General features: G+C 39.8%; 2 protein-coding genes across 2 annotated transcripts; one reads left to right on the top strand and one right to left on the bottom strand.

The window, feature by feature from the left end:
• Positions 1–43,901: 43,901 nt before the first annotated feature.
• Positions 43,902–55,160, bottom strand: pfdn4.S (prefoldin subunit 4 S homeolog). Its single transcript, XM_018238192.2, has 4 exons — positions 54,939–55,160; positions 51,617–51,724; positions 46,368–46,505; positions 43,902–44,106 (listed from the first exon to the last, which is right to left on the bottom strand). Exons 1-4 carry the CDS (start codon positions 54,960–54,962, stop codon positions 43,975–43,977), a joined length of 402 nt encoding a protein of 133 aa, XP_018093681.1. The 5' UTR covers positions 54,963–55,160; the 3' UTR covers positions 43,902–43,974.
• A 19,718-nt stretch (positions 55,161–74,878) lies between these two features.
• Positions 74,879–97,476, top strand: LOC121399049 (1,25-dihydroxyvitamin D(3) 24-hydroxylase, mitochondrial-like). The gene is made up of 12 exons (XM_041578848.1): positions 74,879–75,173; positions 77,358–77,548; positions 82,155–82,248; positions 83,451–83,547; positions 84,219–84,310; positions 84,795–84,906; positions 87,033–87,178; positions 88,557–88,723; positions 89,632–89,710; positions 89,844–90,041; positions 91,225–91,341; positions 95,101–97,476. Exons 1-11 carry the CDS (start codon positions 74,934–74,936, stop codon positions 91,333–91,335), a joined length of 1,527 nt encoding a protein of 508 aa, XP_041434782.1. The 5' UTR covers positions 74,879–74,933; the 3' UTR covers positions 91,336–91,341; positions 95,101–97,476.
• Positions 97,477–120,661: the final 23,185 nt, after the last annotated feature.

Here is a 120,661-nt window from a genome sequence, read left to right as displayed (position 1 = left end):
AATATAGACGAGAATAATGTTTTTAAATTAGATATTTCTGTTGTAATAAATCTGCTGTAAACGGATTCTGCATTTTGCAGCTGACACTTAAACTTTATTATATTTCAAACTGTTTTCCTTTTTCACCAGATAAAAAATAAAGGGCAAATTGTCGCCAGCGACTGCTTCGCCACACTCCTCACCACTTAGCTAGGAGCAAATTCGTTACCACTATGCTAATTCACTAAAATGCAAAGTTGTGTCTCAGCAGCCGAACGCTGGCGAATATTCGCTAATGTTACTTCGGCAGTGCGAGCATTTCATAGTGAATTTTCACTAGCGTTCATTTCTGCCTAGCGAAACTTCCCTAGCACTCTTGCACTTAGGTTAATTTGAATAGGGCGGGTGCCTAAAAATCGTATTGACATCTTTAATAGTAATGTTGGTGCAAATGTTTGAAGTGGTCACTTTTTAAAACAAATGTCCAATGAGCCGTAATAAAGACAAAAAAGATCCTCTAACGCCCTAGACATGAGCCCACCCTTATATAAATGTGGCATGCCCCTCAAATTAGTCATAAGACTAATAGTCTTTTAAAGGACTTTTAAAGGCAATCCCGCCAGCTTTTTTGACAACTTTAATGCATTTCCGGCATACAGGATATGATGTCACTGGCATAAGATTGAGGAAGTTGTTGCTTTGTTTTATCAGTTCACCTGGTCTGAGTTCGAAGTAATCTCTGATGAAAGCGGTAACATTCAGTAAAATTCACACCTTACTGAATTGGCGGAGTAACGACCGTTCGATACAGCGAAAAGTCGCCTGGCGATTGTGTGCGAATGGATGCTAGCGACGGTCTCAATCGCAAGCGAATTGTCCTCTATGTCTGTTAGTGAACTGCCCTCTACACCTGTTAGTGAATTGCCGATGTCCCTGCGGTTGGGATTTCTGGCAAATTGACGCTAACGCCAGCCACTTCGCCCTTTAGTGAAACTGCCCAATGGACTTTCTAATCCACTGTATACAGGCATTACCTGGAGTCTTAAAATTTTGTGTACATCAATCCAAGCCAAGTGGCCATGTATGTAACAATTACAATCTTTCCTGTGACCATTGGTTTGTTTTCATTACAAATGTTAAGACCTGACTCATCAGATATACAGGTAGAAACAATAGAGTTATACTCTATCTTATGATTTAGTGGTAAACCCTGGCCAATGTTCTGGTGTCCATCAATTTTTTCTGTCTTGGCCAGTCGATGAGCCGATATCCGAGTCTTTTGCTGTTATCGGTTGGCTAGTCTTTGGTCATACATGCACTGAATATCATACAAAACTTTGTCTCATATGATAATTTCTGTGGGTGTATGACCACCTTAAAGGTTGCTGGATCCATCGTACCCGCACATCACTAGTTCTGCCTTGGGGGATCCTAGACCTAAAGGAAGACTGCTATGTTTCAGCTGTCTAAGGAAAAGTAGCTTTTTGCTCTCAACCCCCCAAAAAGAGTCCCTTTGGGAAAGATGGATGCAGTGACTTCAGGTCAGCAGGAAGTAGGATCATTAATTTTTTTATTAAAATGAGCCTAAACGTGTGTGAGGCTTCATGAAGGGCCAAGAGTGGTCATTACACGTTCCTGGAGCCAATAAAGCACCAAACATTTTGTATGCACAATATTTAGAGAACCATAGTTTCTACATACATGTATTTTATATAAAATTCTATGGACAAACCCATAGCCCAGGAAGAGCCATTAGACCTGCTGCGCTACCCATTAATCTGTGGTGTGTAGGCAATTATTTTGACAGAAAACTCTAAAAAATTCAAAGATTCTTCAGCCAGAAAGAAAACAAAACCTTAAGAGAGAGGGTTAGCTGTTTTGGCATGAATAATGCACATGATTTAATAGACTTCCACTGTACAAAATGATGCCTTGCTGATCTTTCCCTCATTGGCTGCCCCTCAGCAAACACCTTTAACAAGGTCCTGGTAGAGTAGATTAATGCAATGAAAACTCTTGAAGAAATAAATAGGTTAAGTACAGAAAAAAGGACACAAGTGAGAAAATGTGAAAAATCGAATAGTAGGTCAGTTTCAGTAAGAACAGCCATCAATGTCTCCCTTTCAGTAAAAGCTTCAGTTCAGTTCAAAATATACGTCATTATTGTTCACCCAACAGTAAATTGTATCAACTGAGAATTTTGTGTAGCTTTTGGAAGGGGACACTTACTTGGGCAAGTTGAGTTGGACAGTTTCAACCATATTATCTGTACAAGCCCTCTGAGATAATGGGTGAAGCCTATGACGCCTTTAAAAGGAAGTCTGTATATTGATTGATTAATCAATGAATCAGTTGGTAATGAACCAAGTTATAGAAGCGAAGACTGAGTTGTATGGCCTGCAAATTAGATATTTTTGAAGGCATGAAACCAATGTCATGCTTGTCCAAATTAAGTTCAAGTAACTATGAAATGATACAGTTATGGGAGTAGGGAGTTCATCTCCTAATGCCCCCTCCATCATAAAAAGACATACGATAGTAAAAATAGGGCACTATGCAATTTGGACATGCTTGTAGTCAAAATCATGCTACAGTCATGGGCATGTCTTTTGCAGGAGTATGACTATAGGGAGTGATATTCAACCTTTGTCCTATGCAACAATCCGGAATTGAAAAAGGAGATACACCTTTCTCATCTAATTGAATTTGTCCCATTATTTTGGTCTTTTGACTTCTAAGAGCATACATTCACATTACACTCACATAGCTGTTGGTGTCAAGTGTTGTAACTATAGCTGTTACACTCCTAATCTGGTAATAGTTGCACGGTAACAAAAAAACAAATTCACATGCCTACCTCTGTATAGCGCAAAACGCGTAAAGGCTCTGTTGCATGGCCAGGAATACCAATTTGGTAGTATTTATTGTTAATTAAATAATGAATGGAACAATGTTCAGAGACCAAGAATATTTTAGCTATAATTACACTAATGTAAAGAATATAAACAGACAGATAGATGTTGTTATTAATTGCAATTCTCATTTACAAATAACTTTCTAACCATTAAAAATGTTTAATGTATATTGAAAAGAAGCTTAGAATTAGATGGGGTGGTTAGAATGGCAGAATAACGGAAGGCTTTGATTGTTGGTGAAGTCATTTTCCTCTGCACATCTGACATTGAGCCATTGAGCCTACTTAAGACTCTCTGTGGGACATTCACTAAGAATCGTAGTTGCGCTGGTGTCCGCTTCGCCGCACTTCGCCAGGCGTATTTTCGCCAGCCCTCTGCAAATTCACTAAAATCCGAAGTTGCGCTCAGGGGTAGCGTAACGTTGCGAAGTTGTGCTAGCGTTGATTCGCCAAGCAAAGCGATGGTTAATTTGCATTCGGCGCCAAATTCAAATTTCAATGGAAGTATTCGTAGTAGCACTACACAAGCCTGGGAAACCTTCAAAACATCAAATAAAAAATTTATTTTGCCCTACACATGTGCCCACTGTATAGTTAAGGTGCCATGAGTTAGGATATGTAGGGGGGAAGGAGGGGAGCCCCAAAAATGTTTTCGATCTTTTTCAGCCTATCACCCATAATAAAGAAAAAACGCCAGCGTTTTTTGGGACTTAGAAAATTTTTTAACTATTTTTGAAGCAATCCCTATCTACTCTATTGCACTTCGCCTGGTCTGAGGTGGCGAAGGAAGTCTGGCGTAAAAGGTAGCGTTCAGAATAATGCGCGTGTTACGTCCGTTGCGCAAATTCATCAGGCGTAAGGGTGCAAAGTTACACTAGCGAAGTTACGCCAGCGTTTGTTGGTGAATTTGCGAAGTAACAAAAATGCCCAACGCTACCGAATTCACGCTAGTGTTAGGTGCTTCTGCCCCTCTGAGTTTAAACTGGTGAATAACAAGGCACAATAGATCAAGCTTGGAAGCAGAGATAATACAATAATACAATTTTAGGAATGTTATCCAATAGAGGAAATTTTGGCTGAGATGGTTTACGATGTCCCGTCATGCCACCCTTTTCTCTATTAATAGCATGATATGTTGAGCTTGGACACACCATGTGTGTTTTAATATCTGTACTGAGTTTGGTTCATTCGTATATTAATCCATTTCTAGTACAGAAAATTCAAAGAGGAAATTGTAAGGAGAAGGCTTAATGTTTCAGAGCTCTACTTCTAACGTCTTTCTATTTGCTAAACCATTTTATAAAGAGTGTTGCCATCACCCCTTTTCCCTGTATTTCTGTACATAGAATCCCAGATTCTTGTAAAAAACAGTCAATATTTGGATTGGCCTCCAAATAAGATCATTTTGTATCAACTTCTGGTACGATTGGTTGAAGCAATAACAACAAAAAAAAAAAATGGTGAAAGACCTGCTTTGGAGCATGAATGTTGAGGACATTGGCTTATCTGGAACTAGAAAAGCCCATACTTTTGCTGTGTATCTACCTGTGGGATCAGGGTATGGTACGTTTAGTCAGATGTCCTGGGACTCATCACATGATATGAACTGGTCCTGTTTGATTAAAATGAATATTTTGTCTCTTGTGTGAATGACCTTCATGCATATACCTTTTATTTGGCCAGTTTGGCTCTCTTACTTTGTTAAAAAGTCCTACTGACACTTTTTTGAGGACAATGAGCAACAGAACTAGGTAAAGAATAAATGTTCTTTCCCACTGGGAATAGTAATAAAACAGACTAGTTCCTCCATCAGAAAACATGACTAGACTGCTCTTTGTTTGACAGGAATGAAGTACCTGAAAATCAGATCATTCAATCTTTTGCAGAAATGGTGACAATGAAGTACAATAGCAGTTTTCAGAAATTCTGCATATCAGTCACTCTTTTCAAATAATGGATGTAAATGAGACTCCTTCTTCAAATTCCAAACTTTATACAGTTATATAACCAAATAATAACCCTTTATTCAGACAGAGATGAAAATATCAAGAGAAGATTGAATCAAGAACCGATTCTGTTACATAAAAGTCTTTAAACTCTAACCCATCAATCAAGACTTGCTAGTGGTTCATAAAGGGGTGGTTCACCTTTAAGGTAAGTTGTATTATGTTATAGAACGACCAACTCTAAGCAACTTTTCAATTGGTTTTCATTATTTATTTTTTATAGTTTTATAGTTTTTTGTCTTTTTCTTCTGATTCTTTGCAGCTTTCAAATGGGCGTCGCTGTCAAATGGTCTGTAAGGCTACAAATGGATTGTTATTGCTACTTTTTATTACTGATCCTTCTATTCAGACTCTCTCCTATTCACATTCCAGTCTCTTCTTCAAATCAATGCATGGTTGCTAGGGCAATTTGGGCTCTAGTTACCAGATTGCTTAAAATGCAAATTGAAGAGCTTCTGAATAAAAAGCATTATATATATATATATATATATATATATATATATATATATATATATATATATATATATATATATATATATATATATATATATATATTGTTAATAAATATTAGAAAAAAAGTAAAATAGTTTATTTAACTGTTTTCCCACTGCAGAGATTAAATAAAGATAAATCCTTACCCTCTAAATACCTCAGCCAACCAGCAATGGATGCTTATTTAGGATATTTCTTCAAACTAGGGAGCCACTGTGTTGATTCCATTTGTGGAAGTGCTAAGCATGTCAGGCCGATATAATACAGGTATGGGATCTATTATCCTGAAACCCATTATCCAGAAAGCTCTGAATTATGCAAAGGCCATCTCCCATAGACTCCATTTTATCCAAATAATCCAAATGTTTAAAAATGATCTCCTCTTTCTAAGTAATAATTAAACAGTCCCTTGTAATTGATCCAAATTAGATATAGTTCATGCTTACTGGAAGCAAATTGGGTTTATTTACATGATTTCTAGTAGAATTACAGAAAGATTGATTATCCAGATAAACCCCATATGTCTTAATCATTCTGGATAACAGGTCCCATACCTATATGACGTCTGCCTTGACCCACTTCTAAAATAAAGCCCTTTTCAAAATAAATGTCTTCTTTACATGGATGGAATGATTTGGAGGCTCCAAAATGTCCAGAATCCCAACATTCTCCAACTTGTCACTTTTTCTTATCCGGATAAACTCCCTATGTCCTAATCATTCTAGATAACAGGTCCCATACCTGTATGACCTCCATCTTGACCCACTTCTAAAATAAAGCCCTTTTCAAAAATAAATGTCTTCTTTACATGGATGGAATGATTTGGAAGCTCCAAAATGTCCAGAATCCCAACATTCTCAAACTTGTCACTTTTTCTTTCTTTATTTCTTTTTATGTTGTAATGCATAAATCCCACATAAAATAGTGAAGTGAGACAAGTTTTTGTTGTTTTTCTCAAGTCTTTCTTTACCAGTTTTTCCTCCCTTTTCCTTTCTTTTTTTTTAGTTTTTCCCCTTCTTATTCCATTATGGTGTTTGCTATTATGGTTTATCTTGAGGGGGTTTGAGGGTAAGATCAATAAACTCTCTGCAACATGAATTGATAAGAGGAGTTTCTCAAGCAAGATAAATCAGGGACTAAAATACGCTGCCCTTCTAAGGGAAAAGAAGAAGATGGACAGAATTGACAGAGAGACTTACGGAGTAATAGTGAATACCCCTCTCACTTGCTTTTCCTACGTTTCTTTTTCCTTTTAACACCTTAACGTACAAAAAAAGTATGGAGAAAGTATTATGTCAATGCAATGACAATGTTGAGATGTTATTCTTGTTGACTAAATAAAGATTATATAAAAAATAAATAGTGAAGGGAGAAAACCTGCTGTTCAACTGAAGTTGAATATGTATAATGTCAAGAATCACTTAAGTTCCAAGTTCCATAATGCCAAAGAGTTATTAGAAATTAATTATACATATTTATATATATTTTTTTTATATTATAAAAGTGGCGACTACAATGAACAAGAAATGGATGCACAAACAAGCAAGAAAAGTACAGTAAAGTGATACCATTTTGCTCTTTAATGTTACACAGTCTTAAACCTAGCCATAAAAACATTAATATGTCCAAATTCTTTCCACAATTTGCAAGCTTTCAGTAAACATTGCCACTTTTTCGAAGTCCATTATTCAGGAACCTGTTATCCAGAAAAGTCGGAATTACAGAAAGAATCTCATAGACTCCATTTTACCCAAATAATCCAAATTTTATAATATAATTAATTTTTTCTGTGTAATAATAAAACAGTAGCTTGTAATTGATCCCAACTAAGATATAATTAATCCTTATTGGAAGCAAAACCAGCCTATTGGGTTTATTTAATGTTTCCATGATTTTCGAGTAGAGTTATTAGAGAGGTTTACCAACAGTTGGATGATACATTTTAAGTGTTTACATATTTGAACATGAAGGGCATTTAATCTCCCCTTTAAAAATATCAGAAATTGAACTTAAAAGTTCTCTATCTTCCCGTTTGAAGGAGCTGGTTTTTCCAATGTTCACTAAGCAGGCTTTTAGCAAAAATTAGTGAATAATCCAATTAAGCTAAAACATAATTGTACCTCTAGCCACCCATGCAGTGATTTTTATTAGAAAATTTCCTTACAAAAGATTTCACATCAGAACTATAGTGGAGGGAAAGGCAAAGCGTGGCAAGAATTAATTTATGAGTCATCTTTTGCTCTTCCTTTAGCTCCGGGCAGAACAAAACATTAGCATGGAAATCAATGCTAATATTATTGACATGGTATTTGATGTAATGCCCTTTGCTAGTGTAGTTTAGACTTCTCTTTTACTGCTTAATATCACATTATTATTAGTATCCTTTATTTAGCAACATCTTCTACATCAGAACATGTTTAAACATTCAAAGCAGCCCTTGCCCAACCTGCCACAGCACATAACATCAGTTTCATTTTGGACCAATTATCTTACCAATATGTCTTCCGACAGCAGAAGGAAACCAGACCACCTGGAAGAAACCACCATAAACACAAGAAACCCATACTAACTCTGTGCACATAGTAACCAATAAAAAAAACATACCCAAGTCTCCAGTGCCACAAGCCAGCAATTCTAACCATTCAGACACGTCTTCTTGGAATTTGGTTTGGAGTTCCAAAACAACCATATGGAAAATATTTTTGGAGTATCTACTAGAGATAGGAGTGTGCACCACACAGCCTGAATACTGAAGAAGAGTTTCTAGAAGAGATACGTTAGGAAGCTGCAAGGGATCACCGTGCTCCTTATGATGGATCACCTGATGCACTAGGAAGCTGTCATGGGTCACCATGATACTTAGGCGGGGTCTCCAGATTCCACTTTAATGCAAAAACTCTGCCTACAATAAAATTACGTCCATATTTAGTTCTAAACCCCTATTTGGATTGCAAAGAGCTGTGTCCACAAGAACCCCCCAAGATATAGTTATACTCACAAGCAAGAATAATTCAACAGTTATTCAACTGGCTAATACCTATGTTGCCATAACTTTATGGCACTTCTGAAGCTAGGACAAACCTAAGCAGGTGTCCTCATTATGAAGACATCAAGTCATGACCTCATTGGATGGCCACGCTCTAATGATTGCAAGGAGAATATAACATAATAGGAGGGCTAAACCTGAAAAACCTAAACGGGTAAGCAAAGGCAGTAATGCCATCATGGAAGCTAGTGAAAAATGAATATGTATTCAGTTCTCAATGCAATAATACAATACTGTACAATATGGTACAATATTGATAGTTTAGATGACCCTTCAAGGATAATACTTTGTCTTAACACAATATAGAAATGAGATATAGTAAGCCAACTTACCAGTCTTTGTTTATTTCCAATGTGTCCCTGCCTCATTGGATATCACTTGTATTGACAAGAATAGTTTGCTCTAGACTACAGACATACTGAAGGTCAGGCACAGGGATTTTTATTCATTTAAAGTTTATGTACTGTATGAATTCACCTCCCAGTTAAAGCAAGTACACATGTTTCTATAGCGCTAATCGTGTACTTTGCTAATTATGTAAACACTGCATTATATTTATAAGCATTATAAGGTTAACAAAGTGACTGTTACCCCAATGTTTCTATATATCTGTAACCTTGTTATGAGCTGAAGGCCAGTTAGGGGGAGATTTGGGGTGAGTGCTTATTTGTGCCCTGGGTTCCCCTGGAACTTATAGCAGGGTCACAGTTACCCCATTGTTTCTATATATCTGTAACCTTGTTATGAGCTAAGGGGACCCAGCCTGAAGGCCAGTTAGGGTGAGATTTGGGGTGAGTGCTTATTTGTGCCCTGGGTTCCCCTGGAACTATAGCAGGGTGACTGTTACCCCAATGTTTCTATATATCTGTAACCTTGTTATGAGCTAAGGGGACCCAGCCTGAGCGCCAGTTAGGGGGAGATTTGGGGTGAGTGCTTATTTGTGCCCTGGGTACCCCTGGAACTATAGCAGGGTGACTGTTACCCCAATGTTTCTATATATCTGTAACCTTGTTATGAGCTAAGGGGGCCCAGCCTGAAGGCCAGTTAGGGGGAGATTTGGGGTGAGTGCTTATTTGTACCCTGGGTACCCCTGGAACTATAGCAGGGTGACTGTTACCCCAATGTTTCTATATATCTGTAACCTTGTTATGAGCTTAGGGGGCCCAGTCTGAAGGCCAATTAGGGGGAGATTTGGGGTGAGTGCTTATTTGTGCCCTGGGTACTCCTGGAACTATAGCAGGTTGACTGTTATGACCAATCAGTAGCTTTGTTATGATGGAAGGTAAGCCTCGACCCAACGTTAAACCACAAAGGAGAACCATGAATCCAGATAATAACTTTTTAGCAAACTGTGCTGCTTTAGATTTTCCACTGTCACAATTTACATTCAAGAAAGAGAGATTAATTTAATCACTGGATTTGGCTGTAAAACACATGCTGTACATTATTTAATTTATGTCTTAGATAACTTCTTTTTTTGCATCTAAACCAGGAGATAAAAACGATATTCCATTATGCTTAGAAAATTAATTAGCGTCATGACAAAGTAATTATCAGTTCATCAACAGGTAGTTTTACAGTTAATGACCCGGGCAAAGAAAGTTTAATTAAACACCGTCTCTCTAAGGAAAAGAGTGGATATCGAAGTCCCTTCATTTAAATTTTCTCCCCTACAGACCATTAACTTATTAATAATGGCACAGCGCTAATCCTCTGGATAGGGTTGAGTTGATCTGCTATTTTCAAACTAAAATAAATGTCCTTTACTTGCAAAGACAAAATAAGGGTAAGTCATTTTCAAGTTGATCCTGTCAACGAAGACACAAGTTATAGAAAAAATCCATTTTAAGACCTTAAAAAAAAATCAATAGTCTTTCTGTGCAAAAAAATAAATAAATAAAGGCTGAAGACCCACATTAGCAAACGGAGCGTGTCTCATGAACAATTGCAGGATCACACGGTGCTAATCAGAAGAACCCTCCTGCAGAACTATCAGGAGTCTTGAGATGGAATTAAGTAGACTGCAAAGTCATGGCTACTGCTTTTGGGATCCATATTTCTCTTTTCAATATATATGTTGGGTTATAAAGCAATATGCATTACCCTTATTCTTACCCTACATGTTGTTACCCATATAAAGAGCATGCATCAAGTGATAGGTCAACTCTGGTTTATAGTGAGGACTATTGCATCCATCAACCAAACACTGCATTTATTCAACACTAGAGGTCCTCTGGTGCACTTAGCTTGACACATATGAGTTCTCTGTTTGGACAGTCTTTTTACTGTTTTGACCTTCAGCCTTGATTTTCGGATCTTGGACCTTGTACCAAACTTGGGCTTGACCTGATTCTGATGTTTGCCTTCTGGCATGGATTTGACATCTGGGATATTTTTCAGCACTGTTTCCAATTAGTACTGTCCTGTTTCCACTTCCAGTGGATGATTTCTCCTGTGGGCGTTAAAGGAGAAGCTGTTCCTCTAATATTGAGTCTGGAGCTACGATATAGAAAACAATGATTCAAAGAGACTTCCAGAAAAAGATAAGAAAAGTTCAAAAAATGCTAAAAAGAAGTAACTGCCTGTACAGGTATAGGATCCTTTATCCAGAAAGATCCAAATTATGGAAAGGCCATCTCCCATAGACTCCATTTTATCCAAATAATCCATATTTTTAAATATTATTTCCCTTTTCTCTGTAATAATAAAACAGTACCTTGTACTTGATCCAACCCTTATTGGAAGCAGAACCACCCACACTTTCTGGATAACAGGTCCCATACCTGTACAAAGGGAAATTTTACCCTCTTTCCAACCTAATTGTCACTTATCAAACAAATGAAAGTAGACGTAAAAAATTTTAGACTGATGGAAAGCACCAAGACATCACTCAGTGGGCCAAATTCAATTCAGTGATAAATATTTTTTTCTAAATTGAATTGCATCTTAAATTAAATCTCGTCCATGAGTTTTCATGTAATAATCTCACTGTGTATCACATGAAATCTCTATTGAAGTCTAAGGGGCCGATTCATGAAGCTCGAGTGAAGGATTCGAATGAAAAAAATTCGAATTTCGAAGTATTTTTTGGGTACTTCGACCATCGAATTGGTTAAATTCGTTCGAATTCAAACGAAATCGAACGAATCGAACGAAAAATCGTTCGACTATTCGACCATTCGATAGTCGAAGTACTTCCCCTTTAAAAAAAACTTCGACCCTTTACTTCGGCAGGTAAAACCTACCGAAGTCAATGTTAGCCTATGGGGAAGGTCCCCATAGGCTTGCCTGTGATTTTTTGATCGAAGGATTTTCCTTCGATCGTTGGATTAAAATCCTTCGAATCGTTCGATTCGAAGGATTTAATCGTTCGATCGAACGAAAAATCCTTCGATCGATCGATCGCAGGATTAGCGCTAAATCCTTCGACTTCGATATTCGAAGTCGAAGGATTTCAATTCGAGGGTCGAATTTCGAAGTATTTTTAACTTCGAAATTCGACCCTTAATGAATCTGCCCCTAAGTGTAAAAACGGGAAATTAATTTGTGGAAAAGTTTTTTCTCCTCGAATTCAATCTTGTCCATGAGTTTTTACATGATAATCCATGATCGATTTGCTTTAGATACCCAAACTAAGGAAGAACTGGACCTTATATGCTTTCTAAGTGTTTGCTTGGGATAATTGCTCACTGATTATATTACATTTTCTTTCATTATTGTTTGGCGGTTTTGTGTTTTCAATACTCGCCTTTAGCCCTATGATTATTTTAATGATCCTGTAATAAGGGATGCACTATTTTGTTTCTTTTTAATCCAGTTTTAATCCTTCAGCAAATTGTAGGCCAAATTCTGAACCTAATCTGAACCCTATTTTGGATTCAGCCAAATCTAGGATTTGGGGCATCCCTACTTGCACAATGACACAATAGTGTCTAATTGGTCTAGATCAGGAGCAACATGTGCATGAAAGAAATCCCAGGGTTTGCCGAATAAGGATAAGGGCTGTGATTGGCTATTTGGTAGCCCCTATATAGACTGGCAGCCTACAGGAGGCTCTATTTGGCAGTACATCTAGTTTTCATGCAACCAAAACTTGCCTCAGTGCTCAAAGTGCTTCTAAGATCTCTTCAAACATCTTCTCAGACTGTGTTTTTTTCTCTTTGTCTTCTTTGTCTAGGCAGAATACAAACTGGCCCCAGATGAGAAGAGGAAAGACCATGGTTTAAGGATTTTGGACACCTACTTCAACTATGGGGTGAGAATTACACAAGCTACTAAAACAAATTACCAGATTCTGTAGAAGTACACAAAAAGTGGCTTAAGATACATTTTTCTCACTGAATTCAATCTGGCCCAATATGTCAACTTTTATGAAAAAAATATATATATATATACTGTATATATATATATATATATATATATATATATATATATATATATATATATATATATATATATATATATATATATATATATATATATATATATATATATATATATATATATATATATATAGTAATGTTATTAGTGTAACTAGTTTCTTAAGCAACCAATACTCTAAAGAATTTCATGAGTATGACCATTTTCCTTCAATGAGACATTATATTAAAAAAAGGTTGGTGGAGCAATTTCATAGACAGGTTATACAATGTCTACACAATGCTTTAATCAAAGGTTATTGTTTCATAATTCCATTAAAAGTGCCATTTCACATTGCTCCAAGGAAGATGCTTATGGCATAATATAATAAAATGCACAAAGTTTCCTGTAAAGTCACGTGGAGCATAGGATACAATGACATGTTTGCTTCCATAGAACTAGTGTTTTGAGGTGAGTATTAGGTCCACACTGGGTCACTGGCTTGCCATAATTTAAAATGACTAGTGATCGGCGAATTTCTCACGTTTTGCCGGAAAATTCACAATTTCCTGCAAAATCCGCAAAACATCGAAAAAAATCGTGAAGTTCGAAGTCTGACACCAACGTCAATTTTCAAGCTTGCGTTAATTTTGACACTGGTGTTAAAGTCAATGAGCATCCGTATAGTGTTGACGCATGACGGTTTTGGTGCGAGCGACTTTTCCGACATACGTCCAAATGTTTTTTGATTCCGCTGAATTTTTGCGGGAGTTTCGCGAATTTATTCGCCGGCGCAAATTTGTCACAAATTCGCACCTGGTGAATTTATTCGCCCATCACTAAAAATGACTACATTATACCAGAAAGTAGCTGTTCCTTGGCTAAAATGTGATATCCTGGGGGAAAAGCAGTAGATACATGGGGCAGTTTCTCACCTGCATATTTATTTATGCCCTGGAGGCCAGAACATGTTTCCCCTAGAAGAGCTGCTGTTCCAGTGGCATCAGATGGCTACAATTTAATTATCTAAAAAATAATCTCAAACAATGAAGAACACTGAGCATAGGTGCAATATGTTCCATCACTGTGATTTCATTTTAGAAAAAACCTTATCAGTTTTGGGGATTCATTTGTGACATTTTTCTCCTTCAAGGGGCTTATCCATTCCTATAAAAGGCTGATGGCAGAGATTAAAAACAAAACTCCCTGTGCTGTTTAGAAATAACAGCCCTTTGTGAGAAATACAGAATCCCAAACAACTAACCAGTGTATATCTAGGCACCGCTCATTATAAATAGTGCCACAGCAAGCCACCATTAAATGAATGCATATTAAGAAGCCCAAGCCCTCGGGATCACTTTATTAAATATATATCATAAGTAATTATTCCCTTAAACTCAGCCGAGTCATTTCAGAGTGTCATTTATTGCTGTATGCGTTTCGGATTTGAATGTGAAATGATGAAGGCAGTGACGTCGTTTATAGGTCACTTTCAATGATACCAATTGCACCCCATAGCACTTATGGCAGTAATACATGGTGGTTTGAGCTTTTTTGTGCCTTGAAAATACCCAAGATTAAAGATTTTTTTAATACCAAAGTATATTTGCAGTTGAGGTAAAGTAAGTATAAGCCTTCAACTAACGGCGGAACGAGAGACAGGGGATGAGAGGCATGAAGAAGCGTTGAGGATCTGTACACTCCAGGAACAAGTTGCTTGTCACTTACTTTCAGGTAGATCAACATGGATTAAATGTCAGTATCTTACGTCTCAGTCATAGTGGATAAACCCAGTGAAAAATCAATTATTAAGTGCTTTTGGGGAAGCAACATTAAGTGAAGACGGCAGAGGAAATAAAAGAGAGCCTTGCTCTGCTTTCAGGTAGATTCATCTGAATTGTAAACTTCTAAAAAACAAGGGGTTGTCCCCCCAACTAAGGGGCAAATTTAGCAAGCGGTTGCAGGCGGCGCAACACTTCGCCAGGTGAAAATTCGCTCAGACAAAGCTAATTCACTAACATGCGAAGTTGCATCCAGGGGGCCGAACGTTGGCAAAGTTGCGCTAGCATTAATTCAGCAAGCAGAGCGAAGTTGCGCTAGTGTTGGCTAATTTGGCTTAATAAAATAAAATAAAGTTGTTATATTGCCCTACACATGAGCCCAGTGCATAGTATATGTGCCATATGTTAGGAAATGTAGGGGGGAAGCCGGTTACCCCAAAAAATTTGTATGCTCTTTTGCAGCCTATCACCCTGAAAAAAGGAAAAGACGCCAGCGTTTTTTGGGACTTAGAAGAATTTTCAACTAAAGTTTGAGGAAGTCCTATCTACTCTATTGCACTTTGCCTGGTCTGAGGTGGCGAAGGCAAGAGGTAACGTTCATTAAAATCTGCATCTTAGTGAATTTGTGTAGTTAGGTCCATTCGCCAGAGCGCAACTTTGCCTGGCGATTGAGTGTGAATAAGCGATAGCGTCAGTCTCTTTCGCTAGCGAAGTAATGCCTGCGTCCGTTAGTAAATCGGCAAAGTAATGAAATGACGTCACACTGGAGAAATTTCACCAGCGTTAGTCACTTCGGCCTCTAGTAAATTTGCCCCTAATAGTGCCCATAGCGTATAAAGTGCTTATTTGTGTCCTGGGTACCCCTGGAACTATAGCAGAGTGACTGTTACCCCAATGTTTCTATATATCTGTAACCTTGTTATGAGCTAAGGGGGCCCAGTCTGAAGGCCAGTTAGGGGGAGATTTGGGGTGAGTGATTATTTGTACCCTGGGTACCCCTGGAACTATAGCAGGGTGACTGTTACCCCAATGTTTCTATATATCTGTAACCTTGTTATGAGCTAAGGGGGCTCAGCCTGAAGGCCAGTTAGGGGGAGATTTGGGGTGAGTGCTTATTTGTGTCCTGGGTACGCCTGGAAATATAGGGAATGCCAGTATTTCTTTATATATATATCAGTAATATTATCTCAAGCTAAGGGACCAAACCGAAAGGTCAATTTAAACAAGGGTATAATTATCATTATTAGACATTGAGAATAAACACAGTGCCAGGTGTTTCAATACACAGTTGGAAAGAGGTCCATGCTCAATCCAAACACTGTGCCTGAAGCCCTTCCAGTGACACTTTGTAGCATTTTATTGTACTGCAGCTTTGAGAAATTCAAAGTATAAAACAACACTGAAATTCTTTATGCACATAAGTCGGTTCAGTGACTAAGAGCCAAGCTATGGCTACCAAGTAACACGGCACTAAATCTTCTTGTAGGAGTAAATTAATTGATACTCAGTAATGATAGTGATGTGGCTCTGGACAGCTCAGTTAATCATTTTGTCTTTTTCCTCTCCCTGGGATGTTGATTTACTGCGTGGTATTAAATAAAGAGACGTGAGCAGAGGATAAGGACAGAGTATATATTTGTTCTGCTCCTTCATTTGATGCATAAATAATTCCATAGGACAGAACTTTGCACTGGTTTCTTGAGTGTGAAATTCTTAAGTGTTGTTAATTTAATTGGATCAGCTTTTTAATTGAACAGTATAAAATCATATGTTCTATAAAACTTTTGTACTGCGGTTTATGTATGGGATTTATTATCCTGAATGTGGGGTACCTGGGATTTTCCAGATAAGGGGAGGCCAATACCTAAAGCTAGTGCCACACCAACCGGATCCTTGGTCTACATTTATCCACCCTATGCTCAGTTTTCTGTACCCATGTGCCTGCTGCACCCGGAGCCAATACATAATTATAAATAACATCTAAATACAAAATTATGATAGATGTAAAAAAAAGTTTAATTTCTGGGGTCAGTATCTCATTAAATACTCAATGACAGGATCAGACTTGGCCCTGTCCAAGTCTGTTGTTCCTGAGCCTGACCTCCCTCTCCGGCTCAGTTGCGGCAAAAATACAAGTGTGTGTGTGGCGGTGGGGTAGGGAGATGGATTGTGAAGGTGGGTTGCTGCAGGGGTAGGAGGCTGTATGGGGGCCCTGAGACAGCAGCCCAGGTGGGCCCTGGGCTTTCTAGTCCACCCTGCTCCATGGCTACATTTCTTGTCCTTCAAAATGTAAATCTAGAGATTTCCCATGGGATTCCACCTCTTTGAATATCATGTGATTATTGTACAGGTATGGGACCTTTTATCCAGAATGCTCGGAACCTGGAGGTCTTCTGGAGAATGGGTCTTTCTGTAATTTGGATCTTCATACATGAAGGGAGTTATTTACAAGCTCCGAATCTGAAAAATTCTGATGGCCTGAAAAATCCAAATCCAAAAATCCAGCAGGGAAGGTCCCATTGTCTGGGCTGCTGTCCACACCCATATCCGATGATTTCAGGGATTTTGGACCAAAAAGTCAGAAAAATCCAAAAACTTCATAGTTTATGCAGAAAAGTCAGAAATATTCGGACTTTTTGGGTAAAGGTCCGAATTGTTCGGATTTTTGGCCAACCCTTTTTTTTATGGACCTTTGTAATGATAAATAAGGTCCATTTGGGAATTTGGAGTTGCTCCGATTATCTTAGAAATACTAAAATAAATTTGGAGCTTGATAAATAACATCCGAAGTCTACTAGAAAATCATGTAAACATTAAATAAACCCAATAGGCTGGTTTTGCTTCCAATAAGGATTAATTATATCTTAGTTGGGATGAAGTAAAAGCTACTGTTTTATTATTGCAGAGAAAAAAGAATTCATTTTAAAAAATTTGGATTATTTGGCTAAAATGGAGTCTATGGGAAATGGCCTTTCCGTAATTCAGAGCTTTCTGGATAACAGGTTTCCAGATAACGGATCCCATACCTGTACAACATTTTTGGTGCTTAAGATCTTCTTTTTTTTGCCACTAGAAACATGTTCCCTTAAGCCACGAGCAATGTTAAGAACAATCCACTCTGATAATAAGAAGATAATGGCATGTTTACAAAAGGCAGAAATGACTTACTTTTTCAATAATTTATTTAAAAAAAAAAGACGAAAAATTGCTGTTTTATCAAGCAGCAAATTAACAGTCATTGGAAGTAATACATTTTGTGGAAGGTATTTATTTGTACCTTGCAACAGTGATTTGGGTAGAGGCAAAATGGCATGATAATACGGATGGCTGCTGTCTGTTCTCTTTTAAGTTTCTATTCTTTAAATGTCAGTCGCAAGCCCATTCTCTCCTCTCTGGGGATGATACATATACATAAGTGGAAAGGGGGACACTTTGGGTTTTTATGCCCACACCATTTCACAGAGAATTTACCTTTAGGATTTTGTTTTTCATCATAACTTTTAGATGCCTGGAGAAGAATTATTTGTCGTACTTCAAAATTCTAAGAACCAGAGAATTTTATCAGCATCTGCTACCCGTCTCTGTAGCCTTGGATTCCCTTCAAACCTGACCTTGGGTAGAGTTTTACATAGCAGAACTAGGGGGTGTGGGGCCTGAGTACAGGCCATGCAGCTGGGCCCCACCTCCCTCCGAAATATATATATTTTTTTGGCGGAATCGCATTCACGCCAACCACCGGCGGGTCTAAGGGGGTGCAGTTCTGGTGTGATCGCACCCCCTGTAGTTCCGCCACTGTAGCAGAATAATGCAGCAGCAACAGAGAAAGATCTGGCCAAACAAGAAGTTTGCGTATGACTGGATCTGGTTAGCGCCCCACCAATGTACATAAGAATGTCACCGTGCCCTCGTCAGTCTGAGCACAGGGAAATGGCGAAAGTCGACTGTGTATGGTTTGAAATTTCAATTTAAAGGCCTACTGATACCAATGAGCCAATGAGCATTGCCCGTTTATTAGGTCATCCTACCTATCCTTCATAGGGGCAGATATACTCGAGGGCGAAGTGGCTAAAATTAGCGTCAATTCACTAGCGTTACTGCCCGCAGGGACAACGCCGATTTACTAACAGGCACAGGTGTCACTTCGCTAGCGAAAGAAATAGACGTGCACTCTATGGCCAGGCAACAATTCACTCTGGCGAATGGACGTTACTCTGCAATGAAATGCGGAATTTACTAAACGTTACCTCTTTCGCCAGACTTGCCTCCGCCAGCTCAGACCAGGTGAAGTGCATTGGAGTGCATAGATCTTCCACATTCTTTTGTTACTTACATCATATTTTTTAGTGGAAAAAGCTTCTAAGTCCAAAAAAACGCTGGCATCTTTTCCTTTTTTCAGAGTGATAGGCTGCAAAAGTGCTTAAAATTTTTTTTTGGGTAATCGGGTTCCCCCATACATTTTCTAACATATGAAACATAAACTATACAGTGGGCTCATGTGTAGGGCAATATAACAACTCTATTGTCTTTATTAAGGTTTCCTGGGCTTGTGTAGTGTAATGTATTTGCTGTAACATATATCTGGTTATTAACTTTTGACCTGTTCCTGACCCGATATGCTGTCTGTAATGACCTTTAACGTGTTGCTGTATTTTGCTTAACTTGCTTTTACCAGTTACTCAACTTACTGTCTTGTCAACAAAGTGTTTAAGCTCTTTCCAGGACTTGTCTGTGCCCCAGTTTTTCTTCCAAGCTTTAGACCAATGGCCCTGAAAGTTTGACTCTTTTATTACATGTACAATGCTGTAGAAGTGCATGAATCTTATCAAGCTGAGTCGTGACAAACTGCCAACTGAGTTGAGGTGCTCATTCGCAAAATGTGACTTCACCACCACAACAGAAGAACAGAAGAAACACAATGAATTGGCATAAAGACCATAGAGGTTAAGTGTGGAAAGTCCATATAGGAGAGAAATCTGGGTTTCTAAGATCAGACATAAACATAAAACATAAAATCAGACATAAACCAGTATTCTAGGTAGGACTCTCCAACATATAACTACATAAAGGCGGCTGCTATATGTCTATATAAGGTGTGATAGACTTAAGTCTACTAGTGATGACTTCTCTGAAAAAATATTACATTAAAATAGAAATAATAATTATAGTAATATTACAGGTACCGAATCCAAGATTTGGTTCGGGATTCGGCCTTTTTCAGCAGGATTCGGATTCGGCTGAATCCTTCTGTCCGGCCAAACCGAATCCTAATTTGCATATGCAAATTAGGGCCAGAGAGGGAAATTGCGTGACTTTTTGTCACAAAACAAGGAAGTAAAAAATTTTTCCCCTTCCCACCCCTAAGTAGCATATGCAAATTAGGATTCAGTTTGGGGTTTGGCCGAATCCAAAATAGTGTATTCGGTGCATCCCTAATTACAGGTATGGGACCTGTTATCCAGAATGCTCATGGCCCAGGGTTTTCCAGATAAGGAATCATTCCATAGTTTGGATCTTCATACCTTAAGTCTACTAGAAAATCATGTAAATATTAAATAAACCCAATAGGCTGGTTTTGTTTCCAATAAGGACTAATTAATGTATATTTTAGTTTGTATGAAGTACAAGGTACTACAGGTATGGGACCTGTTATCCATATTGCTTGTGACCCAGGGTTTTCCAGATAAGGAATCATTCCATAGTTTGGATCTTCATACCTTAAGTCTTCTAGAAAATCATGTAAACATTAAATAAACCCAATAGGATGGTTTTGCTTCCAATAAGGATTAATTATATCTTAGTTGGGATCAAGTATGAGCTATTGTTTTATTATTACAGAGAAAAAGGAGATTTTTAAAAATTTGGATTATTAATTTAAAATGGAGTTTATGGGAGACGGCCTTTCCATAATTTTGAGCATTCTGTATAACAGGTTTCCAGATAACAGATGTAAAACCTGTATTGTATTATTACAGAGTAGCGGTAGGCGAAAAAAATTCGCCAGACACGAATTTACGACGTATTTCGGTTTTGAAAATAGTTGCACGCATAAAAATTGTCACGCATCAGAATTATTTGGACGCCCATTGACTTTATGTAGTTTATATACTGATATTTTCATGAAACGATCAACCCTTTTACCGAGGGGATCAAACATATCTTGTAAAAGTAAATCTCTTCAAGGCTCCCAACCCGCTGCTTTCACAAAATATATATATGAAATCACGGGCTTGTGAATATCAAGTGGATATTAATTTCAGAATTAGTTTGGAATGCATTAACCTTCAAGGGAAATTAAACCAATTAAGAAAACGTACAAGGTCTTGTCTATCTGGTTGTGCTGGTAATTTGGCGTAGTGCGCGTTACGTGAATTTACAAGGCAAAGAAACAATAGTCAAAACTGATGATGGGGCTTTACTTATTGTCCAGGTTTTCCTCAATGTGCCTATGTTATTCCCCTGCATATAATCTTGCACAAGGAAAATGAAGGACAGGGGGGGGTTTGTTTGAACAAGGGTGAACTAAATATAAGTCATCATATTCCGCCAGAGCTGAAGTGGGTATTATGTGATTTGTTGCCTGATGCAAGCATTATAATATGAGAAGCGTATAAATTGGGCACCTTTGCTGTCAAGTCAATTTGGCTTTCAATATTTGTGCTCTCTGCGCTGCGGCTGATTTTAATAATTAGGAGGACGGCACAGATTTAGCATCAGAGGCCCCGGTGAAATAAGCTGAGAATCATTTCTGAATAATAAAATATCATTCTGCTTAGAAAATCCTAGGAAATGTGCGCAGCGCTGGTAATGGAATATCATAAACAATTTAAAGGGAAGGCGCGGCAGAATAGGATGAGGTTTAGTGCTTTGTATATTAATACTTTTTTAGTGCATCATATAATCATGATTTTTGGGGGTTTTGCCCTATATGGAATTATAATAATAATTATATAATAATAATTTTAAAAAAAAGATATTAAAATGAGTCATTTTAAGGTGGATTTTCTGGTTAATCAGAGCACTGTAGTCCTTCCTGTGGTTAAGAGTCCCACCAAGAAACCTGAGATCAGACTAATTATCAAAATATTTCCCCTTACTCCCCCCATTCACTTATTCGATCTATCCTATTTTCTCCAATCATTATTTTCTACCAACAGTGGGGAGTTGCTGATTTGTCAACATTTGAGGACTTTATTGATTGGACATCCCTAAGTGGCCTAACAGAAGTAGGGATGCACCAGGATTCGGTTCGGGATTCAGCCAGGATTCGGCCATTTTTCATTAGGATTCGGATTCGGACGAATCCTTCTGCCCAGCCGAACAGAAACCAAATCCTAATTTGCATATGCAAATTAGGGGTGGTAAGGGAAATTGCGGAACTTTTTGTCACAAAACAAGGAAGTAAAAATGTTTTCCCCTTGTTCTTTTCTTGATTATTTCTAAATATTAAATCCTTGTAGGACTGGCACATTAAGGTTGTTGTAATTAACACCTGATGTATCACATTGTAGGAATTTGTTGGACTTCATATCTGAAGTAGAATCCAGCTGACAGAAATGTGTCCTGCATGATCATGATATGAAACTGGGCCTAAAGCCTGGTGCTTGAGGAAGCATTGTATATTTATGATCAACTCCAGGATTCAAGGACAGGACCTCTTTCTCTCTACTTTATTTGTAGCATCACAGGTGAATCTACCTTCCACCACTCCCACTTAAGGGCAGAGACACAAGTTGCTATTTCGGGAGACTAGTTGTCCAGTGACAAATCGCTTCTCCCCAAACTGCCTTCCAGTTGGTTTGAATATAAATCGCAGGCGGGATGGCACTCGGATCGATTCAGTTTCCGAAGACGTACGAAGTTTCCTCATGGGGCGACTTCGGAAAATGAAGCATTTCAAGTGCCATCCCTCTGGCTATTTACATTTTAGCCGGCGGGAAGGCAGTTTGGGGAGATCCGAAGAAGAAGCGATTTGTTGCTGGGCGACTAATCTCCAGAAATAGCAACAAGTGCCTCTGCCCTAAGACTAGAAACAAATAACCAACCAGATAAGGTTGGAAAATCAAAAAAGTTTGTGAAAAAAAGGGGGTTGTGACAGATATGTGAAAACTACTCTTTCTAAAAACCTGAGTCTTTGGCGAGAATTAAGAACATATCCAATAGACAGTAGGATTGAGATAAGTACTGATATCCCCAACAAGTCTACACTTGCCTGAATAAGGACAACAAGTAAAGCCCTCCGGGGAAACTTCAGGCAACTTTGGAAAGCCAAATCAGGTCATGTGCTTTCCCACTGCCGATTCCCATTATTATTACTATTATTATCAATAGGGACTTGCTGGGAGGCTGGGCCAATAGAGGCATAAAAAGAGTCACAAGGCGATACTTGGAGGTGAGTCTTTAGAGAGGAAAGAAGTCCTACACATTGGTTCTACTGCTTCAGTAGCCTGCCTTTAGCCATTATTTCATTGGGCACATTGGGACTTTGCAACTGCCTTTTTGTTATTTTAGTTCCATAGAATAATTTGATGCTGTTGTGTTACCATTGCCTGGTTACTCTCCAGAGTTCTGGCATGCTTCTGTTTAGGGATGCACCGAATCCACTATTTTGGATTCGGCCGAACCCCTGAATCCTTTGTGAAAGATTCGGCCGAATACCGAACTGTATCTCACCATCCTCCACCTATGCCGCCTTGCCCAAGGAGGATGGTGAGACAAGCTCCTATACTCCCAACGTAGACAGGCAGGTGATCTGCATGGGATTGGAAGGGAGGGGGGCATCCTTCGCGAACAGCTATACACTTTATCCCTAACTATGGAGCTAATTGAGCTATTGTTTTGTAATTGGATGTAGGTAACGCCATCCATCCACCTTTGCTACGTTTTAATTAATTGTTTTTTAAGGACACGGTCTGGCACTGCACACTCACACGCAGTGAGTTTGTTGTTATTATGGTTGTGGAGCAAATTTGTGGTTCACGTGTTATGTGTTTACAATTTTAACGGCTATATTAAAAGTTAAATTTTAGCTAGTCTCATCCGTATAGATTTCTGTGGCAGGAGTTCTGAACTGGGTTGCAGAGGGACGGGGCACGTTGCTCCTGATTTAGTAAGGGGCACGACTCCAATCCTTTTGTTCTTTTCTTGATTATTTGTGAATTTATATACAACCTTGCGGAACATATCCAGCCTATATTGTTTTTTCATTGGTGATGCAGTTTTTTTGCACTTTAATATTTAGAACTCACACTCAATTTCATGGAAAAATTCAAGGATATGAATGTGTCCTACACAACTTGAGCTGTGAACTAGGTCTGATACTTGGTTCAACCATACTGGCAGCACATAGAATATGTTTTGAAGTCGTGAAAATTCTTTCATTACGATGTTTCAATCGTAAGACCAAAGTTGACCTTTCCAGGATTAATTTACCTTCATTTCATTGATGAATCCTTGATGGATGACACCAGTCCTGCACCCCTAAGTTTAACAATTACCCCATCGGCAGACATGTTTTTAAGCACTAAAAGGGGGGCAGAAATGCAACACCAGCTTGACACCGTTAAAATAGTGATGGGGAATAAATTTGGCGGACGCTGGCGTAAATTCGCTAGTGTTACTTCGCACCCTTACGCCTGGCGAATTTGCGCAACGGACGTAACTACGCAAATTCACTGACGAGCGGATTATTCTGAACGCTACCTTTTACGCCAGACTTCCTTCGCCACCTCAGACCAGGCAAAGTGCAATAGAGTAGATAGTAGGGATGGGCAATTTTTTTTCGCCTTGTTTCGCCGAAAAAAATACGCCCATAGACTTATATGGCGGCGTGTGTCAAAAAAAAAAGACGCACGTCAAAAAAATTTCGAATTTTTGCCGAAACGAAACGGGTCAGATTCGCCCATCCCTAGTAGATAGGGATTGCTTCAAAAAAAGTTAAAAAATTTTCTAAGTCCCAAAAAACGCTGGCGTTTTTACTTTTTTAATGGGTGATAGGCTGAAAAAGATCGAAAAAATTTTTGTGGCTCCCCTCCTTCCCCCCTACATTTCCTAACTCATGGCAACTTAACTATACAGTGGGCACATGTGTAGGGCAAAATAACAATTTTATTTGCTGTTTTGAAGGTTTCCCAGGCTTGTGTAGTGCTGCTACATATACCTCCATTGTAACTTAAATTTTGCGCCGTATGCAAATTAATCTTCGCTAGCGTAATTTCGCTTTGCTTGGCAATTAACGCTAGTGCAATTTCGCAACCTTACGCTTCCCCTGAGCGCAACTTCAGATTTTAGTGTATTTGCGCAGCGCTGGCGAAAATATGCCGGACGAAGTGCGGCGAAGCGGACGCTGGCGCAACTACGAATCTTAGTGAATTTGCCCCATTGACTTTAATGCATTTGGACAAAAAAAGCGTGGGTATATAAATTGTCACGGGTGTCTAAATTGACGCGCGTCAAAATAATTTTGACACCCACCGACTTCAATGCATTTTGGGAAATGGGACAAATTCACCCATCTCTATTGTGAAATAGGTCATTGAAATCCCACTTAGCCTAGTAAGAAGCTAAATGACTGGGTAATGACTAGAAAAAGACCCAAATAGAAAGAAAAGTAATAAAGATTAAGGATGGAAAGAATCTTCGTTGTGATTTACAGAATATAGCAGGTTAGAGAGTTGTACAACAGAAGGACAAATAATTCATAAAAAGACCAAATTGGCCTACGATATCAAAGTCCACAACACACTAGAACAATAAAACCTAAGATAAACTCCTTTTTTTTGAGAAAAAACCTGTAAATTGTTGGGGAGGTAGTATCTGCTTTAAATGAATAGAGAAATAAAATATTAGAATGGCTTTGAAGATTTTAGCGAGCTTCCAATAATTTATTGCATCCCCGCTCATCAATTATTTCTGGTTTTCTGTGAATTACTGCATTTCTGTAGCAGGGAGCAATCACTTACCTTGACGTTTCTATGGCAGGAGGATTGACACAGAATTATGACTTTAATCCCACGTAAACTCTAAAATACTTAATAGAACTTAATATCAGTAATCAGGAACGATACAGACCGGACTTGGAGAGAATTTCTCATCTCGTTATGTCTCATAAAGCAGCCCCGAGTGTCGTTCCTCGAAGCTCTAGAGGCTCCCATTCTGTCTGATGAATTCACTGTCCCCAAGTTAAAAGGGAAGAAGAGAATAGATGAAATTGGCTCCTCTACTGCAATAAACGAAAAGAAACGGCACCTTCGAGAATTAACTGTTTCTTTATCAAGGAGGAGACCATGAATAAGCACCAAGAAGACTGCCAAGTGCATTGTGACAGTTGGACAGAATTTTGTTTCGGGAGCGATAAAGATATGTTTTAAAATCTATTTCAGGACAGTTTGAGGCGAGAACTATGAATTAACATTCACATCAGACCAGCTGGCAGAACGTACTGATCTGGTAAATAATTAACCCGAAGAAGCAAAGCATTAGAAATGGAGTCACACTGATTTGATTCTACTATTACTTCATTATTTTTCCTTTGTGCAAGTAAAATTGAAATATTAAGAGGTGAATGTGTAGTCATTTGCCTTTATTCCCCGTTGCTGGTATGAGCATATAACTGATGATTTTAGCTTTAGCTGCAGCCTCCAAATGAGTTTTTTCTTTTATCACCATAACCCTATCATTGTATTATAATTACAAAAAGCTCACTGGCATAGTTGCCTTATAGACTAAAGAAAGCCATATGGTGACATTTAGGTTGTAGAAAACCAGAAATGATCAAAGCTAGAAACAATCTTAGTATTAAACAACACCCAAGGCTACTCATTGCCTGTAACGGGAGACCAGAAAATTATTTCAGCATAGGTAACCTCCTGTATTAAGTACAATTCACTATGGACAGCCCATTAAATTTGCTTATAGTCTATAGAGCAAGAACATAAATCTATGGCAGTATTCTATGCAAGTATTCCCCTTGTTCTAAGCACAGTTCAGCAGGAACAGCCCCCTAAGTTTGCTCATAGTCTGTACAGAGAGATCCCATAAAACTATGGCAGCATAGGCATTCCCCTGTACTAAGCACAATTCAGCAGGAACAGTCCCTAAGTTTGCTCATAGTCTGTACAGAGAGATCCCATAAAACTATGGCAGCATAGGTATTCCCCTGTACTAAGCACAATTCAGCAGGAACAGCCCCTAAGTTTGCTCATAGTCTGTACAGAGAGATCCCATAAAACTATGGCAGCATAGGAATTCCCCTGTACTAAAAACAATTCAGCAGGAACAGTCCCCTAAATTTGCTCATAGTCTGTACAGAGAGATCCCATAAAACTATGGCAGCATAGGTATTCCTCTGTACTAAGCACAATTCAGCAGGAACAGCCCCCTAAGTTTGCTCATAGTCTGTACAGAGAGATCCCATAAAACTATGGCAGCATAGGAATTCCCCTGTACTAAAAACAATTCAGCAGGAACAGTCCCCTAAATTTGCTCATAGTCTGTACAGAGAGATCCCATAAAACTATGGCAGCATAAATAACCCGTTGTCCGCAGAAACAACCCCCTAAGTTTGTTCATAGACTCCACATAAATATCCCAGCATTGGCATTATTAACATCTATTTATATAGCACCAGCATATTTCACAGCGCTGTAAATGTATTTATACAACTAAATGACATTAATTACATACATAGAACATATGGAGTTACATACATCACAACCAATACCGGTAAAAAAGGGTGAGGAAGGCCCTGTACAAAGGAGCTTACAATCTAAGGGGAAGGGAATAAGACACAAGGGGGCAGATGTATCAAGGGTCAAATTTCGAGGGGTTAAATCCCTCGAAATTCGACTGGGGAATAGAATCGAATAAGGAATTCGGGCGAATTTACGCGCTGGCGAATAGTCGAATGGGTGAATATTCGATCGAATGCCTTTTTATTCAATCAAAAACTTCGAAAAAAAACTATGGGACTTTCCCATAGGCTTTTAAAGCAATTCGGTAGGTTTAATCTGGCGAAGTAGGCAGTCGAATGATTTTTAAAAGAGACAGTACTTCGACTATCGAATGGGCGAATAGTCGCAGCGTTTTTTCGCTCGATCTATTCGAATCATTCTACTCAGGCGAATTTACGCCAATTCGATAGTCGAGGAGCACAAAAAACTACTCGAAATTCAAGTTTTTTTCCCTCTATACTTCACCCAAGCTTAATGAATGTGCCCCAAGGTGTGGGAGTGGGCAGGATCAGAATTAAGTGAGTGAGAGATGTAGTACTGTATGTGGTGTTGCATTTGGTAGTTAAGCAGAGTGAGGGTGGGCTTCTCTAAAGGAGTGCGTTTTAAGAGATCTCTCGAAAGCAAAAAGGTTGGGAGAAAGTCTGACAGACCGTGGGAGAGAGTTCCAGAGGAGGGGTGCAGCCCTTGCAAAGTATTGAATGCGAGCATGTGAGGAGGTAATGAGAGAAGAGTTGAGTAGCAGGTCAGTAGAGGAGTGTAGCAAGCAGTTGGGTGAATATATAAAGATGAGATTAGAGATGCAGGGTGGGGCAGAGTTATGAAGTGCTCTGAATGTCAGGGTCATTGATTTGAATTTTATTCTGAAAGGTAGCAGAAGCCAGTTTACCGATTGGCAGAGTGACATGGCAGAGGAGGAGCGGTTGCTGAGGTTTATGAGCCTCTCAGCAGTGTTCATTATGGACTGGAGAGGTGACAGTCTCTGGAGGGGAAGGCCAATTAAAAGAGAGTTACAGTAGTCTAGACGTGAGAGTGAATAAGAATTTTGGCAGCATCTTGGGTGATAAATGATCTCTCTTGGATGAAAGCATTCCCCTTCATCCAAAAGAGAAATAACCAAAAAACTTGTTACATGGTAAATGAGGTTGCAAAATGTAAAGTCCATCAAGTTCAAAATTTTCTTCAATTGAAACCCGTCAAACCTCTAGATCTATGATGCCCAACCAGTGGCTCATGATCAACATGTTCCTCCCCAATGCTTTTGTCATTTGAATGTGGCTCGCTTGTGAAAAAAAAGTTGGGGACCCTTTGCAGAAGGGTCGAGAAAAAACCCATATGAAGCAGTTTCCATATTGCATAGTGGAATCTATCTATTTTCCTACCATTGTCTACATCAAAGGTGGTCAGCAACATAAAGAAGTGGAACAGTCGAACCAATTGCCATCATACCGTCAGAAAGAAGACTTTAAGTTTTGGGCACCCAAAGAACTGTGCTACCAAATTCTATTCATATGAATGTGTCATACTCCAACAAGTCTCCAACAATCCTCATCTAAAAATGAAACAATGTGGACAATAACGTTGATCCGCCTAGTCCACATCCAATACAGACACTTCCAACTCTCATCAGAGGAGCAACTATAAACCGAGCTAGATGGAGATTGTGAAGAAGTAGCAATGTAAGCAATATTACATTTGTTCTTTGTTAGTTTATATAGTTCAAATATAGCAAATATCACATTTGCTTTTGTTTTCTATATTGTACATCTTTCTACATTTGTATTGCTATGCAGGTGTTTGAGCCTTTGTCCTGTAAAATTGTAGAAAATAATTTGTTCTTAATTACTAATCTTCCCATTTAGTCCGTTACTTTTGATCATCCACTTTGGCATTTAAGCCTCTATCGAGATGTGAATTTATTTAATTTAAAATGAATAAAACAGGTAACACAAAAAAAAAACCCTAAAGGCCAACTAAGAGTGTATTATAATGAATCATTGCATATTGTGTGGGCTTGACTTTTGGCACAACCCCTGCTCTTAAACTTTAATTAAAAGTTGTCTGTAGGTTTTAATAGAATAGTTAAAGGGATACTGTCATGGGAAAACATTTTTTTCAAAATGAATCAGTTAATAGTGCTGCTCCAGCAGAATTCTGCACTGAAATCCATTTCTCAAAATAGCAAACAGATTTTTTTATATTCAATTTTGAAATGACATGAGGCTAGACATATTGTCAATTTCCCAGCTGCCCCAAGTCATGTGAGAGAAATGCTTTCTGCTTTTCCTTCTTATTGTAACTGAATGTGTCTCAGTGGGACATGGGTTTTTACTATTGAGTGTTGTTCTTAGATCTACCAGGCAGCTGTTATCTTGTGTTAGGGAGTTGCTATCTGGTTACCTTCACATTGTTCTTTTGTTTGGTTGCTGGGGGTAAAAAGGGAGGGGGGTGATATCACTCCAACTTGCAGTACAGCAGTAAAGAGTGATCAAAGTTTATCAAAGCACAAGTCACATGACTTGGGCCGCTGGGAAATTGACAATATGTCTAGCCTCATAAGTATCCCTTTAAGGTCAAGACCAGACAGGAAACTGTTCTCATAATGTTTCAGCACAATGAGAAATTCTTAAACGTGCCTTGTTGGATGCCAGTATGGGCAGAAAATGTCATTGCTAGATGAGAATGAGTCAATGGACACCTTGGAGGTAGACTAATCTCCATAGATGGTCATAGGTCATGAATGGAGTTTGGTCAGAAAGAGAACCACATTGGCTCATTGATGTGGTCCTCTCTCTGACTTTTCATATCCCCTCCATTATAATACAATTATTTGGCCCTAGTAAATTTTTATCAAGACTAAAAAAACCAAGACTGATGTAAAAATTGCTGAAAACACTCCAACAGCAACTTAAATTCTGAAGATACACAATTCTGTATAAGCAGGTGTCGTAATTTTTTCAATTTTTTTCCATTTTTTCATCTCAATTAAATTGCTGTAAAAAAAACTTGTTGACTTCAGTCTCTATTATTTTTTGTATTTCAGAGAATCACAAAGACTGAAAACAAAAAATAAATATTTGGGTGTTTGTAATCTAAACAGCTGGGCCATCTTTTATCTGCAGAAAAGCCTTTCTTAGGATTCCATTATACATGTTATTGCAATAAGCTGTTTGTTGTTTGGGGTTTTTTTTTCTTTAGTTTGTGCAGCCCTTACTGGAAGTCTTTTCCATACTCCATGACCATGCAGTTCAGAACAGTTTTTCCAAAAATCCATATGTGGTTCTAGTTCAAATATATGTTGTTATTTAGAGATGACTGAACAGTTACAAATATATGGGGGAAATGTAATATTGGTCGATAACGCAAAAAATCGTCCGCAGTTTGAATAAATGTTTGCTAAGTGAACAATTTTTCCTTTGCCCCTCATACGAAAGTAGGATGGTGATTACAAATGTTATAGTTTGTGAAAGTGCACAGGGTATGTAATAAAACTTCTTAATGAAAAGTTGTTCGGTTTGCTCCAAAAGCTTACGCCACCTTCAAGCAGATGTTAAAGGTTCGCAATGCGCAATTAAGATTTGCAGTGCATTAAAAAGTCTAAAGAAGAATATTACATTGTGACATGCAAATTTGTATTCTGATTTCTGAGCAAATTTGTTTACATTTCCCCCATAGTGCTTAAAAAAAAGGTTTAGATACCTGAATAAATTCAATAATCGTGTGTCAGAATAATCATCGTGGACGAATTAGTAAGCAGGAAAAGCAAAATGTGAATCGACTGGTACTGAACAAATATCTTTCATTTATGCATTATAAATCAAATCACAAATTAAATTAGAATTCATTCCAATCGATTCAAAATTCATCAGAATTCATCAGTTTTTGATGAGAGTTCTGGGCAGGCAAGGGAACAAAACATTAGCAGGAAGAACATGGAACTAGGAGTGGGGTCATGGAACAGGCCAGGTCATCACCAATCGGGCAGAGCAGCACCAAATCAGGAGACAAGAGGGTGTCAAGGTCACAGGCTGGGTCAAACACACCAGTAGCGCAGTACAGAATCGTGATCTAAGATAGTAGTCAGAAACAGGCTAGAGTCAGGACAGGCAGCAAAATAGGCAAGGTCAGGGACAGGCAAGGTCAAGAACAGGTGAATCACAATTAGAATCGCACCCAGGAACTACTGGACATAGACCTACGTTGGGCAGTGAATTATTGGCCGCGGACTCTTTAAATATTTTAATTTTGCACCAAGCGTGATGACATCAGAAGCAGCACTCACGTTTAAACCCGGAGGCATGACATTTGTGCATCGCCATGCAAAGAAGAAGAACATGGCGGGCATCATTAGACCACCAGGTATTCTTACATTTGTGTTCTTGATGGAAAATTCAACGCTACAGCATGGCTTAGACCAAATACTTACAACTTCTCTTTTTTTAAAAAAAGGGTCAGCCTGGGAAAGATGAATTTGGTGCGTGAAACTGAGAGAGCTAAATTAGTCTGAGAACTAAGATTCTAATCCATCTAATCTTAAAAAGGGAACTCCAATCAAGAGATACGTTCATTCTATAACGTATTTGAATTTCTGAATAAAAAAACACTTTCTACTCTATATCTAATAAATAACATACGTTTTCTTGAAGAATAAAGCTTTATAATATTCCTCCAAGGAAATTGAAAAACCCGCTGAAGAACGTTATTTGGCAGAGCGTAAAATGCAAACGATAATACAGTTTTAAATGACGTTTCCGCTAATGTTGCGATGATCTATGACCTCTTGAAGCTTTTTATCACCTTTAAAAATAGGTCATCCGCAATGCATTTAACAGCAAAATTCATTATTTGTAGAGCCACCACTGCAAGCCTTGTACAGCCCTTGCCACCAAAGTGGAACTCATCACAATGATGCCGTTTGCAATTCACTATAATTTACTACAAAATAGAGATGTAAAAGTATAAATAAATAAATAAAAATAAAGGAAATGATTAATTTCATCTCTAGAAAAATGAGACACCTTGGCAGCATGCATTGTTTTGACAACACAAATACATTCTTGTCAGGCGATCATGGAATATAACAGACGGATGATGCATCTGAGATTAACGCAACAAACACATCAATCAGGATACATTAAGTGCCATTATCTATCCATTTTCAGGAAATACCTGGCTCTGCTGGAAACTTTGCTAATACTTCAAGGCCTTCTTACACACGCAATGGAGCTTTGTTTGGAAACATTCTGATGTGATTTCAATCAAAAAACGCCAAGATATTCAAAAAGGTGCCTTATGTGTATACAGAATTACAAGTGCCACTTCAATAGATCTCTCGGTATGGATTAGAATTTTATTCTCTCTACAATTCATTCAGCCTCTACAATTCCTCCATATTACTGTCAATATGATGATTGCCGTGGCTACCACATGCCATATTTCGTTTAAAGGTCCATTTTGGAATCATTGTCATGGGGTTGTCATCATGTTATAGCCACATTTCACAAGTTCATAATTTAATGTTCAAGAATGCATATCTTATCATATTTAATCAGGACGGGCTGCTCTTCTAGTTGTTTGAGAACCTGGAAACACCACAAACCTCACAGAAGAAAATAATTGTGAAAGTAAAAAAGAAGGAACATGTGGAACTTGCAGCACCCCTACAGATTGGATATGGACTATATCTCCCCTAGAGTGTCTTCATCAGGAATTTGAAAACTAAGCTGGTATATGTCCAAAACCTGTACTCCTAAAGGGTGGATATTGCTCTTCAAAGTTTTGTCATCCTGTTATAGCCACATCTTTATAAATTCATAATTTAATGTTCAAGAATGCATATCTTATCATAATTAATCAGGACAGGCTGCTCTTCTTGAGGAAGAAAGGGGTAGTTGTTTGAGAACCTGGAAACACCTCAACCTCACAGAAGAGAATACTTGTGAAAGTAAAAAAGAAGGGTATGTGGAACTTGCAGCACCCCTACAGATTGGCTATGGACTATATCTCCCCTAGAGTGTCTTCATCAGGAATTTGCAGACTATGCTGGTATATGTCCAAAACCTGTACTCCTAAAGGGTGGATATTGCTCCTCAAGGTTTTAGTCATGGTTCTACAAACAAACATTGAAATAAGGATACAGCCACTGTGTCTCCTGACTTCAATTTAAAGGAGAACCAAACCCTTGTTACTAAAAAAACCCTACCCCCTACCCTACATAGACCCCCCTCTCTGCCCCCCCCCAACCTAGGTAGTACTTTTGGTAAATGCCCCTAACTCTTTACTTACCCCTAGGTGCAGATTCAGGGCATTGGAGTTCACGGGCAACATCTTATTCTCTTTTGTAATCTTTGGGTCTTCTTCGGGGGCTTCAGCAATTTCCGTGACTTTTCGGCGCATGCGCAGTTGTCACGAAACAGAAGATTGCTCCAACTGAGCATATGCCATAATGCCGCTCTATTCCCAAAGATTACCGAAGAGAAGAAGATGGCGCCCATGAGTGGCAAGTAAAGAGTTAAGGACATTTACCAAAGGTACCACCTAGGCTGGGGGCCTATGTAGGATAGTGGGGTAGGGTTATTATTAGTAGGGATGTAGCGAACTGCCGATTTGGTGTTCGCGAACACCGGCAAAAAATTCGAACGTTCGCGAACAGTTCGCGAACTTCGAACACCGCTAAAATTGTTCGATTCGAACGATCGAAGGATTTTAATCGTTCGATCGAAGGATTTTCATTCGAATCGAACGATCGAAGCCATTCGATCGAATGCTTTTCATTGGATCCAATGCTTACAACCGTTCGAACGAATGAAAATCGTTCGATTTTTAGCGGTCGAAGGAATTCGAATGGTCGAATGGTCGAACGATCGAACGCGAACTCAAACTGCGAGCGTTCCCAAACGTTCGCGAACATTCGGCGGACGTGAACGGTCGAAGTTCGCGCGAACTAGTTCGCGGGCGAACAGTTCGCTACATCCCTAATTATTAGCAAGGGGTTGGTTCTCCTTTAAGGACCCCTGGGCACACATACCCTGACAAGGCATTAAATACCATGGTTTAAAGGGTTTATTGAACTTACAGTTCTAAATTAAGGTTGTCCTTCTTGTATCTGTGTTTCAGCTAACCACAGAGCTGGAGGCCAACCATTTTTTAAATGATACCGAAGTAAAAGCATCATTGAATACAATACATTGCAAAGAAATATTTGGTGATGTTCCAAAGAAAATAACACAAACATTTTTATTAATTTTATCATGAAAATATGGAAATCCTCCTATTTCACAACACTCACATTTTATTGTTACTGTCCTTTAGGAGTTGTTTATTTAGGCAGCGATTGTGGGATTCCAGGCGTGGAATCTTTTCCCCTTCTCGATTCCCAGTGATATGAGACATAAGAGAAGCTGGTCGCGAGAATTCAGTTATGGAATTTATCTTGGAAACCTAGTTTTGATTGTTCGTTACTCACATATTAGAGTTCATGTTTTCCATTTCTCTTTAGAAGTATTTTATGAAAGTCATTGGGAATTGATTTTATACAGAACACTGGAAATCATATGACTTTGGCCAAGCAAACTTACAAGATGTGGTAATAACATGAAGGCAAACCCATGATAGTGATTCCACAAGTGGACCTTTAAACAAACTATATGTTCAGAGAGATGTTATAGCACCAGATAGAAATGACAAGCCAAGGGCTTCAATAATTCATAGCTTTGCTTTGAAAAATTCATAAAAAAAAAACGTATAGAAATCTGTACCGATTCTTTCACAATCAAAGGAATGTATTGTTGTAAAGTATTATTATATCCATTCCTCAATCATATGTTTATTGACTTCAAGTGGCCATCTGTTGGCAGATAATGTTGGTCAGTTTTATCCTATATTTGGGCACAGTAAGAGAAAACTTTCTAGTTGATAAATCCATCTGCGAGTGATTTTTTTTTTTCCAAATCATTATTTATTAAATTTTTCTAGTACTTTACAAAATAAGGATACAAAAATAAGAAACAGGATGTTGGAAACAAACAAAAATTATTATTATTATTATTATCCAGGATTCGGTTTGGGATTCTGCCATGATTCTGCCTTTTCCAGCAGGATTTGGCCGGATCCAAGTGCCTGACCGAACCGAATGCAAACAATCAAGTGAATTTTCATAACACAAACAAGGACATCAAAAAATGTTTAACTATATGCTGTGCGTGCGGTTCTTATTGCCTGGTTTCCTTAATTTACATTTGCAAATTATGGTTTGGATTCGGTTTGGCCTAATCCCGAATCCATTGTGAACGATTCGGGATTAATCCTTAAATAGTGGATTCGATGCATCCCTAAAAATTATTTATTTATACTTATAGATGAGAACTGTCGTACAACTCCCACCTACAATATACTGTATACGGTGCCCAGAACATTCTATATATATATATATATATATATATATATATATATATATATATATATATATATATATATATATATATATATATATATATATGAGGGAGGTGCAGTATGAGGGTATACTGTATCTTATTGTGTGCCCAGAACATTCCTTCTCTGTATATTTGTATTTATACATATGGGAAGGAGGTGCCATATTATTTCCCTTAGACAGTACAGTATGAGGGTATAGCTTATTGTGTGCCCAGAACATTCCTTCTCTGTATATTTGTATTTATACATATGGGAAGGAGGTGCCATATTATTTCCCTTAGACAGTACAGTATGAGGGTATAGCTTATTGTGTGCCCAGAACATTCCTACTCTGTATATTTGTATTTATACATATGGGAAGGAGGTGCCATATTGTTTCCCTTAGACAGTACAGTATGAGGGTATAGCTTATTGTGTGCCCAGAACATTCCTTCTCTGTATGTTTGTATTTATACATATGGGAAGGAGGTGCCATATTGTTTCCTTAGACAGTACAGTATGAGGTTATAGCTTATTGTGTGCCCAGAACATTCCTTCTATTTTTATTTGTATTTATAAAGAGGAAATGGAATGTTCTGGGCACACGATAAACTATACCCTCATACTGTACTGTCTAAGGGTACATATATGTAGGAGCTATCATATTGTTTCCCTTAGAGACAGACAATAAAAAGACACTTATCAAACAATGAAATGTTGTTAAGGTAAAAGGTAACACTCCACAGTTACCAATAATGTGATCCTTAACAAGCAAATACCTTTAATGTTCCATGTTGTACGTCAACAACCGTATCAAGTTTCAGCCACCAGAAATGTCTCATTGTTTCTTAATATGCATTCGTTAAGGTGAACAGCACTCTTTGTACAACGATGGAAACCCAGGATGCTTAGCTGGGACGAAATGAAAAGTGATTAACTGAATTTTAATGCAGACTGGGAGACCTATTGATTCTCAGTGCAATAAATATTCTATCCCTGGAGGGTCATGCATTAGGCAAACAACGAATAGCACTCGGTGTGTTCTCTCTACCTAAGGAAATCTGCTGAGCCCAGCAACATTGCACTCAGTATTAATGCGGGAATGTGATTTTGTTCTCATCATTCTGACTTTTATTGGCAAGTGTAAGCATTAAAGTATCGAGTGTATAATATTGCCATTAAACAAGGTCCAATAGCCGCACTGTGCTGAAATTCCTCGCCAGCTTTTATTTCTCTTTATTGTGAAGGAGCCCCATTGTTGTAGGATTTGGAATAGTGATTATTCCAGGAACAGGGTCATTTATGGCACTTCTAAAAGATGATGATTACAATACACAAACTGCAGCCGTGGGTAACTAAGTTATTGCTAGTAATGGATAGGGATTGTGGGAATAACAAGAGTGGAGAGCAAAACTAGAGGCACGGAAAACCTAGGGTATATTTATAAGACTTATGGGGGAATTTAATAAAAGTCAGTAACATTAGTGGGCAATGCGCAATTAAAATTCTCAATGCAATAACAGGTTAGGGCAGGGGCACACAAAGCTACCTGGGGAGAATAGTCGCCCAGCAACAAATTGCTTGTTATACGGGCGACTAATCTCCTCGAACTGCCTCCCCGCCGGCTAGAATCTAAATCGCCGGTGGGATGGCACACGCATCGCTTCATTTTCCAAAGTCTACTCCTGAGGAAACTTCGGGCGACTTCGGAAAACGAATCGCTCCGCGTGCCATCCCACAGCCGATTCAGATTTTAGTCGGCGGGAGATTAGTCAGCCCGAAGAAGAGAAAATTTATTTCTGGACCACTAAATCTCCCCGAATCTGAGCGTGTGTCTCTTTAAGGGGAACTATCGCGAAAATTCACATTTAATATAAGCTTGATCACACTGAAATAAGAAACTTTTTAAATATAATCAATTCAAAATTCTGTATCGTTTCTGAAATCAAGTTTATCTTCACTATTCCTCTCTGCATCTGTTTCTCTTCATTCTCTCTTCATGCAGCAGTTGGGTGTCAGATATTCATTGACAATTAGATCCAATATATCTTACAGGGGGGCTCCTTTTTCATAGAAGATGTATTAGAGCTCACTCTATTAAAATCACCAGGCATCATGTCTCTCTACATGCAGAATTTGTGCAAAAGGCAGTTATTTTGTTAAGTTTTGATTGTCCTGGATCAATGTCAATGAAGAAGATGCCCCAGTACAAGAAAGTTGCATGTTTTCAACTCATATTGAAAGAACTTCGACTTGACCAATAATAGACAAAAGTTGGGGCCTAAACGAACGCCCAAAGATGTAAGAGGTGCACCACCTGATTATCAAGCAAACAAACCAACCATTATAACAAAATAGAAAATACATTTGCTGTTTGTTTAAATAACTTTCAATGTAAGTAACTTTAACTAATTTGATTTTTGAGGAGGGGAAAGGAAAAAACAAATGACAGTATGCGTCTACCTTAAACGTGCATAGGTCCAAGGCAAATATAGATAACGGTACTTCTTAAAGGAAAGAAGTTCACAGACGCCATTTTCTTCTTCTTGGGTCTTCATCGGGTCTTCTTTGGTCTTCATCGGGTCTTCATTTTCGTGACTTTCAATGCATGCGCAGTTGGCAAAAATCTGAAGACTGCTCCAACTGCGCATGCGCCGATATGGAACTTATTCCCAGATGAAGACCAAAGAGAAGAAGATGGCTTCCGTGAACTCCGATGGCGTGAATCTGCACCGAGGGGTAAGTAAACAGTTAGGGGCATTTGTCCAGGGTAGCAGCTAGGCTGGAGGGGGGAGCAGGGAGGGGGGTCTATGTATGGTAGGGGGGTAGGGTTTTTTTTAAACAAAGGGTTTACTTTTCCTTGAGGACCATGAAGAGCCTTGATGATCTACTCTGAAGACAATGAAAGACAATGACATTACTAGACTAATCCTTTCATGTAGTATCTTCAAAACTCGCTCTCTTGACTGATTATAATGCTATATTCTCTTGTTCGCTATCAGTGTTGGACTGGGACACCAGGGGCCCACCCAAAACCCTTAGACCAGGGGCCCATTCTCAGTTCTTTTATTATTCCTCTCCTTACTCAACCTCTGTTCTCCTAGTCTCTCTTCTTCAAATACAATAATCTATTATTCCACCTATTTAGACTCTTTGTTCTTATAGAAATAGGGAATGGCCATGAAACAGGCCAAATGTGTGTGTGTGTGTGTGTGTGTGTGTGTGTATGTATATATATACACACAACAGTCATGCTTCTATGAATTCATGGAAACCTTCTATTTCCAAAGTACAAGATAAAGAAAGTAAAACAGAAATCCGAAAAAAAAAGTGTGATCGGCGTTCCCCTATGCAATATGATACAGAAGAATTCAGGACTGTCTGCAGGCAAGAATGGTAAATGATTCTGCTTGAGACTTTAAACAATTTCATGCTGTGGGATTCCGCCGTCTCGTAGGCTAAACATATGCACTTAGTTATTCGCTGTGGTTTCTCTTTCCCTTTTTTCCCCCAGCCCCGGTTGCTTGAAGCCTTTTAATGTCAGAACCAATGTAATCACAAAGCAAATATGCTAAAAATTAAATCTGAAAAGGATTCCTGGAGAAATACGAGGTCTAAATATAGTTTATACAGACCTGGCGGCTCATTGTGACCCCATGTCTCCATACATTAGAAGGGTCACTTAAAAATAAGGGAGTCATAGATACATACAGCTTGGGAATGAGCTGGGAGATGACTGTAGAGAGATATTTCACTGTAAAGTAGGAATGTTATGGATAACACAACACTCGGTATTAAGTGTCTCATGATATGATTCATAGTGATGTAGCCAAGTCAGATTTGCATTCTAAAGGGAACACAAATGTAGGGACCCCTAGGGTTAAATGTGTCCCTAGTTAAAGATTTGCATATCCCCTGCTACTGTAAACCCTGTGGATTTTCAATAAACCCTTTCTGTTCTATTATTTTCAAGAACCTCTGGCGCCCTCTGTCTTATTTTTCAGCATAGCAGCATGAGAGGTGTAGTTGCACAACACCATTACCTTCCTCTTCCGCTGTGCGAAGGCCCACTCTGGGTGAGAGAGTCCAGTGTAACCGGTGTTCTACTGGTACTAGTCCGGGAAGGCTGTTATTGAGCCCAAAAACGTGTTACACAAACTCAGAGCGATATTTTATATATAAAGAAAGTGAGACCCTGGATTATCAAAAATACATACAGGTATGGGACCTATTATCCAGAATGCTCAGGACCTGGGGGTTTCCAGATAACGGATCTTTCTGTAATTTGGATCTTCATTAAATAAACCCAATAGGCTGGTTTTGCTTCCAATAAGGATTAATTATATCTTAGTTGGGATCAAGTACAAGCTACTGTTTTATTATTACAGATAAAAAAGGAAATCATTTTTAAAGAGTCTATGGGAGACAGCCTTTCTGTAATTGGGAACTTTCTGTATAACAGGTTTCCGGATATGGATCCCATACCTGTACTAGAGTCCAGCGCGGAACCAATTTTGGAGACCTGGTCTCGACCCCGCCATGAACCGCAAGTTTATCCGCTTGGATCCGCTACCCGACCCACAACTGCCTTATCTACAACCTGATCCGCAAACCCACCTACCCCTATTAAACAGATAGTGCTGTCGCTGCAAACTGGAAGTGACATCATCAGAAAAAGGAGGCGATAGAATAAAGTTTTGGAAAATTTTAGGGCCAGGGCACACACTGTTATTTCGGGAGATTAGTAGTTTTCACATATCTGTCCCAACCCCCTTTTTTCACAACATTTTCTGATTTTCCAACCTCATCTGATTGGTTATTTTTTTCTAATCTTACGGCAGAGACACACGCTGCTATTTCCGGGAGATTAGTCGCCCTGCGACAAATCGCTTCTTCTTCGGGCGAATAATCTCCCTGAACTGCCTTCATGCCAGCTAGAATGTAAATCGCCGGCGGGATGGCAGTCGGATCTATTTAGCTTTCCAAAGTCACATGAAGTTTCCTTGTGAGGCAACTTCGGAAACCAAATCGCTCCAAGTGTCATCCGTTGTGATCAGCACCTGTTATACAATAATTTATATTATTAATCGGACGTGCAATGAGGGTGCGACCACAAAAAAGCCATCTCCTTTTGCTTGTAGATATATTGCACAAATATAGCATATATATATATATATATATATATATATATATATATATATATATATATATATATATATATATATGGGGCCCATTCACTAAATTCGAGTGAAGGAATAGAGGAAAAATAGTTCAATTTTCAAATGTTTTTTTTTTGGCTACTTGGACCATCGAATTGGCTACTTCGACTTCGAATCGAACGATTCGAACTAAAAATCGTTTGACTATTCGACCATTCGATAGTCGAAGTACTGTCTCTTTAAGAAAAAACTTTGACCCCCTAGTTCGCCATCTAAAAGCTATCGAAGTCAATGTTAACCTATGGGGAAGGTCCCCATAGGCTTTCTAAGTTTTTTCTGATCGAAGGATAATCCTTCGATCGATGGATTAAAATCCTTCAAATCGTTGGAAGGATTTAATCCTTTGATCGAACGATTATTCCTTCAATCAAACAAATTGCGCAAAATTCGAATATCGAAGTCGAAGGATTTTAATTCACCAGTCGAATATCGAGGGTTAATTAACCCTCAATATTCAACCCTTAATACATCTGCCCCTTAGTGACAGAATTCAGTTTCAGCAAGGATAGGGGTAACCTACCTACTGGTTTGCTCCAATCAGCTGCGGAAGGTCTTTTTTTATATATATAGATCCTGCCCCTGTCATACCGGTTCTGTAGTTTAGAGTAAAGGTGTTTGTGTGTTAAGAAATGTGCCCTGTCTGACATTGTCTAATCTAAATCTTTTGGTTCTGCATTTACTCCGTCTATGATCTGGCTCTGTCCCCTGGTTTCTGCTCTCAGCTAAATCCCTGTTAAGGTGGCCATAGACTCCAAGATCCGCTCGTTTGGCGACATCGCCAAACGAGCGGATCTTTCCCCGATATGCCATTAACTGCATGGCTATATCGGGGGGTAATTCGAACGTTCAGCCGTATGGCCGAACGATCGAATTACGATGCGCCAAGCGGGTCGGTCGGGTAAAAATCCAACCTTCCCGATCGATATCGTGGCCAGATATCGATCGGGAAGACCCGTCGGAAGCCCCCATACACGGGCAGATAAGCTGTCAAATCGGTCCAAACGACCGATATCGGCAGCTTTATCTGCCCGTGTATGGCCACCTTTACTGTGCACTTGATCTGCAATGCCTACGGGCTGCAAACTACCCAATTAAAACTTAACTTGGTGTGCTTGGTCCATACAGAGATTCACAGGCATGTACAGGATATATAGTTACAGCAGGAAAGTATCTTACTTAATGTCACTGTTATTTTGAAGGACTGTGCTGCCAAATCCTTGCACGCCTAGTAGATAAATCCTTGCACGTATAGTAAAAATACATGCAAAATGCAGTGGCTTTCTTCCTTGAGCCTGGCTGTATAAGTAGAGCCTGTTGTAGGCAGTCAGTAATTGCAATACTCCCTGTCCAGGTATTAGCGGCTCTGCAAGATAAATCCTGCTATAGTCTCCAAGTTAGGAGTAACAAAGGGTTAAACTTCCCATGGAAATAAGAAACATGACTGCAGCCTCAACATTAAAGGAGCGGTAACATCAAAAAATGAAATTGTTTGAAAGTAATACAATTATAATACAGTGTCGTCCTGCATTGGTAAAACGGGTGTGTTTTCTTAAGAAACACTACTATTGTTTATATAAATAAGCTGCTGTGTAGCAATGGGGGCAGCCATTAAGAGGAGAAAAGGCTCAGGTTACACAGCAGATAGCAGATAAGCTCTGTGGAACATAATCGTGTTATCTGTTATCCACTATTTAACCTGTGCCATATAGCCTTTTTTTAATTTCTGCCATGGCTACACAGCAGCTTGTTTATATGAACTATAGTAGTACTTATCTGTTATCTACTGTGTATCCTGTGCTTGAATGGTTGCCCCCATGGCTACACAGCAGCTTGTTTATATAAACTATAATAGTACTTATCTGTTATCTACTGTGTATCCTGTGCTTGAATGGATGCCCCCATGGCTACACAGCAGCTTGTTTATATAAACTATAGTAGTACTTATCTGTTATCTACTGTGTATCCTTTGCTTGTATGGCTGCCCCCATGGCTACACAGCAGCTTGTTTATATAAACTATAGTAGTACTTATCTGTTATCTACTGTGTATCCTGTGCTTGAATGGCTGCCCCCATGGCTACACAGCAGCTTGTTTATATAAACTATAATAGTACTTATCTGTTATCTACTGTGTATCCTGTGCTTGAATGGATGCCCCCATGGCTACACAGCAGCTTGTTTATATAAACTATAGTAGTACTTATCTGTTATCTACTGTGTATCCTTTGCTTGAATGGCTGCCCCCATGGCTACACAGCAGCTTGTTTATATAAACTATAGTAGTACTTATCTGTTATCTACTGTGTATCCTGTGCTTGAATGGCTGCCCCCATGGCTACACAGCAGCTTGTTTATATAAACTATAGTAGTACTTATCTGTTATCTACTGTGTATCCTGTACTTAAATGGCTGCCCCCATGGCTACACAGCAGCTTGTTTATGTAAATTATAGTAGTACTTATCTGTTATCTACTGTGTATCCTGTGCTTGAATGGCTGCTCCCATGGCTACACAGCAGCTTGTTTATATAAACTATAGTAGTACTTATCTGTTATCTACTGTGTATCCTGTACTTAAATGGCTGCCCCGATGGCTACACAGCAGCTTGTTTATGTAAATTATAGTAGTGTTTCTGAAGCAAAAACACTAGTTATACCAGTGCAGGGCAACAGTACATGATATTTTTATTACTTTAACACTTTATTTTTTTGGTGTTAATGTTCCTTTAAGTTTCTACTATTTTGCAAAGTGCTTTGTATTATTTTTAGGCTTAAAACATTTTTTATAAAGTAAATAACTGCTCTCATATTTTGGTTAATGTTTAGCTTACCCAATGAATGCCCTAAATGGAGTTGCAGGTTGAAGTCTTCAATGCAAAGACGGGTTTGCCTGTTTCGGACCTACAAACCTCCTACGCTGTTACCATGACCGTCCTACCCGTACAATTTCACCACACTTTACGCGATTCGTTGCCGAAACTAAAAGTTCATTTTATTTTTGCAAGCAATAAAATTATTTAAAAAAAAAATTGCGATAAATGATTTAACTTTCATCCGCCTCTAGGTTGATGTTGTTCCCGAACTTGGCATACAGCTGGACTTTAAGATCGGAGAGCACTTGCTGAATGGATTCTACGCGCGATTGTAAACATTCGATTTCTTCTTCCAATTGTTTCTATAAATAGAGAGAAGAGGAAGGTTTTAGACATAAATGGTTGTACCGGTTAAACACATGGGGGGTATTTATCAAAGTCCGATTTTATCTCAACATTTTCTGCTACAAACTCTGATCAAATCCGATCGGGTTTTTTACGCTTATTTATTATATTTTCCTGAGAATTAGCTTTTTCCGATTTTCCTGATTTTTGCAGATTTTTCACCCGTATGCTTTTTTTGCCCTAAAACTCTGAAAACTTTGGGATATTGCACAAAACCCAGCACACATCAAAAATTCATTGACTTATATACAACCTCGACAGGTCTGAGATGCCGGATTTTCTGATTCGGACTTCGATCACTCTTTACTGCTGTACTTCAAGTTGGAGTGATATCACCCCCCCCTCCCTTTTTCCCCCCAGCAGCCAAACAAAAGAACAATGGGAAGGTAACCAGATAACAGCTCCCTAACACAAGATAACAGCTGCCTGGTAGATCTAAGAACAACAGTCAATAGTAAAAACCCATGTCCCACTGAGACACATTCAGTTACATTGAGAAGGAAAAACAGCAGCCTGCCAGAAAGCATTTCCCTCCTAAAGTGCAGGCACAAGTCACATGACCAGGGGCAGCTGGGAAACAGTTACATTGAGAAGGAAAAACAGCAGCCTGCCAGAAAGCATTTCCCTCCTAAAGTGCAGGCACAAGTCACATGACCAGGGGCAGCTGGGAAATTGACAAAATGTCTAGCCCCATGTCAGATTTCAAAATTGAATATAAAAAAATCAGTTTGCTCTTTTGAGAAATGGATTTCAGTGCAGAATTCTGCTGGAGCAGCACTATTAACTGATGCATTTTGAAAAAAAAAATTTCCCCCATGACAGTATCCCTTTAAAGTTAAGTATGTAAAGGAATGGCTCATTCTAAACATCTTTTCAATTAGTCTTCATTTTTTCTTTTTTATAGTTTTTGAATTATTTGCCATATTCTTCTGACTCTTTCCAGGGGGGGGGTCACAGACCCCATCTAAAAGAATGTGAATGCTCACTAAGGCTACAAATTGTTATTGCTGCTTATTTATTACTCCGCTTTCTGTCCAGGCCATCTTCTATAATTCTGTATATTTCTGTCTCTTATTCAAACGAATGCATGGTTGCTAGGGTTCCATGAAGCCTAGCAACCAGACTGCTGAAATGAGCAAAGTGGAGAGAAAGACCACAAATAATAAAAAATGAGAACCAATTGCAATTTGTGTCAGAATATCACTCTCTACATCTTACCCAAATTTAATATAAGGATAAACAACCCCTTTAAAGGAGAACTAAACCCTAAATATTAATATGGCTAAAATGGCATATTTTATATACTGAACTTATTGCACCAGCCTAAAGTTTCAGCTTGTCAATAGCAGCAATTATCCAGGACTTCAAACTTGTCACAGGGGGTCCCTGGGGAGCTACTGGGGCATCTTTGGAGACACAGATCTTTACTGCTAAAGGGCTGTGGTTGCCTTGGGCTGGTACAGAAGCCCAAACATAATGAACAACATTTCTAGCTACTTCTTTAGTTAGGCTTTAGTTCTCCTTTAAGCAACTATTTACTAATTCTAAAAGCCAAACTATTCCTATATGAGAAGGGCACACTTATTTATTACTTTTAAGGGGGAAAGTCCTCCTCTAAAACCAGTACAAAAGAAAAGATACCTTAAGGGTTATTTGGTCCCTGAACTGTTTTGGACTTTCCCATATTAAAGGAACAGTTCAGTCTAAAAATATAAAGTGGGTAAATAGATAGGTTGTACAAAATAAAAAATGTTTCTAATATAGTTAGTTTGGCCAAAATGTAATGTTTAAAGTCTGCAGTGACTGGATGTGTAACATAATAGCCAGAACACTGCTTTTCAGCTCTCTAACTCTGAGTTAGTCAGCGACTTGAAGGGAGCCCACATGGGACATAATTGTTCAGTGAGTTTGCAACTGATCCTCAGCATTCAGCTCAGATTCAAAAGCAACGGTTATGACCCATGTGGCCCCTCCACAAGTCTCTGATTGGTTACTGCCTGGTAACCAATCAGTGGAAAGCAAGAGAGCTGCAAAGCAGGAAGTAGTGTTCTGGCTATTATGTTACACATCCAGTCACTCCAGCCTTTATACATTACATTTTTGCCTAACTAACTATATTAGAAACATTTTTTATTTTATTTTATTTACCTAGTTTTTATTTTTATACTGAACAATTCCTTTAAATGTGAGGCTTCGGGCCGCTCCACTCCTCACTGACCTTTGCGGCTTCCAACATCTCCTGAGTCTCCTCCTGGGAGTGACTTATGAACACGTCTCCAATCTGGTAGGGAACCAGCAGGGAATCTTCTAGCATCATTATCTCCTCGCAGGCGTCTTCCAGGTTCTGAAGCTGTTTCTATACAAGCAGGGGGAGAAAACAGAACAAAGCTTCTAACGTCGGGCCTATTGCAATTATATTTGTTCCATAGACAGTTACACAGCTGCAGTTTATTCACTTGAGCAATACAGAGGTTACTTTATGTACAGAGGCACCGCAGGGAACTCATTTCACTTTCTAGGGTCGACAGAGCTACAATAATAGGGGCTGGTTTATACAACAAGAACATCAAAGGTTTTTGGGCAAATCTTTCCATTTAGCTTTTCTTTATCCCATCATCACTTTCGGCACGTTTTTCCATTTTGCTGCTTATTAATAGATCAAAAACATTTCACTATTTCAATAGGGTTTTTCTATTGCCCCAAGAGGGTAAATAAAGAGAAATTTTACAACTGGATTCCTGTTATATTCTCAGTACAGGTATGGGACCTGTTATCCAGAATGCTCGGGACATGCGGGTATGACGGATAACTGATTTTTCTGTAATTTGGATCTTCATACCTTAAGTCTACTAGAAAATCATGTAAACATTAAAATAAACACAATAGGCTGGTTTTGCTTCCAATAAGGATTAATTATATCTTAGTTGGGATCAAGTACAAGTGACTGTTTTATTATTACACAGAAAAAGGAAATAGTTTTTAAAGATTTGTATTATTTGGATATAACGGAGTCTATGGGAGAGGGCCTGTCTGTAATTCGGAGTTCTCTGGATATTGGGTTTCCAGATACCTAACCTGTAGTAGAGGGGTGTACACCCCCAATTTAACTAGAGGACACAGGAGAACACAGACTTGGCCAAAACCTAATCTAACGCCTTTAGATATTTTTAATTACAACAAATATTACAAAAATAAACAAAAACCTATCCGGTTTTGACCCAGTTTTTTGAAGGGCTGCCCGGGTCAAAACTGCCTGTCTGGTTTTCCAAATAAGGAAAACCGGGCAGGATTTCCTAAGATTGACATGGCGATCGACCAATCGACGATTGCTAAGTCATGGACACGCCCCCTCCTGTCATGGCCGCCCCCATTACATCACGGCCCGTTCCCATACGTCGTGGATCTGCCCCCCTGCCCGCAGTTCGGCAGTAAAGAAGGTGGCAACCCTAGGCACAGATGTTGTTCACTTATTTGCAGGAAAGTAAAACAGTTTTCTTTCCTCCTGATTGGTTCAGCAATTAGTTTTTCCTTAACCCTTACACTGCTAATGCTTTCCACACCCGTTGCTCCTGTTTTACTTTGAATTCCAAGAGCACCAGGGCTGCAACATACACGACTTCCAGAACTCCCTGTACATTCGCTGGAATCCCTCCGACAGACTACAGCAAAATCTACTACCATCCTTACACCCTCCCTTTATCCTGATGAAGGGTGGGTGCACCTCCCCCAAAACTTGGTAATGTTGGTGTTATAATAAAAGTGGAAAACTCCCCAACTGCAGAAAATTGTGTGTGTGGATCCGTGAAAAACTTGTTGTTGCTAAGGGACCACCCCTATGAGTAAGTGGCATGAAACGCGTTAGGCCATGTCCTAATAAACTTTTTGCATTTTTTTACTTGCTACTTGAGCAGTTCTTGGAGGAACTCACATTTTTGGCTTTGTTGTTATGTAAACGCACCCTTGGACTGGGGTGAACTGTGAGTATGTCCTCCCAATTTAAATTGTATTTTTCAAATTGCAGTTACTTTAGTAGTGCTCAGATAGGTTGGCTGCACCATTTCCTTTTGAAGGACCGCCCCAAGCCTTGCCACAAACCAATAGAACAGTGTTGAATTGTGAGAATAAATCTATTGGTTCAGGCTAGTAATGACACGTGTCTGATAATAATAATGAGGTCCTGTCAGACCAATCTGGGAACAGACAGGTCAGATGACTAGAGACAAGGTTGTTTCATATTTCAATACCTTCTTGAACCCCTTCTAACATAATAACATTATTCCTTTTTTTATTCTAAGACCAATTAACGCTAACTGCTGATTGGCTGATCCCACTACACCGGGGGAACTCCACCCATAAACCTTATTCCAAGATGCAAAGCTTCCATCTAAGAGGCTATAAAATCAGCCATATGTACGTGTCTGTCTGACCTCTGGCAAGGAAAAGGTGCTTCAAATGGGAAAACAATATCCTGAAAACACAACGAGCACAAAAAAAAGCACAGTAATTGCCATTTTATGCTCACATCTGCATCAGCCGGCGCCTCCCTGAGATCCAACTGCATTAACAATCATTACGGCCGCCATTCCTCGTTTATCGAAGGAACCCATTTCAGTCTAATTGGCCCTTCAGCGACTTCACAAAGGGGACTGATGTAATTTAAGTGCGGAGCAGATGGATAAGTGGGACTGCGCTTTTATCCGCGCACGCATTTCAAGATGCCATGAAAAAAGGATATAAAAATATTGTTGGAAGTTGATGTTTCTCTATGACGTCCCATTTCAATGTTAGTGCTGTTTGTATATACTCTAGATCACATTCCCTGTCCTATGCTTCTCTATTGCTGCCACCAGCAGGAGGGAAGTGGTACTGCATGTCGCATAGCAATATCTGAACCAGAGTAACATTTCAATTATGGTGGGTCGCTTCTCAATTTTATGATCATAATGTTGTAACTAAAAACCCCTGTTTTGCATAATACATGCATTAGCTTAGATACTTAATCTATTTGTGAAACAGGGGACCAGGGAATGTGCGTTGATCAATTTTTTCTTTGTTTGTAACGATCTTGGCCAGATAAGCTGCACTTCCATTGTATTTTTATTTGGCCTTGGAGTGCTCCCGCATATCCCACTTTTTTTGTAACATTTCAATTACCCAGACATGTGTCTATGAAGGTTTTCATTCGTCCAGGTCATGATATATCCAGTAGATGTAAATCTAGAGCAACTGGACTTGCTGAGTAATCATTGAAGACGTTTCACTACTCGTCCGAGCAGCTTCTTCAGTTCAACTGACTGGTGTGGGAAATCCTCGGCATATAAACTCTTCCACTAATCCAATCACAATGGTGTGGTGTAAAGATCCAAAGAGGGGACAGCTGAAACTCACAGAGGTGTGAATGTTGTGTAGTTACTGTGATAGAAATGCCATAGCGCCATGCAATCTTTTGAAGACAGCAATGTTCACATTTTGGACACAGAAGACCGTTGGTTTGAACGAGGCATAAAAGAGGCTATTCAAGTTAAGGTGGAGAACCCTAAACAGAGGAGGGGGGCATCGACACCACCTGTCTGTTACATACAATGCTGTTCTAACATCTGTACCTCGGTGGTTTCACAAAACTTCACACCTCCATTCATGTAACTCTCACAAGCAACACCTGCCTCTTTGGGGCAAATTCACCACAGGGCGAATTTTCACCAGCGAACAAGCCTCCACATTTTGCGCCAAGTGCAAATTTGCTACCACTATAATAATTCAATTAAATTCAAGGTTGCCTCTCAGCAGCTGAATGCTGGCGAAATTCAATAGCGTTAATTCGTCAGTGTGAGCATTTCATAGCGATCTTTCGCTAGCGTTCAATTCTGCCTAGCGAAACTTCATCAGGACTCTAACGCTTAGGTCAATTTGAATAGGGCGGGTACATATAGGTCATATATATTTATCTTTATTAGAGATGTTGGTGCAAATGCTTGAAGTGGCCACTTATTATTACAAATGTCCAAGGAAGCAAAATAAAGACAAAAAAGATCCTCAAATGTCCTAGACATGAGCCCACCCTAAAACAAATGTGGCCTGCCCCTCAAATGGTTAAAAAAAAAGGTTAACACAAAAATCTTTAATAGTTAGGACTTTAGACTTTAAAATGTGAAAAAACACCAGTGTTTTTTTTTTTTACAACTTTTATGACTTTTCGGCATACAGGATATGATGTCACTGACATAAGATTGAGGAGGATGTAGTTTTCTCTTATCAGTTCGCCAGGTCTATGGTGGCAAAGGAAATTCTAGCAAAAGCGGTAACGTTCTGTAAAATTTGAATTTGAGGAGTGGCGACAGGGCGCTAAACTGAGCTAGCAGTGGTTAGTGCCTACGGCTGTTAGTAAGTTGGCGATGTCCCTGCGGATGAGATTTTTGACAAATTTTCGCTAGCGACGGCCACTTTGCCCTTTAGTAAATCTGCCCCTTTGAGTTGCATGGTAATTCTATCACAGTACCTACACAGCATTCAGTTTCCGGTGTCACTTCCAGTGCCGGAACTAGGGGTAGGCAGAGCAGGCACGTGCCTAGTAGGGATGTAGCGAACCGCCGAGTATGTGTTCGCGAACGCCGTTCGCGAACACCGGCAAAAAATGCGAACAGTTCGCGAACTGTTCGCGAACTTCGAACATCCGAAAATCGTTCGATTCGAACGATCGTAGGATTTTTAATCGTTCGATCGAACGATTTTCGTTCGAATCGAACGAAAATCGTTCGATTTTAGCGATCGAATGGTCGAACGATTTTGACGCGAACGCCTATTGGCGAACGTCGCGCGACGTTCGCGAACTTGCGGCGGACACGAACAGCCGATGTTCGCGCGAACAAGTTCGCCGCAGAACAGTTCGCTACATCCCTAGTGCCTAGGGCGCAAAGTTGGGGGGGGGGGGTGCCAGGCACACGCCTTCTCTGCTTCTCCTACCCCCTAGTCCGATCCCCGCTTGCAGATGAATCCGGCGTGTGCACTGCGTTGGCTTTTCGCGCATTCATTTTTTTCTCTGAAGCTGCTCGGACGAGTAGTGAAACGTCTTCAATGATTACTCAGCAAGCCCAGTTGCTCTAGATTTAATTCTATTGGATTCCCAGACATGGTGTTACAGTTAGGGATGCACCGAATCCACTTTTTTGGATTCGGCCGAACCCCCGTGAAAGATTCGGCCGAATACCGAACCGAATCCAAACCCTAATTTGCATATGGTAAGGGGAAAACATTTTTTACTTCCTTGTTTTCTGACAAAAAGTCATGCAATTTCCCTCCCGCCCCTAATTTGCATATGCAAATTAGGATTCGGTTCGGCTGGGCAGAAGGATTCGGCCGAATCCGAATCCTGCTGAAAAAGGCCGAATCCTGGATTCGGTGCATCCCTAGTTACAGTCTACAAGTCCTACGTTCCCTTTAACAGAAGCAAGGACGGATTTCTTGTATTACCTTTTTTACTTCAATTTCATCCTTCAGCTCTGTCACTCGGTTGGTATTTCTCGCAAAGATGTTGATTTTCTGTTGGTCCTCGAAAGTCACGTTCACATCTTCCGCAACCTGGAACTCAAATAAGACAAGTCGTTACCCACCAGGCGAGGGGGAAGATACTGCACAGGTTCTGGTACTTATGAATATAGGCCGCTTCTTCTCTGTACGTATCATCGAGCGCAAGGATCTGCTGACAGTTTATTGAACATTGGCCGTATTTGTAGAGACTGTTACTATTTAGTTGTAAAATGTTAAACGCTGCCCTTTAGCAGATTCAGCTGATTTAAGCGCCGAGTGCAAGAGATTCTGGCTCATTAGAGAGTCTTCCTCAATAAGAAGAATTGTATTAATCATATTCATTTAGCAGCAGCAAATTATTGACGCACAACTGTCACCTGCTGACCTCTCAGGACGTCATTAAACAGGCAAATTGTTCCGGGTAATTTTGTTCCTCATCACTGTCTGAATCAATTGACTATTCTCCTTGGTTTTTTTTTTCCACTGGGGATCATTAATTCAGGATAAGATCAGTAGCAATTCCAGCTACGGAAAGCGGGATTATAAACGTAAAATAAAATGTATTTGCCCTCTTATTGTTTGAACGAGTCACCTCTGTGTTACAGAAAGATTTTGTTTTCCTAATGCACCGCTGGCAATTGAGTCATGGCCATAGGATTATAGGACAGAGGTTCTTTTTGGAATTGGTGAGGGGAGGGGGTCTTTTTTGGAGAAAGTAATACAGGTACGGGACTTGTTATACAGAATGCTCGGGACCTGGGGTTTTCCGGATAACAGATGTTTCCATAATTTGGATCTTCATACCTTATGTCTACTAGAAAATCATGTAAACATTTAATAAACCCAATAGGTTTATTTTGCCTCCAATAAGGATTAATTATATCTTAGTTGGGATCAAGTACAAGCTGGTGTTTTATTATTACAGAGAAAAAGGAAATCATTTTTAAAAATTTGGATTATTTGGACAAAATGGAGTCTATGGTGCGCGGAACCAATTTCTACCCGACCCGAACCACAACCCGCAAGTGCCTTATCCGCAATCCGACCCACAACCCGCCGACCACCATCAAACAGGAAGTGATGGTGCTGCGACCCGGATGTGACATCATCAAAAGTGGGCGGGGACAGAAACACGTTTTGTAAAACGTTAATAGACAATATTACATAAGATAAGACATTTAGATGGTATACCCGCACCTGAAAACCCTCCCCTCATTCCCTGCTTATTTTGTGGGTAACTCACGGTTACCCGACCCACTGCAGGACTCTAGTCTATGGGAGACGGCCTTTCCCTAATTCTGAACTTTCTGCATAATGGGTTTCTGGATAACAGATCCCATACCTGTATCATTCAGAGCAGCCTGCACCCCTGTAGAGTTAATCCCAACCACAGAAATCTATACAAAACAAAGGGACAAATATATCAGCAGCAGGGATGTTGTTGGTAAAGGGGAGACGATGAAGGGCACAGGGGGAGTTGGCAGCAAGCAAAACGTGTTCCTTAGCCCTTGCCATTAATCTTAACCCTCACATCAATGCTGATTTAGGGTGTCGCTTCTCCCTTTTGAGACCATTACTGGCTCCCAGCTCTACTCAATTCTTGAGATATAATGAGCAGGAGCCTTCAAATCACAGGCAGAAACTCATTAAAATGCAATTAACGGGGCAGCAAAGGTGGCAGGCTTGTCGGGTTTAATAAAATCATTGCTATTTGTAATTCCAACTCACTGCATGCCCACCAGTCCCCTCTTTTTTTAGATTGCAAGCTCTCTTTGCATTATGTATCAGCCGTTTCTATGCGATGCTTCTATTGTACAGCGCTCCTGAATGTGTTTCTAAAATCATCTAAATATTAAGTTAATATTATTATAAATACACCAGCAAAGCACCCACTCCCTATTCTCGCAGCCCTAGTATCAAAGCGCCCCTGGGTGGGGGTGGGGTGGGGGGGGTCACGCAGAGAACCAATAAGAATAAATCAGTCTTTTTGATAAATAGTATCCCCATTTCTAGTCTCTTAAAGGGGTTGATCACCTTTTGCTTAATTTTTAGTATAATGTAGAGATTGATATTCTGAGACAGTTTGCATTTTTTTTAAAATCTTTTATGTGGGTTTTATTTTAGTTATTTAGCTTTTTATTCAGCAGCTCGTTCACCAGTTTGCAATTTCAGACATCTGGTTGCTAGGGTCCAGATTCCCCTAGCAACCATGTACTGATGTGAATAAGAAACTGGAATATGAATAGGAGAGGCCTGAATATAAACATATATAATACAAAAGTAGCAATAGCAATAAATCTGTAGCCTAACAGAGCATTTGTTTTTAGATGGGGTCAGCGACCCCAGTTTAAAGCTGGAAAAAGTCAGAGGAAGAAGGCAAATCAAAAACGATAAAGAAAAAAACAATAAGGCCCATTGAAAAATTGCTTAGAATTCTGTAACAGACTAAAAGTTATTTTGCAGGTTAACCACTCCTTTAAGCTCCCGCTTTCCTGGAAACCATTAGCCTTGTTATTCACATAGATGGGGTCAGTGACCCCCAGTTTAAAGCTGGAAAGAACCAGAAGGAGAAGGCGGCAACTAATTAAAAAACTATATATATATAAAAAAAAATAATCAAGGCCAACTGAAAGGTTGCTTAGAATTAGCCATTTTAGAATATAATAAAAGTTCCACTTTATGCTCCTGTTTTTCTGGATACCATTAGCCCTGTTATTCACATGAATGGGGTCAGTGACCCCCAGTTTAAAGCTGGAAAGAGTTAGAAGAAGCAACTGATTATAGAACTTTTAAAAAATAAATAAATAATGAAGGCCAACTGAAAGGTTGCTTAGAATTAGCCATTTTAGAATATAATAAAAGTTCCCCTTCAAGCTGCTGCTTTTGTCTGTTATTCACATAGAGATATTGACAACACAAACACAATTGTAGGAAAAGTGCCCATAGCCCTTGTATAGAATTCTGCACTCTCCAGTTATAGCTCAGCCCCTCAGGGTTGAATCTGCATCTTATTGGACGGTGTATGGAGGCCTCCTTAACCAATGAGCGAGCGAGGATCTGCAGAGATTCTATTGGGCAAGGGTTGACCAATAAAAGAGTTGCACAAGGTACACACAGACCCTTCACCATCACAGCTGTACTCTCTGTCATACCCACCCCAATATTCCTCCCCGACCCCTCCATCACCCTAATCTCCTTTAATTAACACCATTTAACCCTGAAACACCCCTAATTCCACACCGCCCGCCGCACCGTGCAGCATTACCGCTTTCTTCATGGTGGCCGCCATCTTGGGATAGAACCAACTTCAGGGCGGAGGCGGCGCAGCTCAACCTTCTTTTACTTAATAAGACAATCCAGCGAAAGATCAACTCCCAGACACAGAACTGTGGCACATTCAGCCCTCAAACTCACGGGGATTCCGATATCACAGCAGATAACGAATGTTACAGAACTACCGGTATTTTACGCGAATGGTACGGTCCAAAGCTGTACGCAAATACGTAGCTGGAGCTGGACGTGTGCGATTCGCTAAAAGGCCGCTAGGTGGTGCAAGAGGATGAGAGTGTGATGAACATGGCAAAGTGCTTAGTAGTTCAAATCTGCAACAGTAGGGGGTACATTATCCCTTATAATACATGAGTGATACTCAGAGTTCCCTGTATAACTCAGCCTGCAGCCTTGTGCCTTTATATGGTCACAGAACAACCCCTCAGTGACTTCTAATATCCTTATCATTTACAGTAGGGGGTACATTATCCCTTATAATACATGAGTGATACTCAGAGTTCCCTGTATAACTCAGCCTGCAGCCTTGTGCATTTATATGGTCACAGAACAACCCCTCAGTGACTTCTAATATCCTTATCATTTACAGTAGGGGGTACATTATCCCTTATAATACATGAGTGATACTCAGAGTTCCCTGTATAACTCAGCCTGCAGCCTTGTGCCTTTATATGGTCACAGAACCCCTCAGTGACTTGTAATATCCTTATCATTTACAGTAGGGGGTACATTATCCCTTATAATACATGAGTGATACTCAGAGTTCCCTGTATAACTCAGCCTGCAGCCTTGTGCCTTTATATGGTCACAGAACAACCCCTCAGTGACTTCTAATATCCTTATCATTTACAGTAGGGGGTACATTATCCCTTATAATACATGAGTGATACTCAGAGTTCCCTGTATAACTCAGCCTGCAGCCTTGTGCATTTATATGGTCACAGAACAACCCCTCAGTGACTTCTAATATCCTTATCATTTACAGTAGGGGGTACATTATCCCTTATAATACATGAGTGATACTCAGAGTTCCCTGTATAACTCAGCCTGCAGCCTTGTGCCTTTATATGGTCACAGAACCCCTCAGTGACTTGTAATATCCTTATCATTTACAGTAGGGGCTACATTATCCCTTTAACAGGCCCCGGACTGGCAATCTGTGGGTTCTGGCAAATGCCAGAGGGGCTGCTGTATGGTTCCATAGAAAGTGGGCTGGTAGGGGGCTGTTTGGGCCTCCGTGTACTTGGAATGGCAAGGCCTATTTTGACTCCCAGTCCAGGCCTGATCCCTTATAATACATGAGTGATACTCAGAGTTCCCTGTATAACTCAGCCTGCAGCTTTGTGCCTTTATATGGTCACAGAACCCCTCAGTGACTTCTAATATCCTTATCATTTACAGTAGGGGGTACATTATCCCTTATAATACATGAGCGATACTCAGAGTTCCCTGTATAACTCAGCCTGCAGCCTTGTGCTGTTATATGGTCACAGAACAACCCCTCAGTGACTTCTAATATCCTTATCATTTACAATAGGGGGTACATTATCCCTTATAATACATACTCAGAGTTCCCTGTATAACTCAGCCTGCAGCCTTGTGTCTTTATATGGTCACAGAACAACCCCTCAGTGACTTCTAATATCCTTATCATTTACAGTAGGGGGTACATTATTCCTTATAATACATGAGTGATACTCAGAGTTCCCTGTATAACTCAGCCTGCAGCCTTGTGTCTTTATATGGTCACAGAACCCCTCAGTGACTTCTAATATCCTTATCATTTACAGTAGGGGGTACATTATCCCTTATAATACATGAGTGATACTCAGAGTTCCCTGTATAACTCAGCCTGCAGCCTTGTGCCTTTATATGGTCACAGAACCCCTCAGTGACTTCTAATATCCTTATCTTTTACAGTAGGGGGTACATTATCCCTTATAATACATGAGTGATACTCAGAGTTCCCTGTATAACTCAGCCTGCAGCCTTGTGCCTTTATATGGTCACAGAACCACTCTGTGACTTTACTGTTTTTCCAAAAGCTTAATATATTTGACAACCCCCCCCCCCCAACCCCTCCAGACAATTAGTGGAAAAGTAAATTAGTGGAAAGTAAAATCACACAATTGATTCCCCCATCCTTAAAGTCTTTCTGCACTCTGTCTTGCAGTAATTGTTCTTTTAAATCCCTCTAATTATTTTTGTTTTCAATAGACTAAAGGGAAGGTAATGTAATGACTTCTGTGTACGGTGCTAGTGCAGCAGAACTGTCTTGCTTTATGGCAGAGATTTTGTTTTGAAACTGAATGTCTGCTCTCACAGGATTCAGCCCCACTCATGGGGGGTCAGTTGGGGTGGTAGAAGGATTGTGGGTGCAGTTGGACAGTCAGCTGGTGCAGTGGGAGGCAGGCAGATGTCCTATCAGGGGTCTGGGCTGCAGTGATTTGTATAGAAATGGGCAGAGATTGGGAGCAGATCAGGGTATTTGGGCATAAAGGGACAGGGTAGGGGGGCATATTGGACCCACATTATCTCTGAGGGCAGCCCTGTTCACTGGGGTTGCCTAAAGGACTGATTATTATTATCATTATTATTATTATCATTATTATTAATCTGCTGCAAGGGATTTACAGAGTTCTTTCATTTTCTCCAAGTCAGTCATTTTCCTCTAATTACTAATTGTGTTTTCCAGTAGAAATTCCCTGTACTTTCCAGGATAAGGTTGAATGGGGGGGGGGGAGGTTATTGTTTTCTGTCTCCTTGTCTACAAATACAATTTATAGTAATCCCTGAAACCACTGATCTGTGTGTGTTGGTATCTGTGTGCCTTCCAATCCTGGGTAATCACAGGGAAACCATAGGATGGAAATCACCTTTTATTCCGCTATTCCGTCTTTAAATAAAGCCATAGATATTCTAAGCCAAGCAATACCCAGTTGGGTGCCGCCTGTTGGGTGCTTCAATAGCCTTACAGTAGGAAGGCAGGATTCCCATTGAGCTGCTAACTGTATGATTAGTTAGATTAATGCCCTGCTGGGTGATACAGTAGCCTTACAGTAGGAAAGCATTATCCCTATGAACAGTACGTAAGTACAATAGGGAACTCAGGACACAATTAGCCATTAATAATTGTTTTTAGATGTAACGAGAGGCTTGTTTATTGGCGAATATCTTGCAGCAGCCGCAGAGTAAACAGACTGGAATGTTTCTGCCAATTATGAAACCTCTTTCCTAAATACCTCTCACTGCACAATCTCAGCCCCCCCCCCCCACACCGGGTTTGAACCACATTGCAGTAGGGTCACACAGAGGCCATCATTTAGCCATTAACTGACGTCCTTCTGCTTGCAAATTGACTCAGAATGGGCAGATTTTTATTTCCAAAGTACATATTGATACTTCCATAGGAAGTAGCTTAGGAGGGAGTCTTCTGCATAAGAGGGAGTCAGCGTAGGAGGGAGGCTTCAGTGTAGAAGGGAGGCTTCAGCTTAGGAGGGAGGCTTCAGTTTAGGAGGGAGGCTTCAGTGTAGGAGGGAGGCTTCAGAGCAGGAGGGAGGCTTCAGCGTAGGAGGGAGGCTTCAGTGTAGGAGGGAGGTTTCAGTGTAGGAGGGAGGCTTCAGAGCAGGAGGGAGGCTTCAGCGTAGGAGGGAGGCTTCAGCGTAGGAGGGAGGCTTCAGTGTCGGAGGGAAGCTTCAGCTTAGGAGGGAGGCTTCAGCGTAGGAGGGAGGCTTCAGAGCAGGAGGGAGGCTTCAGCGTAGGAGGGAGGCTTCAGCATAAGGGGGAGTCTTCAGCGAAGGATGGAGGCTGCAGCATAGGAGGGAGACTTCAGCGTAGGAGGGAGGCTTCAGCGTAGGAGGGAGGCTTCAGAGCAGGAGGGAGGCTTCGGCATAAGGGGGAGTCTTCAGCGTAGGAGGGAGGCTTCAGCATAGTAGGGAGGCTTCAGCATAAGGGGGAGTCTTCAGCGTAGGAGGGAGTCTTCAGCGTAGACATACCTCATCATTACCTCGATCCACCATGTCCATGAGCCATTGTGTGAAAACCCAGTCCATTATCCACCCTATCCCCACCCACTCCTCCACAAGCCCTACCCCATTGGGAGCATGCAATTTACATATGTTGTGTCTCTTGGGACCACCTGTACCCGCCTGATGTCAACCCTGCTAACCCCATTGCCCTGTGGTCCATTCCCTGTGGTACAAGGCCCTTCATCTTATACTATTTTGTCTTATAATATCCATTATCCCACATACTTGCCTTACTATCCCACCGTCACAGCCCTATTTGCCTTTCCCTGACTGCTGCACTTTGTGGCCCCACAGAGAATGAGCCAGGAACCCATTGCCCTATTGTTTATGTACAGCACACATTTTCTGAGGAATCCCTGGCACCCACAGGCTTATGGAATCTCCCAAAATAATTCTATTCTCCACGGAACCAAATGAGTTTCGGGAAAAGTCTGTTTCATATTAATTTATATTTAATCAGCAAGTTCCTCCCTAGGGGAAACGTGATCAGTTGCACAACAATAGGTTATCATCTTGTGAACCAAACTCCTACGTGTTCACAGACGCTTTCTAGTTCTCAGTCTGATTTACATTATAGGCTGATGTCACACAGTCGGGTTGTCAAAATAGAAGGACTGCCCAGTGGTCCCAGGGAGTGCAGGTGGGAGCACATTTCTGCCCAAAAAAATGTGTATAGAAAAGTGCAGAAACCTGCATGTTTGTGCATTTACAAAATCAGTGAGTTGTGCTTCTTTTAGCGGAATACCTATGCTGCCATAGTTTTATGGGATCTCTCTGTACAGACTATGAGCAAACTTAGGGGGACTGTTCCTGCTGAATTGTGCTTAGTACAGGGGAATACCTATGCTGCCATAGTTTTATGGGATCTCTCTGTACAGACTATGAGCAAACGTAGGGGACTGTTCCTGCTGAATTGTGCTTAGTACAGGGGAATACCTATGCTGCCATAGTTTTATGGGATCTCTCTGTACAGACTATAAACAAACTTAGGGGCTGTTCCTGCTGAATTGTGCTTAGTACAGGGGAATACCTATGCTGCCATAGTTTTATCATATCTATCTGTACAGGCTGTGTGCAAAGGAGAAAACCTATGCTGGAATAGTTACATGGTATTGTGGCCTTAATACACAGGGATACTGCACATTGACTTATTGGTGGCAGCTTCTATGTATTTTGCTGAACTACAATTCCCATCAAGCTTCCCCAAACAACAGCTTATGGGGGATGCTGCATTATTTATAAAATGATTTACTGTATAAAAGCACTAGTGTCACAGTGTTTATGCTGCAGGAGGACATGATTAGATGAGACTTGCACAGAAGAAGTGCTGCAGGATCAGAGGTTGGGTCCCATATTTCCATGGGGCTGTTCCCTCTGTACATTTAGCAGACAAGTGCCAATTATCTCATAAATCTCTGCACTTGTCTTGTGGTTAAATAACATTTATTAGGGCACAGGCTGTCATTTTCTACATCACGCCCCTCATTTTGCTGGGTTCAAGTGTTTACAGATTTCCTGCAGGAAAATCACAAATCGTTCAAAGGAAAAGTAAGGGAATTGGCTGCAGTTCTCCTCATTGATTGATCTGGGTGGATTCCTGTACCCCTTATCTCAAAGTCAAAAGATAGCAGCACTCCCATCTTGTAGAAATAAAACTGCCTTTATTATTTCATACGGCAACTCCAGCAACATTTCGGACCATCCAGGTCCTTTCTCAAGCTGACAAAGTATCCTAAAGGATTCCTGTGCCCCTTATCGCTAACTAACCTTATAATAAACTAGTTTTCCTTTAAAGTGACTGTACAGTGGGAAAGGTTGAGATGTTGATTTAGCCTATACAACCTTGTTACTAGGATAGCAGGGCACTAGCAACCAGACAACAATTCAGCCTCTATGGTTTTTGGCAATGGTTGATGTGTTGGTTGAAGTTCACCCCTCTCCCAATTTTCTATGGGCTAAAGGTAACTTGTGAGTCCCACAATATTTATTTAATTTCCTTACATGACTAATGATGGATTGGAGGCAAAACTCGTGCAAAGACATTTGTTATGGGGGCCAGTATATAATAATTCCACCCCACTGGGAATACCAAAATCATTGCATATCTCACTCTCCGTGGCCCTGCATTTAGTTGAGGGGCCAAACATGCAAACATTAAAGACACAGGAGTGAGGTTTTCATTTTCTCAGGAGGCAACACAGTCTCCCTGATCTGCTGTTTACGAGTCAAGAACACAAACGTATAGACATGTCCAACGCTTCCATAAAATACATTTACCTTTTACCCATTAAAGTACTGAGCCAGATCTTTTGTACCTCAGTGCCAGAGGAGATTAGGATAGTGCCAAACCAGCACCGCCCTTTGCTTGCCCAAGGTGCAAATGTTACAGTCTGAGAGTCTTCACTCTGTTGTGTTAATCGTAAGTTAAGTACTTAGTACAGGGGAATACCTATACTGATATTGTTTTATGTGATCTCTCTGTACAGACTATGAGCAAATTTAGGGACTGTTCCTGCTGAATTGTGCTTAGTACAGGGGAATACCTATGCTGTCATAGTTTTATGGGATCTCTCTGTACAGACTATGAGCAAACTTAGGGACTGTTCCTGCTGAATTGTGCTTAATACAGGGAATATCTATCCTGCCATAGTTTTATGGGATCTCTCTGTACAGACTATGAGCAAACTTAGGGGTTGTTCCTGCTGAATTGTGCTTAGTACAGGGGAATATCTATCCTGCCATAGTTTTATGGGATCTCTCTGTACAGACTATGAGCAAACTTAGGGGTTGTTCCTGCTGAATTGTGCTTAGTACAGGGGAATACCTATGCTGCCATAGTTTTATGGGATCTCTCTGTGCAAACTATGAGCAAACTTAGGGGCTGTTCCTGCTGAATCTTGCTTAGTAGAGAGGAATACCTATGCTGCCATAGTTTTATGGGATCTCTCTGTACAGACTATGAGCAAACTTAGGGGGCTGTTCCTGCTGAATTGTGCTTAGTACAGGGGAATACCTATGCTGCCATAGTTATGGGATCTCTCTGTACAGACAATGAGCAAACTTAGGGGCTGTTCTTGCTGAATAGTGCTTAGTACAGGGAAATAACTGAGCCGCCATAGTTTTATGGTCTCTCTGTACAAGTTATTAGCAAACTTAGGGGCTGTTCCTGCTGAATTGTGCTTAGTACAAGGGAATACCTACAGTATGCTGCCATAGTTTTATGGTCTCTCTGTACAGGCTATGAGCAAACTTAGGGGCTGTTCCTGCTAATTTGTGCTTAGTACAGGGGATTACCTATGCTGCCATAGTTTTATGGTCTTTCTGTAAAGACTATGAGCAAACTTAGGGACTGTTCCTGCTGAATTGTGCTTAGTACACGGGAATACCTATGATGCCATCGTTTTATGGTCTCTGTACAGGCTATAAGCAAACTTAGGGGCTGTTCCTGCTGAATTGTGCTTAGTACAAGGGAATACCTATGCTGCCATAGTTTTATGGGATCTCTCTGTACAGACTATGAGCAAACTTAGGGGACTGTTCCTGCTGAATTGTGCTTAGTACAAGGGAATACCTATGCTGCCATAGTTTTATGGGATCTCTCTGTACAGACTATGAGCAAAGTAGAATACCTATGCTGGTATAGTTTCATGGTATTGTGGCCTTAATACATACATGGTGATAGGTTCTACATATTTTGCTGAACTACAAATCCCCAGCAAGCTTCCCCAAACAACAGCTAATGGGGGATACTGCAGCATTTATTTAAGGATTTCTATAAGCACTAGTGTCCCATTGCCAGTGTTTATGCTGCAGGAGGACATGATTAGATGAGACTTGCACAGAAGAAGTGCTGCAGGAGACGGCTGAAGGTGAGTTAAGCCTAAATTATAAACTTTCTGCAATGAGATAAAATAAATGTCTTATTGCAAGCGCTTGCACTTTATCTATTCATATGTTGTAATAGATAAAATAATGCAATAAAGAAATAATAGACTTTTCAGCGGGTCAGTGGGTCCATAAAACAGAATCCATTGGATGGAACAGCCTGTGACCTAAGCTGGTGTTAAAAAAAAAAAACAATACAGGCAAATACAAGAGTCCTCTGCACTCAACCCATTAACAATATATTTAAGAAATTGAGACATTTTTATCCCACACCACATATGTAATATCAGGCACTAAGTTTGCCCAGGAGCAGTAAACCATGACAACCAATAAGATTTTTGCATTTAAACAGGTGACTAGTAAATGTTACCTGCTGATTGGTTGCTATGGGTTTCTGCCCCTGGGCAAACATAGTGCCTTTTATTACATAACCCCAAATGTGCCTTAAAGGACAACTAAAACCTAACTAAATAAGTAGTTAGAAATGTTGTTCATTATGTTTTGGTCTTCAACACCAGCCCAAGACAACCACAGCCCTTTAGCAGTAAAGATCTGTATCTCCAAAGATGCCCCAGTAGCTCCCCATCTTCTTTTCTGCTGATTCACTGCACATGCTCTGTGCTGCTGTCACTTACTGAGCTTAGGGACCCACTCACAATATATAGTACACATAGAATAGAAATGTCACAATATAAGGCTGATTAGTAATTAATACAGATAATTACTACATGGCAGCACAGAAACCAGTGCAATTAGCATCAGAATTTAATAATCAGCAAACCTATAGCATCAGCTTATATTACAGACCAACCTAATTTTCTGCTGGATAATTAGTGACGAGCCCTAAGCTTAGCTTCTCAACAGCCAATCAGAGCCCACTGAGCATGTGAGTGTCACAGACACTTTCCAAGATGGTGACCCCCTGTGACACGTTTGAAGTCCTGAATCATTGCTGCTATTGACAAGCTGAAACCTTAGGCTGGTGTAATAAGTTCAGTATGTGAAATATGGCAGTTTTAACCATATTAATTTTTAGGGTTTGTTTATCCTTTAAGCTACCAAAAAATGCCTTACCCTTTAAACAAGACAGGGATTGTTTGTCCTTACATTGCATGGCCAGTCCTACACTGGCTACTGGCTACACTCAACTTGGTTGCTGCTTTCAAGGTTAAAACTCTCAAACTTGGTTGCACTTTTATTGGCCACCAGTGGGATCACCTGACTACAGTTAGCTATAGTTTATACAGGAGCAGTGGCCGGCTCCATGTTGTAGCTTCCATTATTCCCAGCTACAGTCATGTGATCCCAGTAGAGGCCAATAGAAGGGAAACCATGTTTGGGAGTTTTAACCATGAAAGCAAGTAAGTATTGCAATAAATGGACAAACAATGTTTAAAGGGTAAGGCATTTTTTGGAAGCTTAAGGCACAAAATGTCTAAAATATATTGTTAATGGGTTGAGTGCAGAGGACTCTTGTATTTTTCTATATTGTTTTTTTTTTTAACACCAGCTTAGGTCCCAGGCTGTTCCATCCAATAGATTATTTTTTACGGACCCACTGACCCACTGTAAAGTCTATCATTTCTTTATTGCTTATTGCAGCATATGAATAGATAAAGTGCATGCGCTTGCAATAAGACATTTATTTTATTTCATTGCAGAAAGTTTATAACTTAGCCTTAACTCGTATGACCCGTCCATACCGTGACTCAGTAGAGAACCATTAATAAAAGACATTGACTTCCTCATGAGAGACTGTCTGTTCAAGTGGCTGCTGGTGCCTTTAGCACTTGGTTCTAAAAGGAATGGAGAAAAGAAAAACAAATACTTCATTGTGCTCTTCATTGGGCTCAAATTCCCTCTCCCCCCCAACCCCCATGATAAATGAGTAGTGGGTACCCCCTTTACAGCAAAGGCAGAAGGTAAGGAGAGCACACTAGTGATGGGCAGTTTGGGGTGTTTCGTTTTGCCGAAAAATTCACAAATTTCCAGCAAAATTAGGGAAACTGAGAAAAATTCGCGAAATGGCACCAGCGTCCAAAAAAAGCAGACGCAGGCGTCCATTTTTTTTGACGTCTGTGAATTTTCGCCAGGCGAATAAATTCACCCATCACTAGAGAGCACTTTTATTTATAGGACTGCTCTTTCTTTTCTATGTAATTGTGTATTTGTGTGTTTCCTTCTTACAAGTGTCTCTGAAGATTACAATTATCCTTTATTTATACCTGGTTGTAGACCTTGCCCGTCACAATTTTACAATCGAAGGGACCTATCACAGTCACACACACTAGGGGCAGTTTTATCGGAAGCCATGGAGAATGGAACTTAGAAATGTCAAATCTACAGGGCCAGTCGCCAGGTTTGTCCAGTGGGTCCGAAAAAATACTACATGGGGGATTCTTAATGGTTTATAAAAAGTTTGGTTAAAGGCCAAGTTCAGCGATACTCTATCCTGTACACATTATAAAATTCATACACAGTTTTTGTTCTGCTTTCAACTCAGACAGAAGCTGTTAAATGTCTGGAGTCATGCTGTAATTGGGTAGTGAACCAGAACAGTGCAGGGTGTTTGCCAACTGCCTTTGCCTTTGAACAGTCAGTCCCTCTGGACATTTTCCCCTGTTTAATTCTAGCAATGTGTGCCAGCCTGCTATTACTTGCTTGTTATTACTGTGCTTGGGCCTGACAGCCTATCTATCATAGGACCTACCAGAATCCCCAGCTTTTCTCCCACACTCTGAGCAACCAACTAGCTCAGCTAATTACAGCAGGATTAGTCTGTTCCTTGGCTTACCTAGTATGGAACGCTCGGCACATATAAATAGTTCTTATTTGTCTCTGAAACTTTGTTTCTATCCAAGACAAAAAGTCTGTTCCATCTGATACACATTCTTTGTCAACCCAATAGACATAAATACAGTATCATTAGGGGTTTCTGCATTGTTCCATACCAGTTTAGAAAATCAGGAAACCTTGGAACATAAGCCAATGCTATACATTTACTTCCATGTTTCACTTCTTTGTAGAGGCCGAAGCTCACCCAACGGACAGAAATGGACATTTTAAGAGTGTTCCTGGGACTCTTTGATGAGCTTCAGCCTCTAGGGAAACGTCCCCAACCTTTTATACCTGTGAGCCACATGTAAAAAGAGTCGGAGAGCAACACAAGCATCTGGGGGTGCGAAATAAGGGCTGTAATTAGCTATTTTGTAGCCTCTATGTAAACCTGGTTTTCATGCAAACAAAATTTGCCTGGAATTTGAGTGCTTTGAGGCCAATGGGAGCAACATTCAAGGAGTTGAAAGTGGGTGTGGTTTAAAAAACAGGGAGTGGTTAACACTGGCTTCCATTATCGGCCCTCCACCATGTAGGCCAGAAAAATTCCGGCCCTCTGTACAGAAGTTGGACAGCACTGCTCTAGGGTATTCCATGTAGACAGAACATTTTAAGAATGACTTGCCATATTTCCTTCAAGTATGAACCAATCTGAGTTGTTTTGCAGCTGACTGATTAGTTAAGGATTTATGAACTAATACTGTACAAGTCGAGTCTTGTTGTCAGGACTAATGTCAAGAACTAAACTAATGACCACGATCTCCTTTTAGTCTTTAACAAACAAGGGAACATTGTGCTCACAACTAATTTTTACAAACATTAACGGGGGTGCAATGAGGCTGTGGCCAAAAAATACAAGAGGTCCTCTGCACTCAACCCATTATCAATGTATTTAAGAAATTGAGACATTTTGTGCCTTAAGCTATCGAAATGCCTTACCCTATAAACAAAACAGAGATTGGTTGTCAACTACAGTACGTCAAAGTCATCCTTGGTCTGGCCAGTCCTACACTCAACTTTCATCTAATTCATTAAGAATTCTCTTGCTTCATTATACATTTTAAACGGGGACTACAGTAAGTTTTACCTGAAACATACTTGCTGCTTTCAAGGTTAAAACTCCCAAACTTGGTTGCCCTTTTATTGGCCCCCAGTGGGATCACCTGACTGTAGCTGGAAAGGGTGGGAGCTACAACATGTAGCTGGCCATGGCTCCTGTATAAACTATAACAAACAAGGGGGTGCAATGAGGTTGTGACCACAAAATTCATACAGACAAATATGTCTTGTCTACTCGATTATTTCTTCATCTTGAACAATTAAGACTCAAGATCAGATAAGACTGATATGAAGTTATAAAGAAAGTTTGCCATTTTCAGTCTTGTTTATTGTCCTGATAAGCCAACTTGCAATTCTGTCCTCTTGGTATCAAGTTTAAAAAGGCCCTGGCCTTGGACTGTTAGACCTACTTCTGGGAACTTACAAGACCAACATCAAAATGTGCTATCACCAGTCTTTTTATGGCCAGTTTCAGTCATAATTGATCTTGCATTTCTGCCATTCTGGTCTCACATAAATATTGACCCTACTAGTCTTTGCCTGGATGTGGTTTTCAACATAGAATGGTCTTGAACCACTTTGGTTTTATCACCTGACTTTAGCTTTAAGTAGATGGTTTCAACTCCATCACTAGAGACCATTTTGTTTTACTATTATAAAATGCAGTTTCAGTCATTGTCTTGAAACAATGACTGTTATATTTGTATCAAGTCCAATAAGGCCATCAAAGTATTGGTTTTGGACTGGGAAACTTCCAGGACCATGTAAGACCAATACAAAAATGTATTATCAGTCTTATTATAGTTTCAGCCACCAGGTTCCACCACAGTTTCATGGACAGTCCACCCTCCACTGTACTCTTAGTCTTGATATTGATCTTGTCTCCAACTTGGACTTGAATCTCGTCACCTGACTTTGCTTATGACTAGGTGGTATTATATAAATCATCTGGTTTAATTACTCTGCATTACTGAGAAACTCCTTAGCCAGAAACTACAGGTCCCAAGCATTCTCTATATTAGCACCCATATCTTAAATTCCATTCCATTATTGATTGGAACTCAGTTGACCTGATAGAGCTAATCACACTTACCTTCATTCAGCAGTTATCAGCTTACCTTCATTCACCAATGAAGATCGATTTAGAAAGCAAACAGCACACACACCAACACTACCCATGATACAATCTATACACAAATACTACTCATTATACAATGTTTTCTTTGCTAGAAAAACAAGACCTTTCTTCTGTAAAATAAAATAATCACCCTTGTCATTATATGCATTCATATTATTTCCCAGAACTATGCTTTTAACGGAAGCCTTTTTTACTTTTTTTGTGAATATTTTGTTATTCATTAGACTGAATTACTGGCTTGGGAAGTCCTATATTTATTACGGAGCATTCGTTGCCTAAGCCAAGTTATTGTCCAAGAATACTCGGCTGAAAAAGAATTGCTGTCTTCACTCCACATCTGATGTATGCTTATGGATAAGGAGATCCTTTCTTTTGCTTTTGGTTGTTACCCAGAATTCCTGGTGATGGGTCAGCATGTTGTTTGAGCAACAAAAGCAGCTTTTATCAATAAACAGCCACATTTACTACATACTGGACTGTCACCCTCAAATTAACGTCTTTGGATATGAATCTGAAATAGCTTTAGGGATGCATAAACTGTGATAGGTGGAGACATCATTAGCTCCTCTCTTCACCTTGGGCAAATAAAAGGATTGACTTGTTACTGGTGGATACCTTAAGAGGCGATAGATTTTTTTAAAGCCAAGATGCCCACTATTGTGGCTACAGTGATGAAGTTGTACTTGATGATGTATCACAAATAGGCAGTGAATGTCAGACTGTGGAGCTGGCCCCATTGGGAGGGTCTTGGAGCCATGACAGGGCTTGCTCAGAATGAAGGACAGCTAGGATGAAAATTGGGGAGCTTGGCCATTTCTTTCCTTGATATGCCTAAAAGACCAACTTGAAGATCTTTCACAGTAAGATTTGAGAAGTCCTCGAAATCCTTGTCAGACAGTGGATCTGGCCCTATCATGCTCAGCAAGCCCTGCCATGGCTCCAAGGCCCTATAATGTTGGAGCCATGGCAAGGCTTGTTTAGAATGGACAGTTAGAAAATTTGGGTGTATGGCCATTTGCTTTCCTAGATATGCCTGAAAGCCTAACTTGAAGATTATTTACAGTAAGAAGTCCTGGAAATTATTGGAACAAGGACTAAGAGACTGATAAGCTGATATCAGTACTTGTTTTATGAGCTAAGGGGGGCCTGAAAGAAGGCTTGAACTGGAAAAGCTTGCCAACCACTGAACTTGGAGATCTTAGTGTTGAATTCCTATGTAAAGTCATCCCACAAGGGCAACTTGAGGCATCAAGGGACTGGCCATCTTTGGATTAACACATCTAAACAGATACTGATAGATGATAAGATAGATAGATAGCTAGATAGATAGCTAGATAGATAGCTAGATAGATAGATAGATAGATAGATAGATAGATAGATAGATAGATAGATAGATAGATAGATAGATTTTAATCGGGTTGAAAAAAGACAAAGTCAATCAAGTTCAAACGCTCCAAAAAAAAACCAGCATCCACACACACACACACCTCTCTATACCTTCACATAAATTATATATGCCGGTATCTATACTAACTATAGAGTTTAGTATCACAATAGCCTTTGGTATTATGTCTGTCCAAGAAATCATCCAAGCCATTCTTAAAGGCATTAACTGAATCAGCATCACAACATCACCCGGCAGTGCATTCCACAACCTCACTGTCCTGACTGTGAAGAACCCCCTACGTTGCTTCAAATGAAAGTTCTTTTCTTCTAGTCTGAAGAGGAGGCCTCTGGTACGGTGATCCTCTTTATGGGTAAAAAGGTCCCCTGCTATTTGTCTATAATGTCCTCTAATGTACTTGTAAAGTGTAATTACGTCCCCTCGCAAGCACCTTCTTTTCAGAGAAAACAACCCCAACCATGACAATCTACCCTCATAATTTAAGTCTTCCCTCCCTCTAACCAGTTTAGTTGCACTTAGTCTCTCCAGCTCATTTATATCCCTCTTAAGGACTGGAGTCCAAAACTGCCCCCATACTCCAGATGAGGCCTTACCAGGGACCTATAAAGAGACATAATTATGTTTTCATCCCTTGAGTTAATGCCCTTTTTTATACAAGACAGAACTTTATTTGCTTTAGTAGCCACAGAATGACACTGCCCAGAATTAGACAACTTGTTATCTACAAAAACCCCTAGATCCTTCTCATTTAAGGAAACTCCCAACACACTGCCATTTAGTGTATAACTTGCATTTATATTATTTCTTATCTTGTTGCATTTATCAACATTGAACCTCATTTTCCAGTTTGCTGCCCAGTTTCCCAATTTAGACAAATAACTCTGCAAAGTGGCAGCATCCTGCATGGAACCTATAGTTCTGCACAATTTAGTATCATCAGCAAAAATAGAAACAGTACTTTCAATGGCCACCTCCAGGTTATTAATAAACAAGTTGAAAAGCAAGGGACCTAGTACAGAGCCCTGCGGTACTCCACTAACAACACTGGTCCAATTAGAAAATGTTCCATTTACCCCCACTCTTTGTAGTCTATCTTTTAGCCAGTTCTCTATCCAGGTACAAATACTATGTTCCAGGCCAACATTCCTTAATTTAACCAGTAACCTTCTGTGTGGCACTGTATCAAATGCTTTAGCAAAGTCTAAGTAAATCACATCCACTGCCATCCCAGAATCAAGGTCCCTGCTCTCGTTCTCATAAAAAGAAATTAAGCTAGTCTGGCAAGATCTATTACACATAAAACCATGCTGGCACAAACTCATAGTAGTATGATTTGCTATGAAGTCCAGTATTTTATATTTTATTAACCCTTCAAAAAGCTTTCCTACCACTGACATCAGACTAACTGGCCTACAGTTTTGAGGCTGAGAACAGTATCCCTTTTTGAATAGCGGCAATTCACCAGTCTCTCGGCACTATGCCAGGCTTCTATGAATCCTGAAAAATAAAGTAAAGAGGTTTGGCAATCACAGAGCTAAGCTCGTTAAGTACCCTGGGATGAATACCATCCGGCCCGGACCTTTGTTTATCTTAACATGTTCTAGTCTCTTTTGAATTTCCTCATGTGTGAACCATGCATCATTAGTTGTATTACTAGAATTAGTACAATTATACATGCTACATATATTCATAGATGTAGTTCTCCAGTCGAACACTGCACCCAGTATCCTGCTAAATGGAATTTAATTGTCTCGTGTTAATATGAATGGGACAAGTACTTTCTGTTCTCTTCTCTATAACAAATATATAAAATAGCATCTAGTATTTGTTTATTAAAACATAAGTTGCCATGGAAATGACTCTTGCTTCTCTGTGCGTACGAGGGGTGGGACGGCCTAAAGGTGACGCTTACAAGCTCCACTTTCTCCTATTACCTGGGAGACACTTTCCACTGTAGTTGTTTTTTTATCTCAAAATTCCTTTCAGTCATGTTACAAATGTCTGAGATAAAATAAAATGCTGCGATAAGATGTAAAAGAGAGAAGCAGTAAATGTAAAGATTCCTCTACACATGGTAACGCGGAATGTGTGACGGCAGATAAGAACGTCATGGTGTGTTTAATCTGCTCTAAATTAAGGCTAAAACAATTATTAATGCTTGACCTTACCTTCTGCTTCAGAAAGCTACGCACCTCTTCCAGAAATACCCCATTACCATTTGTACAGTTCAATATTGGTTCCTGTTCTCATTGCACACAGTACTATACCCCACAGAGCTTACAATCAATATATGGCATATTAGATGTAATTAGACCAATGTTAACCCCTCACTAATGTTGGGACACCACAGTCCAAGTAAAAAGGTCTGTATTTGTGATACTTTTGTTAAAATGCAAAACTAATTCTTGGAAAAAAAATTAACTAACCTAGAGTAATTCTTTGGGGACCACTGTGGCACCATTTTTCTTCCTCTCCCCCCTCCCCAAGTGTTCTCTGGTTGTAGTTTGGGCAGGCATGCACAATACACTTTTCTTTACTGTACTTGTACCCAGCCCAACAGTGGCAGAACTACCGGGGGAGCAGGGGATGCGAGCGGTCCAGGGCCCGCACCCCCTCAGGGCCCCCCGGCAGTCCACGCGCCGCTTTGCGGCGCATATTTCCGGCCGGTTCCGGGTGTAGGTAGGGGGACGGGGGTCCCGGCTGCGTGTCCTGCGCCAGGGCCCGCCCCCCTCTAGTTACATTTCTGCAGCCCAAACACAAGTAAAGGACACCAAGGAATTAAAGAAGCATGGTGCTGTTGTGCTCCCTTGCAAAGTACCCAATATTTTTATTTATTATTTATTTATTTTTACTTTTTATAGAGGAGGCACCCAGCCTGGGGCAAAAAGTTAGCAATTTTTCTCAATGTTCTGGACACACAATAAACTAAATTCTAAGGGAAACAATATGGCACCTCCTTCCCATATGTATAAATACAAATATACAGAGAAGGAATGTTCTGGGCACACAATAAGCTATACCCTCATACTGTACTGTCTAAGGGAAACAATATGGCACCTCCTTCCCATATGTATAAATACAAATATACAGAGAAGGAATGTTCTGGGCACACAATAAGCTATACCCTCATACTGTACTGTCTAAGGGAAACAATATGGCACCTCCTTCCCATATGTATAAATACAAATATACAGAGAAGGAATGCTCTGGGCACACAATAAGCTATAACCTCATATGGTATTGTCTAAGGGAAACAAGGGAAAGTTGTGCTCACCACTAGTTTTTAAAAAAATTAGGCGGGGGTGCAATGAGGGTGTGACCACAAAATACATATAGACAAATACAAGATTCCTCTGCACTCAACCCATTATCAATATATTTAAGACAGAGACATTTTGTGCATACTGCTACTGAAAAATGCCTTACCCTTTAAACAAAACAGGGATTGTTTGTCCATATATTGCAATATATTTAAGCTGGCCAACTACGTCAAAGTCATCCCATATCTGGCCAGTCCTATGCTCAATTTTCATCTGATTCATTAAGAATTCTATGGTTTCTTAATGAATCAGAGCTTAAATATATTGCAATATATGGACAAACAATCCCTGTTTTGTTTAAAGGGTAAGGCATTTTTCAGTAGCAGTATGCACAAAATGTCTCTGTCTTAAATATATTGATAATGGGTTGAGTGCAGAGGAATCTTGTATTTGTCTATATGTATTTTGTGGTCACACCCTCATTGCACCCCCGCCTAATTTTTTTAAAAACTAGTGGTGAGCACAACTTTCCCTTGTTTGTTATAGTTATACAAGAGCAGTGACCAGCTCTATGTTGTAGCTCCCACCCCCTCCAACTATAGTCAGGTGATCCCACTGGTGTCTAATAAAAGGGCAGCCAAGTTTGGGAGTTTTACTTTGAAAGCAGCTAGTAAGTTGCAGGTAAAACGTATTCGTCCCTTTTATAAAATGTATAATTAAACCATAGAATTCTTAATGAATCAGATGAAAATTGAGCATAGGACTGGCCAGATATGGGATGACTTTGACGTAGTTGGCCAGCTTAAATATATTGCAATATATGGACAAACAATCCCTGTTTTGTTTAAAGGGTAAGGCATTTTTCAGTAGCAGTATGCACAAAATGTCTCTGTCTTAAATATATTGATAATGGGTTGAGTGCAGAGGAATCTTGTATTTGTCTATATTGTCTAAGGGAAACAATATGGCACCTCCTTCCCATATGTATAAATACAAATATACAGAGAAGGAATGTTCTGGGCACACAATAACCTATACCCTCCTACTGTACTGTCTAAGGGAAACAATATGGAACCTCTCTCCTATATGTATAAATTTAAATATACAGAGAAGGAATGTTCTGGGCACACAATTAGCAATACCGTCATACTGTACTGTCTAAGGGAATCAATATGGCACCTCCTTCCCATATGTATGAATACAAATATACAGAGAAGGAATGTTCTGAGCAAACAATAAGCTATATCCTCATACTGTACTTTCTAAGGGAAACAATATGGCACCTCCTTCCCATATGTATAAATAAAAATATACAGAGAAGGAATGTTCTGGGCATACAATAAGCTATACCCTCATACTGTACTAAGGGAAAGAATATGGCATCTCCTTCCCATATGTATAAATACAAATATACAGAGAAGGAATGTTCTGGGCACACAATAAGCTATACCCTCATACTGTACGGTCTAAGGGAAACAATATGGCATCTCCTTACCATATGAATAAATACAAATATACAGAGAAGGAATGTTCTGGGCACACAATAAGCTATACCCTCATACTGTACTGTCTAAGGGAAACAATATGGAACCTCTCTCCTATATGTATAAATTTAAATATACAGAGAAGGAATTTTCTGGGCACACAATAAACAACCCTCATACTGTACTGTCTAAGGGAAACTATATTGTACCTCCCTCAAATATGTTTAAATACAAATACACAGAAAAGGAATGTTCTGGGCAAACAATAAACTATACCCTCATATTGAACTGTAGAAATGAAACAATGTGGCCAATCTCATTCATTTGCAGAAATATGCAGGAAATCTATGTTATGTGCACCCAGTACACTTTAGATTCTGTTTTTAGCCAGTGCAAGAAACATGGACATGGAGTTAATAGCCTGGGGAAGTTGGGGCAACCTAGGAAGGAGCAGTGGGACAGAAGTGACAGAGGTTTTACACCAGGTGACAGAGTGCAGCGTGTCTGAGTTCCAAACAATGTGAAAAAGAAAAAAAAAAAAAAACAGCATACCTTGCAGCAAAGTCCCAAGGCCAAACCTATGAGCTGCAAGTAACCTGTGCAAGTTCACTTTAACCTGCTTTTATCTAGAGCTTTGGCTGGAACTTGTGATTCTCATGCCAAGAAAAAAAAAATCTCTTTAATGAACTCTGAGTACTACAACACCTTCCCGCACGCTGGATACACACCAGCAAACGGAGGCTTCTCATTGGTCCGGGAAGGAAATTCCAACAAACAGAGTTAAGGAGAGGGCTATATAAACTTCTGCAAGATGCAGTCCTGTACAAACCTACTAACTATTCCTGAACAGAAGGGTATAGACTCTCCCACTCCTAAATATGGCATCCAGAATAAAGAGAGATTTCCTAGGGATGTTGCTCAAGTCCAGATCGATCAGCGTTCAGCACAGCATCCCCACTGCAAGTGATGTCTGCGACTTAAAGGAAAAAGAACTCCCAGCACCCTCCTCCTGCCCCTATTCCCTGGCAGCTCTGCCCGGACCAACCAAATTGCCCATACTGGGGAGCTTGTTGGATATTTTAAGGAAAGGGGGCTTGAAAAGGCAACATGAAGCACTGGTGAGTTTAAATGTACTTGGGAAAATGGTCACATTTTTCACTCATTGGGGTTATAAACCCCCCAAATAAAATTATAAAAAAAAATGAATTCTAAGCAATTTTGCAATATACATTAATTTGCTATGATTTTACATTTATTTGTAAATGTTATTACTATTGCATCCAGTTTTTGAGGGTTTTTGTCCCTTTCTGCACTGCTGGTTGTGTCTCTTAAAACAACTGAGCAGAAATGATGAGAAATTTTAAAAGTCAGAATCAAGCGCCAGGAGGGAGAATATAAACAGATGGATAGTTACTGCTTTTAATAGCAATTGCATTTACATGAAATTTTAAATCCGGATAAATAATGTATACCGGAATGTTGGAATTAAGTGAAATCTACTTAGAATTATGTACAATTTTGCTTTAGTGGTATATAATTTTTTTTCTATTTCACCTGCTCGTTTCACAGAAACAAATATTTGGAAACTATGTGTGTTTGTGTAGTTAGTCATACTTCTTATTCACTGGATCAAGAATGTCTAGTGTGAAAGTGCTCCAACTACACCTCCCAGAATCCCCTAATAGACTCCAGCTGTCTCCTAAATCAACAAAGTAATGGCTATAGCTGCTATATAATACACCTCCCAGAATGCACCTATAGCTTTTTATTTAGTGCTAGTCATTTATATGTACATGTATTTTTGTACAATTATGGATTTTAATCTTACTGTGACATTGCATTGCTTTGCTAAACTTTCTTAGCTGACTGTAATTCAAAATCCCACAATTATAACAGAAGATTTAAGGAAAGATCTTGGACCTTTGTGGTATGAATGCTCTGTTATAAATAAAGCTACAATCTCAATCATAAAGCAGGGCAGGACTGCTGCTTACAATGGGGATCAGATAGGATCTGTGCAGCCACTGGGACAGAATGTTCTGTTATACAGATAGCTAGAATATCAGCCATAAAGCAGGACAGGACTGCTGCTTACAATGGGGATCAGATAGGATCTGTGCAGCCACTGGGACAGAATGCTCTGTTATACAGATAGCTAGAATCTCAGCCATAAAGCAGGGCAGGACTGCTGCTTACAATGGGGATCAGATAGGATCTGTGCAGCCACTGGGACAGAATGCTCTGTTATACAGATAGCTAGAATCTCAGCCATAAAGCAGGGCAGGACTGCTGCTTACAATTGGGATCATTTAGTATCTCTGCAGCCACTGGGACAGAATGCTCTGTTATACAGATAGCTAGAATCTCAGCCATAAAGCAGGGCAGGACTGCTGCTTACAATGGGGATCAGATAGGATCTGTGCAGCCACTGGGACAGAATGCTCTGTTATACAGATAGCTAGAATCTCAGCCATAAAGCAGGGCAGGACTGCTGCTTACAATTGGGATCATTTAGTATCTCTGCAGCCACTGGGACAGAATGCTCTGTTATACAGATAGCTAGAATCTCAGCCATAAAGCAGGACAGGACTGCTGCTTACAATGAGGATCAGATAGGATCTGTGCAGCCACTTGGACAGAATGCTCTGTTATACAGATAGCTAGAATCTCAGCCATAAAGCAGGACAGGACTGCTGCTTACAATGGGGATCAGATAGGATCTGTGCAGCCACTGGGACAGAATGCTCTGTTATACAGATAGCTAGAATCTCAGCCATAAAGTAGGACAGGGCTGCTGCTTTGAATGAGAAAGGAAGCAGGCATAGAATTTAGTTTGGATATTAACAGATTTTTCAAAATATAATAAATTCCTTCTCTTCCAAAACCTCTCACCTGTATTAAAATTTACACAAAAAACAACTCTGAGAACAATGTCATTATAATGGTCTTTTAAATGGGCTTTCCACACTATACACCATCCATTGCTCAAATGTTGCCGGCAAATAAACTACATTTCACTGAATGTCTCTTCCAATAGCCGATGGCACTTAAAAAAGAGAATGACAAGACATGAGATGAAATGAAAGGAAGATTGTCACAGAGACTAAACTTTATCCTTTATGTGACTCAATTAGACACCACGAGAAGTGGAAATCCTGCTCAATAATAGGGTTAATCTATAGAGGGAAATTACTGAGGTTAATCATTATTTTAATTTCCATGCTGATTTGTACTATGCATTGAAGTGACCTTTAATAGATAAATATTGAATAATGTGCTCTGATTTATTGTTTATTTCCCAGGCAAGTTACCACAAGCAGTTTGGGAAGATCTTCCGTATGAAGCTTGGATCCTTTGATTCTGTCCACATCGGCGCTCCTTGTCTTCTTGAAGCTCTCTACCGAGAAGAAAGCAATTACCCCAAAAGACTAGAGATCAAGCCATGGAAAGCCTACAGAGATTACCGTGATGAAGCTTATGGACTGCTAATACTGTAAGTGACTTAAGCATTCACAAGATATAGTCATTAATGTTAAAAAAGGTCCATGTGTCCTGTAACCCTTAGCAAGCAACCAATAGAATCTGTCCCTTCGATTCTTGGTCTAAATGGACCAAGAATCATACACACGTTCATTCTTGCTAAAAAGTAATTAAACCCAAATTGAACCTCACTGGAAAATCACATAATTTTCTATTTGTTGGTATGGACCTCCATAATGCTGATACTGAATTATCCATTCTTCTACTCCCAACGGATGTTCTATTGGCACCAATTCCATAGGGAGTTGTATTTTGACATCTGCATGGACATTTGCAATAAAGGTTAGGTCTATTTACTTGACCTGAAACTTTGCACCATTTGGTGGGACTCCACTCTAGTAGCTATGGATATGTTGTTCCACAATTCTGTTTGCAATTGACTCACACATCAGATCGGGATACTGTCATGGAAAAAAAAATTTTTTAGTGCTGCTCCAGCAGAATTCTGCACTGAAATCCATTTCTCAAAAGAGCAAACAGATTTTTTTATATTCAATTTTGAAATCTGACATGGGGCTAGACATTTTGTCAATTTCCCAGCTGCCCCAAGTCATGTGACTTGTGCTCTGATAAACTTCAATTACTCTTTACTGCTGTACTGCAAGTTGGAGTGATATCACACCCTCCCTTTTTCCCCCCAGCAGCCAAACAAAAGAACAATGGGAAGGTAACCAGATAGCAGCTCCCTAACACAAGATAACAGCTGCCTGGTAGATCTAAGAACAACACTCAATAGTAAAAACCCATGTCTCACTGAGACACATTCAGTTACATTGAGAAGGAAAAACAGCAGCCTGCCAAAAAGCATTTCTCTCCTAAAGTGCAGGCACAAGTCACATGACCAGGGGCAGCTGGGAAATTGACAAAATGTCTAGCCCCATGTCAGATTTCAAAATTGAATATAAAAAAATCTGTTTGCTCTTTTGAGAAATGGATTTCAGTGCAGAATTCTGCTGGAGTAGCACTATTAACTGATGTGTTTTTAAAAAAACATGTTTTCCGATGACAGGATCCATTTAAGCTAGTGGCACATGGGCATTTTGAGTACCACAATTTTTTAGCAAAGGACAGCCATGGTCCACACATCCTTAATTGTCTGCTATATCATAAGGGAAATCATCTGCCTAAAGCAGACACTCTAGGGCAGGGGTCCCCAATCTTTTTTACCCATGTTCAAATGTAAAAAGGGTTGGGGAGCAACACATACATGAAAAATTCTTCAGGGTGCCAAATAAAGGATATGATTGGCAATTTAGTTGCGCTATTATGGATTGGCAGCATACAGGGGTCTCTGCTTGGCAGTGCACCTGTTTTTTATGCATAAACCCGGTTTTTATGCAACCAAAACTTGCCTCCAATCCAGAAAATGAAAAATAAGTAACTGCTTTGAGGCCACTGGGAGTGACATCCAAGGAGTTGGTGAGCAACATGGTGCTCATTAGCCACTGGTTGTTGACCACTGCTCTAGGGGCTCTGTTCAGACATTCACACTTCATTCTGAGGGTGACAAGTGAATACGCTGTTTTGACGGATTTTGTTTCCACTATAGCACTGCATATCTAACAAATATTGGTCCAGACCATGTCAAGTTGGGAATCAGTGCTCCCAAACCAGAAACTGTTGCAAAAACAACCTTGAACTTCATAAACCTTGAGCATCATGAAAAAATGTTACATCATCTCTAGTAGGTGATCCATAATTCAAGACAACTCCCAAGATGTTGGCGGCTTGAAGTCATAAATGACCGACAGAAGGTACCCCCATCCTCTGTAGTTTTCCATGCTCATCTGTTGGGCTTGGCAAACAGAATTTATAAAACAGCAAATATATTATGACAAGCCCAAGCCTAATAAAGATCCTTTGCAGACGATGTTACATTTTTTCCACAAGTGCTCATGAAGCAGATGAATGGAAGAGCCTACCAGGCGGTGGCCTTCTTGTGTCATGGTGCCAAGTCTTCAGACATGAAAAAATTCCATAAAAAGGGAAAGTAAGAGGGTGATTCAATGAAACAACAAACAGAGGGTGTGGGTTTTATGAAAGAGGTTAAGTATTAAATGCATGAAACAAATGAAGCCCTACTGCTTGTATAGTGGTGACGCTTAGATGTTATTTAAGAGTTGATATTTTGTTAATGTTAATTCCTTCCCTGACGCTCCTAAAACACACAGGAAAATGGGTAATTTTACCCTTGACATTTTACTAGTGGGAGGTAAGTTAGCAAAGTGGGGATTATGTATTACCCTGGACCAAAACTGAAAAACTACTGTTTAGCTACTGATTCATAATTACATAAGCAAAATCCAAGGCCAAATACTCAGAATTATTTGACCACTGATGTGTCTTAAAAACACAGCATCTTGAATTTCTCCAAAACATCTAGGGGCAGATTTACTAAGGTTCAAATGGTAAATTCAAATTAAAATTTTCAAATTTTTTTTCGGTAAAAATGCACAATTTCGAATTTAAAAGCACCAACCCAAATTTGAGTTTGAATGTGAAATTTATCACATCTCAACACCAGAAACAGTTCTAATTCAAAGAAAAAATTGTTGTTCGTCAAAAAAACGCACTTGATTAGAATTTGATTCGAATTTGATTCTAATTTTCAGGTCGGGACTATTCACTCGAATTTTAGTAGCTCAAATTTTTTTATAAATAATATACTATTCGAATTGTGAATAAAATCGAACTTAAGAAATTCACATTACTCTACATTAAAATTCGACCTTTGATAAATAACCCCCTAAGTGAATGTAAACAGAGACGGCAACTCTGAGAAGTAAGGCAAAACCCACATCTGTAATTCAGAACTGTTCGAGGAACCTGTTTTTAAATTGTACTTTTTTGCAAAAACGAACCTAGAATAAACTTGACTGAATTATTTTCCCCATAATCAATTCTTTAAAATTCGTACACCAAATATTTTGGGGGAGAAAAAAAAATGTCTTGAAAAGTTTATTGCATTCATTTGTAGGAACAAATCTTGCCTATCAAATTATTTTTTTCCATTAATTATTTAAAAATCAACAGATCTCTTTCTTTATTTCATTCTCAGGTATTTATCCTTTGCGTGTGTTTATCCTTTGAGTTTGAAAATGCCTGAATTTTTTTAAATTGAATTTTGCTCAAGATTCCTATAGACTTTGATAATAAAAAAACTTGCAAATTTCCAGGTTTCAAGTCTCACTAATTTTAAGATCCGACTTCTTTTTCATCTGAGAGACAAGAAATTGGAATAAGTAGCAAAATAACATTCGATATCTGTGAGAAAAGCTTTTTTTTTTTCATCAGGATTAATAAAACGAATCTGATAAATTTGCCCTCGAAAGCCCCCAAAATTGCCTTACAAATAAAACTGGTTGATTTGGAAGAAGTATGAGGGCAAGATTTTTCAAAATTAAAAATGTAAAATTATGTGGAACCGTGAACGTAATTTTACCAGAAACACAGTGTAATAATAACAGAATGCAAACAAAAAAAGAATTCGGTATAAATATAGATGAAACATATTCCCCATGGGGTAAACCTTCAAGCTGCCTTTCCATTATTTAGTTTATTACACAATATCATTAAGCAATGATACACATGAACATGAAACCTTCTTTGTTCTTATTTTAATGGATTCTCTTAAAGAATTTTCTGGTGAATGAGTTCAAGGAGTTTAAAGAACTCTCTTAAGCTAATAGCCTCCAGCCACATTAGTCATTAATATAACTTCCAAATACTTACTCACTTCGACTGGAGTTTTGTAGTGTGATCTAGTGAATTGTGACACTGTGTATATAGCTTTGGGAGTTCTTTGAATGATCCAGACTTGGTTATCACACTGCACACAATCCTTTTGTTAGTTGTTCTCTAAGTATCTAATGAAAATGTGGTATGGAAACATACATGTTCTCCAGTCTCCTTTTTGTGGCTGAATCTTTGCTTGTGGAGCAAATGGTTATCATTTAGTTGACCTTTTGTAGATATACTGATATCATATTGCAGGGGTCCCCAACTTTTTATATTCCTGAGCCACATTCTAATGTAAAAAGATCTGGAGAGTAACACAAGCTCTCTGTGGGTTCCAAATAAGGGTTCCTATGTGGACTGACAGCCTACAAGAGGCTCTGTTTGACTATAAACCTGTTTTCAATGGAACCAAAACTTGCCACCAAGCCTGGAATTAAAAAAAAGCACCTGCTTTGAGACCACTTAGAGCAACATCCAAAGGGTTGGTGAGCAACACAGGTTGGGGATCACTGCCATGTTGAGTAGAGTAGAGCAACCCCAGTGTATATAAGAATCTCACAGCTTCTTAAAAAAACGGCTATTTTCTACTACCAATCGACCAAAATCTGCATATCTTATCATTACTAATAAATAATAATTGTTCTGAAGATTTCTCATTTGAAAATAAGAAAAATCCAAGTCATTGTTACTTTTGGGAAGGTTTACAAGTAACTAATTGAGCTCCTGGCTTGAATATTTTTTTTTTCATTCTGTTAATTTATTTGAAGGATTATAAATATAATGGTTCTTTTTTTTTCTTCCTTTCATTTTCATTTCTGTAGGGAAGGAAAGGACTGGCAGAGAGTTCGAAGTGCCTTTCAGCAGAAGCTAATGAAGCCAACAGAAGTTGGGAAATTAGATGCTAAAATCAATGAGGTAATTGGATTGATATTCTGTGTTCCTTCTAATTGTGATGTGATATTTCCAGTTTACATCTTCCACCGTGATATAATTTAATTTGATGGTGAAGAGTCATCATTTCTAAACCAGAGAAATAGATATTCAATGTCTGGTTGTGGTGGGAATATATTTATGTGTGTTGGGTGGATTGGGCGTCATATTTGATGATGACCTTCATATTATATATGGACATTAGACATAGATCTGCAGTTCACAAATGTAATATGTATAACTACAACTGTCTTTAGTCTTTGAGGTCAAAGACTGGAACAATAGTAGTTTAACAGTATAAATATATCCAACTTGTTTTTAGGGATGGGGGGGTACACTTTATAAATAATGCTTACCTGAAATAATCAATCAACACTGGTTCTTAATCTAGAACAGTGTTTGCCAACCTCTACCTCTAAAGGTTCAACCTTTAGTCAGGACATCCTTGATGGTCCAGTCTTTGGCCAGATGCCCTTTCTAGCTCCTGCACTGTGAACAGATATAGAAAAATATTGATGTATCAGTCATTCAGCCATGGGAAATCTAGAACAGCAAGAACATATTAACCACAAATTTGAGCCCAAATGGCCTAGAGCAGGGTTCCCCATCCTTTTTCACCCATGAGCCACATTCAAATGTAAAAGAACTTGAAGAGCAACATAAACATGCAAAACATTTCTGGGGATGCCAAAGAAGAGTTATGATTGGCAATTTGGGAGTCTCTAAGTGGACCTATGTTGACTGACAGATTATAAGAGGCTCTATTTGGCAGTAAACCTGTTTTTTATGCAACTAAAACTTGCCTCCAAGCCAGGAATCCGCAAGCATCACTCATTGGAGATCACTGGCCTAGAGTGTCCAACTAGGCATGATTGGACTTTTAGCCTAAAACTAAAAGCTGAATCAGTAACACCTTCATAAAAAAAGAAAACAGAGCGGTGAAAATTATTTGACATCATCCTCTTAATATTTACATTATACAAAAGAAATATGATCTATCTGAGGATGAGGAGCTGGTTATTTACCCATCAAAATGCCACTGAATATACTTAATTATCACATTAACTTCTGAAGATGCCTAGTATTAGAAATAATATGTCATCCAACATCAAAGCAAGCATGTAGCATTTTCTAATTGTTTAAAAATAAAACACCAAAGATTTTACTATTATTTCATGTCTTTTCAGGTTTTAGTGGACTTTATGCAGAGGATTGACAGTGTCTGTGATGAAGATGGAACAATAGAAGATTTATATTGTGAACTAAACAAATGGTCACTTGAAAGTAAGACCTCAGACAGTGACAACTTTTATTTTCACTAGGGATGCACAAAATCCACTATTCTGGATTCAGCTGAACCCCGGAGTCCTTTGTGAAAGATTCGGCCGAATACCAAACCCAATCCAAATCCTAATTTGAATATGCAAATTAGGGGTTGGAAGGGGAAAATTTTTTTACTTCCTTGTTTTGTGACAAAAAGTCATGCGTTTTCCCTCCCCACCCCTAATTTACATATGTAAATTAGGATTCAGATTTGGTTCGGCCAGGCAGAAGGATTTAGCCGAATCAGAATCCTGCTGAAAAAGGCAGAATCTTGGCCAAATCCCAAACCGAATCCTGGATTTGGTGCATCCCTAATTTTCACCTGGTTAGAGCCAGGCCAATGTCCAAGGTAGGATAGGATTTATTCTCAGGTGGGTTTTCTGGATACCTTGGTCCTTTTTGTTATTGGGGGCAATGTGTCTAATGTTACTTAAAAAATGTAACACAAATTCTTCTCAAAACTGAGTTTGCAGCTGGACATACTGTTGGGTTATAGTCTAAATTAATACTTTCCAACATTACTACAGTAGTTTTTTACTACACTCACCAATGTTCATTGAGCTCTTTTTTATCTCTTCATTGCAAATGTTATCTGTTTATTTATTTATCTTTTCTCACTTTCTCTGTTTCAGGTATTTGTCTTGTGCTTTATGAAAAAAGATTTGGATTTCTGCAACCAAACTTAGGGGAAGAGGCCCTGAACTTTATTACAGCCATAAAAACGGTACAACCAATCACAGCCTTGCATACAATTAAATGAAAACTGATAATTCATACAATAAACTTCCATGGCTATCCTCAGGGTTTGATGTATTGGAAAGGGAATTGTGTTAAAGCTGAAACCAACTAACTGCTAGCTCCTCAACCTCTCTGTTCATACCCCAAAAAAAAACAACTTCCATTGTAACTAAAGGAAGTCATTCTTGTAGTCGTTTAAAATTTGCTGAATTCTAATGGCTCAATTTGCAATGCTGCTTACTTTGTCATGCTGGTTGCTTAGGAGCAGTAGACTTACATGGGTAAAATTAACAACAGAAAATAGAAAATGCTGTCATTCAATATGTTCCTGTCTGCTGTATGAGAAATTTTCAAAGGGCATTTGGCAAGTTCATTTTTTGTAACTGAATTTGAAAATGAGGTTGAGCAAATAAATAGAGACTAATGCATGCTTTATATTAAGAACACGTTTCTTTGACTCCAACCATTAGATGATGAGCACCTTTGGACTTATGATGGTGACACCAGTTGAACTCCACAAAAGCCTGAATACTAAAATATGGAAAGACCACACTCACGCCTGGGATAGCATCTTCAAAACCGGTATGAGAATAATTGTTATAGAAACCTATCTGAGCCCAAAGTAGAAAAAAAGAGAAATCCTTTTGAAATCAAGGTCTGCAATGGTACAACTATTTTGGGAAGGTTCCCACTGGATCTTGGAATATTGTTGATGTTTGGGATCAGGGTTCCATTTCATCCTATAGGGGTTCAGTTAGGTTGAGGTTAGCGCTCTGTGCAGTCAGGTTCAGCATTAGACTGGGGGGCCCAGGGCCCACCAGACCTGCATTTGCAGGGGCCCCCAAACAATCCCTCCAGCCACAAAGTCCTTTCAGCTGGCAACCCCACCTCCTTTTCTGGCATTACCGGTGTTAGGTAGGAAGGTAAAGAGAGGGAGTGCAGGAGCGGGTCTGGGACAGCGGGGGTCCAAAAGAGCCAAGGCCCACCAGGTTCTTCCCATCTCAGCAAGCTCATTCTGTACAGATCTGGCTCTGTATATGGAGGCATTATTGTGCTGAAACTGGAAAGAGCCTTCCTCAAATTGTTCCACAAAGTAGGAAGCAAGGAATTGTTAGTATGTTATTGTATGATGCCACCTGTGTTGTCTACAATGACATTGTAGTCGTTCAAAGAGTTGGCCACATAATGGCCATACAGAGTTTGTATCAGCAACAGTTTTAGAGTGATTTAAGGGCTTGAGCTTGATTAGTTTGCAATTCACAGCATTCTAGATACATTCGTTCTGCAGATGACTGTTTTTACCACTGGAGGAATTCCACTATACACAAACCACACAAAGGGCTGACTCACCACTTGGAGTTATGACATAGACTACATATTTATGAATCAAAATGATTTTTTTTGTGTGTGCTTTAGGATTAAAGGGAAAAAATTATTTTTCGTGTCTGATCTGTACGTAAATAAACCAGCCCAGGTGGCTGTTTGTATATAACCCAAGGCAACTGCAACAGTACTCATGTTAAAAAAAGTCAACATCAGATGATATGTTTTTACGTCCCTCACAAATACTTAGAGGTTCAGATAAAAATCTGCCTTGTTTTTTGAAAATTCACATTCCATAGAGATAAATGATAGCTGCATATTTGTACCGAATAACAACCATCTGCCAATCAGGCATTAGAATAATAACATGTGTAAGTTATAGTTATGAAACTGGGTTTCTCTTATCTTTTAAGTGTCTTAGCCCAAGCCTCTGCTTAAGTTCCAAGCTTCCTGTCTCTCCCACCGTAAGCTGCCATCAGAGTATTTAAGTCTTACTGACTGAGTCACTGGAGTCACTGACTACTTGCCCCTCCCATGTAAGCTTCCATTTTGTTTGCCTTAAAGGAACAGTCATTCCAAAAATGAAACTGTTTTAAAGGAATGGCAATATATTGTACTGGTGCCCTGCACTGGTAAAAAATGGTGTGTTTGCTTCAGAAACTTTACTATATACTGGTGTGTTTGCTATGTAAACACTACTATAGTTTAGATAAACAAGCTGCTGTGTAGCCATGGGGGTAGCCATTCAAGCACAGGATACACAGTAGATAACAGATAAATACTACTATAGTTTATATAAACAATCTGCTGTGTAGCCATGGGGGCAGCCATTCAAGCACAGGATACACAGTAGATAACAGATAAGTACTACTATAGTTTATATAAACAAGCTGCTGTGTAGCCATGGGGGCAGCCATTCACGCACAGGATACGCAGTAGATAACAGATAAGTACTACTATAGTTTATATAAGCAAGCTGCTATGGGGACAGCCATTCAAAGCTGAAAAAGAAGAAAAGGCACAGGATACACAGCAGATAACAGGTAAGTTCTGTATACAATGGGATTCTTCAGAACTTATCTGTTATCTATGGTGTATCCTGTGCTTGAATGGCTGCCCCATGGGTACATTTTTTTGTGTTACTGTTTCTTTAAAGACTCACTGCCCATCCTAATTCTTCCTCTTAGATTTAGTCTAAAACTAAACTGAATGCATCAAACATCCCTCTGGTAAATGCTTCTGTCACACCCCATGTAGCTTAGTTGTTTCCTCTTTTTAATTAATTACCTTTATCCCACTCCTCCCCTTTATCCCATTGACATCATAGTTATGTTCATTCTCCCTTAGCTTATGGCTCTAAAATATAATCTTTCCACTTATTGTAGCGAAATGTCACATTGACAGGAGACTGACAAAACTGGCATCGAAAGACTCCGAAGATTTTCTGTGCACCATTTACAATGACAGCAAGTTATCCAAAAAAGAAATGTACGCGACCATCACTGAAATGCTCATCGGGGCAGTGGAAACTGTAAGGAAAATAAATTCTTGATAATACAGTTTCCTATGCTATGATTATACAGGGAGATGACATAAAACTATGGCAGCATAGATATTCCCCTGTTCGCCCGTTGTCATGGAGAATCGAAACGGGACAAATAATTATGACAGCATAGGTATTCCCTGTACTAAGCACAATTCAGCAGAAACAGCCCTCTAAGTTTTCTCATAGTCTGTACAGAGAGATCCCATAAAACTATGGCAGCATAGGTATTCCCCTGTACTAAGCACAATTCAGCAGGAACAGTCCCCTAAGTTTTCTCATAGCCTGTACAGAGAGAGATCCCATAAAACTATGGCAGCATAGGTATTCCCCTGTACTAAGCACAATTCAGCAGGAACAGTCCCCTAAGTTTGCTAATGATTAATGCAGGAACTACATATAGGGGCCGATTCATCAAGGGTCGAATATCGAGGGTTAATTAACCCTCTATATTCGACTAGGAACTAAAATCCTTCGACTTCGAATATCGAAGTCGAAGGATTTAGCGCAAATGCTACGATCGAACGATCGAAGGATTATTCCTTCGATCGAACGATTAAATCCTTCGAATCGAACAATTCGAAGGATTTAAATCCAACGATCGAAGGAATATCCTTCGATCAAAAAAACTTAGGCAAGCCTATGGGGACCTTCCCCATAGGCTAAGATTGACTTCGGTAGCTTTTATCTGCCGAACTAGGGGGTCAAAGTTTTTTTTAAAGAGACAGTACTTCGACTATCGAATGGTCGAATAGTCGAACGATTTTTAGTTCGAATCCTTCGATTCGAAGTCGTAGTCGTAGTCGAAGGTCGAAGTATCCCATTCGATGGTCGAAGTAGCCCAAAAAACACTTCGAAATTCGAAGTTTTTTTACTTCGAATCCTTCACTCGAGCTTGATGAATCGGCCCCTTAGTGTATGATTTATGATCCTGCTGTGAACTAAGATTCCTTTGGATATGTTTAATATATGCCTAATGATTCATTGCGGAAACATTTGTGGTTTTCTTCTGATGTGATGTACAACCTCTCTGATTTCCAGCTAATAATTAGGTGTTTAGGTGCTCGTCTCGGCACTACAAATAAAACCTGTCACAGAGATGAAAATGAAATGAAATAACGAGGTTGCAGAGAGTATACAGTTCTCACTAATGGGAATTTGCCCCTGACTCTTTTTGTACCCAACACTATTGGCACTGGTTCCTTAAGGCTTATTTTGCCATCAAGTTCTATTTGAAATCAAATTTTATTGTGGCCATACACTGTCTGACAGTCTATAGTCTCTTGTTTTTCTAGTTCATGGAAATATACACATTTCCCTGTGGATTCATTCCAATAATGCTTTTTATGGGTTCTTTGTATCCTAGACAGCCAACAGTTTGCTTTGGGTAATATTCAACATCTCCCGTCACCCGCACATTCAGAAGAAACTTCTAGAAGAAATTCAGAGCATATTGTTACCAAACCAGGTCCCCACAGCAGATGATGTCAGAAACATGCCATATCTAAAGGCCTGCTTAAAAGAATCAATGAGGTGAGTGTCATCTGAGAATTAAAGGACCAGTAACACCAAAATGAAAATTATTAATTTTATACGACAGATGTTCATTGCTATACTGTTCATATAAAACCTTAGTGCAAAATGCAAAATTTGTGAGATAATAGGGTAAGATAGAGACCAGGACTGATGTCATTCTGCGGCGCCCCCTAGGCCGCATGGTCCTAGCTCCCACCCATCTCCCTTTGTGAGCAAGCCCACCCTCTCACACATACACAAGGTCTTTGTGACCTCGTCTTGGGCCTGATGGAGACTCTAGGACATAATTGAGACAGTTGGGCAAAATTGAGATTGAGATAGTCGAGCAAGAACTAAATGAGATGGAGACATCAGAACAAGATGGAGATAGTAGGGCTAGTTGGTGGAATATGGAGACAGTAGGGGAAAAGGAGATAGTAGGGCACAATTGAGATAGTAGGTCTAGATATATGCAGTAAAGAATAATTGGTATAATAGGGTAAGATAGAGACAGTAGGACAAGATGGCGTAAATATGGCAAAATAGAGAAAGGACAAGTAGGGGACTAGTAGGGGAAACAGTAGGATATGATGGAAATGATTGGGAATGATGGAGACAGTAGGGCAAGATGGAGAGAATTTGGGAAGATGGAAACAATTTGGGGAACATGGAGAAAGTAGGGTAAGATGGAGCCAGTTGGACAAGATGGAGACAATAGGGCAAGATAGAGAGAAGACAAGACAGAAACAGTACGACAAGCTCTAGATCAGACTCAAGATGGCAACAGCTGAAGGGCTATAGCTTGGACAATCTTGTTTCATACAAACAATGTATCCACACAATGTCAGTTTTACATCAGGCCAAAACACCAAAAAAACAAAAACAAACCTTGGTTAATTTTATATAAATATACTTTTTTTTTACAGGATTACTCCATCCATTCCCTTCACAACCCGAACCCTTGATAAAGAAACAATTCTTGGAGATTACGTGCTGCCAAAAGGGGTGAGTAGTGGGTGAAAGGACAATCAAATGGGTAAAGGGACACTAATTCTCAGTTGTGAGAATGGTTAGAATGAATTTTTAAAAGTATAGTACTCTATATATAGAATAACCAACCAATGTTTACTTTTTTAAGACTGTACTGACCATAAACAGTCATGTTCTGGGATCGAACCAAGAATGCTTTGATAACTGGAACCAGTTCCGACCTGAGCGTTGGCTTGAGGAAAAGAACACTATCAACCCCTTTGCTTACATCCCATTTGGCATTGGGAAAAGAATGTGTATAGGGCGACGGCTGGCTGAGCTGCAGCTCCAATTAACACTGTGTTGGGTAAGAACTTGTCATAATTAGCCGTGTATCAAGTTTCATAGCCTGAACTGTCAGCAGTTGTATCTTTATGTTATCTCTAGGCAAACTCCACTAACCCCTTGCTTTCCTTTGGAAAATGTTGAACCCAATGACACCTTTTATGGCCTTTAAAATAAACATGAAACCTATGAAAACAAAGAAGCTGTGTGTGCTTCTCAGATCTCATCAGGTCACAACGGCTTCTGAATCTGTCAGCAGTTTTAGCAACGTTTTTGTCATTGTTTTCTTTTTTGTTTTTAATAAAAATAAATATAATAAAATGAAAATAAAAAATGAAGATGAAATTTGTTCTCAGGTCCAGATAATGGCAAAGACACTGTTTTCTGTATGGAGATGAAAAATGTGTTTTTGACAAAATTCAAGGGAAAAAAATCAGTTATCTTTCCCTTGTAGTCAATAGCCTACCCTATAGCTGTCATTTATCTATCTAGTTCCATTACCTAATTTAGACTAGGTCTGGTTCCATTATTCATGGGTGTGAAGAGCCCCAATGAGTTAAAGGCATGCCCTGGGATGGTAGGGAGGTCCCCCCTGGTGTACCACCTTTGTATGAGTTGAAGGCAAGCCCTGGGATGGTAGGGCATTCTCCACTGGTGTACCACCTTTGCATGAGTTGAAGGCAAGCCATGGGATGGTAGGACAGTCTCCACTGGTGTACCACCTTTGCATGAGTTGAAGGCAAGCCCTGGGATGGTAGGGAGGTCTCCACTGGTGTACCAGTATGGAGGTGGTATATAAAGAAGTGGTATATAAAGAAGTAAGTAGCAATGTTTATTCTCTTAGATGGCCCTCTTGGAAGAGAATGGGTGGTGCAGGGACCATAAGGGAAAGCCACAGTGAGTCCATTACCCTGGAGGAAAGAAAAAAATTCCAGTGGCATTCACGGAAGCTGTAGATCCTACTTTTTCAATCCTACATGATAGTCAGGGCTTTACAGGATGGAATGTACATTCAAACAGTAAAACTCATTCATTTTTCAACAATTGTTCATGTCAAACTACAGTTTAGATCAGATGATTTTAATAAATACAATCCAGTTTGAAACCTTAAAAAATGTATTAGCCTCCAATAGGCAGGATATATTTTTCCTAGCAAATCGTTGGAGGAAAACAACCGGCTAATATTGCTTCAATATCCATTTCAGCTGATTAGGAAGTACAACATTGTGGCCACCGATAACGACCCAATGGAGACTTTACACTTGGGGACACTGATGCCCAGCCGAGAGCTTCCAGTAGCGTTCCACAGGAGATAAAGGAAGGTGAGTTCATTGTTTTCAATCAGCCTTGACTATATTTTTAATTTAAATCACAACCACTAAAGGTCTAAAAAGGTCCTAAAGGTTCTTCCAACAATCAGATCTGTTCTGAATTGAATTTTCAGCTAACCTAGGTTTTAATCTACTTTTAAACTACTTTTACATTTTAAACCCCATTTACATTTTAATTACCCACAATTTCGACATGAGATGCCCTTTACACCTGTTATAGGGGAAAACTTGAAGACATATTAATGACTTCAGCTAAGAGCTCAGTCTGATTTGGGGTGATCGCTTATTTGTGTGCTTTGTGCCCTTGGAAGTATAGCAGGGTGACTGTTACCCCAATGTTTCTATATATTTGTAACCTTGTTATGAGCTAAGGGGGCCCAGCCTGAAGGCCAGTTAGGGGGAGATTTGGGGTGAGTGCTTATTTGTGCCCTGGGTACCCCTGGAACTATAGCAGGGTGACTGTTACCCCAATTTTTCTATATATCTGTAACCTTGTTATGAGCTAAGGGGGCCCAGCCTGAAGGCCAGTTATGGGGAGATTTGGGATGAGTGCTTATTTGTACCCTGGGTACCCCTGGAACTATATAGCAGGGTAACTGTTACCCCAATGTTTCTATACATCTGTAACGTTGTTATGAACTAAGGGGGCCCAGTCTGAAGGCCAGTTAGGGGGAGGTTTGGGGTGAGTGCTTATTTGTGCCCTGGGTACCCCCGGAACTATAGCAGGGTGACTGTTACCCCAATATTTCTATATATCTGTAACCTTGTTATGAGCTAAGGGGGCCCAGCCTGAAGGCCAGTTAGGGGGAGATCTGGGGTGAATGCTTAACTGTGCCCTGGGTACCCCTGGAACTATAGCAGGGTGACTGTTACCCCAATGTTTCTATACATATGTAACGTTGTTATGAACTAAGGGGGCCCAGTCTGAAGGCCAGTTAGGGGGAGATTTGGGGTGAGTGCTTATTTGTGCCCTGGGTAGCCCTGGAACTATAGCAGGTTGACTGTTACCCCAATGTTTCTATATATCTGTAACCTTGTTATGAGTTAATGGGGCACAACCGAATGCTGAGTAACAAAAGAGAGCCTTAATAAGAAAAGCCTTAAAATCTCTACTTTGATTGCATGTAATTAAAAAGCAATCCAATTCCAATCAGACCAGTCCAAAAATGTATATTACATTAGATTTGTAAAATTCTAGATGATTCTAAAGTTCAAATTTTTTAGGAAATGGCGCTAAATATGAGTTCGAAATCGACCCTAAATCATTTAAGTGTTTTCCCTTTTACACACACCTGTTTGGCACAGTAAGAGAGAGAATATAACCTTCATTTCTGGGAAACAAGTCTGTTCTGCTGAGCTGCTGGATGAGCTGTACCGTGAAGGTTCAGTAGCTGGGAGCACATCGGATCACTTGTAGCTTTTATTTAAAGATCATTTTTCAGGGCAAGTTTATGACATATACGTGAGCTTGTGTCATAAAAGAATCAGGAGCGTCAAGGTTCGTGAATAGTTCCTGGAATACAGATTTGCACTGAGCCCTCTGTGAACCTGCCCCTTGTGCGGAGTTTTATTTGCAACAGCAGATTTTTGTCATTTCCAGTATTGCCCTTGGATGCAGTGGCCAGAACACGTTGTAATTGTTCTCATATTCCACTTCCTTTTAAAGAGAAACAGATTATATGCCTAGTTTTATTTTGCATGCAGAATATTTCTTTTTTCTGCTTTAAGGGATAATATTCCCCATAGTGGCATGATTAAAATGTGAACATCCAGATATGAATCCAAACGTTATTGAATACAGACAAAGCGGATTCCACAGTTTGGACAATCTGTCTCTGTTGGACCATTTGCCTGCGCCACTTTAGTTCACAGAGTAATGCAATCCCTTCATTAATAGTGATGTGCAAATTTCTCCCGTTTCGCTGAAAAATTTGCTAGCGAATTGCTCTCTTTAAAAGCAATTACGAATAAAAAAAAAATAGGAAGAGCAATTTTGACGCTCTTGTTAATTTTCACGCCAGCACTAAAGTCAATGGGCGTCCGAATAGTGTTGACGCGTAACGTATTTGACGCAAGTGACTTTTCTGACACGCATCCAAATTTTTTTGACACCGGTGAATTTCCGTTGGCAAATTTTCGCTGGAGTTTTGCAAATTTACTCACCGGAGGCGAAACTTGGAAATTCGCCACGAATTCGCGCCTGCTATTCATTAACTTCTGGATTCTGGCAGTGTTTTTGCTTTTAATAGTGGGTGATGCACAGATTTTATGGAAAGCAGAGGGGCCTTAAGGTTTGTGATAATGCCCTTAAAATGGATTTGTTTTTCACGTCCCTTTGTATAAATTGCATATGCCAGGCATGTCTTCTTCTATTTGGGAAATATGGAGCATTTACTTTCCCTTTATCAACTTAAAGGACCAGTAGCATAATTTTTTTTTTAAATCGTTAGTATAGAACGGAAAAAAAACACAAAGACAAATTAAACTTTGAAATCGTTAAGTCTTTATTAGGAAATAAGTTACCGAAACTCCACTTGCGCTCATCTTCAGCAAAGGCGATCCATCGCGCGGCACTCGATTTCTCCTCCCTGCCTTCCTTATAGGAGATAGCCAGGGAGGAGAAATCGATCGCCGCATGATGGATCGTCGCCTTTTCTGAAGAGTAGCGCAAGCGGAGTTTCGGTAAGTTATTTCTTAATAAAGACTTAGCAATTTCAAAGTTTCATTTGTCTTTGTGTTTTTTTTCCATTGTATACTAACGATTTATATATAAAAAAAATTGATGTTACTGGTCCTTTAACTTTAGAAGTAACTCCACTGAGATTAATGCATCCAAACTTGGCCTCTGGTTTGGTGTAGAACTTGCTAAAACATTGCTGCCTGCCCCCAGTAGGGTGGTCCAAATGTGAGCCCCTAATGTGGTCCTAAGGTAAGCCCCTCCCCCTCCACAGTCAGGTGATGAGTTGAGAGGGGTTGATTGGATGCACAATGGTGACTTTTAAATAGGTTTAAAAAAAAGTCAAATATACATTATTATCCCATCGCTTTCCAAATTAGAGAACTCCCCCCCCCCCCCGAACCATTGAGAAAGTTTAATTTAGTTTTAATTTAGTTTAGTTTAAAATAGGGATGCTCCGAATCCACGATTCAGTTCCGGATTCGGCCTCTTTCAGCAAGATTCGGCCGAACCATATCCGGATCCTAATTTGCATATGTAAATTAGTGGCGGGGAGGGAAATCATGTGACTTTTTGTCACAAAACAAGGAAGTAAAAAATGCTTTCCCCCTTCCCACCCCTAATTTGCATATGCAAATTAGGATTCTGATTTGGTTTGGTATTCGGCCGAATCTTTCACAAAGGATTTGGGGGTTTTGGCTGAATCCAAAATAGTGGATTAAGTGCATCCGTAGTTTAAAAGGTATACCTTTAACTTAAATCAATTATTATTTTTTTTTTCACATTTGAACCACCAGGGGCACTATTAAACTGCCATTTACAGATGATATTTGGTAAAGTAATGTCAATAAGTAATAATAAGTATGGTATGTGTTCCTTTTGTTGCAGCTGTTCTGTCTGTGCTACTTCCCATTAAAACCCCAGTAGGATGGATATTGTTTAGGGGTACAATGTATGAACGACAATTGTCTCCTTCTCTGATTGACCTTTGTGCAATTTGACACCATTGTGACATCAGTTCTACAAACCTCCCTATTCATTTTTCCTTTTCCTATTTTCTCATGTATTTGCAGGTGTGGAATGAATGGAATTTGTTTACACGCTCTCCTATACTCCTCGGCACTGACGTTTATGCGACCAGGCTTTAAACTGGCGAGCAGGATATGTTTACAGGCAGTCACAATGCTGAAGCCAACTGATTGCACTGACGGGAAAATGGCGACGGTCCATGCGTAAAACCACGTAGCCCAACTATGCAAGATGTTTGCTGAAAAGATATGCATGGAATTTGCTCAGCTGAAAGTAGGCCAAAGTATGTTGTTGAAGGCTACAGCCGTTCACATTCGCTGCGGAGATAAAAGGAGCTCTCTGCCTGCCAAGTGATTATATCTAGAGGGCAACTATAATAAAAGAAAACAGCCACACCGCTCTTTTATGGGAACTCACTGGCTGGTGTTTATTGTATATTGTGCTGAGTTTACAAACCCATATTTAACATAATAATAATAACAGTAATACTAATTTTTGGGAAACGGCTTCTAAAATTTGCCACTTGCTTATTTTAAGAAAATTTAAGGGTAGAGACCCTGAACTGTAACCAAAAGGTTCATTATTTGTTAAAACCAAGGGCGTAACTATAGAGGAAGCAGACCCTGCGGCTGCAGGGGGGCCCAAAGATATAGGGGCCCCATGGTGTCCTAATTCATATACAATGACAATAAATATTGGTAAAACAAGTCTACTGATCTAGTTACGCCACTGGAAGTAGGGATGCACCGAATCCACTATTTTGGATTCGGCCGAACCCCCGAATCCTTTGTGAAAGATTTGGCCGAATACCGAACCGAATCCGAACCCTAATTTGCATATGCAAATCCTGCTGAAAAAGGCCGAATCCTGGCCGAATCCCGAACCGAATCCTGGATTCGGTGCATCTCTAACTGGAAGTAATGGGGGTTTAAGTTCGCCAGGCACAAACTCACAGCAAATTTCCACGCTTCGCTGCTGGCGATTAAATTCGGGAAACTGCACGAAAATTCACCGGCGTATTTTAGACATGTGTTGGAAAGGTCGCTTGCGCCAAGATTGACGCGGGCGTCAAAATTTGCAAATTTTCCGCCGTTTCGCGAATTCACCCATCATATTTGTCTGCAATTAACTCAATCAGGGGATTTATAAATATGAATTTTGCCCGAGTGTGATGTCTTTCCACGCCAAACCGTTGACTCTAAAAAGATCAGAAAAAATGGAAAAATTGTCTGTTTGTTTTTCAGGGTTTTAGAATAATTCATGTATGGCCCCTAATGTACAGTACAGGTATGGGACCTGTTTTCCAGAATGCTCTGGACCTGGAGTTTTCTGTAATTTGGATCATATCTTAAGTCTACTAGAAAATCTGGTAAACGTTAAATAAATCCAATAGGCTGGTTTTGCTTCCAATAAGGATTAATTTTATCTTAGTTGGGATCAAGTACAAGCTACTGTTTTATTATTACAGAGACATTTTTTAAACATTGATTATTTGGCTAAAATGAATGGGAGACGACCTTTCCATAATTCAGAGCTTTCTGGATACAGGTCTCTGGATAATGGATCCTATACCTGTATCTATGCTGGCAAGGTCAATAATCATAATACAGCCACAATTCTGGGTCTCTTTTTCTAACATGCCAAAATTGATGCCATTTGGATTTTTTGGTTTATTCGTCCAATATTCTTTATTACTCCCAGTATTCCACAATATTTGGATTTTTCTTTTGTCCTTAAAATTATCAGCCCTGGAATAATTCAATGACACAAATCTAAATACAATTTACAAAACTAATTTGGAATCAAAATAAAATCGAAATAAATCGAAATTGAAATAAGTCCCCACCACAGAGTGTATACTTCTTCCATTTTAAGTTATTGCTTTTAATGCTCAAGGATTATTTTCCTTATTTATCCTGCTTAGTGGCAAAATTGTGTACTTGTTTATGAAAAAAAACACCAAAATTTGCTTGATGAAAAACCTGAAAAAAAAAACAATCAAATGAAGTGAAATAACATTCTACCCATCAGTTTCAATGAGGCTGAAATTTTTTTAATTAATCCTAAAAAAAATGGAATTTAACTCCCATTGACTTCTCTGCGACAACACCAGCATTTCGATGCAGAATGTTTGAGCATTTTGCACTAAATACATGTAAAAATGTCAGGAATTCAAATTGATTGATAGTTTGTGACAAAGTGCAGTGTATGTTATACATTTTCTTACATTATGAAATTAAATTTAATTTTTTCCCCAACCCAAGGCTCAATGAATAATAAACCTTCCCCTTGCCTTTAATTCTAAAAATGCTGCACGATCTTAAAGAGATATTGTCACAGGGAAAAAAAGTGCTTTTTCAAAATGCATCAGTTAATAGTGCTACTCCAGCAGAATTCTGCACTGAAATCTGTCTTTCAAAAGAGCAAAACCAAATTTTTAATTTAATGTTGAAATCTGACATGGGGCTAGACATATTGTCAGTTTCCCAGCTGCCCCCAGTCATGTGACTTGTGTTCTGATAAACTTCAGACACTCTTTACTGCTGTACTTCAAGTTGAAGTGATATCACCCCCTCCCTTCCTTCCTTCCTCATCAGTCCAACAGCAGCCTATCTTCTGAACAATAGGCAGATAACCATATAGCATCTATCTGAAACCTCAGCTGAAAGATTGGTTTGCATTGATAAGCCTAATGGTAGACATGAGAAAAGTGCCCTGTTTGGCCACAACTGAGGTCGTGGTAAATACAATGGAAAGGGGAGATTCAACAGCTATATCAAAGCAGTTCCATCTGGCTCCTTCTCAAAGCTCAGAATCAGGCACAATGCACTGAAATTGCTCCTCCACACAAATATCACAGCTAAAAAAATATATATTTGTTGGTTCAAGAATAAAAGTTTAGATGGTAGAGTGAATTATTTGCCGTGTAATTTAGAAATAAAAACTACACCATAAAAATCATGGCAGAATCACTTTAAAAGTCAACCAAATCCTAGAGAAGTACCAAAAACTATAGCACTTTAATCATTAATATACATGAGCTACAGTAATTAGCCAGTTGAAAAGTTTTAAAAAATGATGTAGACTCAGGTCTTGGGGGAATGTTCTACACTGAAGAAGGTCTCTAGGAAGATCACAATTTCTGTACAACTCTGTCTAAAACGTTTAAAACCTGTACAAGCCTTTACGTCTTAATAGAAACCTGGCGTAGACCATGTAGACTATTTGCACAATAGTTGATTTTATGTTGAATTTGACCCCCAAACACACTTAAGGGGTTATTTATCAAAGTCCGAATTTTTTTCAATATTTTCTGCTACAAACTCCAATCAAATCTGCTTTTTTTGCGCTTATTTATTATTACATTTTCCAGAAAATTTGCTTTGCGTGAAAAAATCTGATTTTCACGTTTATTCACCCAAAAGCTCAGATTTTTGCCAAAAACTTCGGAGTATTGCACGAAACCCAGCGCACATCAAAAAACAATTGGTACTTCTCCCATTGACTTATATGCAACCTTGACAGGTCTGAGATGCCGGATTTTTCTGACTTTTCCATCCTGGGGGTTTAATAATTTCTGAAAAATTTTAAAAGTTCAATTTTATAAAAAAAAAAATCACAGATTTTTCATGATTTTTGCATTTGGAGTTTAGTAAATAACCCCCTTACTGTACATGACGCTGAACCTTTCTTTAAGGGACATTTAGATGCCTTAATTTCTGCCAAAGCAACACTTCCAGAATTAAATCTGTGAATCTTCTGAACGACTCTTTGAAATGGAAACATGTACATTAACTAAAGCTCAATAACAACCTTGTCTTCTGCAAAGTCATTTGTGAAAAAGTGTCACGAGACTGTATGTAACTTTGGGATAAGATGCTCTAATACAATGTCGCTCTTATGTATCTGATTCTATATTGGCTTTTCATATTTTCCTTAGCACTGAAATTGTATTTCTACATGTTTATACCTGTTTCTGCTAGATTTCTTAAAGATTTATTGTTTTAGTTATTATTAGGAACAGTTTATACTACAGACATTTTTTTTTCTTAAAATTACTCAAAATGCTGTGGCCTCTTTAAAATTATTTATGAAAAGAAAAAATCATACATTCACTGTCTGCTATTCACCGTGATAACAATTTTTATGGAAGATCCAAAAAGGTGAAAGAGAGCCAGGTAAATTGCTCCTGCAGAAATTGACCACCGATATAGTTAACCAAATAGTTTTCAAGTTAAGTTTCAACCTGTTCCAACAATATTTACATAAAGGACTTGTATAACTCTGGCTTCTGCATGTTGACTTTTTAATTGTTGGTGTAAATATGTTTATGTATGTTCGATACTGTGCAGTGAATAAAATGTTTATTTCAGTCTTTGTGTAAACTGTGTCGTGAAGTTGTACAAGTATTGATTTTTTTGGAAAGCTGGCAACTACCCAATATGAAGTTCAGTTGAAAAGTCAAAATGTTTTTCCAAATATTTCTTCCCAAATTGTGCTGAGTTCAGGGGAATACCTATGCTCATATAGTTTTATAGTATTTCTCTGGTATAGGGTATTGGCAAACCTCTAGAAGAGCTGCTACTACTCTTGAGGCTTATTCTATCTAGACACATGTATTTGGACTTCCCTTACCAATGGCACCTAAGAACATTCCGAGACTCCTCCTGCTTTCTAGGATAGTTCTGATTTTGGCTGATATATGGGACTCAAAAAAACATCTATAACCTTGTTATGAGCTAAGGGAGCCCAGCCTGAAGGCCAGTTAGGATGAGTTTTGGGGTGAGAGCTTATTTGTGCCCTGGGTACCCCTGGAACTATAGCAGGGTGATTGTTACCCCAATGTTACTATTTATTCTGTAACCTTGTTATGAGCAAAGGAGGCCCAACCTGAAGGCCAGTTAGGTTGAGATTTGGGGTGAGAGCTTATTTGTGCCCTGGGTACCCCTGGAACTATAGCAAGGTGACTGTTACCCCAATGTTTCTATATATCTGTAACCTTGTTATGAGCTAAGAGGGCCCAGCCTGAAGGCCAGTTAAGGTGAGATTTGGGGTGAGTGCTTATTTGGTCCCTGGGTACCTCTGGAACTATAGCAGGGTGACTGTTACCCCAATCTTTCTATATATCTGTAACCTTGTTATGAGCTAAGAGGGCCCAGCCTGAAGGCCAGTTAAGGTGAGATTTGGGGTGAGTGCTTATTTGGTCCATGGGTACCCCTGGAACTATAGCAGGGTGACTGTTACCCCAATGTTTCTATATATCTGTAACCTTGTTATGAGCTAAGGGGGCCCAGACTGAAGGGCAGTTAGGGGGAGATTTGGGGTGAATGCTTATTTGGTCCCTGGGTACCCCTGGAACTATAGCAAAGTGCCTGCTACCCCAGTGTTTCTAAATATCTTTTACTTTGTTATGAGCTAAGGAGGGGCAATTAAGGCCAGCAAGGCTGAGATTTGGAGTGAATAGGGTAAAACTTAACAGTAAAGCCCTTCACTTCAAATATGGTTTGATAAGAATTTGGATGGAAAACAATTATAAGTACCATACTCACCTCAGTAAAAATTTTTTGTTTTTCTGTTTTGTACAAGTGTCACTGAATTACTGACAAGTAAAATTTGTTGAAACATTATCCTGCCTAACAGAGAGGACAGCAATTAGCTCTGATCCAGTTTAATCAGTTTAATATTTAGACATAGAAGTTTCCAGTCCACACCATAAAATGGACTAATATAGCACTAGTAGGTCATTAATAGGTGTCCTGGAACTCGGGGTGAATCAGTGAAGGGTGAAGTAACTGAGCTCCATAATGGGAATTTTGCCCACTCAGGGCACACGATACTCAAATTTTGTTTTCAGAGTTTATTAATAGAAAATCAAAGTAAACACATTGTTTGGTCGTTCGGCACAAGGAGTTTGTCCTTAACTATTAATAGGTAGTGACGCACAAATGCTAGTAGGGTAGTTAAAAAATGAATAGAAGTTACGGTCTTCAGGGCACATTTAGTCAATGAAGTGCAGCACATTCCTTCCCCGTTATATAAATGATTTGTGAACTCGAGACCTTTTTTTAAAGCAAACATAGACAATGATCTCAAGGAACCATGGATACTTGCTATTTTAAGCTTATTAAGTGTCAGTAAGTTTAAGGGCAGGAGGGTATTGTAGGCAATGGGTTCAAATTTCTCTGTGACGTATCCTTGTAACATTGTTTACTTACAGGAAAGTGTCCCATAAATGCCAGAGCCCTAAGTATTCACACCCAGACAGTTCTACACTTCTTTGTTCCTTAATGTGCTTCAGTGGATAAGTCAATAGACCCCAGGTTAGGAGAGTAGGGTTCTTTCACCTTGATCGGCTTGTGATCTCCTACATATCGTTTCTACAACTTCAAATTAGTCATGGGCGAATTTATTCACGAAACGTCAGCGAAAATTCGCGTCAAAAATTCGCCAGCGTCAAATTTTTTTTCCCGAAAAAACGGACACCGTTTCGTGAATTTTTCGCCGTTTCGCGAATTTCGCGCGAATTTCACGAATTTTTGGCGAACGGCGCAAATTCGCCCATCACTACTTCAAATGATTTATTTGCCATATTGGACCTACTGTACCTAGAAGGGTATGCTAGATATTTTCTCCCTTTACAATCAATGATCCAATTGATGGGTTTCCCATTACCTACTCTATCAATACTTGTGCTAAGATTTTGATGAAACTGTCATTAGGTTATTTGCCCAAGTTGGAAGACTGATCCCCCATGAATGATTATTGTCGGAGGATTATTAGGTATTTAGGTGTAACATTGAAATAAATGTAGGGGCCCATTTACTTAGTTCGAGTGAAGGAATAGAGGAAAAATTGTTCGAATTTCTAATGGTCGAATATGGCTACTTCGACCATCGAAAGGGCTACTTCGACCTTCGACTACGACCTTCGACTTCGAAACGAACGATTCAAACAAAAAATCGTTCGACTATTCGACCATTCGATAGTCGAAGTACTGTCTCTTTAAAAAATTCTTCGACCCCCTAGTTCGCCACCTAAAACCTACCGAGGCCAATGTTAGCCTATGGGGAAGGTCCCCATAGGCTTCCTAACAATTTTCTGATAGAAGGAATATCCTTTGATCGATGGATTAAAATCCTTCGAATCGTTCGATTCGAAGGATTTAATAGTTCGATTGAATTATTATTCCTTTGATCGTTTGATCGTAGGAATAGTGCAAAATACTTCAACTTCGATATTCGAAGTCGAAGGATTTTACTTCGATGGTCGAATATCGAGGGTTAATTAACCCTCGATATTTGACCCTAGGTAAATGTGCCCCGTAGACAGGTTCTTATTGGATGATCCTCTTGGTTAAGGGGACCACTTGCACCAAAGATTTGCCAGTGGCCCATTCTAACCATATAGCTTCAGGAATCTACGGTATCTCTGATATTGCTGCACAACATCTCCCTGAATACTTTAATATTTAATACTTGACAATTTTGTTGAGTATTCTGAGTGTTATGGATTGGTCAGTTTATAGATAAGCAACATTACTGTGGACTGTTTACCCTTTATCACATCTGACACCTCAGTGATATACCAAAATGTTGAAAGACATGACATGAAGTAAGAGATGAGGTTAGAGTATCGGATAATGACTTTCTACAGGCTTATTCCGTCTTGTTTATGGAACATAAATAACCATGTTGAACCTGATTTCAGAGGCCAGCACCAACCAATGCACTAAAAATAACCTACGATGAACAGGGAGTGACTATAACTCACATGGCAGATCACTAGTGCACTTTGAAATGAAGAAGCCAATAAGAACTTGAGATATTCCCATGGCCAATCTCTCAGTCCCAAACCCTTATGATAACAACGTGTTATTTACAGAACGTTCATCTGAAGATATTATAGTATGATGTACACAGTGAGAAGGTGCAATTGCCCTTGAGGCAACTTTCTATCATTGAAACTATGTCTGGTGTTGTAGCACTAGGATCGTGTATGGTTCTTCTAATTAAGACCCCAAAAACATTCCATAAAGTGCCTTTTGTTTCAAGTTATGATTTTTGGGCTCATCAAGGTAGAGTATAGAATGTTTCATTGCCATGGTATCACTTTCTAGTTACAGGTTATCCTTAAAGAGAAGAAATTTATTTAAAGGAGAACTAAACCCCCATAATAAGAAAAGCCCTATCTACTACCCTAGTCCCCCCCCCTCCCTTCTTCCTACCTGCATAGTGCATTACTGTATTCCAGAAAGTGTCCCTAGGCAGCAGGCTCACTTATTTATGCAGAGTAGTGCAGTGGAGCTCATGGGCATGTGCAGTTGGAGCAACGAAAAGTCCCGTGAATTGCCAAGGGAAGGAGGAGGATCCAAAGAAGACCAACAACCCGGAAGATGATAGCGCCCCATGATCTCCGCTGCGCTATTCTGCATAAATAAGGGAGCATGATTTTCAGGGACACTTTTTGGAATTGGAGAAAGCAGGGAGGGTGGACTATCTGGGGTAGTAGATGGGGCTTTACTTATTGAGGGGGATTTAGTTCTCCTTTTAGACACTCACATTGCAAAGTAGGTGGCCCAAATGCAATTAGAGATGCAATGAGAATCAAACCCCGACACTGCAAGATTATTGTGCAGTTTTTTCTCTGCAATCTCTTACCGTAATGGGAGACAACATTTGGGGGCAAATTCACTAAGCCGCGAAGCGCCGAACGCTAGCGTTAATTCGCTAGCGTTTGGCATTTTCGCTACTGCGCAAATTCACTAACGAACGCTGGCGTAGTTTCGCTAGTGTTACTTCGCAACCTTACGCCAGGCGAATGTTCGCTAGCGACGAAACTACGCAAATTCAATAACTTGCGCAGTGTACTGAACGCTACCTTTTACGCTAGACTTCCTTCGCCACCTCAGACCTGGCGAAGCGCAATAGAGTAGATAGGGATTGTTTAAAAAAAAGTCAATTTTTTTTCTAAGTCCCAAAAAAACGCTGGCGTGTTTTCTACATGATGGCTGATAGGCTGAAAAAGATCGAAATTTTTTTGGGGCTCCCCTTCCTCCCCCCTACATTTCCTGACTCATGGCAACTTACCTAGACAGTGGGCACATGTGTAGGGCAAAATAAAATTTTTATTTGCAGATTTGAAGGTTTTCTAGGCATTTGTAGTGCAGATACGTGTTCCTCCATTGAAATTTGAATTTCGCGCCGTATGCAAATTAGCCTTCGCTAGCGTAACTCCGCTTTATATAGCGAATCAACGCTAGCGCAACTTCGCAACCTTACGCTACCCCTGTGCGCAACTTCGGATTTTAGTGAATTTGCGGAGCCCTGGCGAAACTACGCCTGGCGAAGTGCGGCGAAGTTGCGCCTGACGCAACTTCGCATCTTAGTGAATTTGCCCCTTGGAGAGGTACAAAAATGTAATTAATGCATCACATGAGCAAACAATGGAGATCCCGGTGGTGCAGGCTCTTGCTAACTGACCACAACTGAATCTCTTTTGCCCCAACCATTGCCCTTAAATTTCGAATTTCAATTCTTTAAATCTCTGCTTTTCCAAGAAATGGTAAGCGCTATGTACTGAAAGAAAATGCACGTTCCTAGTGGTTTGCCAAAATCTCATTTCACCGCAGAGCATGTTATCATTTCAGCAACGTGAATTTAATAGCTAATAATTAATATGACACGCCTGGCCATGCGAAACAGCACATTTCTGAGTCATTCTATTAATGTGGGGTACAGAACATACATTTAGCACCTGTGTTTTATGTCAAGACAAAGTTTTAGCCTGAGGGAGAGAGAGAATTATACCGGGAAAAGGGAAGAGGAATTTCTTTGTTTTTCTTTTTAACCCGCGTGGTTACAAAAAAAGTATTTGTGCAATACCTCTATTAGCTGCAAGCGAATCCACTGGTATAAATACTGTGCATGCAGCCTATTTGATGGGGCAATGTCATTTTTTGGAATTCTTAGAATTCATTAAAATTTTAGTAGATAGATTTCATGGTTTACGCCTATCTACTAGCCAACATTTTTAAATGTGTTAATTAACTCGCGTATTTAACATGCAAAATATTATTATTTCTTTCCATTGTTATTTGGATACAGTTTCTAACTTTATGAACATACGGCATTATACGGCAGCATATACTGTTTGTATGTCCCACTTCATTGCATTTCCTATTTTCCATGATATTTTCCATGATATTTATAGCCTGAAAGTGAGTGACCACTGTTCCATTTTTACTATTCAAGGCTACTCAGGGTTTCAGCCACAAACAACAACAACCTGTTTTTTTCTAAGATAGTCCTTCTCCCACCTTTGAACCTTTTTTCCCGTTAATTCACCCAAGCAAGCACAATATTTATGTATATATAGTGCATTCAGGGTATAAAGTCCATGGTTGCAGTTTACATGACTTTACGTGCCCTTGTGCTGACAGCTGACAAATCTGTCGAAGAACTTTGGACAATGTTGTTAGCAGAAAATATACAGCACTTTGCAAGTTTTGTGTTGTTGCACAATGTAATCAGATACTACTGTACAATGTGCCCAGTGCTAGAGAGGACATTGTATGAGATAGAAATTCCACATTTAAGTATTATTAAGCAAAATTAGGATTATGGTCCTGAATCATATTACGTGACTTATGTTAATAGACTTCCCTTTGATAAACATCAGACAGATGGTGAAACATTGGGGCAAATTCAATATGCGCCGAAGTGCCTAGCGCTAGTGTCAATTCGCTAGCGTTGGTCATTTTCGTTACTGCGCAAATTCACTAACGAACGCTGGCGTAAATTCGCTAGTGTTACTTCGCACCCTTACGCCTGGCGAATTTGCGCAACGGACGTAACTACGCAAATTCACAAATGCACGCAATGTACTGAATGCTACCTTTTACGCTAGACTTCCTTCGCTACCTAAGCGAAGCGCAATAGAGTAGATAGGGATTGCTTCAAAAAAAGTTCAAATTTTTTCTAAGTCCCAAAAAACATTGGCGTGTTTTCTACATTATGGGTGATAGGCTGAAAAAGATCGAAAAAATTTTTGGGGCTCCCCTCCTTCCCCCCTACATTTCCTGACTCATGGCAACTTAACTATACAGTGGGCACATGTGTAGGGCAAAATAAAAATTTTATTTGATGTTTTGAAGGTTTCCCAGGCATTTGTAGTGATTCTACGTATTCCTCCATTGAAATTTGAATTTGGCGCTGTATGCAAATTAACCATCGCTAGCGTAACTTCGCTTTGCTTTGCGAATCAACGCTAGCGCAACTTCGCAACCGTACGCTACCCCTGAGCGCAACTTCGGATTTTAGTGAATTCGCAAATTCACTAAAATCTGAAGTTGCGCTCAGGGGTAGCGTACGGTTGCGAAGTTGCGCTAGCGTTGATTCGCTAATTGAATCGAAGTTACGCTAGCGAAACTATGCCTGGCGAAGTGCGGCGAAGTTACGCCTGGCACAACTACGAATCTTAGTGAATTTGCCCCTTTGAGTTTGGCAGGCCTGGTGGGATCATTTAGAGGTCATAAAGGCTTGAGAAGGTCTTAATGGTCCACAGTCTTCTGCTTAATCTTAGTCTTCTGCTCCATACTTTTCTCTCCACATAGACAAACCATGAAACAGAAAGGGACTAAGCCATATCGCATGGTGACCACCACCAATTTCAGCAGCCCGTGCTAACATTATGCAAGATTGTAGTTACCCCATCTCTTCTGGGCGATGTGATGCATTAATGTGTCCCGCACTGCTCCCCTATTCATGGAGGGGTGCTGGATTTAAAACTAATTTAGGTTCCAATTATTGCAATAAAGACTCAATGAATTTGGACAAATTTGATTGTTAACTAAAGGAGTACAAAATGTAAACAAAAATGTCATGTCATGTTTTTACCCACACTACAACATTCATTAACAGAACTCTTCAAATGTCAGGCACCAACTGCCAGGGGCATGCTATATATACAGTATCTCCTGGCCAATGCAAGTGTTATGTAAAGTATATTGTTGCATTTTATTTTTCATGCACCAAAGTGAGTGCAACAGGGAAAATATTGATAATTCCCATTGGACATGGAATTTTTGATGGTCTTAATTCTAGGCAATTTTAGGCAGAGCCCCAAGTGATCATAACCCAAGCCCAATATTCCAAAAACTGTACAACTGTTTTGGATCACCACAACTGAGAAGGTAGAAATAAAGCTGAAATAGGTGGAGCCAGTTTATATTAGTTAATAAAGCCTTGCTAATATCTTAAAGATTCCCACACTCACTATAGAAAGCTAAAGTCACTGGGGTGGAGTCAATTCGTACTGGCACTTAATGACCTGATATTGTGATCCAAAACTGTACAGGTTCAACAAACCATGATTAGATTTCCCCATAAATGATGACATTATTCAATGCCTGGCCACCATGCCAATGCCTGCCATGCTTATACTTACTGTATATCTACAAATTAAAGATGAGAGAAGGCCACCATACTCTTAGCACTGTCAACTTGATTTGCAGCCTCATGAATCTGAATTTATTGGAACATTGCCAGTAAATTCACAGTGACAGTAAAAAGTATGGGTGTTTAGGTGATCAATTCAAGAGTAAATGTGTTTTATACCTTCAATGCCAATCTCACGGACAAAGAACAGGGAACTGGGTCTACAGAGAACAGGCAGGATTCTCAATGGAAGAACCTCTTGCATTAATGATGCCTCTGCTTCTGGAAGAGTCTTTATTTTACAATCCATCCCTTATGTTGCTGGACTCCAACTGCTACTGTCTTGGTGTATGCTGGGATTTTTGATTTGGCAAAGGTTGGTATAGCAACTTTTGGGAGAAGCAACATTTGCATGGAAGGTCTACCTTGCCTTTCATTACTATTAGCCCAGCAAAAACATATTGCACAGTTGTGTATGAGTTTGAGAAGGTGGACCTTATTTACTGAAAAGGATTAAAAATACAAATGTCAGGAGCTTAAGCCTTGTTCCATAGCAGTAAAACCAATGACAAATCTCAAAACTGGAGGCAAGAGAATCAATGAGAAATGACAGAATGCATGTGAAGAGATTAAAATATCAATATCTCAAAGGAGGTCGGCTTTCATCAGAAGCAAAGCAAGTTATTTATTTCCGCAGTCACTTCGGAGTCGGAGAGGGCTGGAGCGTTGCATATTTAACCCTTCTTTATTGATGTACATTTAATCCCGCTTTAAAAAAAAACACCAAGCTAGCAAGAAATGATCAGTCTGTGCAGAACAGAAGAAACGGAAAATCTTTCAGCCCCAAAACTTTGAAGATTTGGAAAGTTAAGTGAAGTCTCAGAGAGAATTGCAGGCATAGAGGTTTGTTATTGTGAAAGAAAAGGTAAAACAGGAAACTAAATATTTCTTATTCACATACCGTAAACATTCTTTCTATTCTATTTGTCCTAAAGTAACCAGATATGCTCTTAGCCAAAAGTATCTGAACACTATGTCATGCCCTGTGATGGAACACATGCAGTCCTTGGAAGCAATGTCAGCACAAGAACTGCTCATAGGGAATATGGTGTAAAGGGTTATCAGAGTCAAACAAATCAATCAATCCTATGTGTAATGCCAAGCGTCACCTGGAGCGGTGTAAAGGGCATCAACATTGGAGATAAAATGCCTCCTTTGGAAGAATGCATGACATTTCACAAACTGATAGTCATCAAGGTTAAGTCTGGGTTTGGCAGATGCCAATAGAACACTACCTGCCTGAATGCATAATGCCAATGGTAACACTTGGAGGGCGGTTATGGGCTGGGGCTGTTTCCATGGTTTGGACCTCTGGTTCCAGGCTACAGTATACAATGACATTGTTAACAATTCCATTCTTCCTACATTGCAAAGCACTTTTGGGCATGTTATTTTCAGTTTTGGGACAATTATGTCCACATGCACAAAGCCAGATCTATACAGAATGGGTTTCCTGAGATAGGAAGAACCTGACTGCACAGAACCTGACCTCCACCCAACTGAACCCCTGTGGGGTGAAATGGAACCCCAGCTGCGAGCCAGGCCTGATCCCTAATATCAGTGTCCCACCTCACTAATGCTCTTGTGACTGAATGGTAACAACTCCCAGAAACAATGTTCCAACATCTAGAGGAAACCTTCCAAAAAGAGTAGGGGCTGTTATAACAGCAAAGGTAGGGGCAACTTCATATTATCATATTATAATCATCTTGGCTTAGAAATGAGTTGCTGGACAGGCAGGGGTCCCAATACCTGTGTAATTTGTTTAGTAAGAACCTACAAGGCATCCGTTTAGTTCCCTTCCAAGTTAAATAAATAATAATGCAATACTCATTCTACTCCAGTTACAGAGTTACATAGTTAATTAAGGTTGAAAAAAGACCAAAGTTCATCAAGTTCAACCCCTCCAAATGAAACCCAGAGAACATACACTCACTGACACACACTGACACACACACACACACACTGAACCCACCATACACTCACATAAACTATATACTGTATATTTTAAGGGAATAAAAATCTTCTACTATTTGTCTATAATATCCTCTAATATACTTGTAAAGTGTAATCATGTCCCCTCTCAAGCGTCTTTTTTCCCACAACCTTGACACCCTCATAATTTAACTCTTCCTTCCCTCTAACCAGTTTAGTTGCACTTAGTCTCTGCACTCTCTCCAGCTCATTTATATCCCTCTTAAGGACTGGAGCCCAAAACTGCCCCCATACTCCAGATGAGGCCTCACCAGGGACCTATAAAGAGACATAATTATGTTTTCATCCCTTGAGTTTATGTCCTTTTATGCAAAACAGAACTTTATTTGCTTTAGTGGCCACAACATGACATTTCCCGGAATTAGACATGTTATCTACAAAAAAAACCCAGATCCTTCTTAGTTAAGGAAACCCCAACACACTGCCATTTAGTGTATAACTTGCATTTATATTATTTTTGCCAAAGTGCATAACCTGCATTTATCAACATTGAACCTCATTTTCCAGTTTGCTGCCCAGTTTTCCAGTTTAGACAAATCACTGTGCAAAGTGGCAGCATCCTGCATGGAACCTATAGTTCTGCACAATTTAGTATCATCTGCAAAAATAGAAACAGTACTTTCAATGCCCACCTCCAGGCCATTAATAAATAAGATGAAAAGCAAGGGACCTAGTACAGAGCCCTGCGGTACTCCACTAACAACACTGGTCCAATTAGAGAATGTTCCATTTATCCCCACTCTTTGTAATCTTTAGCCAGTTCTCTATCCAGGTACAAATACTATGTTCCAGGTCAACATTCCTTCATTGAACCAGTAACTTTTTGTGTGGCACTGTATCAAATGCTTTAGCAAAGTCCAAGTAGATCACATCCACTGCCATCTCAGAGTTGAGGTTCCTGCACACCTCCTAATAAAAGCACTTAAAAAACTTCGAAATTCGACCATCGAATTTGATACTTCAATAGTCAAAGTATTTTTCCGATCGAAAATGGCCGTTTTCAATCAAAGTAAAAATCAATTGATCGATTAAATCGTTCGAATTGAACAATTTGTACGATTTTACAAAAAAAAACTTTGACCACTCAAAACTTAGCTAAACACTCTTGAAAGGTTATAGGAGGTTCCCCATAGGCTAAACAGCAATTCGGCAGGTTTAAGGTGGCGAAGTGTCGAAGTCAAAGTTTTTTCAATTCGAATTTTGGCCAATTCGATGGTCGAAGTACCCAAAATTTACTTAGAAATTCAGAGTTTTTGAATTCGAAAATTTACTTCGACCCTTAGTATATGTGCCCCATAGTATTACTATTTGCAATGAAGACAAGTATATTATCCCTTAATATGCCTTCAAATAGTTTGTACCACTGATGTCAAACTAACTGGCCTGTAGTTCTGAGGCTGAGAACGGGATCCCTTTTTGAATAGTGGCACCACACTTGGGACAAATTTGGAGCATTTTAACACCCCCCCCCCCCCTGAAATGAAAACAAAAGGAAGAGCAGGTTCTTTGTCAAGGGATCAATCTGGTGGAACCTCTTATTCTTTTGTTTTATAACTTTGTTTTATTTGAAAAAAAAAAAATATGAAAACCACAAATTGGACGATTAGCTTTAGTATCAACATCTGTTCTGTTGATCCGCACCCGCTGACCTCTCATGAGCTTCTTTATGACTTGCAGAACAAGTTGCTTCCAGCTTTTGATTGTGGACAGATGAGAAGGCTCCCCGGTGTGCTTCCCATGAAATGTCTCATTCAATAGCAATGTATTATTATGTACTTATCTGAAATCTTTACGAGCACGCGTTCCATGCGATTGAAACAAGTTTTCTCCTGCACAGCTACCTCGTGGACAGACTTTTGCAACCAGGTTTGTATAATAAAGAACACATTTAAATAATATGTACTTTCAGTTTTCACCCCAAACTAGAGAAATATGAGGAAATGGCACTCGGAGTTGAGCGGGTTCATTTGAAAAATGGTTGTAGTTGTGTGAACTTGTTTCCTCCTTTTGATAAACAATAAGAATTGATTTATATCTTGGCTTTGATATATTTGTAAACTTGAGAGATTTGGGGTGAGTGCTTATTTATGCCCTGGGTACCCCTGGAACTATAGCAGGGTGACTGTTACCCCAATGTTTCTATATATCTGTAACCTTGTTATGAGCTAAGGGGGCCCAGCCTGAAGGCCAGTTAGGGGGAGATTTGGGGTGAGTGTTTATTTGTGCCCTGGGTACCCTGGAACTACAGTATAGCAGGGTGACTGTTACCCCAATGTTTCTATATATCTGTAACCTTGTTATGAGCTAAGGGGGCTCAGCCTGAAGGCCAGTTAGGGGGAGATTTGGGGTGAGTGCTTATTTGTGCCCTGGGTACCCCTGGAACTATAGCAGGGTGACTGTTACCCCAATGTTTCTATATATCTGTAACCTTGTTATGAGCTAAGGGGGCCCAGCCTGAAGGCCAGTTAGGGGGAGAGTTGGGGTGAGTGCTTATTTGTGCCCTGGGTACCCCTGGAACTATAGCAGGATGACTGTTACCCCAATGTTTGTATATATCTGTAACCTTGTTATGAGCTAAGGGGGCCCAGTCTGAAGGCCAGTTAGGGGGAGATTTGGGGCGAGTACTTATTTATGCCCTGGGTACCCCTGGAACTATAGCAGGGTGAATGTTACCCCAATGTTTCTATATATCTGTAACCTTGTTATGAGCTAAGGGGGCCAAGTCTGAAGGCCAGTTAGGGTGAGATTTGGGGTGAGTGCTTATTTGTGCCCTGGGTACCCCTAGAACTATAGCAGGGTGACTGTTACCCCAATGTTTCTATATATCTGTAACCTTGTCATGAGCTAAGGGGGCCCAGCCTGAAGGCCAGTTAGGGGGAGATTTGGGGTGAGTGCTTAGTTTTGCCCTGTTTACCCCTAACATTTTAGAATCTACTGCCTTTAAGGTATTAGGTTTGATACATTTATTTTTAAAACAAGCACAAGCCAATAACAATGGGCATTTGTTATTCCTTACAATTTCTTATTTCTAGTGTGTGGGAAGCATTTATCTGCAAAGATGGACTTCCTTGTGTTTATAGGAAATAACCTCATGGTACACTTTGTCAGGGACTCAGGAGAACATAAATATTGGTATTTATATAATGTCAGATGGTAGGGCTGCACAGGTAAGCTCTTGTCTTTGCAGTAACTAGAGAAATAATGCCAAGTAAATAAGCTGTGATGACTACAAAGCCTAAACAGGCATCATCTTGCTAACCTCCCTTATTGTTGGTTTATACAAGGTGAAAGCTCTCACAGCGCCGGAGATTCCAGAGGAGATCTACTTGTTTTAATAAAAGGAGGATTTGAATATAATAATATTTGTTTGAGCTTGTGTAGCTATGTACCTCCTAGACTGCAGGCCAAGGTAGGTAACTGGCACAGCGGGCAGTTCACATACTTGAGAAGGTTCCGTACCAGCTTGTCTGCGAGAGGGAGGAAATTGTTTGCCCATCTGCCAACCCTGAACCCTGAATCTCTATCATGTTATTTCACTCCAGGGATTATAATTATATAAAGGGGATTTAAACATTTCATAACAGCAGAGATGCCAAAATCCCAATTTTTGGGTCAGCTGTCTACTTACCACTTATCCACAGCTAGGGTTGCCACCTGGCCAGTATTTTAACGGCCTGACCCCAATGTTATTAGTAGGGAAAACATCTAAATATATAGGAAGGTCGGTATTTTTTCCAAAAAAGGTAGCAACTAGTGATGGGCGAATTTGCGCCGTTTCGCTTCGCCAAAAAATTCGCGAATTTCATGCGAAATTTGTGAAACGGCGCCGGCATCTCATTTTTGACGCCGGCGCCCGTTTTTGACGCAAATTTTTGCAGGTGTTTCACGAATTTATTCGCTGGCGGCGAATTGCACAAATTCGCGCCTGGTGAATAAATTCGCCCATCACTTATAGCAACCCTATTCACAGCCTGCCGGCTTCACTGACAGGACAGCAAAGAACTGTGGGTGCTGATTTTTGTTTATTATATACATATATAGCGTAGGATGGGGAGAGTGGAAGCAGGGCAAGATTTATATTGTGGGCACCCCTAGGCCCACTGCCATTCATCGCCCCGGTCCCCTCCCTTTCATTTGGGCATATTTTCAAATTTTCCTCATCGGGTCTGGAGCACTGGTGATTGGTGCCAGGTTGGCTGTTTTCCAGCTGAATTGGGCTACTAATTTAAAGCCCAGGCTGATTTTGAAAGTACAAACTAGCCAAGGTATGTATTTGGACTACTTTTTGGGCCTTTGTACTTTGGAAACCAGCCAAAGATTTTTCTTGCCCTCATGTGCCAAGCCTGAGTCTCCCAATGCATCTTGGGTAATGTAGTTTTTGTTTAACAGTTTGCCAACTGCCAAGTTTAATGTAAGGCTACAATACCCAGCATGCAATGGGACTTGTGTAGAAGTTACGCTGTCACACTTCGCTTCATGGAAAAAATTGAGTGAAAATTTTAAAAAGGCACATGTTCACATATATTCATTTATTTTTAAGACTTTTTTTCACTGCACAAATTGTGCTATTTTTGGGCTACTTTTGAAGTGCCTCTTGGTTAGTTTTGGGCTGGTTTTGTAGTTAGGGTTGCCACCTGACCGGTATTTTACCGGCCTAGCAGGTAAAATACTTGCCAAGGCCGGGGCCGGTATTACAAATTTACCGGCAATGTAGTTGCCGATAAATTTGTAATACAATTAAAAGGAGCCCTCGGCCTGCCCCCAATCCCCTGGAACTTACCTTTTCTTTTGCCTCTTCTAGTGGCCCACCCCTGGCCCCGCCCCTTTTGCCATCACGGCCAGTCCATTTTGACGTCACGGCCCGCCCCTTTGTGTCCCCGCCCCCAACAGCTGGTAAAGCAGTTTAAAAAAGGTGGCAATTTTTTTTTGTAGTTGATTTTGTCTGGTTTTGATAATAAGACCTGGGAACCCTGATTGCTGCACGTGAAACTATTGTATCTCCTGAGCATCCCCAGTGCTTCGAATACAATGCAGATATGGTTGTGTGCCGCTCCCCTAAAATCCTGCCACCCTAGGCCCGGGTCTTTGTGGCCCTTCCTCAGATCCTGGCAGAGATCACTATGCTGGCTCTTCATGGCAGAGATTCTTTATGTAACTTTATATTACTTTATATTTTATTTATGGGCTCCCCCCAACCTTGGATATTTTTCTACTGGATACAACTTGCTCATATTGTTCCAAACTCTGCTTTTGTTTTCCAGACCACTGAGGGTTAATTAAAGACATCTCCCAAGATGTCCCCATGCAATACAATCCACTTGATTGTAGCCGGGTCATGAGAACCTTATGCATGTCATGTTCTACGACTGAGCAGTAAATTGCGCTGCAACATTTCTAAGGCTAAAAAAACATAACTTGGTTGATACTGCCATCTGCTGGTACAGCTCTGCAATGCAACAAGGGGAACTTGTTCAGTCTACTAATTCTATCTAGCACCACAAGGTCAACCAATAACCTGGTACTGGTGCCGTCTCCTACCCACATGCAAGTCATCACCACATCCAATGACAGCTCTTTAGGTCTTAAAAACTAACCTAAACCTATTCCCCATATTCTGCCCACATACTGGCCAAAACCTTTGCAACACTAAGCTCCCCATTGGTGCCATAACTGCGCATGTCTCTCTCTAAAGTGAGCTATACAGGTATGAGATCCGTAATCTGGAAACCCGTTATACAGACAGGTCCAAATTATGGGAAAACCATCTCCCATAGACTCTTTATTTTAATCAAATAATTCTGATTTTTAAAATTGATTTCCTTTTTCTGTGTAATAATAAAACAGTAGCTTGTACTTGATCCCAACTAAGATATAATTAATCCTTATTGGAAGCAAAACCAGCCTATTGGGTTAATTTCATGTGTAAATAATTTTCGATTAGACAAGGTATGAAGATCCAAATTACGGAACAATCTCTTATTTGGAAAACCCCAGGTCCCGAGCATTCTGGATAATAATCTGGATATCAGTTTGTCAGGTGATAGTTACCTTAAAAATCATAAGTTTGTTTCCAGGGTGTTGCTTTGGGTGTTTTTTGGCACCAGAGTAGCCATGTCTGCAAATGACCTTATATATATATGGTCCATTTTTAGAATAATCCCCAGTGGCGTAACTAACGGGGGGAGCAGGGGGTGCGATTGGGCCAGGGCCCACACCTCCACAGGCACCCCCCGCCAGCTCACGCGCCACTGACTACGGCGGCAGAAAATGTCGTACAGAGGCAGTGTCGGACTGGCCCACCGGGATACCAGGAAAACTCCCGGTGGGCCCAGGTATCAGGGGGGGCCCTTCTGCTAACCCAAATATTTGCCTTGTATGTCTATACCACAGACATTCCCCCATTTCTAAGAGAGAAGAGAGGAAATGGAGGGAAGAATGGATGATAATATGTAAGGAGAAGTGATTAAAATAATGAAGAAAGTGAATGAAGTAAAAAAAAAGGAAAAATAATTTGGAGCGTGGGCTTGCACTCAAAGGTTTTCTGGTGGGCCCTAGACATCCCACACCGACACTGTACAGAGGGGGGCGGGGGCCTGGCTGCACGTCCCGCACCAGGGCCCACCCCCCTCTAGTTACGTTACTGACCCCCCCCAAACACACACACAATTTTGCAGGAAACATCTAGAGAAACCCTTGATTGTTGCAACATCTAGTGACCACACAGAATATGACACAATGTTGGCAGTTACCCAAAGGAGCGCTGGCATTTGGGAGCTGTAGCCCAGCAACATTAGTGTTAAGCTCTTAAAGCAGCACAATTCAATAAAGCATTTATCTCCTGTATAACTCAGCCTGCAGCCTTGTGCCTTTATATGGTCACAGAACAACCCCTCAGTGACTTCTAATATCCTTATCATTTACAGTAGGGGGTACATTATCCCTTATAATACATGAGTGATACTCAGAGTTCCCTGTATAACTCAGCCTGCAGCCCTGTGCCTTTATATGGTCACAGAACAACCCCTCAGTGACTTATAATATCCTTATCATTTACAGTAGGGGGCACATTATCCCTTATAATACATGAGTGATACTCAGAGTTCCCTGTATAACTCAGCCTGCAGCCTTGTGCCTTTATATGGTCACAGAACCCCTCAGTGACTTCTAATATCCTTATCATTTACAGTAGGGGGTACATTATCCCTTATAATACATAAGTGATACTCAGAGTTCCCTGTATAACTCAGCCTGCAGCCCTGTGCCTTTATATGGTCACAGAACAACCCCTCAGTGACTTCTAATATCCTTATCATTTACAGTACATTATTATATACACACACACAGGTTATTGTGTGCCCAGAACATTCCTTCTCTGTATATTTGTATTTATACATATGGGAAGGAGGTGCCATATTGTTTCACTTAGACTGTACAGTATGAGGGTATAGCTTATTGTGTGCCCAGAGCATTCCTTCTCTGTATATTTGTATTTATACCTATGGGAAGGAGGTGCCATATTGTTTTCTTTAGACAGTACTAATAAAAGTCCTAGACAAGAAAGGGAGATGTTGGTGTTATTGCAGCTAAACTGTCTCCTTGCAGCCAGATATAAAAGATCTCATTACACTGTCCCATCTCTAAGAATCAAGGGCAGTAATGTGGCAGACAATGTACCATGACAGGGATGAGTGTGACGCAGAACTAGGACTCTCTGTCCCCGGAGCTATAGCAGCTATATCTTTAGCATGGGAACCTACATCTTGATGTTCATTACAATGCACCAAGAACTGAGAGGTGCAACTTAAGGGAGATAAAATTCTCAAATTTGATTGAAGAGACATTTTAACCTGAGAGGCTTCTTTATTGCCTCTTTCACCAGTTACTGCTGTGTACCTATCATTAGCCTCTATTTATATAGCTCTATATTATACTCTAATACTATCAGGTTCCCATTCAGTATAAGCTTGAATCCACTTCCACCAGCTCATGTGTCTCCTTGTTGCATCTGTAATACGAGAGAGAAATCTTTGGTATTGTACCATTATCTCTCAGTTTGATGGAAACTCAAAGAGCTACATGAGACACTACAGATGTTTCTCTCACCCACTATAGACCCCAGTGTGAACAAATGGACTTTCTTCTGACCTTGAACCCCCTGCATACAAAAGGATCTTATTTGCACAGAGGCTGAGTAGAGCGGCTCATGGCACACTGGGTGTTATTGTTGGGGCTAAGGCATTCAAATACCAGAGTCCTCCTCCAACACAATCATGTTTTCAGGCAAAACTACATGAAACTAAGTCAATGCTGCATCTTCACATGGTTCCCTTTTACTTCTATAGGAGGTTCCTGCTGGCAGGATGAGGTTATACTCTAGATCTACTCAATGATTTCCATCATATTCCAATGGCACCGTAATTATGGCTGCCATCCCACCCTCCATGAGAACATTGTAACACAGAGATTGGGGTTGTGTATGGACATAGTTGTGGGCAGGATTAACGAATGTGGTTGTGACATGGCAGGGGGTTCGTATGGTATAATGGAATCTGACCAACAATGTGTAACATTTACCAGCTTGTCCAGCACCAGCCTGATATTGAGCACAGAGCCATAGAGCATTTTAAAAAAGGGAAAAAAAATCATTGTCCATTGTGAAAAGGTCCTGTACTGGTTTGGCAGTCACCTTGTATATTTTATATTTCACTAAGATTTATTTCTTGTTGTGTATAATTCTCTTTATCTGGAGCAGCCGTGTAGGTCAGTTTCCCATGTGCGGCCATTGTGTCATTTACTGGAGAACAACTTTCTTCTTTGTTTAGATGGTGAAACAAATCACTTGGGAAATTTACAAGACAGCAAATACATCACAAGGATCAACCAATTTGGACATATCCTGTTCCATGTTCTTTAAAGTCTTGTTTTTCTAAATAATAGTTTTTCTCTTCACACTAAAGTCTCATATCTGCTTTTCCACAGCCATTGTCACTTTCCACAGACTATTATCCCACTGTTACTATAGGCACCATCTCTCCCTACTATACCTGCTATCCCACAGTCACACTCCCTTCCCAGAGACTATCATCCACTGTTACTATAGACACCATCTCTCCCTACTATACCTGCTATCCCACAGTCACACTCCCTTCCCAGAGACTATCATCCACTGTTACTATAGACACCATCTCTCCCTACTATACCTGCTATCCCACAGTCACACTCCCTTCCCAGAGACTATTATCCACTGTTACTATAGACACCATCTCTCCCTACTATACCTGCTATCCCACAGTCACACTCCCTTCCCAGAGACTATTATCCACTGTTACTATAGACACCATCTCTCCCTACTATACCTGCTATCCCACAGTCACACTCCCTTCCCAGAGACTATTATCCACTGTTACTATAGACACCATCTCTCCCTACTATACCTGCTATCCCACAGTCACCCTCCCTTCCCAGAGACTATTATCCCACTGTTACTATAGGCACCATCTCTCCCTACTATACCTGCTATCCCACAGTCACCCTCCCTTCCCAGAGACTATTATCCCACTGTTACTATAGACACCATCTCTCCCTACTATACCTGCTATCCCACAGTCACACTCCCTTCCCAGAGACTATTATCCCTCTCGTTACTATAGGCACCATCTCTCCCTACTATACCTGCTATCACACAGTCACACTCCCTTCCCAGAGACTATTATCCACTGTTACTATAGGCACCATCTCTCCCTACTATACCTGCTATCCCACAGTCACACTCCCTTCCCAGAGACTATTATCCACTGTTACTATAGACACCATCTCTCCCTACTATACCTGCTATCCCACAGTCACACTCCCTTCCCAGAGACTATTATCCCACTGTTACTATAGGCACCATCTCTCCCTACTATACCTGCTATCCCACAGTCACACTCCCTTCCCAGAGACTATTATCCACTGTTACTATAGGCACCAATGGTGATGACCACTTCCTATGACCTGGTCTTTCTCATGCTTTCCAGCAATGCAAAAAGAAGTTATTTGGTGCATTGTGACTACTAACATGAGAATTAACTCATTCTATTACATTTCTTGCTAGGCTGTAGGAAAGATGCTCTCCAAAAATGCAGAGCTTCCCCTTGGAATTACAGAGCCCACTGTATGCAGAACCCAATGCTGTGTCCTCAGAATGTATAAGAGAACCCACAGCAAAACAGTATGACCAATTGTTAATTCTTTATCAACCATAAGGACTTATTTACCCACGGAAAGGCAGGGTGCAAAATATGACCAGAATTAGGGATAGGCACTGGTGTAATATGTAAAAATGGGCACAATCCAACATTTTTTGTACTTTGCACCCGACCTTCCGCTCTTGAATTTGTCACCTACTGCCTCACAAACAAGCAGCAGACAAGCAACATTTTATAATCATGGTTTATCTAAAGTTCTGATTCACTTTTCTTCTGATAACAGAACAAATATGTATCTCGCACCCCACCCTGAATACTGTTCACAGTCCTGTATAAGTATGATAACCTGCCGATTATATCTGTATCCTGCTAGGAATTAATCCACCTTGATATCCATATTGATATTGCCTCAATGTAGGTTGACAATCCACATAGGACTAGCTAATTGGCAAACTAATTGGCAAACACAGCACTTATTTGGCACCCCAAGAATATTTTTCATGCTAGTGTTGCTCCCAAACTCCTTTTACTTCTGAATGTTGCTCAAGGGTTCAAAAGGTTTGGTAGCCCCTATGTGGACTGGCAGCATAGATAAACCTAGTTATAAGGTAGTTGCATTCACTCATACTTCCCGGGATGGGTTACCTGGTGATAATTCTAAGGTTCCTCTAATCACTATATCTGTAAACTTGTCATGAAATAAGAGGGGCCCAGAACAAATGCTGGCATTCAGTGCCTTGAAGACCCCTGCCCAAGTTGCATTGATGGTTCCACCGTAACTCTGAGATTGCATGCGGCAACTCCTGTGCAATTCACAAAAAGTGGGTGCTTATATACTGTGTGTTTCTATATATATTCCCGCATCTGTTAAAGCTCTAAAAAAAATTATATTTACCCATAGTTGGAATAAAGACTCTTCTCATCCGGGC

The sequence above is a fragment of the Xenopus laevis genome, chromosome 9_10S, assembly GCF_017654675.1.
Source record: "Xenopus laevis strain J_2021 chromosome 9_10S, Xenopus_laevis_v10.1, whole genome shotgun sequence".
NCBI lineage: Eukaryota > Metazoa > Chordata > Amphibia > Anura > Pipidae > Xenopus > Xenopus laevis.
This window is presented reverse-complemented; position numbering and strand designations above follow the sequence as displayed.

What these genes read in the sequence shown, in the direction of transcription:
- pfdn4.S (XM_018238192.2), bottom strand. Translation starts at nt 54,962, where the DNA reads ATGGCGGCCACCATGAAGAAAGCG. An exon ending in ATGAAATTGAAGTAAAAAAG is followed by an intron (nt 46,506 to 51,616) that starts GTAATACAAGAA and finishes CTGCTTGTATAG; the next exon opens with AAACAGCTTCAGAACCTGGA. An exon ending in AGATGTTGGAAGCCGCAAAG is followed by an intron (nt 44,107 to 46,367) that starts GTCAGTGAGGAG and finishes CTCTATTTATAG; the next exon opens with AAACAATTGGAAGAAGAAAT.
- LOC121399049 (XM_041578848.1), top strand. Translation starts at nt 74,934, where the DNA reads ATGGCATCCAGAATAAAGAGAGATTTCCTAGGGATGTTGCTCAAGTCC. An exon ending in GCTTATGGACTGCTAATACT is followed by an intron (nt 77,549 to 82,154) that starts GTAAGTGACTTA and finishes TCATTTCTGTAG; the next exon opens with GGAAGGAAAGGACTGGCAGA. An exon ending in AAACAAATGGTCACTTGAAA is followed by an intron (nt 83,548 to 84,218) that starts GTAAGACCTCAG and finishes TCTCTGTTTCAG; the next exon opens with GTATTTGTCTTGTGCTTTAT.